At 46.2% G+C, this 144,179-nt stretch overlaps 2 protein-coding genes across 2 annotated transcripts; both read right to left on the bottom strand.

Annotated features, from left to right (window-relative positions):
* Positions 1 to 37,193: 37,193 nt before the first annotated feature.
* On the bottom strand, positions 37,194 to 50,552 carry LOC143807098 (5-hydroxytryptamine receptor 3A-like). The gene is made up of 9 exons (XM_077288315.1): positions 50,301 to 50,552; positions 49,143 to 49,303; positions 46,906 to 46,950; positions 44,400 to 44,509; positions 43,173 to 43,339; positions 42,272 to 42,429; positions 41,928 to 42,135; positions 38,725 to 38,931; positions 37,194 to 38,337 (listed from the first exon to the last, which is right to left on the bottom strand). The coding sequence occupies exons 1-9, from the start codon at positions 50,380 to 50,382 to the stop codon at positions 38,063 to 38,065; spliced, it is 1,413 nt and encodes a 470-aa protein (XP_077144430.1). The 5' UTR covers positions 50,383 to 50,552; the 3' UTR covers positions 37,194 to 38,062.
* Positions 50,553 to 60,013: 9,461 nt separating this feature from the next.
* Positions 60,014 to 137,724, bottom strand: HSF4 (heat shock transcription factor 4). The gene is made up of 13 exons (XM_077292766.1): positions 137,444 to 137,724; positions 115,536 to 115,644; positions 114,551 to 114,678; positions 94,771 to 94,895; positions 81,450 to 81,525; positions 76,386 to 76,450; positions 74,736 to 74,835; positions 72,317 to 72,441; positions 64,277 to 64,501; positions 63,857 to 63,953; positions 63,485 to 63,550; positions 61,150 to 61,237; positions 60,014 to 60,665 (listed from the first exon to the last, which is right to left on the bottom strand). The coding sequence occupies exons 1-13, from the start codon at positions 137,564 to 137,566 to the stop codon at positions 60,490 to 60,492; spliced, it is 1,503 nt and encodes a 500-aa protein (XP_077148881.1). The 5' UTR covers positions 137,567 to 137,724; the 3' UTR covers positions 60,014 to 60,489.
* Between the last annotated feature and the right edge of the window lie 6,455 nt (positions 137,725 to 144,179).

The following is a 144,179-nucleotide window of genomic DNA, read 5'->3' as shown; positions in this document are numbered from 1 at the left end:
CGGCTCCACTCCATACACCTCGTACACACACGGCTCTGCTACATCCACACTGTACACACACGGCTCCGCTCCATACACCTCGCACACACACGGCTCCTATACAGGAGGAGCGGTACTGTGCAGTGTATATATACTGGAGGAGGGGTACTGTGCTGCGTATATATACAGGAGGAGTGGTACTGTGCAGTGTATATATACACATACTTAGATTTACACCACGCAGGCTATATATATATATATATATATATATATATATATATATAATGGTGTTCAAAAGTCCTGCATAGGCATGAAGAAAACTATATGTTTCATACTTCTGCATCTCTACAGTGAAACTGGTGGAACATATATGTTTTTGTAATCCCTCATTGTATGCCATACTCATTTTTGAATGTCCCAAGTGTATAAATTGTTATGGTATGCGCATTTTTGATCATTTTTTTTACAGCATAACCATACCTACACCAGTACAGTGTGTAGAATGGTGAACAGGTTTCTAAGTTCATTAACTTCCAATGCACGTTCACACAGACTTAAATTTTACTTTTTAAGATTTATTATTTTTTATTTAATTCAGAGTCCTGAAAAGGGCTTTTTTAGTGCATCTTTAGCTTCTAATACTTTATTGTCCAGCTTCTGCTCTTGAGCACCAGCTTGCATCTCTGTGGCATTGAGTGAACAAGCTTCTGCAGATGTTCACGAGTGATGATGTGGTTCAAGGCCTGTATCAGAGCCTCAATCAACTCACTCTTGGTCCTTCGCTGTTTTCTAGATATCTCTAATGATATCTTGTGCCCCAAATTTTTTATTGGATTGAGGTCCGGGGACTGAGCTGGCCAGTCAATAGTAGCCACCTTGTTCTTTTTTTTCCATTCCGTTACTGTCTTAGCTCTGTGACAAGGAGCATTATTATCCTGGAAGATATAATCCCCTGAAAACAGGTGTTGAGCAGAAGGCAGCATTTTTTTTATTAAGGATGTCTATGCATTTTTTTGCATTAACCATACCCTCCACAATATGAAGCCTTCCAACACCATTGGCTGCCATACAGCCCCAGACCATTACTTTCATCGGATGTTTCACAGAGAAGCTCAAACACTCTGGCTTGTACTCTTCATGTGGGAACCTTCTCACATAAGACTTGCCATCATTTCCTAAAATGCAAAAAGTGCTTTCATCACTAAATAGCACTTTTTCCCACTCCACCTTCCTCCATTTTAAATATTTCAATGCCCACGATCCTCCACTGACAAAAATCTAAAGGCTCCCATCATAAAACTCTACAGTATGATTCACTAGATAGACCAACAGCTAAAACAAACAAACAAAGCAGCAGATATGATGCAATGTAATGCAATGTGATTGGCTGCCATATCCAGGTTATGATTGGTCACAAGGACCTCATCTGTGATTGGCTAATTTTGGATCTGAAGCTGTACAATATTTAGTTGTGCTTTCAATTCCCATATTTTTGCAATAATTTCAGGCAAAACTGCTTCAAAAGCTAAAAATATTACAGGGAGAGAATGCAAAATTGTATTCTGAACAAAACCATATACAATATGTCATATTAGCATCGAAGATATTCGACAGAAAACGTTTAAAACTTAAAAATTCAATTTATCCTATGCAGGACTTTTGAACACCACTGTATATATATACACTCACCGGCCACTTTATTAGGTACACCATGCTAGTAACGGGTTGGACCCCCTTTTGCCTTCAGAACTGCCTCAATTCTTCGTGGCATAGATTCAACAAGGTGCTGGAAGCATTCCTCAGAGATTTTGGTCCATATTGACATGATGGCATCACACAGTTGCCGCAGATTTGTCGGCTGCACATCCCAAAGATGCTCCATACAAGGCAGGATGGATCCATGCTTTCATGTTGTTTACGCCAAATTCTGACCCTACCATCCGAATGTCGCAGCAGAAATCGAGACTCATCAGACCAAGCAACGTTTTTCCAATCTTCTACTGTCCAATTTCGATGAGCTTGTACAAATTGTAGCCTCAGTTTCCTGTTCTTAGCTGAAAGGAGTGGTACCCGGTGTGGTCTTCTGCTGCTGTAGCCCATCTGCCTCAAAGTTCGACACACTGTGCGTTCAGATATGCTCTTAGGCCTACCTTGGTTGTAACGGGTGGCGATTTGAGTCACTGTTGCCTTTCTATCAGCTCGAACCAGTCTGCCCATTCTCCTCTGACCTCTGGCATCAACAAGGCATTTCCGCCCACAGAACTGCCGCTCACTGGATTTTTTTTCTTTTTCGGACCATTCTCTGCAAACCCTAGAGATGGTTGTGCGTGAAAATCCCAGTAGATCAGCAGTTTCTGAAATACTCAGACCAGCCCTTCTGGCACCAACAACCATGCCGCGTTCAAAGGCACTCAAATCACCTTTCTTCCCCATACTGATGCTCGGTTTGAACTGCAGGAGATTGTCTTGACCATGTCTACATGCCTAAATGCACTGAGTTGCCGCCATGTGATTGGCTGATTAGAAATTAAGTGTTAACAAGAAGTTGGACAGGTGTACCTAATAAAGTGGCCGGTGAGTGTGTATATATATATATATATGTATATATATATATATATATATATATATATATATATATATATATATATATATATATATATATATATATATATATATATATATATCATAACTGAGAAGCACCAAATCTTTAAGGGGTTGTTCGCTACTAGGACAACCCTTAAATGTTCGGCCCTGATAAAATTATAAAGCCTATACTTGCCTCCTGTGCCAGCGCCGTTCCCACAGTGGCTGTGATGTGTTGTGACAAGTGATGCCCAGCGCCAATCAGCGCTGGTGTCACTGTCTCTGCCTTCAGACAAACTGAACATGAAGAGGAAGTCCTGGATCAAGCAGCTGAGATGAGATGAGGTTGTCCTAGTGGGAGGCACTCCCTTAAAGCAGTGGACTCTTTATTGGCCCATGTGGCAACATTTCAGTTCCATATCAGAGAAATGCTCTGTTATTGATCCGAAACATTGCCATTTGGGCCAATAAAGAGTCCACACTTTTTTCACGATTAATCAGAGTGGTGTGTGTGTGGGTATGTATGGATATAATATACACACACATACTTACACACACACACAGACACACATACTCATACACTCACACATACATTATATAGGTGAGACTGCGGTATGTACGTTATACCACTGTGTCTAATATACTGCATCCGCTGTGTATAGCCCATATAGGCCAGCCACAGAATTGTGTGTGTGTGTGTGTATATATATGCAGCGCCCCAGAGTCCTGGTCGTTGCAGTACTGTGGCTCCGCCGCTAAGGGGAGCTATGGTACGTCTGATGGCACTGAAGGAGTTCATCTGACCAGGTATCACAGACACCAATACATTTCACAGTCTGGCCTCCAGGGGGAGCTAAGGGTTCTATTTATTAGGCCACTCCTCACAGTCTGGTAAAACTGGGGGTTAGGCAGGAAGTTAGACAGAAAGCTGACTGGGTTGGAACCAGGCAACACCTTGTGGCAGAGGGTGTTGTTGGGGAAGATTCAGAGGGGTCCCTGTCAGGGGTGGGATCCTGACAGAGGCCTAGCGAACAGAGAGAACGTTACGGGACCGCGCCTGCACGATATAGCGGCGGTACCCCAAGAAAGGATAAGAAGCGAGATTTATTGTGCTGAGTGAGAAACGAGATCAACGCAACAAGGAGAATACCAGTGGGAGTCGTGCTGTAAGACGAGGCAACATCCTATTGAGGCGCATAACCGGTGGCCGGAACGCCGAGGAAGTATAGAGCTCCAAGCCAAACTTCAAATCTACGGCAGGACAGTCAGTTACAGGCGGGCTGTCTCACCCAGACCCAGGAAGACGCAGGAAGGTGGGCACAGATTTCCACCTGCAAAGGGAACTCTGGAGGTGCCATCGGACCGGCCGGACTTGCGCAGCCCTGTTAACCGTATTCCGGATTGAGGACTCAGAAGCCTTCAGTAAAGAGGTAAAGAGACTGCAACCTGGTGTCTTCGTTATTTACTGCACCGCACCTCCACCACCATCCACATCTATTATTGTACGCCCCTCAGCAGGGTCACGGACCGGGTCTAGCCACCGTGACAACCCGAGAGCAGAGACTCAGAGGCCCGGTACCGGGTACCCCTCGGCCCTGCGGCAGTGGGGGCGCTACAACTTGGCGTCACGAACAGGATCTACTTAAGCCTGAAGAATCAGGTCATGTGTGCCTTGGAACTGTGATTTATTATACTTGGACTGTGATTTATTGCAAGGACTGTGCCGCGCCACTTGCCGCCAAAATCCGCCATTACAGCGCTGAGGAGAGCGCAGGAGAAGAAGAGGGGCGTGGAGTGGGCGTAGACAAGCTGGAGACCGCGAACGACCATGGCCGCCCAGTCTAAATATTTCTGTGTCCTGAGGACGTGTGTTATGACCCCAATGGCGAGGGTCTCAGAGGAACAAGTAAGTCTGCGACGTACAAAAAATCCAGCTCATAGGGCAGTGGTAACTGGGTTGACCATATATCTACTCCTAACGCCAACACTAGAAGTAGCCGGGGAACATGCCTACATTGGTCGCTAGATGTCTCGCGCCAGCCGGAGGACTAACTACCCCTAGAAGAGGAAAACAAAGACCTCTCTTGCCTCCAGAGAATAGACCCCAAAAGTAGGATACAAGCCCCCCACAAATAATAACGGTGAGGTAAGAGGAAATGACAAACACAGAGATGAACTAGGTTTAGCAAAGAGAGGCCCACTTACTAATAGCAGAATGTAGTAAGATAACTTATATGGTCAACAAAAACCCTAACAAAAATCCACACTGGAGATTCAAGAACCCCCGAACCGTCTAACGGCCCGGGGGGTGAACTCCAGCCTCCCTAGAGCTTCCAGCAAGGTTAGGATACAGATTATGTACAAGCTGGACAAAAATGCAAACAAAAACAAATAGCAAAAAGCAAGAAAGCAGACTTAGCTTAATTTAGCAGGAACCAGGATCAGTAGACAAGAGCACAACAGATTAGCTCTGATTACAACGTTGCCAGGCATTGAACTGAAGGTCCAGGGAGCTTATATAGCAACACCCCTGACCTAACGACCCAGGTGAGCATACAAGGGATAGCAGACATTCCCAGAGTCAAATCACTAGTAACCACTAGAGGGAGCCAAAAAGATAAATTCACAACAGTACCCCCCCCTTAGTGAGGGGTCACCGAACCCTCACCAAGACGATCAGGATGAGCGGTGTGAAAGGCACGAACCAAATCGGCCGCATGCACATCAGAGGCGACCACCCAGGAATTATCCTCCTGACCATAGCCCTTCCACTTGACCAGGTACTGAAGCCTCCGCCTGGAGAGATGAGAATCTAAGATCTTCTCCACCACGTACTCCAACTCGCCCTCAACCAACACCGGAGCAGGAGGCTCAGCAGAAGGAACCACAGGCACAACGTACCGCCGCAACAAGGACCTATGAAATACGTTGTGGATGGCAAACGACACCGGAAGATCCAGGCGAAAGGATACAGGATTAATGATTTCCAATATCTTGTAAGGACCAATGAAGCGAGGCTTAAATTTGGGAGAGGAGACCTTCATAGGAACAAATCGAGAAGACAGCCATACCAAATCCCCAACGCGAAGTCGGGGACCCACACCGCGGCGGCGGTTGGCAAAACGCTGAGCCTTCTCCTGTGACAACTTCAAGTTGTCCACCACATGACTCCAGATCCGCTGCAACCTATCCACCACGGAATCCACCCCAGGACAGTCAGAAGGCTCCACATGTCCCGAGGAAAAACGAGGATGGAAACCAGAGTTGCAGAAAAATGGCGAAACCAAGGTGGCGGAACTAGCCCGATTATTAAGGGCAAATTCAGCCAACGGCAAGAAGGTCACCCAATCATCCTGATCAGAAGAGACAAAACACCTCAAATAAGCCTCCAGAGTCTGATTAGTTCGCTCCGTTTGTCCGTTAGTCTGGGGATGGAAAGCGGATGAAAACGACAACTCAATGCCCATCCTACCACAAAAGGATCGCCAGAACCTGGAAACAAACTGGGATCCTCTGTCCGACACAATATTCTCAGGAATGCCGTGCAAACGAACCACGTTCTGGAAGAACACAGGAACCAGATCAGAAGAGGAGGGCAGCTTAGGCAAAGGAACCAAATGGACCATCTTGGAGAAACGATCACATATCACCCAGATGACAGACATGCCCTGAGACACCGGAAGATCAGAAATGAAATCCATAGAGATGTGTGTCCAAGGTCTCTTTCGGGACAGGCAAGGGCAAGAGCAACCCGCTGGCACGAGAGCAGCAAGGCTTAGCTCGAGCACAAGTACCACAGGACTGCACAAATGACCGCACATCCCTTGACAAGGAAGGCCACCAAAAGGACCTGGCCACCAGATCTCTGGTGCCAAAAATTCCCGGGTGCCCTGCCAACACCGAGGAATGAACCTCGGAAATGACTCTGCTGGTCCATCTAGCAGGCACAAACAATCTGTCAGGTGGACAAGAGTCAGGCCTACCAGCCTGAAATCTCTGTAACACACGTCGCAGATCTGGAGAAATAGCAGACACGATAACTCCTTCCTTAAGAATACCCACATGTTCAGCGACTCCAGGAGCATCAGGCACAAAGCTCCTAGACAGAGCATCGGCCTTCACATTCTTAGAACCTGGTAAATACGAGACCACAAAGTCAAAACGGGAGAAAAACAATGACCAGCGGGCCTGTCTAGGATTCAGGCGTTTAGCAGACTCGAGATACATCAGATTTTTGTGATCAGTCAAGACCACCACACGATGCTTAGCACCCTCGAGCCAATGACGCCACTCCTCAAATGCCCACTTCATGGCCAACAACTCCCGATTGCCCACATCATAATTTCGCTCTGCCGGCGAAAACTTCCTAGAGAAAAAGGCACAAGGTCTCATAGTAGAGCAACCAGGGCCTCTCTGCGACAAAACGGCCCCTGCCCCAATCTCCGAAGCATCCACCTCAACCTGAAAGGGAAGTGAGACGTCAGGCTGGCACAAAACAGGCGCCGAAGTAAACCGGCGTTTCAACTCCTGGAAAGCCTCCACGGCAGCAGGAGCCCAGTTAGCTACATCAGAGCCTTTCTTGGTCATATCCGTCAGCGGTTTAACAACGCTAGAGAAATTTGCGATAAAACGACGGTAGAAGTTAGCAAAACCCAAGAACTTCTGAAGACTAACTAGCTAACTTAACTGACGAGGGTTGAGTCCAATCATGAATAGCTCGGACCTTGACTGGATCCATCTCCACAGCAGAAGGGGAAAAAATAAACCCCAAAAAGGGAACCTTCTGTACACCAAAGAGACACTTTGAGCCTTTTACAAACAAAGAATTTTCACGCAGAATCTCAAAAACCATCCTGACCTGCTCCACATGCGAGTCCCAATCATCAGAAAAAACCAGAATATCATCCAGATAAACAATCAAAAATTTATCCAGATACTTCCGGAAAATGTCATGCATGAAGGACTGAAAAACTGAAGGTGCATTAGAGAGCCCAAATGGCATCACCAAGTACTCAAAATGACCTTCGGGCGTATTGAATGCGATTTTCCATTCATCGCCCTGCCTAATGCGCACAAGGTTGTACGCACCACGAAGGTCTATCTTGGTGAACCACTTGGCACCTTTAATCCGGGCAAACAAATCTGACAACAGCGGCAAAGGATACTGAAATTTGACTGTGATCTTATTTAAAATCCGATAGTCAATACAAGGCCTCAAAGATCCGTCCTTTTTGGCCACAAAAAAGAATCCCGCACCAAGAGGGGAAGAAGAAGGACGGATATGCCCCTTCTCAAGAGACTCCTTGATATATGAACGCATCGCGGTATGTTCAGGTACCGACAGATTAAACAGTCTCCCCTTAGGAAACTTACTGCCAGGAATCAAATCTATTGCACAGTCACATTCCCTATGAGGAGGCAGTGCACTGGACTTAGACTCGCTGAAGACATCCTGATAATCAGACAAATACGCCGGAACTTCCGAAGGCGTAGAAGAAGCAATAGACAAGGGCAGGGAATCTCCATGAATTCCATGGCAGCCCCAACTTGACACTGACATAGCCTTCCAGTCCAAGACTGGATTATGGGTCTGTAACCATGGCAAACCCAAAACAACCAAATCATGCATTTTATGCAGAACAAGAAAACGTATTACCTCCCGATGTTCGGGAGTCATGCACATGGTAACCTGTGTCCAAAACTGCGGTTTATTTTTTGCCAATGGCGTAGAATCAATACCCCTAAGAGGGATAGGATTTTCCAATGGCTCAAGAACAAATCCGCAGCGCTTGGCAAATGACAGATCCATAAGGCTCAGGGCAGCACCTGAGTCCACAAACGCCATGACAGGATACGATGACAGTGAGCAAATCAAAGTTACAGATAGAATAAATTTAGGTTGCAAATTACCAATGGCGACCGGACTAACAACCTTAGTAAGACGTTTAGAGCATGCTGAGATAACATGTGTAGAATCACCACAGTAGTAACACAAGCCATTCTGGCGTCTATGAATTTTTCGCTCATTTCTAGTCAGGATTCTATCACATTGCATTAAATCAGGTGCCTGTTCAGACAACACCATGAGGGAATTTGCAGTTTTGCGCTCCCGCAACCGCCGGTCGATTTGAATAGCCAGGGCCATAGAATCATTCAGACCTGTGGGAATGGGAAAACCCACCATCACATTCTTAATGGCTTCAGAAAGGCCATTTCTAAAATTTGCAGCCAATGCACACTCGTTCCACTGGGTCAGCACGGACCATTTCCGAAATTTTTGGCAATACACTTCAGCCTCGTCCTGGCCCTGAGACATCGCCAGCAAGGCTTTTTCTGCCTGAATCTCAAGATTGGGTTCCTCATAAAGCAAACCGAGCGCCAGAAAAAACGCATCAATGTCAGCCAATGCCGGATCTCCTGGCGCCAGCGAGAAGGCCCAATCCTGAGGGTCGCCCCGTAAAAAAGAAATAACAATTTTTACTTGCTGAGCGGAGTCTCCAGATGAACAGGGTCTCAGGGACAAAAACAATTTACAATTATTCCTGAAATTTCTAAATTTAAATCGGTCTCCGGAAAACGGTTCAGGAATCGGTATCTTAGGTTCTGACATAGGATTTCTGATAACATAATCTTGTATGCCCTGCACACGAGCAGCAAGCTGGTCCACACTTGTAATCAAGGTCTGGACATTCATGTCTGCAGCAAACACAAGCCACTCAGAGGTAAAGGGGAAAAGAAAAAAAAATGAGAGAGAGAAAAAAAAACTCAGAACTTTCTTTCTTATAATCCCGCTTCTGCAATGCATTTAACATTTAATACTGGCCTGGCAAACTGTTATGACCCCAATGGCGAGGGTCTCAGAGGAACAAGTAAGTCTGCGACGTACAAAAAATCCAGCTCATAGGGCAGTGGTAACTGGGTTGACCATATATCTACTCCTAACGCCAACACTAGAAGTAGCCGGGGAACATGCCTACGTTGGTCGCTAGATGTCTCGCGCCAGCCGGAGGACTAACTACCCCTAGAAGAGGAAAACAAAGACCTCTCTTGCCTCCAGAGAATAGACCCCAAAAGTAGGATACAAGCCCCCCACAAATAATAACGGTGAGGTAAGAGGAAATGACAAACACAGAGATGAACTAGGTTTAGCAAAGAGAGGCCCACTTACTAATAGCAGAATGTAGTAAGATAACTTATATGGTCAACAAAAACCCTAACAAAATCCACACTGGAGATTCAAGAACCCCCGAACCGTCTAACGGCCCGGGGGGAGAACTCCAGCCTCCCTAGAGCTTCCAGCAAGGTTAGGATACAGATTATGTACAAACTGGACAAAAATGCAAACAAAAACAAATAGCAAAAAGCAAGAAAGCAGACTTAGCTTAATTTAGCAGGAACCAGGATCAGTAGACAAGAGCACAACAGATTAGCTCTGATTACAACGTTGCCAGGCATTGAACTGAAGGTCCAGGGAGCTTATATAGCAACACCCCTGACCTAACGACCCAGGTGAGCATACAAGGGATAGCAGACATTCCCAGAGTCAAATCACTAGTAACCACTAGAGGGAGCCAAAAAGATAAATTCACAACAGACGTGTCCGTCAGCAGCCGAGGTCCGCCTCCTCATTCTCTTTGGAGGATGGAGACCATTTAAATCATACAAAAAACTACTAATACCTAAAATGTTAATTTTTAATAGATAAAGTTAAAAACTGTATAAGACAAAACCCGCAAAACTACAAAACTGTATCACCAAAATTAATAATAAAAATAATAGAGGCTATGGGTTCCCTATATACCCGTACCACCAAATTTGACAATACCCCAACCAGTAGTTAGTATAGCTAAACTGGTTTATAACATTAGTCCTAGTCGGTCATCATCCCGCAGGGCTGTTCCATATACCAGTCTCCCTACCAGGTGTGCCGTCTCGTGGATAAGAAAAAATGGGGATGGTGGTTACAACAGGTACCAGTTTTTCCTTATGATATAGGGAATAGCCTAAATTAATCTAATATTTAACTGTACACCACCAGTAATTGTACCTCAGGGTATAACGTATAATTCTAGGTGCCAATGGTCTAGCCCTGATAAACCCTAGACAGGCTGTCCCTGCCTAGCATGCGGAGGTTGGCACCCCTGAATAAACACGCAATTGGCGCCCCCGGTCTCGTCGACTAACCCTCGATACCCCTAATCGCTACACCTACCTCATATATAGCCACGGGCACCCAGATGATTATGCCCGAAGGGAAGGGACAGGGGGAGGGCTAATATCCCCGGATGGGCCAATAGGATCAAGTCTGCACAGGTAGGTATGGAAGGTAGTTAGGTACTTATATATTCCAAATGACATTTTAGCATATATAACATCTTGTCTTGTCACATGTGCATTGCTTATAGATAGCCATAGATATTCACTCAGTTTATAAATATTTAGATACCTTTAAAGGAATGCATAGCTGAATGATATCCCTTTCAGCAAATATATTGCACATATGTCCTAGCACATATTTCTATTTAATTAGTATCCACAGTCCTGCAGAAATGATGACTCATATAATAGAGAATATATTTAGTGTTATATATATCGCTTCAGACGCCCACACTACTAAGGGCTATATTAAGCCACACAAACATACCTCCCTTTATTGCAAACTACCCGGCAGTCCATGTGAGATGATACTCTGAAAAAGCTCCATAACTTATCTGGTGTCCAGATGATCATCTAATGCCATTGTCCAGACGATGAGGATGGAGACCATGGAGACGGGGCCGCCCACGAAAGAGACCGCGGGAAGAGGACACCAGAGAGGAAGCGAAAATGGCGACGCCGGGAGCACCGCGTGGGAACGACCCGACTCAGCGAGAGGCTGCACAACCCGACACAGCCCCGGACACGCCATCGTTGCGGGAATTGACCCTTGTGGAGCTACCGATAGGCCGACCCCCATGGCCGATGTCCGAGGAATGTGCGGCTGCAGCCGAGGCCCGGCAGGTAGCCTACCGCCTGGAAGCCGATGCCCGTGTGATTGCTCGGCTGGGCCAACCTACGGAGGTCCGCCTGTCTCCGGTGTCCCCCGCTTCTTTTATCCCGACCGCGGCGGAGTGTGAGCTGCAGGCACGGGGCCTGAGGATCCTGCCGGAGGCGGAGCACCTGCAGCGCCTGATGAAAGCGTGGCGGAACAGACCCCAACCGGCAGCCCAGGTCGATCTGAGGAGCGTCGAGGAGGTTCCACCATCACACTGGGGTGTAGTAATATCCTTTAACTCCCGGAAAGGAAGGGGAGTTATCCAGGAGATCGGGGAGCCACTGCAGGTCCGTGTGGATCAGGAAGAAGTGGAGCCCTGCGGGGGAAGGTACGATTCCGACCTGGAGCCTGGCGATGCAGTGACCTACACCCGGTGGAGGAGGGAAGCTGGCGAAACTGGCTGGATAGCTCGAGGCGTCCAGCGGTGCGTCGCCCTCCAGGCTGCTGCTGGAACGCCGGAGGACGAGCCTTCTGCAGGGAAGGTGCCAGAGCCCGTCCCCGCGGAACCTCAGGAGGTCTGGGTCCACCGCGTGCCTCTGGGTCGCGCTCGCCCACAAGCAAGGAGGGCATCCCGCAGAGGGGTCCTGTCGCTGCTGGAACCAGGACCGGCCCTTGCTACACCAAGGCAACCCGTTGGCCGGGTGAGGCCTGGAAGGAGACCACCCCCTGCACAGCCACAAGATGAGTAAGCAAAAATGCTTTATTGATTGTACATAGTTAATTGTTTTCATTGTTTTGCTGCTAAAACCCGTCCAGGGTTAACTCTTAAAGGGATCCCTTTGTTGACCCGGGATCCCTATTGTTTTTGTCTGTTTTCTACTTTTTCGCACAAGTTATCAAAGGACTGCCGAATCATGGATGGTGAATGATTCAAAAACTGATCTTGTGTTGTGAAATTGGATTCTGGGCTCCCCCGGTGGCCACTGGTGGAATTGAACTTGTGTGCATCATCCTCTCTGTTCACCTGTTCCCATCAGGATGTGGGAGTCTCTATATAACCTTGCTCCTCTGTCAGTTTCATGCCGGTCAACAATGTAATCAGAAGCCTTTCTTTGCATGTTCCTGCTACTAGACAACTCCCAGCTAAGTTGGACTTTCGTCCTTGTTTGTTTTTGCATTTTGTTCCAGTTCACAGCTGCTGTTTCGTTACTGTGTCTGGAAAGCTCTTGTGATCTGAAATTGCCACTCTGGTGTTATGAGTTAATACTAGAGTCTTAAAGTAATTTCTGGATGGTGTTTTGATAGGGTTTTCAGCTGACCATGAAAGTGCCCTTTCTGTCTTCCTGCTATCTAGTAAGCGGACCTCGATTTTGCTAAACCTATTTTCATACTACGTTTGTCATTTCATCTAAAATCACCGCCAATATATGTGGGGGCCTCTGTCTGCCTTTTGGGGAAATTTCTCTAGAGGTGAGCCAGGACTGTATTTTCCTCTGCTAGGATTAGTTAGTCCTCCGGCTGGCGCTGGGCGTCTAGGGATAAAACGTAGGCACGCTACCCGGCCACTGTTAATTGTGCGGCAGGTTTAGTTCATGGTCAGTTTAGATTCCATCTTCCAAGAGCTAGTTCTTATATATGCTGGGCTATGTTCTCTCGCCATTGAGAATCAGGACAGTTTGACCGGCCCAAAAGGGTTAAATTATTGGCTGAGAAAGGAGAGAAAAAAGAAGTCTGCTGAAATTTTTTTTTTTTTTTTTTTTTCTCTAGTTCTGAGTGTGCTCATAATTGAATCACTTGCTAGTCTGCCTATACTGCAGCCTTCCTCTCTTTCTCTCCTTCTAATCCTTGAATGGCTCTGTGTTCACCTGTTTGAAATGGATCTTCAGAGTGTAGCTACAGGTTTGAATGGTCTCGCCACGAAGGTGCAGGGTTTGCAGGATTTTGTTGTTCGTGCACCTATGTCTGAACCTGGAATTCCTTTGCCTGAATTTTTTTCAGGGAATAGATCTTGCTTTCAAAATTTTAAAAATAATTGCAAATTGTTTTTGTCCCTGAAGTCTCGCTCTGCCGGAGATCCTGCACAGCAGGTCAGGATTGTAATTTCCTTGCTCCGGGGCGACCCTCAAGATTGGGCTTTTGCATTGACACCAGGGGATCCTGCGTTGCTCAATGTGGATGCGTTTTTTCTGGCCTTGGGGTTGCTTTATGAGGAACCTCATTTAGAGCTTCAGGCGGAAAAAGCTTTGATGTCCCTATCTCAGGGGCAAGATGAAGCTGAAATATACTGCCAAAAATTCCGTAAATGGTCTGTGCTTACTCAGTGGAATGAGTGCGCCCTGGCGGCGATTTTCAGAGAAGGTCTCTCTGATGCCATTAAGGATGTTATGGTGGGATTCCCTGTGCCTGCGGGTCTGAATGAGTCCATGACAATGGCTATTCAGATCGATAGGCGTCTGCGGGAGCGCAAACCTGTGCACCATTTGGCGGTGTCTACTGAGAAGACGCCAGAAAATATGCAATGTGATAGAATTCTGTCCAGAAGCGAGCGGCAGAATTTTAGACGAAAAAATGGGTTGTGCTTCTATTGTGGTGATTCAACTCATGTTATATCAGCATGCTCTAAGCGTACTAAGAAGCTTGACAAGTCTGTTTCAATTAGCACTTTACAGTCTAAGTTTATTCTATCTGTGACCCTGATTTGTTCTTTATCATCTATTACCGCGGACGCCTATGTCGACTCTGGCGCCGCTTTGAGTCTTATGGATTGGTCCTTTGCCAAACGCTGTGGGTATGATTTGGAGCCTTTGGAAGCTCCTATACCTCTGAAGGGGATTGACTCCACCCCATTGGCTAGTAATAAACCACAATACTGGACACAAGTAACTATGCGTATTAATCCGGATCACCAGGAGATTATTCGCTTTCTGGTGCTGTATAATCTACATGATGTTTTGGTGCTAGGATTGCCATGGCTGCAATCTCATAACCCAGTCCTCGACTGGAAAGCTATGTCTGTGTTAAGCTGGGGATGTAAAGGGACTCATGGGGACGTACCTTTGGTTTCCATTTCATCATCTATTCCCTCTGAGATTCCTGAATTCTTGTCTGACTATCGTGACGTTTTTGAAGAACCCAAGCTTGGTTCACTACCTCCGCACCGGGAGTGCGATTGTGCCATAGATTTGATCCCGGGTAGTAAATACCCTAAGGGTCGTTTATTTAATCTGTCTGTGCCTGAACACGCTGCTATGCGAGAATATATAAAGGAGTCCTTGGAAAAGGGACATATTCGTCCTTCGTCATCTCCCTTAGGAGCCGGTTTTTTCTTTGTGTCTAAGAAAGATGGCTCTTTGAGGCCGTGTATTGATTATCGGCTTTTGAATAAAATCACGGTTAAATATCAATATCCGTTACCACTGCTGACTGATTTGTTTGCTCGTATAAAGGGGGCCAAGTGGTTCTCTAAGATTGATCTCCGTGGGGCGTATAATTTGGTGCGAATCAAGCAGGGGGATGAGTGGAAAACCGCATTTAATACGCCCGAGGGCCACTTTGAGTATTTGGTGATGCCTTTTGGTCTTTCAAATGCCCCTTCAGTCTTCCAGTCCTTTATGCATGACATTTTCCGCGATTATTTGGATAAATTTATAATTGTGTATCTGGATGATATTCAGATTTTTTCGGATGACTGGGACTCTCATGTCCAGCAGGTCAGGAGGGTTTTTCAGGTTTTGCGGTCTAATTCCTTGTGTGTGAAGGGTTCTAAGTGCGTTTTTGGGAATCGGGAGCTTTTGGCCATGAAGTGGGCTTTTGAGGAGTGGCGTCACTGGCTTGAGGGGGCCAGACATCAGGTGGTGGTATTGACTGACCACAAAAATTTAATTTACCTTGAGTCTGCCAGGCGCCTGAATCCTAGACAGGCGCGCTGGTCGTTGTTTTTCTCTCGGTTTAATTTTGTGGTGTCATACCTACCGGGTTCTAAGAATGTTAAGGCGGATGCCCTTTCTAGGAGTTTTGAGCCTGACTCCCCTGGTAATTCTGAGCCCACAGGTATCCTTAAGGATGGAGTGATATTGTCTGCCGTTTCTCCAGACCTGCGGCGGGCCTTGCAGGAGTTTCAGGCGGATAGACCGGATCGTTGCCCACCTGGTAGACTGTTTGTTCCTGATGATTGGACCAGTAGAGTCATCTCTGAGGTTCATTCTTCTGCGTTGGCAGGTCATCCTGGAATCTTTGGTACCAGGGATTTGGTGGCAAGGTCCTTCTGGTGGCCTTCCCTGTCACGAGATGTGCGAGGCTTTGTGCAGTCTTGTGACGTTTGTGCTCGGGCCAAGCCTTGTTGTTCTCGGGCTAGTGGATTGTTGTTGCCCTTGCCTATTCCGAAGAGGCCTTGGACGCACATCTCGATGGATTTTATTTCGGATCTGCCTGTTTCTCAGAAGATGTCTGTCATCTGGGTGGTGTGTGACCGTTTCTCTAAGATGGTCCATTTGGTTCCCTTGCCTAAGTTGCCTTCTTCTTCCGAGTTGGTTCCTCTGTTTTTTCAAAATGTTGTTCGTTTGCATGGTATTCCGGAGAATATCGTTTCTGACAGAGGGACCCAATTCGTGTCTAGATTTTGGTGGGCATTCTGTGCTAGGATGGGCATAGATTTGTCTTTTTCGTCTGCTTTCCATCCTCAGACTAATGGCCAGACCGAGCGGACTAATCAGACCTTGGAGACATATTTGAGGTGTTTTGTGTCTGCGGATCAGGATGATTGGGTTGCTTTTTTGCCATTGGCGGAGTTCGCCCTCAATAATCGGGCCAGCTCTGCCACCTTGGTGTCCCCGTTTTTCTGTAATTCGGGGTTTCATCCTCGATTTTCCTCCGGTCAGGTGGAATCTTCGGATTGTCCTGGAGTGGATGCTGTGGTGGAGAGGTTGCATCAGATTTGGGGGCAGGTAGTGGACAATTTGAAGTTGTCCCAGGAGAAGACTCAGCTTTTTGCCAACCGCCGTCGTCGTGTTGGTCCTCGGCTTTGTGTTGGGGACTTGGTGTGGTTGTCTTCTCGTTTTGTCCCTATGAGGGTTTCTTCTCCTAAGTTTAAGCCTCGGTTCATCGGCCCATACAAGATATTGGAGATTCTTAACCCTGTGTCCTTCCGTTTGGACCTCCCTGCATCTTTTTCTATTCATAATGTTTTTCATCGGTCATTATTGCGCAGGTATGAGGTACCGGTTGTGCCTTCCGTTGAGCCTCCTGCTCCGGTGTTGGTTGAGGGTGAGTTGGAGTACGTTGTGGAAAAGATCTTAGACTCCCGTGTTTCCAGACGGAAACTCCAGTATCTGGTCAAATGGAAGGGATACGGTCAGGAGGATAATTCTTGGGTGACTGCCTCTGATGTTCATGCCTCCGATCTTGTCCGTGCCTTTCATAGGGCTCATCCTGATCGCCCTGGTGGTTCTGGTGAGGGTTCGGTGCCCCCTCCTTAAGGGGGGGTACTGTTGTGAAATTGGATTCTGGGCTCCCCCGGTGGCCACTGGTGGAATTGAACTTGTGTGCATCATCCTCTCTGTTCACCTGTTCCCATCAGGATGTGGGAGTCTCTATATAACCTTGCTCCTCTGTCAGTTTCATGCCGGTCAACAATGTAATCAGAAGCCTTTCTTTGCATGTTCCTGCTACTAGACAACTCCCAGCTAAGTTGGACTTTCGTCCTTGTTTGTTTTTGCATTTTGTTCCAGTTCACAGCTGCTGTTTTGTTACTGTGTCTGGAAAGCTCTTGTGATCTGAAATTGCCACTCTGGTGTTATGAGTTAATACTAGAGTCTTAAAGTAATTTCTGGATGGTGTTTTGATAGGGTTTTCAGCTGACCATGAAAGTGCCCTTTCTGTCTTCCTGCTATCTAGTAAGCGGACCTCGATTTTGCTAAACCTATTTTCATACTACGTTTGTCATTTCATCTAAAATCACCGCCAATATATGTGGGGGCCTCTGTCTGCCTTTTGGGGAAATTTCTCTAGAGGTGAGCCAGGACTGTATTTTCCTCTGCTAGGATTAGTTAGTCCTCCGGCTGGCGCTGGGCGTCTAGGGATAAAACGTAGGCACGCTACCCGGCCACTGTTAATTGTGCGGCAGGTTTAGTTCATGGTCAGTTTAGATTCCATCTTCCAAGAGCTAGTTCTTATATATGCTGGGCTATGTTCTCTCGCCATTGAGAATCAGGACAATCTTGTAAATAGTTTGCACCTTCTTAAATGTGCTCTCTACTGGTTTTATAAGCGAAAGGACTCTTTGCGAAGACACTGGTCGCAGAACCAGCATCGGAGTCCTTACTGCAAACAGACTTGCAGCTTGAGAAGTTGCACTACCTCGTAGAGACTTGGTCCCCTCTTAAAGGGGATGTTCATCAAAAGCACTTAAAGAATGATGATGTTTTGAAAGAAAGTACTGATAATGCTGATATGTAAAAAAGTTATATGTAGTTAATGTTAATAGAAGAATGAGGACAGGAAGTGAACCCGTACGGGGTTAGTTAGTGAGTCCTCCTAGGAGCCACACAGAGATGGCTCAGTGATCTTGAACTGAAAGAAAAATGATATGTTCTATACTGTGTATAGTAGTGGAAGGACAGTAGGCCTGGGCGGAAAGGGGCGGTCCTGTATAGAAAGGAGAGGCAGTAGGTCTGGAGCAGTTAGGACAGGCGGTCCTGCAGATATAAAGAAGGAGAATGCATAAAAGTTAATTAGCCTTATATGTGATATAAGAAGGTCTTTAGTGGATTTAGCGAGTACGTCCTTAAAGGCAATGTTAAATTATTGTTCAAAGATTTTGCACTTAGTAGAATACCCGGTTGGGTAAGAAAAGTTATTTAAAGTATTTAACTATGTTTGTAACGTTCAAGTGTCCTCACCTCCCAAAAAGGGAAGCTCTGTTAAAAAGTTTACTTGTACTTGCATTTTCAAAATTGTATGTCTTTTTGCTGACATGTATTGTTGTTTTCTTCCCAGTCCAGGAGTACTGGATTTAACCGGGGGGGAGTGCAGCGCCCCAGAGTCCTGGTCGTTGCAGTACTGTGGCTCCGCCGCTAAGGGGAGCTATGGTACGTCTGATGGCACTGAAGGAGTTCATCTGACCAGGTATCACAGACACCAATACATTTCACAGTCTGGCCTCCAGGGGAAGCTAAGGGTTCTATTTATTAGGCCACTCCTCACAGTCTGGTAAAACTGGGGGTTAGGCAGGAAGTTAGACAGAAAGCTCACTGGGTTGGAACCAGGCAACACCTTGTGGCAGAGGGTGTTGTTGGGGAAGATTGAGAGGGGTCCCTGTCAGGGGTGGGTGTTGTGAAATTGGATTTTGGGCTCCCCCGGTGGCCACTGGTGGAATTGAACTGGTGTGCATCATCCCCTCTGTTCACCTGTTTCCATCAGGATGTGGGAGTCGCTATTTAACCTTGCTCCTCTGTCACTTCCATGCCGGTCAACATTGTAATCAGAAGCCTTTCTGTGCATGTTCCTGCTGCTAGACAACTCCCAGCTAAGTTGGACTTTAGTCCTCTTTTGTTTTTGCATTTTGTTCCAGTTCACTGCTGTAGTTTCGTTTCTGTGTCTGGAAAGCTCTTGTGATCTGAAATTGCCACTCTGATGTTATGAGTTAATACTAGAGTCTTAAAGTAATTTCAGGATGGTATTTTGATAGGGTTTTCAGCTGACCATGAAAGTGCCCTTTCTGTCTTCCTGCTATCTAGTAAGCGGACCTCAATTTTGCTAAACCTATTTTCATACTACGTTTGTCATTTCATCTAAAATCACCGCCAATATATGTGGGGGCCTCTGTCTGCCTATCGGGGAAACTTCTCTAGAGGTGAGCCAGGACTATATTTTCCTCTGCCAGGATTAGTTAGTCCTCCGGCCGGCGCTGGGCGTCTAGGGATAAAACACAGGCTACGCTACCCGGCTACTGTTAGTTGTGCGGCAGGTTTAGTTCATGGTCAGTTTAGTTTCCATCCTTCCAAGAGCTAGTACTTATGTTTGCTGGGCTATGTTCTCTTGCCATTGAGAACCATAACAGTTTGACCGGCCGCAAAAAAGGGTTAAATTAATTGACAGAGAAAGGAGAGAAAAGAGAAGTCTGCTGAAGATTTTTTTTTTTTTTTTTTTTCCCCTTCCCTTCAGTTCTGAGTGTGCTTGTAATTGAATCTCTTGCAAGTCTGCCTATATTGCAGCCTTTCTCTCTCTCTCTCTCCTTCTAATCCTGGAATGGCTCTGTGTTCACCTGTTTAAAATGGATATTCAGAGTTTAGCTGCAGGTTTGAATAATCTCACCACGAAAGTTCAAAATTTACAAGATTTTGTTGTTCATGTTCCTATATCTGAACCTAGAATTCCTTTGCCTGAATTTTTCTCGGGGAATAGATCTTGCTTTCAAAATTTCAAAAATAATTGCAAGTTGTTTTTGTCCCTGAAATCTCGCTCTGCTGGAGATCCTGCTCAGCAGGTCAGGATTGTGATTTCCTTGCTCCGGGGCGACCCTCAGGATTGGGCTTTTGCATTGGCTCCAGGGGATCCTGCGTTGCTCAATGTGGATGCGTTTTTTCTGGCCTTGGGGTTGCTTTATGAGGAACCTCAGTTAGAGCTTCAGGCGGAAAAGGCCTTGATGTCCCTATCTCAGGGGCAAGACGAAGCTGAAATATACTGCCAGAAATTCCGTAAATGGGCTGTGCTTACTCAGTGGAATGAGTGCGCCCTGGCGGCGAATTTCAGAGAGGGTCTCTCTGATGCCATTAAGGATGTTATGGTGGGGTTCCCTGTGCCTGCGGGTCTGAATGAGTCCATGACAATGGCCATCCAGATCGATAGGCGTCTGCGGGAGCGCAAACCTGTGCACCATTTGGCGGTGTCTACTGAGAAGACGCCAGAGAATATGCAATGTGATAGAATTCTGTCCAGAAGTGAACGGCAGAATTTAAGACGAAAAAATGGGTTGTGCTTCTATTGCGGTGATTCAACTCATGTTATATCAGCATGCTCTAAGCGTACTAAGAAGCTTGATAAGTCTGTTTCAATTGGCACTTTACAGTCTAAGTTTATTCTATCTGTGACCCTGATTTGTTCTTTATCATCTATTACCGCGGATGCCTATGTCGACTCTGGCGCCGCTTTGAGTCTTATGGATTGGTCCTTTGCCAAACGCTGTGGGTATGATTTGGAGCCTCTTGAAACTCCTATACCCCTGAAGGGGATTGACTCCACCCCATTGGCTAGTAATAAACCACAATACTGGACACAAGTAACTATGCGGATTAATCCGGATCATCAGGAGATTATTCGCTTTCTTGTGCCCTGTATAACCTACATGATGTGTTGGTGCTTGGATTGCCATGGCTGCAATCTCATAACCCAGTCCTTGACTGGAAAGCTATGTCTGTGTTAAGCTGGGGATGTAAGGGGAAGCATGGGGACGTACCTGTGGTTTCCATTTCATCATCTATTCCCTCTGAGATTCCTGAATTCTTGACTGAATATCGTGACGTTTTTGAAGAACCTAAGCTTGGTTCATTACCTCCACCGGGAGTGCGATTGTGCCATAGATTTGATTCCGGGTAGTAAATACCCTAAGGGTCGTTTATTTAATCTGTCTGTGCCTGAACATGCTGCTATGCGAGAATATATAAAGGAGTCCTTGGAAAAGGGACATATTCGTCCTTCGTCATCTCCCTTAGGAGCCGGTTTTTTCTTTGTGGCTAAGAAAGATGGCTCTTTGAGACCGTGTATTGATTATCGGCTTTTGAATAAAATCACGGTTAAATATCAATATCCGTTGCCACTGCTGACTGATTTGTTTGCTCGCATAAAGGGGGCCAAGTGGTTCTCTAAGATAGATCTCCGTGGGGCGTATAATTTGGTGCGAATTAAGCAGGGGGATGAGTGGAAGACCGCATTTAATACGCCCGAGGGCCACTTTGAGTATTTGGTGATGCCTTTTGGTCTTTCAAATGCCCCTTCAGTCTTTCAGTCCTTTATGCATGACATTTTCCGTGATTATTTGGATAAATTTATGATTGTGTATCTGGATGATATTTTGATTTTTTCGGATGACTGGGACTCTCATGTCCAGCAGGTCAGGAGGGTTTTTCAGGTTTTGCGGTCTAATTCCTTGTGTGTGAAGGGTTCTAAGTGCGTTTTGGGGTTCAAAAGATTTCCTTTTTGGGATATATTTTTTCCCCCTCTTCCATCGAGATGGATCCTGTCAAGGTTCAGGCTATTTGTGATTGGACGCAACCCTCTTCTCTTAAGAGTCTTCAGAAATTTTTGGGCTTTGCTAACTTTTATCGTCGATTTATTGCTGGTTTTTCTGATGTTGTTAAACCATTGACTGATTTGACTAAGAAGGGTGCTGATGTTGCTGATTGGTCCCCTGCTGCTGTGGAGGCCTTTCGGGAGCTTAAGCGCCGCTTTTCTTCCGCCCCTGTGTTGCGTCAGCCTGATGTTGCTCTTCCTTTTCAGGTTGAGGTCGACGCTTCTGAAATCGGAGCTGGGGCAGTTTTGTCGCAGAGAAGTTCCGATTGTTCCGTGATGAGACCTTGTGCCTTTTTCTCGCGTAAATTTTCGCCCGCCGAGCGGAATTATGATGTTGGGAATCGGGAGCTTTTGGCCATGAAGTGGGCTTTTGAGGAGTGGCGTCATTGGCTTGAGGGGGCTAGACATCAGGTGGTGGTATTGACTGACCACAAAAATCTAATTTATCTTGAGTCCGCCAGACGCCTGAATCCTAGACAGGCGCGCTGGTCGTTGTTTTTCTCTCGGTTTAATTTTGTGGTGTCCTACCTGCCGGGTTCTAAGAATGTTAAGGCGGATGCCCTTTCTAGGAGTTTTGAGCCTGACTCCCCTGGTAACTCTGAACCTACAGGTATCCTTAAGGATGGAGTGATATTGTCTGCCGTTTCTCCAGACCTGCGGCGGGCCTTGCAGGAGTTTCAGGCGGATAGACCTGATCGTTGCCCACCTGGTAGACTGTTTGTTCCTGATGATTGGACCAGTAAAGTCATTTCTGAGGTTCATTCTTCTGCGTTGACAGGTCATCCTGGAATCTTTGGTACCAGGGATTTGGTGGCAAGGTCCTTCTGGTGGCCTTCCCTGTCTCGAGATGTGCGAGGCTTTGTGCAGTCTTGTGACGTTTGTGCTCGGGCCAAGCCTTGTTGTTCTCGGGCTAGTGGATTGTTGTTGCCCTTGCCTATCCCGAAGAGGCCCTGGACGCACATCTCGATGGATTTTATTTCGGATCTTCCTGTTTCTCAGAAGATGTCTGTCATCTGGGTGGTGTGTGACCGTTTCTCTAAGATGGTCCATTTGGTTCCCCTGCCTAAGTTGCCTTCTTCTTCCGAGTTGGTTCCTCTGTTTTTTCAAAATGTGGTCCGTTTGCATGATATTCCGGAGAATATCGTTTCTGACAGAGGAACCCAATTCGTGTCTAGATTTTGGCGAGCATTCTGTGCTAGGATGGGCATAGATTTGTCTTTCTCGTCTGCTTTCCATCCTCAGACTAATGGCCAGACCGAGCGGACTAATCAGACCTTGGAGACATATTTGAGGTGTTTTGTGTCTGCAGATCAGGATGATTGGGTTGCTTTTTTGCCTTTAGCGGAGTTTGCCCTCAATAATCGGGCCAGCTCTGCCACCCACCTTGGTGTCTCCTTTCTTCTGTAATTCGGGGTTTCATCCTCGATTTTCTTCTGGTCAGGTGGAATCTTCGGATTGTCCTGGAGTGGATGCTGTGGTGGAGAGGTTGCATCAGATTTGGGGGCAGGTAGTGGACAATTTGAAGTTGTCCCAGGAGAAGACTCAGCTTTTTGCCAACCGCCGGCGTCGGGTTGGTCCTCGGCTTTGTGTTGGGGACTTGGTGTGGTTGTCTTCTCGTTTTGTCCCTATGAGGGTTTCTTCTCCTAAGTTTAAGCCTCGGTTCATCGGCCCGTACAAGATATTGGAGATTCTTAACCCTGTGTCCTTCCGTTTGGACCTCCCTGCATCTTTTTCTATTCATAATGTTTTTCATCGGTCATTGTTGCGCAGGTATGAGGTACCGGTTGTGCCTTCCGTTGAGCCTCCTGCTCCGGTGTTGGTTGAGGGCGAGTTGGAGTACGTTGTGGAAAAAATCTTGGACTCCCGTGTTTCCAGACGGAAACTCCAGTATCTGGTCAAATGGAAGGGATACGGTCAGGAGGATAATTCTTGGGTGACTGCCTCTGATGTTCATGCCTCTGGTCCGTGCCTTTCATAGGGCTCATCCTGATCGCCCTGGTGGTTCTGGTGAGGGTTCGGTGCCCCCTCCTTGAGGGGGGGGTACTGTTGTGAAATTGGATTTTGGGCTCCCCCGGTGGCCACTGGTGGAATTGAACTGGTGTGCATCATCCCCTCTGTTCACCTGTTTCCATCAGGATGTGGGAGTCGCTATTTAACCTTGCTCCTCTGTCACTTCCATGCCGGTCAACATTGTAATCAGAAGCCTTTCTGTGCATGTTCCTGCTGCTAGACAACTCCCAGCTAAGTTGGACTTTAGTCCTCGTTTGTTTTTGCATTTTGTTCCAGTTCACTGCTGTAGTTTCGTTTCTGTGTCTGGAAAGCTCTTGTGATCTGAAATTGCCACTCTGATGTTATGAGTTAATACTAGAGTCTTAAAGTAATTTCAGGATGGTATTTTGATAGGGTTTTCAGCTGACCATGAAAGTGCCCTTTCTGTCTTCCTGCTATCTAGTAAGCGGACCTCAATTTTGCTAAACCTATTTTCATACTACGTTTGTCATTTCATCTAAAATCACCGCCAATATATGTGGGGGCCTCTGTCTGCCTATCGGGGAAACTTCTCTAGAGGTGAGCCAGGACTATATTTTCCTCTGCCAGGATTAGTTAGTCCTCCGGCCGGCGCTGGGCGTCTAGGGATAAAACACAGGCTACGCTACCCGGCTACTGTTAGTTGTGCGGCAGGTTTAGTTCATGGTCAGTTTAGTTTCCATCCTTCCAAGAGCTAGTACTTATGTTTGCTGGGCTATGTTCTCTTGCCATTGAGAACCATAACAGGTGGGATCCTGACAGAGGCCTAGCGAACAGAGAGAACGTTACGGGACCGCGCCTGCACGATATAGCGGCGGTACCCCAAGAAAGGATAAGAAGCAAAGATTTATTGTGCTGAGTGAGAAACGAGATCAACGCAACAAGGAGAATACCAGTAGGAGTCGTGCTGTAAGACGAGGCAACATCCTATTGAGGCGCATAACCGGTGGCCGGAACGCCGAGGAAGTATAGAGCTCCAAGCCAAACTTCAAACCTACGGCAGGACAGTCAGTTATAGGCGGGCTGTCTCACCCAGACCCAGGAAGACACAGGGGGGTAACAACAGGAGTGGGGCGACGCAAGAGTCCCAGAAGAGCTCCGAGCCTCCCATCATACGGGTGCGTCCTAACCGTAAGATCAGGGGGACGTAGAGGGAGAACATCAGAATCGAGTTGTGAGGGAACACGAGAAACAGACACAACAGTTGTGGGGTACTATCCCGTAAGCACAGCAGGGGAGGACCACAACACAAGCGCAGGAAGGTGGGCACAGATTTCCACCTGCAAAGGGGACTCTGGAGGTGCCATCGGACCGGCCGGACTTGCGCAGCCCTGTTAACCGTATTCCAGATTGAGGACTCAGAAGCCTTCAGTAAAGAGGTAAAGAGACTGCAACCTGGTGTCTTCGTTATTTACTGCACCGCACGTCCACCACCATCCACATCTATTATTGTACGCCCCTCAGCAGGGTCACGGACCGGGTCTAGCCACCGTGACAACCCCAGAGCAGAGACTCAGAGGCCCGGTACCGGGTACCCCTCGGCCCTGCGGCAGTGGGGGCGCTACATATATACATACATACATATACACTGCGGCTGGCCTATATGGGCTATAAACAGCGGACACAGTATATTACACAGTGGTATAACCTATATAACGTACATACCGTAGTCGCAGTTTCACCTATATAATGTATATAGACTGCTATACATGCATTATATGGGTGATACTGCTACTGCGGTATATAATCGCAGTATCACTTATATACTGTATATACAACAGTCAATATACATTAGACAGGTCAAACTGCAAATGCTGCATATACAATATATAGGTGATACTGTGATTGCAGTGTATAGTTCCAGTATATATATATATATATATATATATATATATATATATATACAGTAGTATCACCTATATAACGTATATACACATCAGTTGCAGTATCACCTATATAATGGACATGGAGCGGATGCCGGCCGGGGATTGGTGAGGAGAGCGCTGTTCTCTTACACTGGTCCTGGCCAGCGTCAGACACAGTGAGGCTCGGGCGTCTGTGCATGCAGTGGTGGCCTTTTCAAACTTCTGCACAGGTGCGTGCGCTTTCCTGTGTTCCTCACTGTCAAAGGCCGCAGCTACACGCACAAGCACGAACGAGGGCCGCGCTCATGTGGGCCGCCATGGCCTTGGTCAGCGCGGGCACAGAGAGAGTGCGCATGAAGGCCTGTGCAGAGGATTTGAGGGGCGGGCGACCCATTTTGTAGCTCAGAGTGCTCCAGGCCCCAGGCCCTTGATAGTTGTATACTATGGGCACAGATACACAATATTATATACACTGGATGATCAATCCTGCACCTGGCCCTGGACATACATGCACTGTATATATACGGGGCCATGTATACAGGTCCTTCTCAAAAAATTAGCATATAGTGTTAAATTTCATTATTTACCATAATGTAATGATTACAATTAAACTTTCATATATTATAGATTCATTATCCACCAACTGAAATTTGTCAGGTCTTTTATTGTTTTAATACTGATGATTTTGGCATACAACTCCTGATAACCCAAAAAACCTGTCTCAATAAATTAGCATATTTCACCCGTCCAATCAAATAAAAGTGTTTTTTAATAACAAACAAAAAAACCATCAAATAATAATGTTCAGTTATGCACTCAATACTTGGTCGGGAATCCTTTGGCAGAAATGACTGCTTCAATGCGGCGTGGCATGGAGGCAATCAGCCTGTGACACTGCTGAGATGTTATGGAGGCCCAGGATGCTTCAATAGCGGCCTTAAGCTCATCCAGAGTGTTGGGTCTTGCGTCTCTCAACTTTCTCTTCACAATATCCCACAGATTCTCTATGGGGTTCAGGTCAGGAGAGTTGGCAGGCCAATTGAGCACAGTAATACCATGGTCAGTAAACCATTTACCAGTGGTTTTGGCACTGTGAGCAGGTGCCAGGTCGTGCTGAAAAATGAAATCTTCATCTCCATAAAGCATTTCAGCCGATGGAAGCATGAAGTGCTCCAAAATCTCCTGATAGCTAGCTGCATTGACCCTGCCCTTGATGAAACACAGTGGACCAACACCAGCAGCTGACATGGCACCCCACACCATCACTGACTGTGGGTACTTGACACTGGACTTCAGGCATTTTGGCATTTCCTTCTCCCCAGTCTTCCTCCAGACTCTGGCACCTTGATTTCCGAATGACATGCAAAATTTGCTTTCATCAGAAAAAAGTACTTGGGACCACTTAGCAACAGTCCAGTGCTGCTTCTCTGTAGCCCAGGTCAGGCGCTTCTGCCGCTGTTTATGGTTCAAAAGTGGCTTTACCTGGGGAATGCGGCACCTGTAGCCCATTTCCTGCACACGCCTGTGCACGGTGGCTCTGGATGTTTCCACACCAGACTCAGTCCACTGCTTCCTCAGGTTCCCCAAGGTCTGGAATCGGTCCTTCTCCACAATCTTCCTCAGGGTCCGGTCACCTCTTCTCGTTGTACAGCGTTTTCTGCCACATTGTTTCCTTCCAACAGACTTACCATTGAGGTGCCTTGATACAGCACTCTGGGAACAGCCTATTTGTTGAGAAATTTCTTTCTGGGTCTTACCCTCTTGCTTGAGCGTGTCAATGATGGCCTTCTTGACATCTGTCAGGTCGCTAGTCTTACCCATGATGGGGGTTTTGAGTAATGAACCAGGCAGGGAGTCTTTAAAAGCCTCAGGTATCTTTTGCATGTGTTTAGAGTTAATTAGTTGATTCAGAAGATTAGGGTAATAGGTCGTTTAGAGAACCTTTTCTTGATATGCTAATTTATTGAGACAGGTTTTTTGGGTTATCAGGAGTTGTATGCCAAAATCATCAGTATTAAAACAATAAAAGACCTGACAAATTTCAGTTGGTGGATAATGAATCTATAATATATGAAAGTTTAATTGTAATCATTACATTATGGTAAATAATGAAATTTAACACTATATGCTAATTTTTTGAGAAGGACCTGTATAGCATGTGATGTCCAGTCACCAGGTTCAGGCGTGATCACTCCAGTGCTGAATTCTGCAGACAGTCTCTGCTCACTATCAGTATAGGGAGATTTATTGCAGGAGACTGAACTTTACTGCAGTCTGGTGACCCTGGAGCCTATGACCTGGCACTGACAGGGTGACCGTGAAAGTTCAGACTTCTGCAATAAATCTGTGAGCATCAGCAGAGCGGCCGCTAATACTATAGAGGGACACACATGGCCCTGGACTTATCACCGGGAGGTGAGCAGCAGCCTCTGCCTCCTCACCGTACAGAGAGCTGAATACTCACTGATGTGTGAGCCAAGTGCAGCGCCCCAGAGTCCTGGTCGTTGCAGTACTGTGGCTCCGCCACTATGGGGAGCCATGGTGCGTCCGATGGCACTGAAGGAGTTCATCTGATCAGGTATCACAGACACCAATATGTTTCACAGCAGGGCCTCCGGGGGGAGCTAAGGGTTCTATTCATTAGGCCACTCCCCACCATAGTGGGTAAACTGGGGGTCAGGCAGGAAGTTAGATCAGAAAGCTGACTGGATTGGACGAAGCAACACTCAGTGGCAGAGGGTGTTGTGGAGGAAGAGACAGTAGGGTCTCTGCCAGGGGTGGGATCCTGGCAGAGGCTTGGCATTGGAAAGAACGTAACGGGACCGTGCCTGCTCAGAATAGCGGCGGTGCCCTAAGAAAGGACTAGAAGCGAGATAGATTGTGCTGAGTGAGAAACGAGATCAAGCAATAGGAGAATTCCAGTAGGGGTCGTGCTGTAAGACCGGAGCAACACCCTACTGAGGCGCATTACCGGTGGCCGGAACGCCGAGGGAGTATTATAACATTCAGCTTCAAGCAATACTCTAAACAGCGGCAGGACAGTCAGTTTAAGGCGGGCTGTCTAACACATATCACCTATGAAGTCTTGGGAGGCAATTGCGGGAGAGGGGCGTCTCTAGGGTCCCGGAAGAACTCCAGGCCTATCCGACAAACGGGTGCCGTTCCAACTGTAACATCAGGAAGGGACGGAAGATTAGAAGAACATCATTTAATCGAGTTGTGAGGGAACTTAAGAAACAGACACAACAGTTGTGGGGTACTTTCCGTAAGCACAGCAGGGGAGGACTACAACACATAGCGCTAAGAAGGAAGGCACCGATTTCCACCTGTGAAGAGAACTCTGGAAGTGCCATTGGACCGGCCGGACTTGCGCAGCCTGGTGAACCGTATTCTGGACTGAGGACTCAGAGATCTCCAGTAAAGAGGTAAAGAGACTGCAACCTGGTGTCTTCGTTATTTACCACGACCTGCACCCCACAACTGCACCGTTACAACACCACTTATTGCACCGAACGTCCCCCACTGACAGACAGGGCCACGGACCGGGTCTAGCCACCGTGACAACCCCAGGACTGAGACCTAGCGGCCCGGCTCCGGGTACCCCTCGGCCCTGCGGCGGTGTGGGGGCGCTCCAAATCTTGGCGTCACGAACAGGATCTACTTAAGCCTGAAGAATCAGGTCATGTGTGCCTAGAGACTGTGATTTGTTGTGCTTGGACTGTACTTTATTAAGAGGACTGTGTGTTGTGCCATTTGCCGCCAAAATCCGCCGCCATTGTAGCGCTGAGGAGAGCGCAGGAAGAGAAGAGGGGCGTGAAGGGGGCGTAGGCAAGCTGGAGAGCGCGAACAGCAATGGTCGCCCAGTCTAAGTATTTCTGTGTCCTGAGGACGTGCCCGTCAACAGCCGAGGTCCGCCTCCTGATCCTGGTCGGAGGGTGGAGACCATGGGGACGGGGCCGCCCACGAAAGAGACCGCGGGAAGAAGACATTGGAGAGGAGATAAAGATGGCGACACCAGAAGCACCGCATGGGGATGGTCGAACTCCGAGAGAGGCTGGACAGCCCGGTGTGGCTCAGGATACGCCGCCGCTGCGGGAGCTGACCCTCGCGGAGCCAACGATGGGCCGACCCCCCAGGCCGCCGTCGGAAGAGTGCGTGGCCGCAGCCGAGGCCCGGCGGATCGCTGCTCGCCTGGAGGCCGATGCTCGAGTGACTGCTCGGCTGGGCCGGCCCACGGAGGTCTGCTTGTCTCCAGTGTCCCTTGATCCTCTCAACCCGGTCGCGGCTGGAAGTGCGCCGCTGACACCAGGCTTGAAGCTCCTGCCTGAAGCCGAACACCTGCGGCACATGATGGCTGCATGGCGAGCCCGGCCACAACCGGTACCCCAGGTAGACTTGCTCACTGTTGCGGAGCCCCCCTTGTCCCACTGGGGTGTAGTGGTCTCCTTTAACCCCCAATATGGACGCGGGGTCATCCAGGAGATTGGGGAGCCGCTGCAAATCCACGTGGAACGGGAAGAAGTGGAGCCCTGCAGCGGAAGATTTCTCCGCGACCTGGAGCCAGGTGATGCGGTGACGTACACCCGATGGAGGAGGGCTACGGGAGAAGCTGGCTGGGTGGCGCGAGGTGTTCAGCGGTGCATCGCCCTCCAGGCTGCTGCTGAAGCACCGGAAGAAGGTGATCCCAAGGGAAAAGCAGCGGAGCCCGGCCCTGCGGAACCACAAGAAGCCCGACCTCGCCGTGCCCCGGAGGAACGTGTGCGCCTGCCAGTAAGAAGGGCCTCCCGGCGAGGGATTTTATCACTGCTGGGACCGGAACGGCGTCCTGGCTCACCAGTGCGATCTGTTGGCCTGGTGAGGCCGGATAGGAGACCACCTTCCGCTTCACCACAGTAAGGTTTTACTGTTTCTTTTGAAAATGTAAATAGTTCTCCTTTTAACTGTTTGTTTACTGTTTGCTGCTAAACCCGTCCAGGGTTAACTTTTTATGGATCCCTTAGTTGACCCGGGATCCTTATTGTTTGTTTTTCTACAGTTTTGCACAAGTTTTACAAACTGAGAAATCATGAACAGTGCATGATCCAAACTTTCTTGTAAATAGTTTGCACCTTATTAAAGGCGCTTCCTACTGGTTTTATTTAAAGACTCTTTGCGAAGATACCGTTCTGGAACCTTTGCTGAACAAAGACTGGTAGGCTGAGAAGACGAGCTACCTCAGAAAGACTTGATCCTCTTTTAAAGGGGATGTCCAACAGCGTACTTACGAGAGATACTGTTTTAAGAACAGTAATGCCATGGTAATGTTGGAATGAGAAAAGTTGTATGTGTTTTAACTAGTTAAATGTAAAGAAATACTGATGATGATGCTCTGGAAGAAATGTAACTGTTTTGCATATAGGAAAGTTATGTGTGTTCAATTTGTTTAAAATGTGAAACCTAGATAATGTTCTTTGAAAAAGAAAGATGCAGAAAGCCCGTAGGGGCAGATTTAGAGTTCTGCTTAAGTGAAGGTAAGAAAGTAATAATGAAGGTGAGGATAGAAGGTAAACCCTGAGTCCCCATAGAAAGTTAATAATGTGTTACTAAGGACAGAAAGTGAACCCGTAGGGGTTAGTGAGTGAGTCCTAATAGGAGCCAAGTAGAGCCGGCTCCATGTTCTCTAATTGAAAGGAATGTTATGTCTATACCATGTATAGTAAAGAAAGGCAGTAGGCCCTGGCTGAACGGGGCGGTCCTGTAAAAGAAAGGAGAGGCAGTAGGTCTGGTGCCATAGGGACAGGCGGTCCTGCAGGTTCAAAGTAGGAGAATGAAAAGTTAACTTGCCCTGTAATGTGATTATGGGAAGGCCTTTAGCGAGCTAGGAGTGTATGTTCCTTGAAGGCAATGTTAAATTATTGTTCATTTAATTGCACTTAGTAGAATACCCGGTTGGGTAATGAGAGTTAATTGTAGCCTGTTGCTATGATATTTAATTATGTTTGTAACGTTAAAGTGTCCTCACCTCCCATAAAGGGAAGCCTGTTCAAGTATACTTATTGTTTACACTCAACAAAATTGTATGTCTTTTTGCTAACCTGTATTGTTGTTTTCTTCCCAGTCCCGTAGTACTGTGTTTAACCAGGGGGGAGTGCAGCGCCCCAGAGTCCTGGTCGTTGCAGTACTGTGGCTCTGCCACTATGGGGAGCCATGGTGCGTCCGATGGCACTGAAGGAGTTCATCTGATCAGGTATCACAGACACCAATATGTTTCACAGCAGGGCCTCCGGGGGGAGCTAAGGGTTCTATTCATTAGGCCACTCCCCACCATAGTGGGTAAACTGGGGGTCAGGCAGGAAGTTAGATCAGAAAGCTGACTGGATTGGACGAAGCAACACTCAGTGGCAGAGGGTGTTGTGGAGGAAGAGACAGTAGGGTCTCTGCCAGGGGTGGGATCCTGGCAGAGGCTTGGCATTGGAAAGAACGTAACGGGACCGTGCCTGCTCAGAATAGCGGCGGTGCCCTAAGAAAGGACTAGAAGCGAGATAGATTGTGCTGAGTGAGAAACGAGATCAAGCAATAGGAGAATTCCAGTAGGGGTCGTGCTGTAAGACCGGAGCAACACCCTACTGAGGCGCATTACCGGTGGCCGGAACGCCGAGGGAGTATTATAACATTCAGCTTCAAGCAATACTCTAAACAGCGGCAGGACAGTCAGTTTAAGGCGGGCTGTCTAACACATATCACCTATGAAGTCTTGGGAGGCAATTGCGGGAGAGGGGCGTCTCTAGGGTCCCGGAAGAACTCCAGGCCTATCCGACAAACGGGTGCCGTTCCAACTGTAACATCAGGAAGGGACGGAAGATTAGAAGAACATCATTTAATCGAGTTGTGAGGGAACTTAAGAAACAGACACAACAGTTGTGGGGTACTTTCCGTAAGCACAGCAGGGGAGGACTACAACACATAGCGCTAAGAAGGAAGGCACCGATTTCCACCTGTGAAGAGAACTCTGGAAGTGCCATTGGACCGGCCGGACTTGCGCAGCCTGGTGAACCGTATTCTGGACTGAGGACTCAGAGATCTCCAGTAAAGAGGTAAAGAGACTGCAACCTGGTGTCCTCGTTATTTACCGCGACCTGCACCCCACAACTGCACCGTTACAACACCACTTATTGCACCGGACGTCCCCCACTGACAGACAGGGCCACGGACCGGGTCTAGCCACCGTGACAACCCCAGGACTGAGACCTAGAGGCCCGGCTCCGGGTACCCCTCGGCCCTGCGGCGGTGTGGGGGCGCTCCACATCCACCAGCTCCTCTCCTGCAGGTAGATGCAGCCATGTTCCCTCTTCAGGAGGCCGCACACAGGGAGCAGGGGGATGATGCAGCTGGCCGGACATAGAGAACAGCGCCGGCCACCAGCAGCCCGAATCGCTGCTAAGTGACCGGCCCGGGGGGCACTGGAAGACTGCTCAGTCAGGAACCTGGGGAAGGGGCGTGGCCTAACACAAGGGGGCGTGTGACGGCTGCTTCTGTTGTCTGCGGGGAAGTCGTGTCCCGTGCGGGACAGCGGGGAAAACCATCAAAACCGGGACAATCCCGCACAATGAGGGACGGTTGGGAGCTATGTTACACCGTGCCCCCATATATTATGAAGACCCTCAGCGCCCCACACAGCTTAATCCCCTACAATGCCCCCACAGTACCCTCTATGCAGTTGTAGCGCCCCCACTGCCGCAGGTCTCTGTTCTGCGGTTGTCACGGTGGCTAGACCCGGTCCGTGACCCTGCTGAGGGGCGTACAATGAAGGTAGAGGGAATGGTGATGGTAGTGCGGTGCAGTGCCGGTCACAGTAAATAACGAGCACACCAGGTTGCAGTCTCTTTACCTCTTTACTGAAGGCTTCGAGTTAGCCAATCCAGAGCACTGTTAGCCAGGCTGTCTGAGACCGGCCGGTCCAAAGGCACATTAGGAGTTCCCCTTGACAGGTGAGAATCAGCGTCTACCTGCTAGCGCCTATGTGTTGTAGTCCTTCCCTGCTGAGCACCCCGGGATAGTCCTCACAACTGATTCTTTCTGTCTCTGATGTTCGTTCTCTCCGTCCCCCCAATGATATGGCTAGGACGCACCCGTATGACGGGGTAGGCCTGGAGTTCTTCCGGGACTCTAGAGTCGCCCCTCTCCCACAGCTGCCTCCGTTGTCTGCTTAGGTGTTTAAGTGAGACAGCCAACCTGTAATTAGCTGCCCTGCCGTGGTTTGCAGTATTGCTTAAAGTCTCTTACTTTCTCGGCGTTCCGGCCACCGACTTTTTGCGCCTCAGAAGGATGTTGCCTCGATCTTACAGCACGACTCCTTCTGGTATTATTGCCTCTTTGCTGTATTCCCTTTTTGCTCACTTGTTGCGTTGTTCTTTTAGGAGTCTGCCAGGATCCCATCCCTGACAGGTCCTCTCTCTAGCTCTTCCCAGTTACTTCTCACTGTCTTCCTGTCCAACCCCCAGTTTTACCAGAGTGTGAGGAGTGGCCTACTAGATAGAACCACCCCCCCTGGTGGCCGGAGTGTGAAGTGTAGTGTGAGTGTTACCTGGTCAGGTGAACTCCCCTAGTGCAATCAGACGCAACATCACTCCCCTTGCGGCAGAGCGACGTTACTGCAACGACCAGGACTCTGGGGCGCTGCACAATGAGTATGAGGCCCCCAAAAAACACCAGAAAAAAGGCAGAGATGCTTACCTGCCCAGGCCTCCAGACAAATGCACTGACAGGGTGCAGTGGACCCAATTAAAGATGGCAACACAGGTGCAGCAATACCGATGAAACAACCATTTTCAATGTAGTGTTGGCTGTTTAGTATATTAGTGCACAAAAATTATACTAATCTGTATGCGGCGTTCACATACAGGTGGTGCAGAGCATCGGGCTTCCAGCCTATTAGCCTCCAAATAAATGCAGCCCTCCTGATCGAAGAGTATGGGCGTCAATAACAGGCTGGAAGCCCGATGCTCTGCACCACCTGATGTGAACACCGCATACAGATTAGTATAATGATAGCCACATGTGAGTTCAGTAGTGGTTGATCATTCACACCACCGTTCCATTCATTCTCTAAGGGTATGTGTCCACGATCAGGATGGCCAGCGGTATCGTCGGAGCGGCAAACCCCCGCCCCCTTCTGGGACGTGATGATGCCGGATGTGTTCATTGTACACATCCGGGATCATCGCACCCCTCGCATAGGGCCCTGTGTTATTCCTTGCGGCGGATCTTAAAAGACGCGCAGCATGTCCGGAGTCGCAGGGCCGACGGATGCGTGTTTCCACGCATAGTGGACACGGGATTTAAAAAAATCCCCTCCACTATGCTGGAACATCTGGACGCTGCGTGTTTGACACTGCGGCCCCACACAGCGTCAAACACACAGCGTTTCCTGAACGTGGACACATACCCTAAGGGTATGTGTCCACATTCAGGTTTGCTTCAGGCTTTGGTCAGGATTTTATGCAGGTAAAATCCTGACCAAAAATGCACCTGAGGTCACTGGCAGGTCACCTGCGGTGTTCCTGCGTGTTTTGCTCATTGTAGCAACATGCTGCCTTCTGAAAAAACGCAACGCATGTGCGTTTTTGCGGGAAAAACGCATGCGTTTTTTAATGCACAGTGGAGACGGGATTTCATTAAATCCCCTCCACTATGCTGTAACATCTGAAAAACGCAGCGCAGCGTTTCCTGAACGTGGACACATACCCTAAGGGGCGGTAGGAGATAACCAAGTGCAGTGTTCAGATGGTTTCCCATAAGGATGATAGACCACCACTCCACTCACATGGAGCTCTTCACAGCTCTGGTTCTTGGGATTGGTTGGACCTCAGTGAATGGGAAATAATATACCCCCCATCTAAAGGATAGGAGATAACTTTCAGACTTGGTACAACATCTCAAAGTGTCAGCAAATTGTCAAAGTGTCAGCCCACCATTGACATCACCACTTGTCTACCTCTTATCACTTCTTCCTGTCCAGACATCATCAGTTTCTTACTTTTCAATTGTCCTCCCCACCTTGCCACCACATGCTCCCCATCCAGGTGTCCTAAGACTGTTCTCCTGTATCTACCTCTAGTACAATGTCTGCTGCCGCCAAATACAGTATTAGTAGAGTGCTATATACATAGTCACATAGTCATAGTGATAATTCCAATTTAGAGGATGCAGAAAAAGTCTGCGTCAGCCCGAGAGATGGACAGCTAGCCAACCCAAGACTTTTTCCATCTAGAATTTATACTTTTAAATTTTGTGTCCAATTACAGTGACACCACCATTCTATGTGGACAATTCTCATTTCAAACCAGGTGAACCAGCTCATTGACTTCCTGTAACACTGGGAAGTTCTCACGTTGTTTTAACTCTTTGCATACTTTTATGGTGACATCTCACATTCCATTCACTATATTGCTCCACAGTTGTACAGAGCCCATTATGTATGTAACCTTTCCCATAGCTCTGTGTATTGACCATATCTTTTTTCCAGTTGTCTTACATTATCTCCTGGTCTGTACCTTCCTATTTTGAGGCCTGCTCTAGTGCAAATTTCTGTATGTATTAAGGCAAATCCAAATTATGTGAACCTCCCTTTAATAACTGAGGAGCTGGCCTTGTTCTAAGACTATTGGTCATCAATGGATGTAGAGCGAAATCCACGGATCTAAGAGATGCAGACTTTTTCCAGCACGGAGCATCAGTTACGTCAGTCTTACTTGTAGAGATTTGCTTGCTCATCAGTTCATCCTCAGGAATCAATGTTTCCATTCAGTGACAGTAAGCAGAGGAAGACATCCAGCTGGATCTTATGCATACATAAGGCCAAACCCAAGATTAGTAGTCAAGGAACGCAATCATTCCATTGTTCTCCCAGCCAATAGTCCCATTGTGTGGATGGTGATAGTAGACCCAATGGAGCCATCATCACAGGGGGTCTCACATGCAGTCCCAGGTGATGGGCTTCTGAAACACTCTTCATTCTTTGAGCTGAAAAGGAATGTTTAAGTAGAAGGGTGTGAACACTTCTGCCCATCCAGGGACGGAGAACAGGAAGTCTCATGTCTTGTCAGGGAGTTGCTGGAGTGACGTTGAGGTGCGAGGATCTAGGCTGAGGTCCTGGAGCACATGGATGGATGATCTATGGAGTTTGGAGATACATTACCGGCTGGACCGGACACATGTGCTACGGTTGAGGGATCTGTCGTCTGCATTTAAGGAACTTTCTTAAGGACTGTTGCTGCATGGGCTTCAGTTGTGTTATCTGTCGTCTGGAGGAGCGTGGACTCTGACTACCGACTATACTGGCGGGAGATATGAAATCTGTGGGCCAACCAAAAAGTTGGGAGACAGTGAGTATCACCTGGTATGGGGGTAGTGGGACTTCCGGCCCCAAGGAGGGGATTTTGCGGACTGGAGGCAATGCAATTTGGCCATCTACCTGGAGTTGTTGTAAAACCATAGGAGTAAGGAATAAAAAATAGTTGTATTGTTAACCTGCCTAGGTGATTATTACAATCCACAAGGTCAGATCTTCACAATAACCTTTATGCCATCTTAGTGAATGGAGTAAAATAATCTGCAGCCTTCAATGGTACAAACTGAGTCGAGGAAGGTACCCAAGTAAGGAGAGCAATGTCCGCGCCTGTTAATTCAAATTACCTCTAGAATCATCGTAAAAACCTTGTAGCGTGAAATCTTCCAGGACTTCTTAAATACTGTAATAATTGCTATACCATGGCGGATAAGTCCACTTTCCGCTTGTATACATTATGTACTTTGTTACATAGTAACCACCCTGTTCTTCTATTTACACCTTATAAAAGATTCTAGCGATGTGTCACTTACTTGACTGCTTGCTGTAGTTTGCCTAGAATCCCTGTTTTCTCTGCTGTAGATGTAGCAGTTCTCTGAATGAGGAACTCTGTATAACCCCTTCCACATAACTGATTGGCAGTTTCTTGTGTACATTGTCAGCAATTTGCCAATCAGTGGTGGGGGCGTGGTTACACAGATCAGCCTGACTAGGAGGCACATGAGAACTAGATAGGCAGTGATAATCTCCTGCTGATAAAACACTGACTGTATTGAAACTACAGCACCCAGCTTAATAAGTGACATCTCCCTGGAATCAGGCTCTTTTGCTCTACATTATGCTTCTCTCAGATGAAATGCAAAAACCTGCTGACAGACTATCTTTTTGGCTTTGCCTAGTCTTTGAGGAGTCTAGGTAGTTTCCCCTTTTTTCTGTGAACCGCCCGAATGTTTCAGCAGAATTGTCCAATATGGTCATAAAATTTGCTATATCGTGCAACACATAAACCCAGTTCAAGTTTTTTTAAGCAGCCCAAACCAACACCACTATTACTGCAATGATTGCCACAATTATCAGATAGAGGATGAGAATGAACCTGTCCAAGACAAAAGCTACTAAGTGCCATTCTGACTTTGCTGTCTCTTCTTTTTTGGAGACAATGAGATGTCGGCGGACCATGAGCAGTTCCAATAGTAATCTCTTGAGTAGCTTAATCTCTGGACTGTCCTTGGAGTTCTTCACTAGTTGTCTATTAGTTTCGGCTTCTGATTCTTGAGCTGCTGGAGATTCATCCATAGCTAGAAACAAAGGAATTCACATTAGGTCGGGAACAATTGATTGACAATCACTCGGATTACTGGAGGTCTGGCTGCCGGATTAGTAGTTATCACTTGGGCAATTTCGGACTGGCCATACATTTCACCTGCAGTGGTGGACATATCACTGGTTCACCATGACTGTTCAGGGTCCCAACTTAAGAAGTAAGGAGGCCATTACCACCTCCAAGCAGGTAGAATTGTCTTATGATGAGCTATTGGCCTGCAAGGGGCCCCTATACCGTTCTTGCACAGGGGCCCTCTTCTGTCTGTGTCCACCAGTGGTTCCATGGGTTCACTCTTAATAACCATCTCAAAAAAGAAAGGGGACACCTCTCTATTACCCCAAGAAGACATATACACCTATACCTTTATTGTTAGCTGCATGAGTCGCGGAATCTGTTAACTCTTGATGGGTAGAAATTCGAAGGACAAATGCCAATCGCTTCAGTACCCAAAGCTTCAACCATTTGGGCACCTCCGGCCTGACAGCAGACAGGTACAGCATATAGGATATAAAGATGGAGTCGATGATGCTAATAATCATTATCAGTAGACATACCATGCAGAAGACACCTGGACATGGAAAGCACACAGTCAAACACCAGAAGAAAAATATATATATATTTATTAACTTCGAATATTGGAATTTTGGGAGTTAACAGTAAAATTGTCTTAAGTGGGAAATAAACTGCAGTATTGTACTATGCGCCGCCATCGCTTACATCCGGCCAGAGGAGATTGCAGCCATGTCTGCCATCCGTGGACAGCTGTGAAGCCCAGGCTATGGCTGCGTGATCGGTCATTTTATCATACACTCCAGCATTACCTTGTATTGTACAAGAGATCGCAGTTTCAAGTCCTTTAAAAGGACTACCGTAATTAAAAATATAAAAAAAATGAAAACTAAATATTAAAAATTCATAATATATATTTTTGTACTATAATATATACCTTATATATATATATGCACAAAAAATATATATGCATTTTTTTTTAATATTCAGCTAATTATTTTTACATATATACACACATATATACAAATATGTATATATATATACAAATATATACATATATGTTAAAAATATAAAGAGAAAATATATCCATTTTTTCCCCTAAATATCTTGCTATATACATACAGTACAGACCAAAAGTTTGGACACACCTTCTCATTTAAAGATTTTTCTGTATTTTCATGACTCATGAAAATTGTACATTCACACTGAAGGCATCAAAACTATGAATTAACACATGTGGAATTATATACTTAGCAAAAAAGTGTGAAAGAACTGAAATTATGTCTTATATTCTAGGTTCTTCAAAGTAGCCACCTTTTGCTTTGATGACTGCTTTGCACACTCTTGGCATTCTCTTGATGAGCTTCAAGAGGTAGTCACCGGGAATGGTCTTCCAACAATCTTGAAGGAGTTCCCAGAGATGCTTAGCATTTGTTGGCCCTTTTGCCTTCACTCTGCGGTCCAGCTCACCCCAAACCATCTCGATTGAGTTCAGTTCTGGTGACTGTGGAGGCCAGATCATCTGGCGTAGCACCTCATCACTCTCCTTCTTGGTCAAGTACCTCTTACACAGCCTGGAGGTGTGTTTGGGGTCATTGTCCTGTTGAAAATAAATGATGGTCCAACTAAACGCAAACCGGATGGAATAGCATGCCGCTGCAAGATGCTGTGGTAGCCATGCTGGTTCAGTATGCCTTCAATTTTCAATAAATCCCCAACAGTGTCACCTCACCATCAAAGCACCCCCACACCATGACACCTCCTCCTCCATGCTTCATGGTGGGAACCAGGCATGTAGAGTCCATCCGTTCACATTTTCTGCGTCGCACAAAGACACGGTGGTTGGAACCAAAGATCTCAAATTTGGACTCATCAGACCAAAGCACAGATTTCCACTGGTCTAATGCCCATTCCTTGTGTTCTTTAGCCCAAACAAGTCTCTTCTGCTTGTTGCCTGTCCTTAGCAGTGGTTTCCTAGCAGCTATTTTACCATGAAGGCCTGCTGCACAAAGTCTCCTCTTAACAGTTGTTGTAGAGATGTGTCTGCTGCTAGAACTCTGTGTGGCATTGACCTGGTCTCTAATCTGAGCTGCTGTTAACCTACGATTTCTGAGGCTGGTGACTTGGATAAACTTATCCTCAGAAGCAGAGGTGACTCTTGGTCTTCCTTTCCTGGGGCGGTCCTCATGTGAGCCAGTTTCTTTGTAGCGCTTGATGGTTTTTGCCACTGCACTTGGGGACACTTTCAGAGTTTGCCCAATTTTTCGGACTGACTGACCTTCATTTCTTAAAGTAATGATGGCCACTCATTTATCTTAGCTGCTTTTTTCTTGCCATAATACAAATTCTAACAGTCTATTCAATAGGACTGTCAGCTGTGTATCCACCAGACTTCTGCACAACACAACTGATGGTCCCAACCCCATTTATAAGGCAAGAAATCCCACTTATTAAACCTGACAGGGCACACCTGTGAAGTGAAAACCATTTCCGGTGACTACCTCTTGAAGCTCATCAAGAGAATGCCACGAGTGTGCAAAGCAGTCATCAAAGCAAAAGGTGGCTACTTTGAAGAATCTAGAATATAAGACATAATTTCAGTTGTTTCACCCTTTTTTGTTAAGTATATAATTCCACAGGTGTTAATTCATAGTTTTGATGCCTTCAGTGTGAATGTACAATTTTCATAGTCATGAAAATACAGAAAATTCTTTAAATATGAAGGTGTGTCCAAACTTTTGGTCTGTACTGTATATATATATATATATATATATATATATATATATATATATACTGTATATATATATACCGTATATAAATTATAAATAATTTGCTATAGATATATACATATATATATATATATATATACTTTGTTCTTAAAGTTTCGTAATATATATATGAAGTTCAAACAACTCCTCTTTTTTCTGTAGTGTAAATAAGATCTAAAAGGATAAAAATAATTAAATGTTAAAATTAATCACAGTTGTGATTTTGGAAAGTGAGGAGGAAACATCAAAAGCAAAATAGGGGTCCATTCTGTTGGCCAAGGGTCAGGATAAATGTACCCCATATTTGAGTCTTCTCTAGTGACAAATTCTGTTAAAATATTATTTAGTGGGGTGTGATGTCTTTCAAACATCAATATAAAATGTAGGAAACAGCGGTCTAACATTTTAAAGGAGTTTTCTGGTTTTGGAGAACTCATTTACCCCGGCTGAAGTTTTTTTAAAACAACAAACAAACTGGGCTTTACTCTCCCTCCCCAGGTCCAGCGCTGAGTCCCTGCTGGTGTTCCCGGAGTATTTATTGTCTGCAACCCTGAGGTCACGTTGACAACGCTGCAGTCAATCAGTGATTACTCTGGCCTTAGTGACAGCACAAGCTGCTGAGCTCACTAATTGACTGCAGCGCTTTCAACATGGGGAAATTGGAGTCTGGTAGACCTGGGGAGGGGGAGTGAAGAAAGTTTTTTTTGTTGTTTTTTTACAAAATGCAACCTGGAGCCCCCTTTAACCACAGCAGTGCTATCCGAGCTATAAGCATTAATGCACATACCCAATATTGGGGGATTATCGGTGTTAGGCAGAAAATCATTTAAAATCAACAGCAGCACAGAGAATCCAAGCACGACTGTTATCTTAAATCCCAGGCGCTCACCGCCCTCCATTGGGATGAACATGCTCGCCACATCTACTAACACAAGCAGACAGGCCGGGATGATGAGATTGATGACGTACAGCACCGGAGCCCGCCTGATCAGGATCTGCGAATGACATGAAAGAAACATTAATAAAGTGGGAAAATACAACTACTTCAAGGGCTTCTCTACTTGGCGAGAGACTTCAGGCTGTGACCCCTCTGGGCTCCGAAATTGGTGCAATATATTTGGATGGAATTACCTGATAAATGACTTTGCTCCAAACCTCTCCCGACTTGGAAACATTTACATGAAAAACATTGATTTTTTTGAGATCCCATTCTGATTTTGCAAATTCTTGCATTGACGTTAACGTAACGAGCACGTCACTTGAGGACGGGACCAGCAGGACATCGGACACTGGTGGGAGATTGCACATCGTTAGTAGGTCCTACGTCTATGGAAGTCAGTCTAATTAACCTGGACAACATTTTGGATTGCTTATTAATTGGTAAAAACAGTGAAATCACCAATGTTGAAGATCCTGAGCAGTTTATATGCCCCAAACTAGCGCCACTTCAAACTGTATTGGTGTCAACATGACGCTGATGCAGTTGGATGGTATGGTGGAGCAGGGAGTCACAGGCTCCCTGCACCACCACTCTCCATCATGTGAGCCACAAGGTGCCACACACTTACGACCTATAAGATGGCGACGCCCCAGCATTGTGCTACCTGTGGTCGCCGGAATTAGGCGAGTATAATCTTTATTTCTGGCATAAAGGTTGCTTTATTGGACTACGAGGGGACAATAAAGGGAGCATCATTACATTTCAAGGAGGCATTAAAGGAGCATGAACACTTTGTAAATGGAGTTTTATTTGTTTTAAAGGGCACATTATTTGCTTTAAGGGGGTATTTAGGGGCATGGCAGTATTACTGGATTAGGAGACCATGAACATCCGTGAAAAACATGGACAGCCCTATGCTTCCAATAATCCTTGTGTAACGCCTCCTTCTGGCAGTGCTGTAGATATTACACTTAAAGGGGGTGAAGTCGAAACTCTGCAGTATAATAATATTCACGTGTTAATAAATAACAGGTAAAACCGGACGGCCGCCATCCCTATGTTTGTCCTCGCCGGTCCTATTCTTCTATTTACCTGGATTCATGCTAGTGCCAAATGTTAGATTGCACTTTTGTGTGTCAAAAGGGAAATTGTAGAGGTCAAGGGGACACGTGGTCACCACTTTCAGAGTTTTAGTCCTCCTTATGGTGCCGTTGTGATACAGCTGCATGTACAGCACATCCAGAGAGTCATCCTCCGTTCTGTTGAAAGTAAAAAAAAGTGCAGTTTTTAAGCGCATTAAAGTGTGACAGTCAGGTGCGCCGTCAGGAGTTACCCATAGTCAGGTGAAACAAGAACACTTTACTTTTAGATTATGGTTGATTTTATAGCTGCTTGCACTGGGAGCAGGCAGCAAACGATATTCCAGAATATAGATCACGTCCCGTAGCAATGTCTAGACAAAACCTTATGTGTAATATAAAACATTAAATCGTTGGCCGCTTTGATATAAAAGCTTTAAATTAACTATATTAATAGAAGTTATTAAAGGGAATCTGACAGCAAGTAATTGCAGGGGCAAAGACCCTGATGTCAGTGATGTATCACTTACTATGCTGTGCTTAATACAATCAGTATTTTATTAGCAGGAGATTATCACTACAGGACTAGGTGTCTTGTGCCTCTTAGTCTAACTACGCCCCCACAACTGACAGCTTTCTGTCAATATACAGTGAGTGTACACAGAAATCTGCCAATCAGGTGTGGGCGGGGTTATACAGAGCTCAGCATTCCGAGCTCTGCTAGATTTGCAGCAAAGAATACTGTGATTTTATTACAACTGCTGCACCCAGTAAGCTAAGTGATACATCGCTGGAATCAGGGTCTCAGCCCCTACATCATGTTGCTGTCAGATTACAAAAAAACTGCTGACAGATTCCCTTTACCAATACATTATCAGTTCAAATTCTGCTGACTTCCTTACATCTCCTGGTGCTGTGCCGCCCATAAAAATGTATGCTAGTCATGTGTCGCTTCCCATCCATGCTACATCAAGCCGTGGGGGAACTATGCTGATACATATCAATGGCTCCCATCATTAAGTATCCAGTGCATGTGCTTTAAAGCCGTAATCACTACAAATTACATGTACCGCAACAGCGTTTCTGGTGCACTGGATACCAACTGACCCTTTACCCATGGACCAGTGGGTCACATAGGTCTTCCCATCATCTGGACCCAATAGTCTAAGCATTCCCCCTGCTACATTTATTTTGTAGGTTCACTATAACAAGAATATACTCCTGGGTTTTTTTTACTTACATTTCCGATATGTTGATGTCAGGGATCCACACTGAGCCCTCCGGTATGAGGATACGGTTTATCCCACAAAAGTCCTCAGGATTCCAGAATATGAACTGATTTTCCCAGATCTGTTAAAAAGCCAAGAAGATCAGTAATCCGTAGACTAATAAACCCTAACATTAGTATCAATGACCGGTCTGTAATTAACTTTTGATATGAAAATGTAGAAGAGATTGGAAACTATGAACCTGGAAGACAGGTGGAGAAGCAAAAGGATGGAATAAGGATGTGCAGCGCCCCAGAGTCCTGGTCGTTGCAGTACTGATGCTCCGCCGCTAAGGGGGGCTATGGTACGTCTGATGGCACTGAAGGAGTTCACCTGACCAGCTATCACAGACACCAATACACTTCACGGTCTGGCCTCCAGGGGGAGCTAAGGGTGCTATGTATTAGGCCACTCCTCACAATCTGGTAAAACTGGGGGTTGGATAGGAAGTTAGTCAGAAGCTGACTGGGTTGGAACCAGGCAACATCCTGTGGCAGAGGGTGTTGCAGGGGAAGATTCAGGGGGTCCCTGTCAGGGGTGGGATCCTGACAGAGGCCTAGCGAACAGAAAGAACGTTACGGGACCGTGCCTGCACTTCATTGCGGCGGTACCCCAAGAAAGGACAAGAAGCGAGGTTTATTGTGCTGAGTGAGAAACGAGATCAACGCAACAAGGAGAAACACCAGTAGGAGTCGTGCTGTAAGATGAGGCAACATCCTACTGAGGCGCGTAGCCGGTGGCCGGAAATGCCGAGGAAGTATTGAGCTCCAGGCCTTACTTCAAACCTACGGCAGGACAGTCAGTTCTAGGCGGGCTGTCTCACCCAAAATCACCTAAGCAGACATAGGGGGCAACATTTGGAGAGGGGTGACTCTAGGGTCCCGGAAGACCTCCGAACCTACCCGTCATACGGGTGCGTCCTAGCCATATCATCTGGGGGACGAAGAAGAACATCATAATCGAGTTGTGAGGGAACTTCAGAAACAGACACAACAGTTGTGAGGACTATCCCGTAAGCACAGCAGGGAAGGACTACAACACACAAGCGCTAGAAGGTAGGCACAGATTTCCACCTGCAAAGGGAACTCTGGAGGTGCCATCGGACCGGCCGGACTCAGGTAGCCCGGTTAACCGTATTCCGGACTGAGGATCCTGAAGCCTTCAGTAAAGAGGTAAAGAGACTGCAACCTGGTGTCCTCGTTATTCACCGCGACCTGCACCACACCACGACATCATCACATTCTCAACTTTCACTGGACGCCCCTCAGCTGGGTCACGGACCGAGCCTAGCCACCGTGACAACCCCAGAACTGAGACGCAGAGGCCCGGTACCGGGTGCCCCTCGGCCCTGCGGCAGTGGGGGTGCTCCAGATGGATATGATGAAGATAGGTCCATTACCATTGTCATAGAGCCCATGCTGGCATCAGAGAGGGAATGGCGTTCCCCAATGGTCCCAATAAGTGGTGCCAGTTGACTTGGCCTTGGAAAGATTGGCTCATTGCATAATGCTTGATCACAAAATGTCAATATGGAGAGTGTGAACGATCAGCATCCTGTACAAGTACAGAGGTCACAGGAGCTGAGAGTAATCTCTGAGGAGACCAGTGACCAAGTCTCCAGCACAGTAGCCATTTCATATAAAGAACACAAGGAGATGTCTGACAATAGGAAAAGTGATTTACTGTGTTTGATATTAACAAACTTATATTTTTAATTTTTCAAAACTTAGTGGTTCATCCTATTTCAGAGATCGGTGGTCCCAGGCGTTAGCAACTTCTCCTGAAATGTGGCAGGGAGCTTCCTTGTATGTTGATGGCATGGGATGACTTTCTGGTCCAGTTCATTAGCTAAGCCTTTTCTATGATGGATGATATTGAGATCCGGGTGGCTTACCTGATGAACTGAACTAAACAGCAATCCTTCTTTATCATGTCATCAATAGACAGGGAGGGGAGAAGAATCTTACCAGAAACTCAAAACTTCAGGGACTACAAGTTGGGCTCGGAAATAGGATGATCCAACCAACCAGCTTCATCACGTCTCCGACAAAGAGGGTGAAGGAAGCTCTCTGCTGGTGTCGGAATGACAGCCTGTCTCTTCATAGAGGATTTGAGCTCTAGTGTCACCTATTGAAAGCAGCGATCCTAAAAGTCCATATCGACCCTTTAAAAAGCCTTGTCACATGACTTATGATAAAAGCCCAAACCAGAATCTCAATTTACAGACACGTGTTTTGGGGTGTTGCTCCTCCTCAGTGCAAAGTACTGTATCTGATTTGGCTAGGTGGGAGACCTTTGACTAGGGTCTCAGAGGTTACGTTTCTCCTTAAGGACAGTGAAAAACCAAGCCTGGCATGCCAGGGTAAGCACAGAGATTGTACAATGTCACCAGATCCCGTGACTCTGTTGTGAACATGTCAGTCTTTTTCTGGAGGCTATTTACTTAGTGCAGTCTCATACCACTCACAAACATCTCACCATTTCAAAGTCCATCAAGGTTGTCATAATTTGAAGTTTTTCATCCTGTAAAAAAATAAATTTGTTAAAAACGTTATTTTTATCGTCTTAAGTTCTTCTCACATAGGTTATTGTTGTTTTTATCAACACAGTTTACACTTGTACAGCTATTAGTCTTGCCATGACTAGACGTAAACCTGCTGTAAAACCGGCCTCAACCACCTGACTGCAGTCAGCCACCGACAGCTATTCCTCCCATCGCCCTCATAAACATGCAAGCTCAGCTTGGACAAGTGAGTCGCCCGCCAGGGCAGTGGGGTACTCGGTACCGGGTCCGGTCGCAGTTAAAGGGGATGTCACGGTGGCAGGGACCTGGTCCGTGGCCCTGGGCGCCCAAGTAAAGGGATTTAATAAAGTTTGTGTTCGTGACGCCACCTGTGGTTCTCGGTCAGAGGGGACCGACGCTGCTTAAAGGGGTCCTCTGGGGCGATGTTGCTACAGCAAGATGGTGATGCTTCCCACAGGTGAAGCAGGGTCCCCAGGGCTCCCAGTGTGCTGGGCAGGGATGGTGTATGCCGACAAATAAAGGGAGGACACAGAGTTGCAGTCTTTACCTGGTTTACTGATGGTAGCAGGCCACAGTCCAGGGTACCAGGGACAGGTGATGATAAGGTCCAGCCGGCCTGGAGGCAAAGGTGGATCCCTCTACCAGGTGAGGTCCGTAAGCCTTCCTACTCGTGCTAGTATGCGAGGTCCCTGCTGCCTGTAGCTTGCTGGCAAAGTCCTCTCTCTCCTGTCCTGGGACAGATACCTGTATGGTGAGCAGTGTGAGCCTTTTTATATGGTCTCTATCATGACCCGGGCTCTTCAGGTACTGCTTCACCTCCAGGTGTGGTGTGTGCAAATAACATACAGTCCTCTGCCCTCCAGTTCTGTCGTGCGACCTGGAGTACAACACGACCTCAGGCTCCCGATGCCTGGTTCCTGCGCTTCGGCTCTGAGGGTGTCCGGTCAGTTCCCCTCTGAGCCCCTTCCCTTCCTCTGTGCTCCTTTCCTCTGATGCTTCACTGCTTTCAACCCCTTGGGTTCACCTCCTTTCCTGGAGCTGCAGCTCAGTCTTGGCTGCATGGCTACGCTCTCTGCTCTCCACTCCTCACTCCTCAGTCTACAGGTGAAGTCTGTACTCGCTCCTTCTGCTTCTATTGATTGGTGGCGCCATAACTTTATTGTTTACGAAGTGGGGCGACGATGCAGCAGATCTGTTGAATATTCTGGGACTTGTGGCTCCTTCTTTGCAGGTAGTTTGGGGGTTAATTATTGGACATGATTTTAACTTTAATGATCTGTGAGCCTTGGGAGGGACTACACACTTTGCAAACCTCTTGCTTCCTGCTTCTAGTTGTCAGTTATAAATGCTACTTACTCTGGTTCACTTCTGTTACTCTGCTCCTGCCCAACTAATTTGATTCCGGTTACTGATCCCTGCTCGTGTTTTGACTATTCTTCTGCCTGATGACTTTATTCCCATCCTGATCACCAGGTACTGATTCACCTTTCTGACTATTCTCTGCAAACCTACTTCACCTGCCAGCAGCCACTTCGTGGACTCAACTCAGGGGCAGAAAATCGGTCAAAAATCAAAGACTATGGTTCCCCTAGGACCTTTTAGGTGCTGCCAGTCTTTTACCGATACTGCTCTGTGACATCCAACCTCACATCTTGTAATCAATCAACTCCTGTAAAATAGATCTCCTAGACCAGTGTTTCTCCACTCCAGTCCTCAAAACCCACCACAGGTCATGTTTTCAGGATTTCCTTAGCATTGCATAGGTGATGGAATTAACGCTTGAGTTGGTGATGAAATTATTACGTGTGGAATACTAAGGAAATTCTGAAAACTTGACCTATTGGTTGGTCTTGAGGACTGGAGTTGAGAAACACTGTCCTAGACTGATAAGGCTGGTGTACTTGCTTTGAAAATCCATGTCAGAATGAATGAACATTTTTTACCGATATTATAATAAGCAGTAACCGGACTATAAAGTGTTAGTTTGATAAAACTTTTAGCCGCCTGTGTCTCATCTGCAGGTGTGTAAGTGCCGGTGAGACACACCTTGTGACTATAGAAGATGAAGCAACATAGGTGAAGTTCAGGTGAAGTATATATATATATATATATATATATATATATATATATATATATATATATATACATACGGTATATATATAAAATAGTCGTATCTTTGTATATACTGTACCATTTCCAGGACTCCTCTGAAGGTCATATCCACTTTTACAATGGTAGGTTCCCGCCAGTCTTTGACAGATCTGATACTCACAAGCTGAAGAGACATCCCGTCGTTGCTAATACTGTCCGTCACGTTGTAATAGCTGCATACGTCTTGGCCGCACGTCACAGCTGTAAGTCCATATACAATATTATCATCGGACACTACAAGCTGCAATCCTTATTTTCCAGAAAACTGATTGTTATTGATCAACCAACCAAAGATTATATATTCAGCAGAAACCATAAAGTGACATCTTCAAACACAAGAAACATGACAATAAGGTATCCTAAGGGTTTGTGCATACGACCGCAAAAATCGAACAAGTGCTATGTGTCGTTTTAAGAGATAGCACTCGTCTCCATGTTATTCTATGGGACCATGCACATGTCTGATGGAAAAAAATTGATTATCTGATTGTGATCGGCCATTCAAGCCTATGGGTCCATGGAGAACATCGGACGTCACTCAGATGTTGCGGTCTGATTTTTCACGGACAGACTGAATGGAGAAGGTGGAGATTTTTTTTTATTCTCCACCTCTGAGAAAATCAAACTGTAATCAAACTCTGATCGGTGTGTGATTAGCATAATTAGACCAATTTTCTCCGATGAGAGAAGGATGGTGGTGTGACCGTAGCTGATACTCTAACAGTTCATGGATTGAAAAGAAACACCACTCCATACATAGTTTATGTAAAAGTGCAAATCAAAATATACAAAGTATGGAATCTAAAACTATCACAATATAAAATTCATCCGAATAGACTAATGATAGTCCTGATGGCTTTTATACTGTAAATATTGAGCTTGGTCTTTCCGCCCAGATATGGTGTCACTCATGTTCTTGGGTTTGCAGCTCAACCACCTACATTGAGAACCCTTATAATAGAGATACAATTTATAAATTATTCCCAAAATATTAAGTTATCCCGTATCAGGCTCTACCCATTCTTAAATACTGCACATGATAGGCCAAGTTAAGGGTTCCAGAAGCCCGATCTCAGGTGATCCTAAAAGTCAGACCCTCAGATATCAGTAAGTTAGGGGCTAACTTAATATTTGGGGAATAATCCTTTAAAATAATTACAACAGGTGTCACAGAAGCATTTAAAAAAGGGAAACTTACCGAAGAGAAGAAGCATGAGAAGAAGAGTCCTCTTCATTTCTGAAGCAGTTCTGGGCCCAAAAAGACGTCCTTCAAACCTCATTGTTCATTTTCTAAACCCTCCACAGGCCCAAACCTTGCGGTTGAACTGGACAAGCAACTTATTTCCGAGAACATGATTTTCCACACGAACAGGAATTCGAAGATGTAACCAGAAGAAGTGATCACACGCAGAAGACTATACACTGAAGACAGCACCAAAGCCACCGCTCTATGTTACCTGGGAGTGGTAAAGAGGAGGGAGCAGAAAGGAAGGGAAGGTGGAATCGAGAAATCAGAGCTATGTGCATTGTTTGCTGGAAGACAAGGGTTAAATAAGATGCAACAGATCGGAGCGATGAAGTTAGTGCATTTGGACCGTAATGCGATTGGACTGTCCCCGAAATACAAACTTATGCAAAAATACAGAAAATAGAAAAATTAGAAAGTTGGCGCAATGGTCATTGTGTTCTTTATGGTCATTTTTTTCTCTTTTGCTTTTTCTCCAATTGGATCCAGAAATTTGGCTCACTGACATAAAACTTTGTGGTACCATTCACACCTGCATTTTGGCATCTCAACATTTGCAAGCTGATCATGAACAAGAGGACTCGGAGCTTTCCTCCTGCTGAGGTTTTATAAAAAGTTACACATTGCTGCAATACAGGGGTTGGTGCTCACCTGGTGAAGTAGATTTACTAAGCCATAGGTAAAGAAGAGCAGCACTAACTAGAGGCATAGATTGCCACGGGGCTTGGCTAGCCAAATGCCTCCTGGAACATCGAGGGCTAGTAGACCAAGATATCTGGAAGTGCTGGATGCAGCAGAGTTTAGCACCAAGGATCAGTTGAGACGAGTAGACAGGCAAGTATCTTGATACAGCAAAGTTGAATGTGCAGACAGAACCTTCAACCTGCAGATGCATTTGAAGACAAGTATTATGATGCAGCAGAGTTGCAAATGCAGACTGCATCTTGGATCAGCAGAGATGAGTAAGCTTGCAGATACCTTGAAGTATCAGAATTGAGATCAGGAGATAAGGCAAGGTACGTGGCCACGGCATCTTCACCTTCAGAAGTCATCCGGGGAACAGGGTGAGCTAGGGCGCCCCATAGTGTTAAGGACAGGGAAGGAGCCCCTGGTTCTGTGTCACCTGACAACAGAGTCATGACACTGTCCCTACTAAATCTTTCCAACAGATGCGCCGCCAAAAAAACTCGTGACAGATTCTCTTTAAAGGGGAGATCCATTGAAAACAATCCCGAGATATGTTATAAATAAGTGTGATATGATCACATTGGTGAAGTCTGATAGATCACTGCTGATTCCAGAATGAAAAGTGTCAATAAATAGGCAAACCACTTTGGTACTGTTTACAGGTTTCTGATACTGGGATTTTGTAACACAACTTTATAGGAAAAGGGTCCTCACCTTGAAGCGTTGATTGCTGAAAATGCTAATCAGACCTCCAGAATAGACTGCAGAAGAGAACCTGCTACTTGCCATTCGTATTTTTGTTACCTGGTGTAAATTTTGCTGTTATTTTGCTCCATTCCTTAAGTATGGCTCTCTCTTTTCTTGTATGTTAATCTAGACTTGTTATCCAAGGGGACGAGGTCCTATAATCTTTACATACAGGGAAGAGGGAAATATCACAAGAATGACGAGAAGCTGAAACAAAAGGAAAACATCACCAGATTCTGGAAAACAGTGGCATTTACACCAAGTAAAAAGTGACACATATGGCAAGTGACAGGTGCTTGAACGACATTTCAACAAATATTTCATGCTGAGCTGGAGACAAAATGTAATAGTGAAAGCAGAGGGGAATAAAACTTTTTTAAATTAAACTTCGCCTATCTGTTGCAGAGATATTAGCTATCAGTGTTTTTTTCACCTAATGTGTTAACTTAAAGTGGGTGTTATCAGATAGTTTTCACTGAGGGGCGTGTACTTATCTCCCTGTACCAGTTGCTATCTGATCATTCCCACTTGGACTTAAGAAAAGCTACTGTAGATATGGTATATGCATATATATATATAAGTATATAGAGATATATACAGTATAATGTGCATTAAATAAGTTTACCGTGGGCATTAGGAAAATACATGTGTTGACAAAGGAAAGGCCAGAGCAAGCCGTCCCCTCCCCCCCGCAGTGTCAGCGAAGGCCCACATGACAATGGTTTGGAGGGGTGGGGGGGACTAGGCTAATGGTTAGGGGCTGGGGACTGAGAGTGGGCATAAAGGGGTGACTGGGGGTGGGGCCTGCTCAGTTCCCGCTCACTGTCCCAAGTTGTCCTGCCCACCCGCCCTATTTGTTCGTTTTTTGTCGGGGAGAATGATGATTTATGGTTGTTGAAGTAATTGGGGTTGTGTTTTTTCGGGTCATTGCGGCCGGGGCGGCTGGGGGGAGTCCTTGGAGTTGGTGAAAATTGGTTCGGGGATCCATTGGCATATAGTCCTCTGTTTCTTGGAGTTTAATATATTTCGGATCTGGTGAATGGTGGTGGGGAGTTCCGTCAGGGGTGGTCGGATCTCCTGGAATATTTCCATGAACAGTGAACCCTCTTGGGGGTTTTGGTGCTCCCGAGCCAGGGTTAGAACAGCTGGGAGTAAAATTTGGTGTTTATGTTATGTTCACGTGATGGGTCGTTAATCACCAGATTCTTGTGGCCTCCAAGGACTCCTTCTAGCTGAAAGGTTAATGTATTTACATTCATTGCATTAATTGTTATATATTAAATAAAAAGGCTGCTGTGGCCTACATTATTCCAAAGAAATATTGGTCTTGTCTTTATTAGGGGTGGGTGGGGGTTTCAAAGAATTGTTTGGGTTGAAGCGAGCGGTACTCCTTATTAAGCAACACCTTCGACATTACCAGTGTCATGTGGCTCGTAGATGAAAAACTAAAGCTGTGCACCGATTGGGTGACTAGCAAGTGATCTTTATCTGTTTAGTTCGATAATTATTCCGTGTGTCCATAGTCAGAGTTTTTCCGGTCACTGTATATTGGAGACAGAGGGTACAGCCGTCATCCTTTAGTTTTCCTTTGTATGCAGAGGCTGTGTACTTGCAGGACCGGACAGCGGCATTATTGCCGTCCACTCCCCTCCCTTGTGGGAACAGTAGATCCGGATGGTGCAATAAAAATAAATATCTATCCTAGAACAAACTGTGACTCAGGCAAACACCGTGATAAAACAAGATTTATTGAATTTGGGCTGTTTGTAAAACTATACAAATTTACAGCATAGTGCAAATAGGTCTTATTAGTGCATCAGATTGGAGTAGAGCCACAATGTACATGGCTAAAAGGAGAGAGGGCTACCGGTCACTTCTATGGGAGCTACAGGACACATTTATGGGGGATACCGACCACTTCTATGGGGCTACCGGCCACATCTATGGGGGCTACCTGCCACATTTTTTGGGGATACCGGCCACTTCTATCGGGCTACCGGCCACATCTATGGGGGCTACGGGCCACATCTATGGGGGCTACCGGCCACATCTATGGGGGCTACCGGCCACATCTATGGGGGCTACCGGCCACATTTATGGGGGATACCGGCCACTTCTATCGGGCTACCAGCCACAGTTATGGGGAATACCGGCCACATCTATGGGGGATACCGGCTACATTTCTGGGGCTATCGGGTACATCTATGGGGGGCTATCAGCCACATCTATGGGGGCTATCAGCCACATCTATGGGGGCTACCAGCCACATCTATGGGGGCTACCGGCCACATCTATGGGGGCTACCAGTCACATCTATTGGGGCTACCAGTCACATCTATGGAGGCTACCAGTCACACCTATGGGGGCTACCGGCCACATTTATGTCGGCTACCGGCCACATTTATGGGGGCTACCGGCCACATTTATGTCGGCTACCGGCCACATTTATGGGGGCTACCGGCCACATTTATGGGGGCTACCAGCTACATTTATGGGGACTATCAGCCACATTTATGGGGGCTACCGGCCATATCTATGGGGGCTATGGGGTATATACAGTAAGGCGGAGTTAACAAATATAATGAAGTCTGTTACATTTCTATCACCACGTATTGTAGATCATGTTTTAATGGGTAAATATGTTATGGACAGCCACAGAATATACACATTGCTCTAATACAGTAAATCTGATTATACAGCTGTCAGTCACATGGATATCCTTGTACATTGATGGTGGATGTCATTGTCAAGCATAATTATGTTCCATCCATATTTAGCATGCATACAGCTCCAAAGTGAATCTGTCATCAGATTTCTCAATACAAACTGCTATCTTTATTAAAAAGATCTTAGACCTAAGGAGATTAGTGCATTTACTTTAGAAATCCATGTCAGAATGTCTGTATAATCCTTTTTGATAGTATACACTCAATCTCTGCTCAACTAACCTGATTGACAGCTCCTCAGTGTCCCTCCTCCCTGCTGCTGTTGAATCTCCACCCACCTAGCCTGATTGACAGTTCCTCCGTGCGGCTGAACCACTGCCCACCAAGCCGATTGATAGTTCCTCCTTCCTGCGGCATGTCTGCCCACCTAGCCTGATTGTCAGAATGTCAGTGTCCCTCCTCTCTGCTTCTGCTGAAATTTCACACTGCTCAGTAAAAGCTGCACCTGTCAGGATGGGTGGGCTGATATTGAATACAGTTGGACTCACAATATGCAGATATTAATATTAGGATTATGCGGAGATTCTGACATAATAAGTACAACAGTCTCTTCAGGTTTAAGAGGTGTAAATAAATATGTATGCAGTTTGTATTGTGAACTTTAATGACAGATTCGCTTTAAGGCCCTAACAGAGCTCATCATTGATTGGCTATAATATAATAAATTAGGGGCCGAAAGGTCTTTTTTTTTTATAATTGAATGTGTACCTGTTACCAATACATTGTAGTTTCTCCAGGGGGAAGACAAATCCAGTATTGCTTTATTGGTAATTGGGTACCATACATAGATCTTTCAGGGCAGCCACTTTGTTAGGATCCGTTCCTCAGGATGTAAAATCTTACTTATGGTACCATGATTATAGATCTTCAATCTACCCTGGATCATTAAACCTATTCTGAAGCCTATATTTTTATTGATCAAGTGTCCTCTGTATATATATATATATATATATATATATATATATATATATATATATATATATATATACTTTCTTAGCTGGATGGAGGACATGGCGGATTACGACATCATCATGCTATGGATCATATTTTAGAGAAAGGCTACAGGATCTCTAAAGACCTCCCCATTGTGGAACCCCTGGCATATACACTTTTGGGTGACTGGAAACCAATCCTAACTTTAGGCAAAATGTAATTTCAGTTCTTGCCCAGAGGGTCAAGTGTAGGCTGGGGCTATCGGGGGCCAAGGTAAAATCTTTGGACTAACCTCCATGTTTCTTTATGGGGAACAAGGTCAGTAGAAACATGGAGGTTGAGTCTTGAGACCAAACGTTGCCATGCAGCCCTTGTATAATATCTTGGCCAACCTTCCTAAAGGTTTCACCCAAGCCCACAAGAACACAAATTGGCCACGGAGCTAATAATTTTGTAAATTGTGTAAGGCAGATAAATACCTAGTAAAAACAAAATCTTGACCCGATGAAGGTGATCTATAAAGGCGTTGGTTAATGCACCAGTCCCATAAATAAGAACTTAACTTATCTAAAGAACTCAGCCCTTCAATGCACATCGAAAACTGCAATGCTTGCTTATAAAAATCAGACAAGAAAAAATAAGAACACTACGCCTCAAATCTTAACATACTTTGGTAGAAGTAGATTCGGCATGTAGATTATAGAAAATGCGGATTTTCCAAGACGGTGACGTTGATCGTTGGGTTTCTAAGAGTCATATGGGATCTAGCTCTGGGACTAGTGCATTGGCTGCCTTTAACCATACGGGTGAATTGAGACCGATCACGTAGTTATTTCTAATATCTGGATCTTAGAGTTCTTATATTTTAGACTCTAGGTTTACTCTGGCCAACATTGGTCCTATTAGAAATTGTGTTGCAATACACGCCGGCATATCAACTTTTTACAGATTCATTTTTTCTGTTTTGAGGAACTTCTCATCCTTAGAAGTTATCATCTATCCATGTGAACTTGCTGATCAGAGGCGGTCTAATCGTGCAGACCCCTACTGATTCCAGAATGGAGCTCTGCAGAGGTCTATACCAGTAGTCAGTCTCCTACGGATCAGCAAGTTATGACCTATCCCAAGGTAGGTAATCATTTCTGTAGATGTACCAGGGAGAACAAAGGGTTTCCTAAAAAGAATTATCCCACAATCTTGGTAAAAAAAAATATTGGACTGTTACTTGCTGTACTGCGTTTGTGGCAAGTGCCATGATATAAAGGGTTATTAAATCATGGCGCTTGCCACAAATGGAGTACAGCAGGTAACAGTTTGGTACAAACACTCCAATATGTTTTGACCAAGATTGTGGGATAATTCTTTTTAGGAAACCCTTTGTTCTCCTTGGTATTTCGGACTTCTGCACCTGACGTAGCTACCAACCTTGGACTTCCTAATATTGCAGGCCAGCTTTTCAAAGAACTGGTCTCCTCACTGCTAGTATGTAAGTGCCTTCCTTTCCAGAGAACAGTCGGAGGACCCTCATAACCTCATACCCTGAGTAACAGTAGTCCGAACCCGCCAATTTTGGTGGGATTGGCCAATCATCTAGTTTGTAGGGGCCTACCAATAGATTATGTCGGGAGAGAGAAAAATTGGCAGAAAAGGGAGAGATTGCTTTGGCTGAACAAATCTCCAGGGTCCCGTTCATTGACCACAGATTACTAACGTGGCCCCTAAAGTATTCATATACAGGCCAAACAGTAGACAAAACTTAGAGAAGCCAATCAGGTCTACTCTTCAATTTGCGATCCTCCTGATAACTAGACCCTGATTGGATAGTATGGGTGACTATTCAACATTTTGCCTGCAATACAGCTTTAGACCACGGCAACCAAATTAGAGTCCATGTTTCATGTGTCCGGTGACAAAATACAAGCTAAACTCTGATTGGTTAATAAAGTCTCCCACTCATTTTGGCAATCCAACAAAATTAGGAGTTCACTTCAGTTTTGGACCATTGGAAATCCACACAACCCATATCCGTGGCGAAAAGTAACCCATCTACGATGCCGTGTACAGCAGAGGAGTAGATGGCAAAGCAGCAAATTAACCCTTAATAGTATAAAGGGTGCTCTGGTTACATATAGGAAGCCGTCAAGTTACAATAAAAGCCAGAAATATATTAAAAGGTAAGTTAAAGTGAACCTGGCAGCGGGAAACCGTGTTTTGAAGTTCTGTATATATGTGTCTGGAAGTGCATTGGGAGGTGCCGATGCACTTCCAGCTCCTCGGCCTTGCGCTGTATTCCCTGCCTAGCACCACTCTCTTCTGGTTGATTGACAGGTCAGTGCCTCCAATATACGACAGAGAATACAGTGTGAGTCTGAGGAGGTGGAAGTGCATCTTCACCCCCCAATGCACTTCCAGACATACAGGTCCTTCTCAAAAAATTAGCATATAGTGTTAAATTTCATTATTTACCATAATGTAAAGATTACAATTAAACTTTCATATATTATAGATTCATTATCCACCAACTGAAATTTGTCAGGTCTTTTATTGTTTTAATACTGATGATTTTGGCATACAACTCCTGATAACCCAAAAAACCTGTCTCAATAAATTAGCATATTTCACCCGACCAATCAAATAAAAGTGTTTTTTAATACCAAACAAAAAAACCATCAAATAATAATGTTCAGTTATGCACTCAATACTTGGTCGGGAATCCTTTGGCAGAAATGACTGCTTCAATGCGGCGTGGCATGGAGGCAATCAGCCTGTGACACTGCTGAGATGTTATGGAGGCCCAGGATGCTTCAATAGCGGCCTTAAGCTCATCCAGAGTGTTGGGTCTTGCGTCTCTCAACTTTCTCTTCACAATATCCCACAGATTCTCTATGGGGTTCAGGTCAGGAGAGTTGGCAGGCCAATTGAGCACAGTAATACCATGGTCAGTAAACCATTTACCAGTGGTTTTGGCACTGTGAGCAGGTGCCAGGTCGTGCTGAAAAATGAAATCTTCATCTCCATAAAGCATTTCAGCCGAGGGAAGCATGAAGTGCTCCAAAATCTCCTGATAGCTAGCTGCATTGACCCTGCCCTTGATGAAACACAGTGGACCAACACCAGCAGCTGACATGGCACCCCACACCATCACTGACTGTGGGTACTTGACACTGGACTTCAGGCATTTTGGCATTTCCTTCTCCCCAGTCTTCCTCCAGACTCTGGCACCTTGATTTCCGAATGACATGCAAAATTTGCTTTCATCAGAAAAAAGTACTTGGGACCACTTAGCAACAGTCCAGTGCTGCTTCTCTGTAGCCCAGGTCAGGCGCTTCTGCCGCTGTTTACCTGGGGAATGCGGCACCTGTAGCCCATTTCCTGCACACGCCTGTGCACGGTGGCTCTGGATGTTTCCACACCAGACTCAGTCCACTGCTTCCTCAGGTTCCCCAAGGTCTGGAATCGGTCCTTCTCCACAATCTTCCTCAGGGTCCGGTCACCTCTTCTCGTTGTACAGCGTTTTCTGCCACATTGTTTCCTTCCAACAGACTTACCATTGAGGTGCCTTGATACAGCACTCTGGGAACAGCCTATTTGTTGAGAAATTTCTTTCTGAGTCTTACCCTCTTGCTTGAGGGTGTCAATGATGGCCTTCTTGACATCTGTCAGGTCGCTAGTCTTACCCATGATGGGGGTTTTGAGTAATGACCCAGGCAGGGAGTTTTTAAAAGCCTCAGGTATCTTTTGCATGTGTTTAGAGTTAATTAGTTGATTCAGAAGATTAGGGTAATAGGTTGTTTAGAGAACCTTTTCTTGATATGCTAATTTATTGAGACAGGTTTTTTGGGTTATCAGGAGTTGTATGCCAAAATCATCAGTATTAAAACAATAAAAGACCTGACAAATTTCAGTTGGTGGATAATGAATCTATAATATATGAAAGTTTAATTGTAATCATTACATTATGGTAAATAATGAAATTTAACACTATATGCTAATTTTTTGAGAAGGACCTGTACACATTCAGAACTTCAAAACCCAATCCCTTGCTGCTGGAACATCTTAAAAATATCAATTTGCCTATCTTTTAAAGGGCTACACAGACATATAAATGGTTTGGGGGTGCGTAGAAGGTTCCTTTTAAAGTTCTCATATACCAACACAAACACAAGTATATATTATTTTACCTGAAGATATGTATATATATCTACACATGAATACCTATATATAAATGTATATGGAACAAAGCTCAACTTTGTTAAAAAAAAAAAAAGAAAAATTACCAGCGCTTCCCAGAATCCTTAGCAGCTCACAGCAGGTAACTCATTACATTCAGCAATACCCCATTAATTACCATATCGAGGTGGAAAGGAAAGGAATGGTGGGGTCTAGCGGGATCAGATTAAATATATATATATATATATATATATATATATATATATATATATATATATATATATTTTACATATATTCATATATATTTATTATATATATTTATATATATATATATATATTTTATATATATATATATATATATATATATTTATATATTTATTTTATTTGTTTTATTATTGCTATTACTGTGTATTATTCATGTACAAAGCATTAATGGCTCCGCAGAGCTTTTCCGCTTTGTTCCTGGATCCCGTTACTTTTCATACATTCAAGCCTGGGCGTGCTTCACACAAACACCCCGAATCTACCTCTCCCCTTCACTGAAAATGAACCTCCTGCAATATACAGTATAGTATTTGGGCACCTAGTAAAACTGTGCAGATCTAAAGAACTGGAAGACACTAATATTATTTTTTTTAAGCAATTGACAGAAGAAAATACATTCAATTTGACACTTTATCCTTCCATGTTGTGTCCGCAGAGAATAGAGATAAAATAGGCGACCGGACGTTATTTTTCCCTTCGGGCCGGGGTTTCGGACCCTTGGATTGTGGAGATATCCTATATCTGTATACTGTATACAGCGCAGAAGGTCCATTTTCAATCATTGTATGTACAGTGTTGCGGTAAAGTGGCACCCTATGGATTGCATGAATAGGTCACTCATTCCTCTCCTCCGGAGGGGACAGTCCTAGGGTAGCATCGCCTTGAAGGACCCCACTAGAGAGGTAAGACGCCACATTGTCCTCTGCACCGAAGAGTGACGAGGATCCTGCCAGGTTCACTATGTCTTCTGTCAAGAAAGGCACCGTATTCTCCAGATTTGGTTCTTTTCCTATAAAATATCAAAAATCTATTACATATCCTTAAAAATGAGAGAAATATGTAATAATTGGAGGGTAAACATCAAAATCAAAAAGGCACTTTTTTCTTTCTGCAATCAGTTTTTTTTACAAATTGTTAGCACCAAAAATTGCAAATCCTTTAAAAAAAAGTCACAAAAATGAGCCAAATTGAAAACGCATCCAAAAAGTCTAATTTCATGAATCTGTCTAACAGATCTGGAAAAGCAAATTTGTCGAGGACAAAAAAAAAAGAAAAAGAAAGCTTAAAAAGTGTCGCCAAATGTACAGAGAATAAGGCGTAAATTCTAAAACCATTCAAAAGGAGGAGAAGCAGCAGCAGCGATGAATGAGGGTTTCCTATGGTCTACCACTCGATACAGAACTAGCAAGGGGAGGTCAGAAACATTTTCTACCCCTTGGACCCAACAGCTTGACCCCAACCCCCTCACATTTCCTTCCATGCAGTAGCCTTACCTGAGCAAGGGGAGCTAAACTGAGGAGTTAGCCCTTTAGGAGGCATTTCGGCTACATTCCTCTCCAGGTCCACTGAGAGTTGTTGTATCTGAGTATAAACCATAGTTAAATAGAGTAAAGACAATGTATGGAGAAATGTTTTGGACACGTCTTAAAAACCAAATTCAGGTTTTTCACTCATTCCCTTTGCCCCTCAGTGTATAACATCCAGCCCCTCGCCCCCTGGTGTATAACAACCAGTCCCTCATTCCTCGGTGTATAATAACCTATCCCTCACCCTCCCAGTGTATAACATCCAACCTTTCGCCACCTGGTGTATAACAACCAGTCCCTCATCCCTCGGCATATTATAACCGATCCCTCACTCCCTTGGTGTATAACAACCAGTCCCTCACCACCCAGTGTATAACATCCAGCCCCACGCCCCTTTGGTATATAAAAACCGGTCCCTCGTTCCCCAGTGTATAACATCCAGCAATTCGCCCCTTGGTGTATAACAGCCAGTCCCTCACCCCTCGGTGTATAACAACCAGTCCCTCACCCCTCAGTGTATAACAACCAGTCCCTCACCCCTCGGTGTATAACAACCAGTCCCTCACCCCTCGGTGTATAACAACCAGTCCCTCACCCCTCAGTGTATAACAGCCAGTCACTCACCCCTCGGTGTATAACAACCAGTCCCTCACCCCTCAGTGTATAACAGCCAGTCCCTCACCCCTCGGTGTATAACAACCAGTTCCTCACCCCCCCCCAGTGTATAACATCCAGCCCCTCACCCCCTGGTGTATAACAACCAGTCCCTCATCCCTCGGCATATAATAACCGATCCCTCACTCCCTTGGTGTATAACAACCAGTCCCTCACCACCCAGTGTATAACATCCAGCCCCACGCCCCTTTGGTGTATAAAAACCGGTCCCTCATTCCCCAGTGTATAACATCCAGCAATTCGCCCCTTGGTGTATAACAGCCAGTCCCTCACCCCTCGGTGTATAACAACCAGTCCCTCATCCCTCAGTGTATAACAACCAGTCCCTCACCCCTCGGTGTATAACAACCAGTCCCTCACCCCTCGGTGTATAACAACCAGTCCCTCACCCCTCGGCGTATAACAACCAGTCCCTCACCCCTCGGTGTATAACAACCAGTCCCTCTCCCCTCGGTGTATAACAACCAGTCTCTAACCCCTTGGTGTATAACAACCAGTCCCTCACCCCTCGGTGTATAACAACCAGTCCCTCACCCCTCAGTGTATAACAGCCAGTCCCTCACCCCTCGGTGTATAACAACCAGTCCCTCACCCCTCAGTGTATAACAGCCAGTCCCTCACCCCTCGGTGTATAACAAACAGTCCCTCACCCCTCGGTGTATAACAACCAGTCCCTCACCCCTCGGTGTATAACAACCAGTCCCTCACCCCTTGGTGTATAACAACCAGTCCCTCTCCCCTTGTGTATAACAACCAGTCCTTCACCCCTCGGTGTATAACAACCAGTCCCTCACCCCTCGGTGTATAACAACCAGTCCCTCACCCCTCGGTGTATAACAACCAGTCCCTCACCCCTCGGTGTATAACAACCAGTCCCTCACCCCTCGGTGTATAACAACCAGTCCCTCACCCCTCGGTGTATAACAACCAGTCCCTCACCCCTCGGTGTATAACAACCAGTCCCTCACCCCTCGGTGTATAACAACCAGTCCCTCACCCCTCGGTGGATAACAACCAGTCCCTTTCCCCTCGGTGGATAATAACAAGTCCCTCACCCCCCTGGTGTATAACAACTGGTCCTTCATCCCCCCTGGTGTATACCATACATCACCTCAAGATGTCATCTGCCTTCACTAACGTGACAAAATTGCTGGTGGTAAAGAGCTCACTGATACCAGTGCGGTCCTGTAATAGGAGCCACCTAGGTAACAAGTCCGTTCATGTCATTTCTTCCCTCCTAAGTCTCCTAAGTGGAGACCCTGTAACGTTACAGAGCGTGGTCAACAAGTTCTGAGGAACATAGGGCAGAAAAGTCACCACCGCTGTGCTGACTCCATAACTGCAGAGTCCAGACCTCCTCTGGTGTACTAACATCAGCACAAACACTGTGCCCCCGCTGGGAGCTTCATGGCCGAGCAGCTGCATGCAGCCTCACATCACCAAGCACAATGCCGAGCATTGGATTGAGTGGTGTAAAGATGTCAACACTGGACTCTGGAGGAAACATGTTCTGTGCAGTGATGGATCACATTTCTCTATCTGATGGAGAAGGGATAACGGTATGGGGATGTATTTCAGGTGGGTCAGGCGCCACCCCTTAGTTCCAGGTTAATGTAAGCATTCTCACCGGTGATAGACTGGGATCCATGGCAGGAAGACTCCATTCACCTACACAGAGGCCAGCACTAAAAACCTGCAAAATGTATTAATATTATACATCATGATTGGGAACATACTCAGTACATTACCATGGAACATGGGGAAAGCTAAAAAATAAACCTCCAGGGGGGTCATGACAATTACTGATATGCTAATTAGTTGCAGACTTAGGCTGGCCATATATTTAAGATTGGGACCTTCCAAAAAGTGGAGTCCAAACCTTCAACATATTCAAAATTGGCATAAAAGTGTAAAAAAAAAATGCCCTTGCGCAAATTGGCAACCAATCATGCCATTCACACCTTGCTTCATCAATGATACTTGGGAAAAAAATGCTTACATCCAGAACAGCAGCTGAATCCAGACTGTAATGCTGACTTCTGAGCAGGAGCTGTAGTCCTTCCAGACTGACGTCAGAACCGTCAAGAGAGTCCTGTCTAGGGAAATAAATGGCTTCATTTTACTCCTGCATGTTTAGGAAACATCTACATGTGTGAGTAAATGGAATAGGCATTCTGGCTACACATAAGCTGAGCAGCAGTGCTCAATGCCAGGCAGCAGCTGCAAAGCCCAAAAAGATTTAAGGGTGTATAAAAAAAGAGAGAAAAATCTTTGATCCTAGTGTAATATTACCCCTTCATAAATCACTTGTAAGGCCATAAGGGATTTAAATTGGGCTCCAAGATATAGGAGAGCTAATAAAGGTTCAAAGGCAAGTGATGTCTAATAGAGTGGGTAAAGAAAGGAAGCATCAAATAACCTCTCCAAGGGATTCCTCCGTCCTCGCGCCTCCAGCTGCTGGGATCCAAAGGGCTGGGGTGGGCTACAACTTTCTTTTCCTTCCAGTATAGATTGAACCATTGCAACTGGCAACACTGGAGGGTCAGAACATGCAGTGCAGCCAGTCAGGGGGACGTCTGCTTCGGAGGGTCCCTTTACTGCTGGACTGATCGGCTCTTCTTTAATCAGTAGAAGACACTTACCCCTAGAAGTAAAAGCAAGCACAATGAACAAGGATGATGGAATCTATCAAGCCCATCTTAAGGCAGCCAGGGTTTTATGTAGCCCTCCTGTCATGATCTCCATGGCCAGAGAACTAGCATAAGCCTCTATAGGAACAAGCTCTTGGAAGATGTAACTGTACTGACCATGAACTAAACCTACCGCATCATCTAGAAGTAGCCAGGTAGCATGTCCTACTTTTTATCCCTATATGCCCAGCGCCGGCCGGAGAACTAAATAATGCTAGCAGAGGGAAATATAAGACCTGACTCACCTCTAGAGAAATGCCCAAAAGGAGACAGAAGCCCCCCACATATATTGGCGGTGATATGAGATGAAACAACAAACGCAGCAGGAAAATAGTTTTAGCAAATTTGAGGTCCGCTTTCTAGATAGCAGAAGACAGAAAGCATACTTTCATGGTCAGTAGAAAACCCTAACAAAACACATCCAGAAATTACTTTAGGACTCTGGCATTAACTCATAATACCAGAGTGGCAATTCCTGATCAACAAGAGCTTTCCAGACACAGTAACGAAACTGCAGCTGTGAACTGGAACCAAAATACAAAAACAAAACATGGACGAATGTCCAACTTATCTAGTAGATGTCTGGGAGCAGGAACAAGCACAGAGAGGCTTCTGATAACATTGTTGACCGGCAAGCATCTAACAGAGAAGCCAGGTTATATAGCGACACCCAGATCTAATCAGAACAGGTGAACAGGGAAGATGATGTCACAAGTTCAATTCCACCAGTAGCCACCGGGGGAGCCCAGAATCCAAATTCACAACAGTACCCCCCCCTCAAGGAGGGGGCACCGAACCCTCACCAGAACCACCAGGGCGATCAGGATGGGCCCTATGAAAGGCACGAACCAGATCAGAGGCATGAACATCAGATGCAGTGACCCAAGAATTATCCTCCTGGCCGTATCCCTTCCACTTGACCAGATACTGGAGTCTCCGTCTGGAAACACGGGAGTCTAGGATTTTTTCCACAACGTACTCCAACTCACCCTCAACCAACACCGGAGCAGGAGGCTCAACGGAAGGCACAACCGGTGCCTCATACCTGCGCAATAACGACCGATGAAAAACGTTATGAATAGAAAAGGATGCAGGGAGGTCCAAACGGAAGGAAACAGGGTTAAGAATCTCCAATATTTTATACGGACCGATGAACCGAGGCTTAAACTTAGGAGATGAGACCCTCATAGGGACAAAACGAGAAGACAACCACACCAAATCTCCAACACAAAGCCGAGGACCAACACGACGGTGACGGTTGGCAAAAAGCTGAGTCTTCTCCTGGGACAACTTTAAATTGTCCATCACCTGCCCCCAGATATGATGCAATCTCTCCACCACCGCATCCACTCCAGGACAATCCGAGGATTCCATCTGACCGGAGGAAAATCGAGGATGGAACCCCGAATTACAGAAAAACGGGGAAACCAAGGTGGCAGAGCTGGCCCGATTATTGAGGGCGAACTCCGCCAATGGCAAAAAAGCAACCCAATCATCCTGGTCAGCAGACACAAAACACCTCAGATATGTCTCCAGGGTCTGATTAGTCCGCTCGGTCTGGCCATTAGTCTGAGGGTGAAAAGCAGACGAAAAAGACAAATCTATGCCCATCCTAGCACAAAATGCCCGCCAAAATCTAGACACAAATTGGGTTCCTCTGTCAGAAACGATATTCTCAGGAATACCATGCAAACGAACAACATTTTGAAAAAACAGGGGCACCAACTCGGAAGAAGAAGGCAATTTGGGCAGGGGAACCAAATGAACCATCTTAGAAAAACGGTCACACACCACCCAGATGACAGACATCTTCTGAGAAACAGGCAGATCTGAAATAAAATCCATCGAGATGTGTGTCCAAGGCCTCTTAGGAATAGGCAAGGGCAACAATAATCCACTAGCCCGAGAACAACAAGGCTTGGCCCGAGCACAAACGTCACAAGACTGCACAAAGCCTCGCACATCTCGTGACAGGGAAGGCCACCAGAAGGATCTTGCCACCAAATCCCTGGTACCAAAAATTCCAGGATGACCTGCCAACGCAGAAGAATGCACCTCAGAGATGACTTTACTGGTCCAATCATCAGGAACAAACAGCCTATCAGGCGGACAACGATCCGGTCTATCCGCCTGAAACTCCTGCAAGGCCCGCCGCAGGTCTGGAGAAACAGCTGACAAGATAACTCCCTCCTTAAGAATACCTGTGGGGTCAGAGTTGCCAGGTGAATCAGGCTCAAAACTCCTAGAAAGGGCATCCGCCTTAACATTCTTAGAACCTGGTAGGTACGATACCACAAAATTAAACCGAGAAAAAAATAATGACCAGCGCGCCTGTCTAGGATTCAGGCGCCTGGCGGTCTCAAGATAAATCAAATTTTTGTGGTCAGTCAATACCACCACCTGATGTCTGGCCCCCTCGAGCCAATGGCGCCACTCCTCAAACGCCCACTTCATGGCCAAAAGCTCCCGATTCCCAACATCATAATTCCGCTCAGCGGGCGAAAATTTACGGGAAAAGAAGGCACAAGGCCTCATCACGGCGCAGTCAGAACTTTTCTGCGACAACACTGCCCCAGCTCCGATCTCAGAAGCGTCGACCTCAACCTGAAAAGGAAGAGTCACATCAGGCTGACGCAACACAGGGGCAGAAGAAAAACGGCGCTTAAGCTCCTGAAAGGCCTCCACAGCATCAGGGGACCAATTAGCAACATCAGCACCCTGTCTAGTCAAATCGGTCAATGGCTTAACGACATCCGAAAAACCAGAAATAAATCGACGATAAAAGTTGGCAAAGCCCAAAAATTTCTGAAGACTTTTAAGAGAAGAGGGCTGCGTCCAATCACAAATAGCTTGAACCTTGACAGGATCCATCTCAATGGAAGAGGGAGAAAAAATATATCCCAAAAAGGAAATTCTCTGAACCCCAAAAACGCACTTAGAACCCTTGACACACAGAGAATTAGACCGCAAAACCTGAAAAACCCTCTTAACTTGCCGGACATGAGAGTCCCAGTCATCCGAAAAAATCAGAATATCATCCAGATACACTATCATAAATTTATCCAAAAAATCGCGGAAAATATCATGCATAAAGGACTGGAAGACTGAAGCATAGACAGACTGGCAAGTGATCCAATTAAGAGCACAGAGGAAAAAAAAAAAAAAAAAAAAAAAAACTCTCAGCAGACTTCTTATTTCTCTCCTTTCTCAGCCAAGGATTTTAACCCTTTAGTGGGCCGGTCAAACTGTCATGATCTCCATGGCCAGAGAACTAGCATAAGCCTCTATAGGAACAAGCTCTTGGAAGATGTAACTGTACTGACCATGAACTAAACCTACCGCATCATCTAGAAGTAGCCAGGTAGCATGTCCTACTTTTTATCCCTATATGCCCAGCGCCGGCCGGAGAACTAAATAATGCTAGCAGAGGGAAATATAAGACCTGACTCACCTCTAGAGAAATGCCCAAAAGGAGACAGAAGCCCCCCACATATATTGGCGGTGATATGAGATGAAACAACAAACGCAGCAGGAAAATAGTTTTAGCAAATTTGAGGTCCGCTTTCTAGATAGCAGAAGACAGAAAGCATACTTTCATGGTCAGTAGAAAACCCTAACAAAACACATCCAGAAATTACTTTAGGACTCTGGCATTAACTCATAATACCAGAGTGGCAATTCCTGATCAACAAGAGCTTTCCAGACACAGTAACGAAACTGCAGCTGTGAACTGGAACCAAAATACAAAAACAAAACATGGACGAATGTCCAACTTATCTAGTAGATGTCTGGGAGCAGGAACAAGCACAGAGAGGCTTCTGATAACATTGTTGACCGGCAAGCATCTAACAGAGAAGCCAGGTTATATAGCGACACCCAGATCTAATCAGAACAGGTGAACAGGGAAGATGATGTCACAAGTTCAATTCCACCAGTAGCCACCGGGGGAGCCCAGAATCCAAATTCACAACACCCTCCCATGTAATTCCACTTATGCCATCATTTAGGAGATCGAGGTGTCATCTTTTGTTCACAGAAATATGAGACAAATCAGTCAATTTAATTTAGGGCTAAAGTAATCTACCCTTCATAAATTAAGACCCCATACACATTAGGTGAAAGCCTTCCAAACCCACTAACATCAGCTGACAAGGGAGAGTAGCGAGGTCCCGGTACACAGACTGATAGATGATGTCAGGGTAGAGAAGGATCTGACCGGTTGGATGTCCCATGGCCAATCCTTTAGTTCGCCGGGAGTGAACTGCTGCCAGAGAGGCCTGGCCGTGTGTCTCTCATAGAGAACACAGGAGAGCATGGCCGAGTCGTAGGAGTCAGGGAAGATGACTATCAGCTGAATGATCATTGGGCTGACAGCGATCTCTTGTGTGTGGGGTCTACAGGAATCTAAAGAGTACATCAGTAGTTGCAATGTAAAGGCAATGGACTGAGACATTTCATTGGATGGATCATGATCCCACAAGCCAAATGTATCAGCCATGCAAAGTATACCTATATGATGGAGGGGGGTCCTAGTGCAGAACCCCCAGTAATCATGATAATGTGAGTCTTATGTCCCTGTGTGAATAAAGTGGTAGTAACCATGAATGATCACCGCTCCATCCCATCTCAATTGAAGCAGTGGTCACACATGCACACTACTCTATGGTCACACATGTACACTACTCAGTGGTCACACATGCACACTACTCAGTGGTCACACATGCACACAACTCGGTGGTCACACATGTACACTACTCGGTGGTCACACATGCACACTACTCGGTGGTCACACATGTACACTACTTGATGGTGACACATGCACACTACTCTGTGGTCACACATGCACACTACTCGGTGGTCACACATGTACACTACTCGGTGGTCACACATGCACACTACTCGGTGGTCACACATGTACACTACTCAGTGGTCACACATGCACACTACTCGGTGGTCACACATGTACAATACTCGATGGTGACACATGCATACTACTCTGTGGTCACACATGCACACTACTCGGTGGTCACACATGCACACTACTCAGTGGTCACACATGCACACTAGTCTGTGGTCATGCAGTGAGCGAGTCCCAGTCGTTGCAGTAATGTTGTTCTTCCACCAGGGGGAGCAATATTACGTCTGGAGGCAATAAAGGAGATCTTCTGTCCAGGTATCACAACCACACCCAACACACTTCACACTCCAGCCACCAGGGGGAGCAAAGGTTCTATCTACTAGGCCAATCCTCACATATAGGTAAAACTGGAGGTTGGTTAGGAAGTTAGTCAGAACCCGACGGAGTTTGGCAGAAGCTGGCTGGAGTGGGTTCCAGCCAGATCCAGACTGCGGTCTGCGGAGAACAAGGGTCCACAGAGCTGCCCCTGCCCCACGTGTGGCAGCATCCAAGGAGAGAGACATTGAAGAGAAGCGTATTGTAGTGAGTGAGAAACGAAGTCATATCAAAAGGAGAGGAAACCAGAAGGAGTTCTGTCCTGTGAGAGGCTGCCCCCTTCTGAAGCGCAGGAATACCGGTGGCCAGAATACCGAGGGAGTATGGATCTCTATGCTTTACTTCAGAGACTGGCAGGACAGTTAATTCTACGTTGGCTGCCCGACCTTTAATACACAGGAGACACGGTGGCAACTTGTGGGGGCCGGGGCGTCTCTAGGGTCCCTATAAAAAGCCTCAGGCCACCAGTCATACGTGTTTTGTTCTATCCGACCATTCAGAACAGTGAGAGGAGTAATAACAGTGAGGACCTTATTGGAGCTTATGCAAGTAGGGACCTACTGTGTTACTGTGCGCATAGGAAGGCTATTGAATTCCACCTGGACAAGGGGACTCTGGATTTGCCTTCAGACTGGCCGGACTCTGCCTACCTTGTGATCTGGTACTGTGGACACTGAAGCCTTCAGTAAAGGTAAAGAGACTGCAACCTTGTGTCCTCGTTATTCACTGCGCCTTACATCATCCACCATTCACCCTATACACTCTGGGAAGCCCTGGGGATACACTTCACCTGTGGGAAGGTATACCATTTTGCTGCCATAACATCACCCCAGAGGATCCCTAAGCAGCGTCGGTCACCCTGACCGAATACCACAGGTGGCGTCACGAACACCTCCCCTTTAAAGACCTTTCCCAAAACCATAAAAACTCTTCCTTTTATTGGACGTCCCTCAAAGGGCCACGGACCGGGTCGGGCCACTGTGACATCCCCCGAACCAAAGAACCTGGTGCCGAGTACCCCATTGCCCTTGCGTGGGGGCGCTCCAGTCACACATGCACACTACTCTGTGGTCACACATGCACACTACTCAGTGGTCACACATGCACACTATTCAGTGGTCACACATGCACACTACTCAGTGGTCACACATGCGCACTACTCGGTGGTCACGCATGCCCACTATTCAATGGCCACACATGCACACTACTCAGTGGTCACGCATGCGCAGGCACGCGCACTACTCAATGGCCACACATGGGCACTACTCTGTGGTCACACATGCACACTACTCTGTGGTCACACATACACACTATTCGGTGGTCACGCATGCACACTACTCAATGGCCACACATGCACACTACTCGGTGGTCACGCAGGCACACTACTCAATGGTCACACATGCGCACTACTCAGTGGTCACGCATGCGCACTACTCAATGGCCACACATGCACACTACTCGGTGGTGACACATGCACACTCCCCAGGGATGCCAGGTGCACACTACTCGGTGGTCACACATACACACTACTTGGTGGTGACACATGCACACTACTCGGTGGTCATGCATACGCACTACTCAGTGGTCACACATGCGCACTACTCGGTGGGGACACATGCACACTACTCAGTGGTCACACATACACCCTACTTGGTGGTCACACATGCACACTACTCAGTGGTCACACATGCACACTCCCCAGTGGTGACACATGCACACTACTCAGTGGTGACACATGCATACTCCCCAGTGATGACAGGTGCACACTACTCGGTGGTCACACATGCACACTTCCCAGTGGTGACACATGCACACTACTCGGTGTTGACACATGCATACTCCCCAGTGATGACAGGTGCACACTACTCAATTGCCACACATGCGCACTACTCGGTGGTCACGCATGCGTACTACTCAATGGCCACACATGCACACTACTCGGTGGGGATGCATGCACACTACTCAGTGGCCAACATGCGCACTACTCGGTGGTCACACATGCACACTACTCGGTGGTCACGCATGCGCACTACTCAATGGCCACACATGCACACTACTCGGTGGTCACGCATGCGCACTACTCAATGGCCAACATGCGCACTACTCGGTGGTCACACATGCACACTACTCAGTGGTCACACATACACACTACTCGGTGGTCACGCATGCACACTACTCAATGGCCACATATAAACACTACTCGGTGGTCAGACATGCACACTATTGCTTCATTCACACAGAACTTGTGACCCCCTTCTAATAAATAATGGTGGATCCTAATGGTTGATCACCCACAAATGTACATTTATCACCTATGCAGTGGATAGGAGATACATGTTGCTCATGGGAAAACCTCTCACATTTTCCAAATCACATAAGTCGGATTGATTTCTTCAGCCCATAGACAATTAAACAATTTTCATTTCTCACCATTCTGTGTAAAATCTGATATATATTATATAGAAGACAGTCAAATGCTTTACTCTCCCGAAGCCTCAATCTCCAACCTCTTAGTAAATCTCGCTGGAATCCTTACCTCTCCCCATCAGCATTAGGCTGTGCCGTCACCGAGTTGGTGGGCAGAGTCTCTGTCACGTCCGATATCACGGGCCCCGCACTGACAGCAGGGCTGTTTAATGAGGACGCTGGATCTGTAGGTGGCTACGTAGAGAAATTAGTATGAGACACTCCAAACCAAATATGACCATCACAGGATAAAGCAGCGCCATTTTAATGCAATCTCACTTGCTTGACCCTAGTTTCCTCTAACATATGGCATTGGGGAGATATTTTAATTAATTTAAACCTAATGTCTACCACTAAACATCATTTTCTTTATCTTAATAGGTCCACGTAAATTTGCTGATAAATGTAGATTTTTTTTTTTAAATGATAGAATGCAGTCGCCACTGGGGGGGAGCTCCAGAGCCCACTGCATACAGGTAATACATACATATAGTAAATGCCTAATCTCACCCTAATGGTGGTAGAATGTTATGATTTAAAGGGGATGCTGTTACTGTTTTTTTTTACTTAGATGGATGCATTTGGGGCTAGAATTAAGTTTTGTAATTGCGTTTCATTACAACTTTTGCACCATTTGGCTTTTACAGGCTCTTTGTTTTCCTGTAAATGTGGTCTATGGTCACTTATCAGCTCAGAAAAAGATATAAAAGATCTACAGATGATCAGAACTACTTCCCTGGCAGATTCTCAAATAATAATCAAAGACGTGATATTGTCCATCTCCTATACCCAGCTCCTGGTCCACACTGGACTTTACATCCTGATCGTGTCTTGAGACCACAGAAATGTCTGGACATGACAATCACTGGCCACCACATTGACCCATTTATGACCATCGGAGCAGTCATTGCCATCTATTTCCTGGGTGTCAAGAAGGGACTTGGAAGTAGAGACCAGCACAGACTAGGTGAGTGCTGGATCAGGAGCTGCAGGGGATCGGTGACTTTCTAACCAGTCTGAGCCTTTAAAAAAAACAAAAAACAGTAAAACCCCTGAGGGTGTATTGCCTGGGGCGAAAACATGATGAATATCACAACATCCCATTCCAAAAATGTTCTTTTTAAAGTCTTGAGTTATTACTACAGAACAAAAGAGGTCAGGCCACCAACATGTGTAACACTTTTCTTCAGTGACTCAGAGCTGATCATTCGATTGTACAAGGGAGACTCATCGTATTATTTACTTAGTTCATGCCCTCAGGGTTTGGCTTTACTGAAAGGAACATATTTATTGCCATTTGCAGCACAAAACCGAATGACTGAAATGGAATACCAGCAAAACCGGATATTAATGTCTCAATCAAAGGATATTTCACTTTTAAACACATCAGGTCCGATTTATTATTGCATTTGCATCCTTTTTTTCCTATTTTTTCATATTTTTCACCTCTTTTTCATTTGCTCCTTATTCTTCTTTTAAAGTGTTGCCCTTTTTAAACTCTATTTTTTATATATGTTATGCTGTCTTTTTTTATGTTCACCCATTTGCGAGTGGTATTTGGTATCCAAATAATTTCAGCTGATTCATAAATTGCGACTTTTTAAAAAGTTGCAAAATGTTTGCTCATGCTTAGCAAAAAAAGTTCCACATTTTGCACAAACATTTTAGATGTACTGTACATAAAATTAACCATCCTCCTCTAGAGTGCTTAGTTCATGTACATCTGAGACTGCGACTAAAAAATTTGCCAAAAATTAAGGGCCCAATTCATCTCTCAAAGTTCCATTGCCAATTTTGGGTCAAATTCTTCCAAATGGTGCATGTGGATCGTGAAATTTGGGCAAAATTAGAAATGTTCTTTATTTTTGTTTTTAATGATTTATGTGACTTTTTCACCGAAAATGTTGATTGTCTTGCTAAAATGTGTGTTTACAAGGTGAACAAAGCTTCCCCCACATGGTGGTATCTATCAGCTCTGAAGAAGGAAGTCTCACAAAGCTGTCAAAATAGTGAGACAGTGAAGAGCCCAACTTCCATCAACCCCAGTCTCCTTCTCTTAAAGGGCTAGAACTTTACTTAATTAGAGAGGCCTTTTTTTTTACTTTTCCAAATCCCATATATTTGAGAAAGGTTTGTTATTTTGGTCTCCTCTTACATAGGAAGTGATAGGTCATCTATCTTGTATAAAAGACTGACCATGATATGGAGTTTCTTTTGTGGCCCACTGTGTATTATATTATATATATTGAAGGAGATATAAAGAAAAAAAAGACTGATCTCTCCTCCAGTCCTCATTTTTCATATTTCTTGGCTTTATGTCCACACTTGCCTATTGACCTGAGCCTCCTCAAACAACCAGTCGAGTAGGGCACCCAACAATCTAATATTCAGATAGAATATTAGTTTAAAGGGTCTTGATAACCCCATTTAATTATTATGTCTAGCTAAATGCTTTGCCACCCAAGCAAGAAAATAATAGGAAAACTCACCGACTGAATGTAATAGGGGTCATGCAGTGAATCGACAGGAAGAAGTCTACTAAATTTGGACACTGGTAGGGCAGAGTTTCCGTCGTCCAACATAAGAGGTCTAAAATAGAAAAGGTATTATCACAAGAACTAAATCTAGGCAATAATCACAAATTTGATTGACACGAGGACAAAGGATGATCTGCCCTGAAAGTGCGGCATATTCTACACAAACTCTATATGTACTAAATGACTTTCGTGCCAAGGCTTCATCTTGCTTAACTGGTTTTCTACATTGTACCTTGGATTTCTACCTTTCGTCAGTCCTAAAAGTTAAGCTCCAGGTGTAACTAGGAGGAAGTAGCTCTTTGAACATGATAGGCACGTACGGTATCCTACTTCTGCTCTTCCTCTAGCCCCTTCCATGGTTACACATTCATTGCATAGTTATGTACCGAGACGTAACTCGAAGCTCCTCAGTCCCAATGCAAAATCCTTAACATGGTCCAATTTTAATACTAGTGCTAACTTTGGTTTTCCAAAAGATCCCTCAGGCACCAGGACCTGTGACAGCTCCAACTACAACCCTGGATGAACAAAGATATATACTTTCACTCTAGGATGTTCTTTACTCCTGGGATAGGGGGTAACTTACTACCTGCTGAGGGTTCGACCATTGGGACCACCAGTGATCCTGAGAACAAGGTTTGATCTCCGCTTCAATTATTGCGTATGGGACTGCGGAGAAAGCTGAGTACAACTCAAAGCTCCTGCAAAATCCTTAACATGGTCCAATTTGAATACTAGAGTTATCTTAGGTTTCCAAAAAGATCCCTCGGGCACCAGGACCTGGTTGTGACAGCTCCTACTACACCCTTGATTGAACAAAGATATATCCCTTCATTCTTAGGATTTTCCCTACTCCTGGGATAGGAGATGACCACTGAGGGTCTGATCACTGGGACCCCCAGCAGCGATCCTGAGACTGTAACTTAACCTCCGTTCCAGTTATTGTTTATGGAACAGAAAAAAATGACAGGCGCATCCAAACTAGGACAACCAAGTCAATAAAACTAAGAAAAAATAGCGGCACTGCAGCTTGATTTTCTTAGGATTATCGTTTATGGGACTGTGGTAAAAGCCAAACGCTGCGCTCCATTATTTTTTCCAACAGTCCCATAGACAATGACTAGAGCAGAGGTTGAGCATGTGCCATTCAAGACGAGCCCTGTTCTCAGGGTCTCCGAGTCCCATTCTTGGTATCGTTGGAGTCCTAGTTGCAGTCAAAAATGTGTTCCTTATTTTATGGATTAAGGGAAAAACTTGCTATTTTGGGAAAACCCTTTAAGTTTTGCTCCATTTTAATAATGCTTTTGAAATCTTTCCATCCATTGTTATCGATATTGAGTTATTGTGCTTATCTGCCTATTTTTGGATGCTTTTCCCTTTCTTTCTCTGCCCCCACAATAGTCCCAGGAGCTGAGAGGGCACTTTGCACACAGAATATTGAAAGCCAGTGGTCAGCAGATCTGACTCAGCAGGACCATTCAGCGCCCATCACTAGGGTGAGCGGGTCAGGTGACCGGCACTCGGGGGCCTCGCTGAGCTTGTGATTTTGTTGGTGGGGGGTTTTGTCAGCTTAGGTGGGGGTGATCTCCTGCAGGCACTCACATCTTTCTCTTTATCCCAGCACTGGAGGGGCCAGGAGGCAGTTGTCCGAATAGAAACTGGATTAACTGTCATTAAAAAGCACAGAATCAGGTGTTAGTTACAGAAGTCAGTGACCCTTCACCCTTTATAGGCATCGGTAACAACTAAATTTAAAAGGTGACACTAAGGCAAACTCCAAACAAGTGCCTTATAATAATACTATGTAATATAATACTAATAATACGCTGTATTTGCACTTTTTGGACTCCTTTGTGAACTTTAACTAGATCTTTTCTGGCAAAGAATAAAAACAAAATAGTATTTTTTATGCTCATCAATTTGTGATTAAATTATTAAAGTTGTCACACCCCTAACGTTCTGCTATGGATGACCGATCCTAAAGATAAGTCATCTATATTAAATAACAATTATCAACTTTAATTTTTTTTGCAGAAATCCAATATGCCAGTCATTAAAAATCTGAGCCACATGCAATTTGGGCTAGAAATGCACTGGGAAGAAGGAGTACAAGTACACTGACACACCCCCTGTGCACTTCCTGCACTGGTACGCCCCAGTGCACTTCCAGCCTGATTTGCATATCATTTGTGTAGCGCCCCCACTGCCGCAGGGCCGAGGGGTACCCGGTACCGGGCCTCTGAGTCTCTGTTCTGGGGTTGTCACGGTGGCTAGACCCGGTCCGTGACCCTGCTGAGGGGCGTACAATGAAGGTGGAGGTATGGTGATGATGTTATGATGTGGTGCAGGTCGCAGTAAATAACGAGGACACCAGGTTGCAGTCTCTTTACCTCTTTACTGAAGGCTTCAGGATCCTCAGTCCGGAATATGGTTAACCGGGCTGCGCAAGTCCGGCCGGTCCGATGGCACCTCCAGAGTTCCCGTTGCAGGTGGAAATCTGTGCCTACCTTCTAGCGCTTGTGTGTTGTAGTCCTTCCCTGCTGTGCTTACGGGATAGTCCCCACAACTGTTGTGTCTGTTTCTGAAGTTCCCTCACAACTCGATTCTGATGTTCTTCTTCGTCCCCCAGATGATATGGCTAGGACGCACCCGTATGACGGGTAGGCTCGGAGCTCTTCCGGGACCCTAGTGTCGCCCCTCTCCAGTTGTTGCCCCCTATGTCTTCTTAGGTGAATTGAGTGAGACAGCCCGCCTATAACTGACTGTCCTGCCGTAGGTTTGAAGTAAGACCTGGAGCTCTATACTTCCTCGGCGTTCCGGCCACCGGCTGCGCGCCTCAGTAGGATGTTGCCTCGTCTTGCAGCACGACTCCTACTGGTGTTTCTCCTTGATGCGTTGATCTCGTTTCTCACTCAGCACAATAAACCTCGCTTCTTGTCCTTTCTTGGGGTACCGCCGCTATCTCGTGCAGGCGCGGTCCCGTAACGTTCTCTCAGTTCGCTAGGCCTCTGTCAGGATCCCACCCCTGACAGTGACCCCCCCGAATCTTCCCCTGCAACACCCTCTGCCACAGGATGTTGCCTGGCTCCAACCCAGTCAGCTTCTGTCTAACTTCCTGTCTAACCCCCAGTTTTACCAGACTGTGAGGAGTGGCCTAATACATAGCACCCTTAGCTCCCCCTGGAGGCCAGACTGTGAAGTGTATTGGTGTCTGTGATACCTGGTCAGGTGAACCCCTTCAGTGCCATCAGACGTTCCATAGCCCCCCTTAGCGGCGGAGCATCAGTACTGCAACGACCAGGACTCTGGGGCGCTGCATTTGCATATCATTTTTATGCTGGATTTCTCATGACTGGCACATCGGTAGGGCTCTAACAGAACCATACCACTGCTTACAAATGTAAAAATGGGCTGAGTGGTTCCCTTCAATGTACTTTTGTGGAATAAATACAATTAAGGCAATTAAAATCAGCCATATGGTTCTAGAGGTATGGGCTTTTTTATATAGTGCAAATTTGTATGGTCTTGATCAAGGTAGTGTGGCTCACAAGAATCTCTTTAGGCCACTCTGTATTATTACTTTAGGAGTAGCGCCCTCTTGGTAATGACCATACAAATTAGGACTAAATAAAAAGGACCATATCTCTTAAACAGTATGGCAAATTAAAAAAAATAATTGGGAGCAGCAAAAATAAAATAAGAGTGAAATCAAACTATGTTTGACCTGGTGAATGGTTCTCTTTAGAGTCCTTTACAACTGTCCATTATGGTAGTTCTATATTGTCTTTTTCCAAATCTATAACTGACTCTGATCTGCAGTGCTGCCATGTTGATGCTTATGGCAGAGGATTATCTTTTGCCATATACATCAACAGAGCAGCATTTGCAGTTTCACATTGCTGATTTGTCAGCACAACTCTACACTGCCTAGTAATTACAAGCTCCATTGTAGAGGAGTGCAGGAGAGTTGAGCTCTGTTAGAAACCAGCTAACAATGATGTATAATCACACAGGCAGCTATACTGATGTAGATGGCAGAGGGTAAAGTCGGCCAGGCAAGGTACTGTACAAGAGCATAAAGTGCACAGGAGTGTATAGTGTATTCTAAAGGTAGAAACACAGGCATATTTATGGTCATTTTGCAAACTTCACTTTGATTTCTTCAGCCCAAAACTACAGGATAAAGTTTCCTGCACCTTCACAGACATTTTAGACACTAGATCCATGTTATTACAGTGCTGCTTGGGATCTAATCTCCAGTTTCTACTCCTGCTTTCAATTAAATGCTAAATGGTCTGCTCATTGGCCAGAGTTTACAGTAAAATAATATTTTAACTGCTCTTGGTACCAATATATAAAGAAGTTTTTCTTACTTAAAATTAACCTAAAAGTAGGCTATATATCACTGAAGCACAATTTTATAATAGGAGTAGCTACTTCATGTGCTTCAGAAGTGGAGAATATGAAGTTTCCAAACAGAGCAACAGAAGAAAAAGCAGTTGACCTACAGCTATTAGAGGTGTATGGCCACATTAAAGGGATTCTGCAGAAAAAAAATACTGAAGAAAATGTAATTATAAATAAGTTATTAAATACCATTAAGTAACAAATCTCTCTTGTTTTGTCTAGGGATGTAATCATTATAGAATTAAATTGGCTGCTGTCTTGTTACACTGTCAGAAGAATGTCCTAGAATGTTACTAGGACAGGAGCCTGTGAGCATGAGCAATAGGAGGCTTTTCCCCCAGCATATGTTGTAAGATGTGCTCCCAGTGAATATTTTAATACTTAAGATACCAGGAGTGCTGAGGTAAGAAGAGGCTGCTCACATTGCTGTCCACCCTGTATATCTGATCTAATACTGGAGATACCAGGAGTGCTGAGGTAAGAAGAGGCTGCTCATACTGCTATCCTCCCTGTCTATCTGATCTAATACTGGAGATGCCAGGGGCGCCGAGGTAAGAAGAGGCTGCTCATACTGCTGTCCTCCATGTCTATCTGATCTAATACTGGAGATACCAGGGATGCTGAAGTAAGAAGAGGCTGCTCATACTGCTGTCCTCCCTGTCTATCTGATCTAATACTGGAGATACCAGGAGTGCTGAGGTAAGAAGAAGCTGCTCACACTGCTGTCCACCCTGTCTATCTGATCTAATACTGGAGATATCAGGAGTGCTGAGGTAAGAAGAGGCTGCTCACACTGCTGTCCACCCTGTCTGTCTGATCTAATAACCTAAGGGTACCGTCTCACATTGGCACTTTGATCGCTACGACGGTACGATCCGTGACGTTCCAGCGATATCGATACGATATCGCTGTGTCTGACACGCAGCGGTGATCAGGGACCCCGCTGAGAATCGTACGTCGTAGCAGATCGTTTGAAACTTTATTTCGTCGCTGGATCTCCCGCTGTCATCGCTGGATCGGTGTGTGTGACACCGATCCAGCGATGCGTTCGCTTGTAACCAGGGTAAACATCGGGTTACTAAGTGCAGGGCCGCGCTTAGTAACCCGATGTTTACCCTGGTTACCATCGTAAATGTAAAAAAAAAACAAACAGTACATACTTACATTCCGGTGTCCGTCAGGTCCCTGGCCGTCTGCTTCCCTGCACTGACTGTGAGCGCCGGCCGTAAAGTGAAAGCAGAGCACAGCGGTGACGTCACCGCTCTGCTTTGGCCGGCGCTTACACAGGATGCAGGAGGAGTGCAGGGAAGCGGACGCCGGGCACCGGAATGTGAGTATGTGTTTTTTTTATTTTACGTTTACGCTGGTAACCAGGGTAAACATCGGGTTACTAAGCGCGGCCCTGCGCTTAGTAACCCGATGTTTACCCTGGTTACCTGGGGACTTCGGCATCGTTGGTCGCTGGAGAGCTGTCTGTGTGACAGCTCCCCAGCGACCACACAACGACTTACCAACGATCACGGCCAGGTCGTATCGCTGGTCGTGATCGTTGGTAAATCGTTTTGTGTAACGGTACCCTAATAGTGGAGATACTATGAGGGCCGGGGTAAGAAGATGCTGCTCACACTGCTATGCACCTTGTCTATCTGATCTAAAACTGGAGATACCAGGAGTGCTGAGGTAAGAAGAGGCTGCTCACACTGCTGTCCTCCCTGTCTATCTGATCTAATACTGAAGATACCAGGAGTGCTGAGGTAAGAAGAGGCTACTGACATTACTGTCCACTGTGTCTGTTTGATCTAACACTTGAGATAGTAGGGGTGCTGAGATAAGATGAGTTTACTAACACTGCTGTTCACCCTGTCTGTCTGATTTAACACTTGAGATAGCAGGGGTGCTGGGGTAAGAAGAGGCTGCTCACACTGCTGTCCACCTTGTATTATAGAATGCTGCTGTGACCTGGAGTCAGTTTGACATTTTATACTATATGGTAATTTATCTGCAGGTCACAGCAGTGGAGCCTCCTACTGCACATGCTCACATGTTCCAGTTCTATTAACATTCTAGGACAGGATTCTGACAGTGTAACAAGACAGTGATTACTTCCCTAGGCATAATGAGTGTGATTTGCTAATTAAAGGCATTTAGGAACTTAAGTTGTAATGAATTTGCATTAGTTATTTAATTTTTCTCTATTCCCCTTTAAGTTCCAATATATTAATATATGTGCATGCCAACTATAAGGCTTTATACACTCACCTTGTTAATAATCTTTTGCTGTTGAGAATGGTTTTGTCTTAGCGAGACTACCTCTCGCCACAGGACTTCATTCTGTCTAGCAAAAGGAAAGGGATAGTGTTAGTAATACTCGTAATACGGTGGTCGTAGTAACCACTACTGGCCTTGTGATTAGATGGTGCATCTGGACATTGCCAGGATTTATCACTGCAGTGAATGAAGCGCAATGTATAGGTTAAAATTCTTGCTGCCCAAGGTTTGGGCAGCGTTAATCAGATGACAGGTTCCCTTTAATGGATAAAAATAAAAAAAGGCAAGGCATGTAAAAACAGGATGCATGTTTTTTTATATATAGTTGTAAGGTCAGAGAAGTTTTTTAAAAGTTTTGCAACTTCGGTTGCAAATGCAGGCGTTATTTTGGGCATTAACATGCATCTTTTGCAACAGATTGTAGGATGCAATAGTTAAACTCTTTTGGCAATTCAGCATTCAGAGGTGAGAGAATACAGTTGTGTGAAAAAGTGTTTGCCCCCTTCCTGATTTCCTATTCTTTTGCATGTTTGTCACACTTGAATGCAGGGCTGCCACTAGAAATTTCGGGGCCCCATACTGGCAAAATTTCCGGGGCCCCCTTGAGACTCCGCCCAGGCTCCACCCTAGCCCCGCCTCCACGCTCCACCCCTCAAACTGTCCACAGTCCCACCGCTCTCTCTTGGAAAATCTCCACTTCTCACCTATCACACATTGACAGTTCCCATCACCAGATCACACATGTAGCCGGCAGCTTTTGTTTTGGCCAATAGATTTTTTTTAAGCCACCAAAATGACAAGGTAGACACTTTTGGCCGGGCCCTACTCTACTGTAACCTATTAAATATTTGTTAAAATATGCAGTACAATTTAGGTATATTTTTATTTTTCAATTTTTAAAATGACCTATAATACCACATACAAGGAACAAATACCACAGCACCATGACCAGACACCATATTATCACCACAGTGACCTATAATACTATCTACAAGGCACAAATACCGCCACACCATGACCAGATGACATATTACCACCACAGTGATCGAATAATATCAAATACAAGGAACAAATACCACAACATCATGACCAGACCACATATTACCAACACATAGTGACTGAATACTACAATACTGATCAATAATAAAAAAAAACACAATACTATCACCATAAGTGCCATTATACACAGGAGATCTGTACTTAGTATGCAGTGTCTGTGTACAGGTAATACAGTGATCACCAGTGACATTATACACAGGAGCTCTGTATATAGTCTATAGGTAATCCAGTGATCACTGGTGATATTATACACAGGACCTCTGTATATAGTATACAGTGTATAGTGTCAATGTATAGGTAACACACTGACTCACCAGTGACGTCTCTAGGTGAAGTCCTTCATCTTTCATCCCGCACAGACCACCATCACTTCATGCAGCCAGGACTCGTTTCTGCAGGAAATAACAGTTATCTCGAGTTCCACTTGCAGAACACATTACTTAATTTTCCCAACTTCTACATTACACCACATGAAGAAGGCGACATAGTGTCAATCTACACAGTAATAGGACCGCCCCTCCACTTAAAACAGTGTACTCAAAAAATAAAATAAATACATCACTGCAGTAATAATATCCCTTAATTAGCCCCTATGGTAATAATATTCGCCATCCTGGCCCCGTGTGTCTCATTACTGGGGTCAGCCATATGTTCTCCCATCCTGCCCTAATGAGTATCCATCCTGCCCCATATGATCTCCCCATCCTGCCCCATCTGTCTCCATCGTATCCATCCTGCCCCATGATCCTGCCCCATCTGTCTCCAATCCTGCCTCCAGTGTCTCCAATCATGCCCGTATCACCATTCTGCCCCGTCTCCAATCAGGCCCCCATTTCTGCAATCATGCCCCCTGTGTCTCAATTCTGCCCCATCTGTTTCCATTCCTGCCCCAGTGTCTCCAGTCATGCCGCCATGTCTGTCATCCTGCCCCGTGTCTCCAATCATGCCCTGTTTCTCCTTTCTGCCCCCCTGTGTCCAGCTTTCTGCCCCTGTGTCCAGCTTTCTGCCCCTGTGTCCAGCTTTCTGCCCGTGTCCAGCTTTCTGCCCCTGTGTCCAGCTTTCTGCCCGTGTCCAGCTTTCTGCCCCTGTGTCCAGCTTTCTGCCCATGTCCAGCTTTCTGCCCCTGTGTCCAGCTTTCTGCCTCTGTGTCCAGCTTTCTGCCTCTGTGTCCAGCTTTCTGCCCGTGTCCAGCTTTCTGCCCCTGTGTCCAGCTTTCTGCCCCTGTGTCCAGCTTTCTGCCTCTGTGTCCAGCTTTCTGCCCCTGTGTCCAGCTTTCTGCCCATGCTTTCTGCCCCTGTGTCCAGCTTTCTGCCTCTGTGTCCAGCTTTCTGCCCCTGTGTCCAGCTTTCTGCCCATGTCCAGCTTTCTGCCCCTGTGTCCAGCTTTCTGCCTCTGTGTCCAGCTTTCTGCCTCTGTGTCCAGCTTTCTGCCCGTGTCCAGCTTTCTGCCCCTGTGTCCAGCTTTCTGCCCCTGTGTCCAGCTTTCTGCCTCTGTGTCCAGCTTTCTGCCCCTGTGTCCAGCTTTCTGCCCATGCTTTCTGCCCCTGTGTCCAGCTTTCTGCCTCTGTGTCCAGCTTTCTGCCCCTGTGTCCAGCTTTCTGCCCATGTCCAGCTTTCTGCCCCTGTGTCCAGCTTTCTGCCTCTGTGTCCAGCTTTCTGCCTCTGTGTCCAGCTTTCTGCCCCTGTGTCCAGCTTTCTGCCTCTGTGTCCAGCTTTCTGCCTCTGTGTCCAGCTTTCTGCCCCTGTGTCCAGCTTTCTGCCCCTGTGTCCAGCTTCCTGCCTCTGTGCCCAGCTTTCTGCCTCTGTGTCCAGCTTTCTGCCACTGTGCCCAGCTTTCTGCCCCTGTGCCCAGCTTCCTGCCCCTGTGCCCAGCTTTCTGCCCGTGTGCAGCTTTCTGCCCCAGTGTCCAGCGTTCTGCCCGTGTCCAGCTTTCTGCCCCTGTGTCCAGCTTTCTGCCCCCGTGTCCAGCTTTCTGCCCCCGTGTCCAGCTTTCTGCCCCCGTGTCCAGCTTTCTGCCCCCGTGTCCAGCTTTCTGCCCCCGTGTCCAGCTTTCTGCCCATGCTTTCTGCCCCTGTGTCCAGCTTTCTGCCTCTGTGTCCAGCTTTCTGCCCCTGTGTCCAGCTTTCTGCCCATGTCCAGCTTTCTGCCCCTGTGTCCAGCTTTCTGCCTCTGTGTCCAGCTTTCTGCCTCTGTGTCCAGCTTTCTGCCCCTGTGTCCAGCTTTCTGCCCCTGTGTCCAGCTTCCTGCCCCTGTGCCCAGCTTTCTGCCTCTGTGTCCAGCTTTCTGCCCCTGTGCCCAGCTTTCTGCCCCTGTGCCCAGCTTCCTGCCCCTGTGCCCAGCTTTCTGCCCGTGTGCAGCTTTCTGCCCCAGTGTCCAGCGTTCTGCCCGTGTCCAGCTTTCTGCCCCTGTGTCCAGCTTTCTGCCCATGTCCAGCTTTCTGCCCCTGTGTCCAGCTTTCTGCCTCTGTGTCCAGCTTTCTGCCTCTGTGTCCAGCTTTCTGCCCCTGTGTCCAGCTTTCTGCCCCTGTGTCCAGCTTCCTGCCCCTGTGCCCAGCTTTCTGCCTCTGTCCAGCTTTCTGCCCCTGTGTCCAGCTTTCTGCCCCTGTGCCCAGCTTTCTGCCCCTGTGCAGCTTTCTGCCCCAGTGTCCAGCGTTCTGCCCGTGTCCAGCTTTCTGCCCCTGTGTCCAGCTTCCTGCCCCTGTGCCCAGCTTTCTGCCTCTGTGTCCAGCTTTCTGCCCCTGTGTCCAGCTTTCTGCCCCTGTGCCCAGCTTCCTGCCCCTGTGCATCTTTCTGCCCCAGTGTCCAGTGTTCTGCCCGTGTCCAGCGTTCTGCCCGTGTCCAGCGTTCTGCCCGTGTCCAGCGCTCTGCCCCCTCCTGTGTCCAGCGTTCTGCCCTCCTGTGTCCAGCGCTCTGCCCCCTCCTGTGTCCAGCGTTCTGCCCCCCCCCTGTGTCCAGCGTTCTGCCCCCTCCTGTGTCCAGCGCTCTGCCCCCTCCTGTGTCCAGCGTTCTGCCCTCCTGTGTCCAGCGCTCTGCCCCCTCCTGTGTCCAGCGCTCTGCCCCCTCCTGTGTCCAGCGTTCTGCCCCCTCCTGTGTCCAGCGTTCTGCCCCCTCCTGTGTCCAGCGTTCTGCCCCCCCGTGTCCAGCGCTCTGCCCCCTCCTGTGTCCAGCGTTCTGCCCCCCCCCTGTGTCCAGCGTTCTGCCCCCTCCTGTGTCCAGCGCTCTGCCCCCTCCTGTGTCCAGCGTTCTGCCCTCCTGTGTCCAGCGCTCTGCCCCCTCCTGTGTCCAGCGCTCTGCCCCCTCCTGTGTCCAGCGTTCTGCCCCCCTCCTGTGTCCAGCGTTCTGCCCCCTCCTGTGTCCAGCGTTCTGCCCTCCTGTGTCCAGCGTTCTGCCCCTGTGCCCAGCTTTCTGCCCCTGTGCCCAGCTTCCTGCCCCTGTGCCCAGCTTTCTGCCCGTGTGCAGCTTTCTGCCCCAGTGTCCAGCGTTCTGCCCGTGTCCAGCTTTCTGCCCCTGTGTCCAGCTTTCTGCCCATGTCCAGCTTTCTGCCCCTGTGTCCAGCTTTCTGCCTCTGTGTCCAGCTTTCTGCCTCTGTGTCCAGCTTTCTGCCCCTGTGTCCAGCTTTCTGCCCGTGTCCAGCTTCCTGCCCCTGTGCCCAGCTTTCTGCCTCTGTGTCCAGCTTTCTGCCCCTGTGTCCAGCTTTCTGCCCCTGTGCCCAGCTTTCTGCCCCTGTGCAGCTTTCTGCCCCAGTGTCCAGCGTTCTGCCCGTGTCCAGCTTTCTGCCCCTGTGTCCAGCTTCCTGCCCCTGTGCCCAGCTTTCTGCCTCTGTGTCCAGCTTTCTGCCCCTGTGTCCAGCTTTCTGCCCCTGTGCCCAGCTTCCTGCCCCTGTGCATCTTTCTGCCCCAGTGTCCAGTGTTCTGCCCGTGTCCAGCGTTCTGCCCGTGTCCAGCGTTCTGCCCGTGTCCAGCGCTCTGCCCCCTCCTGTGTCCAGCGTTCTGCCCTCCTGTGTCCAGCGCTCTGCCCCCTCCTGTGTCCAGCGTTCTGCCCCCCCCCTGTGTCCAGCGCTCTGCCCCCTCCTGTGTCCAGCGTTCTGCCCTCCTGTGTCCAGCGCTCTGCCCCCTCCTGTGTCCAGCGCTCTGCCCCCTCCTGTGTCCAGCGTTCTGCCCCCTCCTGTGTCCAGCGTTCTGCCCCCTCCTGTGTCCAGCGTTCTGCCCCCCCGTGTCCAGCGCTCTGCCCCCTCCTGTGTCCAGCGTTCTGCCCCCCCCCCTGTGTCCAGCGTTCTGCCCCCTCCTGTGTCCAGCGCTCTGCCCCCTCCTGTGTCCAGCGTTCTGCCCTCCTGTGTCCAGCGCTCTGCCCCCTCCTGTGTCCAGCGCTCTGCCCCCTCCTGTGTCCAGCGTTCTGCCCCCTCCTGTGTCCAGCGTTCTGCCCCCTCCTGTGTCCAGCGTTCTGCCCTCCTGTGTCCAGCGTTCTGCCCTCCTGTGTCCAGCGTTCTGCCCTCCTGTGTCCAGCGTTCTGCCCTCCTGTGTCCAGCATTCTGCCCCCTCCTGTGTCCAGCGTTCTGCCCTCCTGTGTCCAGCGTTCTGCCCTCCTGTGTCCAGCGTTCTGCCCTCCTGTGTCCAGCGTTCTGCCCTCCTGTGTCCAGCATTCTGCCCCCTCCTGTGTCCAGCGTTCTGCCCTCCTGTGTCCAGTGTTCTGCCCCCTCCTGTGTCCAGCGTTCTGCCCTCCTGTGTCCAGCGTTCTGCCCTCCTGTGTCCAGCGTCCTGCCCCCTCCTGTGTCCAGCGTTCTGCCCTCCTGTGTCCAGCGTTCTGCCCTCCTGTGTCCAGCGTTCTGCCCCCTCCTGTGTCCAGCGCTCTGCCCTCCTGTGTCCAGCGTTCTGCCCTCCTGTGTCCAGCGTTCTGCCCTCCTGTGTCCAGTGTTCTGCCCCCTCCTGTGTCCAGCGTTCTGCCCTCCTGTGTCCAGCGTTCTGCCCTCCTGTGTCCAGCGTCCTGCCCCCTTCTGTGTCCAGCGTTCTGCCCTCCTGTGTCCAGCGTTCTGCCCTCCTGTGTCCAGCGTTCTGCCCCCTCCTGTGTCCAGCGTTCTGCCCTCCTGTGTCCAGCGTTCTGCCCTCCTGTGTCCAGCGTTCTGCCCTCCTGTGTCCAGCATTCTGCCCCCTCCTGTGTCCAGCGTTCTGCCCTCCTGTGTCCAGCGTTCTGCCCTCCTGTGTCCAGCGTTCTGCCCTCCTGTGTCCAGCGTTCTGCCCTCCTGTGTCCAGCGTTCTGCCCTCCTGTGTCCAGCGTTCTGCCCCCTCCTGTGTCCAGCGTTCTGCCCTCCTGTGTCCAGCGTTCTGCCCTCCTGTGTCCAGCGTTCTGCCCTCCTGTGTCCAGCATTCTGCCCCCTCCTGTGTCCAGCGTTCTGCCCTCCTGTGTCCAGCGTTCTGCCCTCCTGTGTCCAGCGTTCTGCCCTCCTGTGTCCAGTGTTCTGCCCCCTCCTGTGTCCAGCGTTCTGCCCTCCTGTGTCCAGCGTTCTGCCCTCCTGTGTCCAGCGTCCTGCCCCCTCCTGTGTCCAGCGTTCTGCCCTCCTGTGTCCAGCGTTCTGCCCCTGTGTCCAGCTTTCTGCCCCTGTGTCCAGCTTTCTGCCCGTGTCCAGCTTTCTGCCCCTGTGTCCAGCTTTCTGCCCGTGTCCAGCTTTCTGCCCCTGTGTCCAGCTTTCTGCCCATGTCCAGCTTTCTGCCCCTGTGTCCAGCTTTCTGCCTCTGTGTCCAGCTTTCTGCCTCTGTGTCCAGCTTTCTGCCCGTGTCCAGCTTTCTGCCCCTGTGTCCAGCTTTCTGCCCCTGTGTCCAGCTTTCTGCCTCTGTGTCCAGCTTTCTGCCCCTGTGTCCAGCTTTCTGCCCATGCTTTCTGCCCCTGTGTCCAGCTTTCTGCCTCTGTGTCCAGCTTTCTGCCTCTGTGTCCAGCTTTCTGCCCATGTCCAGCTTTCTGCCCCTGTGTCCAGCTTTCTGCCTCTGTGTCCAGCTTTCTGCCTCTGTGTCCAGCTTTCTGCCCCTGTGTCCAGCTTTCTGCCCCTGTGTCCAGCTTCCTGCCCCTGTGCCCAGCTTTCTGCCTCTGTGTCCAGCTTTCTGCCCCTGTGCCCAGCTTTCTGCCCCTGTGCCCAGCTTCCTGCCCCTGTGCCCAGCTTTCTGCCCGTGTGCAGCTTTCTGCCCCAGTGTCCAGCGTTCTGCCCGTGTCCAGCTTTCTGCCCCTGTGTCCAGCTTTCTGCCCATGTCCAGCTTTCTGCCCCTGTGTCCAGCTTTCTGCCTCTGTGTCCAGCTTTCTGCCTCTGTGTCCAGCTTTCTGCCCGTGTCCAGCTTTCTGCCCCTGTGTCCAGCTTCCTGCCCCTGTGCCCAGCTTTCTGCCTCTGTGTCCAGCTTTCTGCCCCTGTGTCCAGCTTTCTGCCCCTGTGCCCAGCTTTCTGCCCCTGTGCAGCTTTCTGCCCCAGTGTCCAGCTTTCTGCCCGTGTCCAGCTTTCTGCCCCTGTGTCCAGCTTCCTGCCCCTGTGCCCAGCTTTCTGCCTCTGTGTCCAGCTTTCTGCCCCTGTGTCCAGCTTTCTGCCCCTGTGCCCAGCTTCCTGCCCCTGTGCATCTTTCTGCCCCAGTGTCCAGTGTTCTGCCCGTGTCCAGCGTTCTGCCCGTGTCCAGCGTTCTGCCCGTGTCCAGCGTTCTGCCCGTGTCCAGCGCTCTGCCCCCTCCTGTGTCCAGCGTTCTGCCCTCCTGTGTCCAGCGCTCTGCCCCCTCCTGTGTCCAGCGTTCTGCCCCCCCCCTGTGTCCAGCGTTCTGCCCCCTCCTGTGTCCAGCGCTCTGCCCCCTCCTGTGTCCAGCGTTCTGCCCTCCTGTGTCCAGCGCTCTGCCCCCTCCTGTGTCCAGCGCTCTGCCCTCCTGTGTCCAGCGTTCTGCCCCTGTGTCCAGCTTTCTGCCCCTGTGTCCAGCTTTCTGCCCGTGTCCAGCTTTCTGCCCCTGTGTCCAGCTTTCTGCCCGTGTCCAGCTTTCTGCCCCTGTGTCCAGCTTTCTGCCCATGTCCAGCTTTCTGCCCCTGTGTCCAGCTTTCTGCCTCTGTGTCCAGCTTTCTGCCTCTGTGTCCAGCTTTCTGCCCGTGTCCAGCTTTCTGCCCCTGTGTCCAGCTTTCTGCCCCTGTGTCCAGCTTTCTGCCTCTGTGTCCAGCTTTCTGCCCCTGTGTCCAGCTTTCTGCCCATGCTTTCTGCCCCTGTGTCCAGCTTTCTGCCTCTGTGTCCAGCTTTCTGCCTCTGTGTCCAGCTTTCTGCCCATGTCCAGCTTTCTGCCCCTGTGTCCAGCTTTCTGCCTCTGTGTCCAGCTTTCTGCCTCTGTGTCCAGCTTTCTGCCCCTGTGTCCAGCTTTCTGCCCCTGTGTCCAGCTTCCTGCCCCTGTGCCCAGCTTTCTGCCTCTGTGTCCAGCTTTCTGCCCCTGTGCCCAGCTTTCTGCCCCTGTGCCCAGCTTCCTGCCCCTGTGCCCAGCTTTCTGCCCGTGTGCAGCTTTCTGCCCCAGTGTCCAGCGTTCTGCCCGTGTCCAGCTTTCTGCCCCTGTGTCCAGCTTTCTGCCCATGTCCAGCTTTCTGCCCCTGTGTCCAGCTTTCTGCCTCTGTGTCCAGCTTTCTGCCTCTGTGTCCAGCTTTCTGCCCGTGTCCAGCTTTCTGCCCCTGTGTCCAGCTTCCTGCCCCTGTGCCCAGCTTTCTGCCTCTGTGTCCAGCTTTCTGCCCCTGTGTCCAGCTTTCTGCCCCTGTGCCCAGCTTTCTGCCCCTGTGCAGCTTTCTGCCCCAGTGTCCAGCTTTCTGCCCGTGTCCAGCTTTCTGCCCCTGTGTCCAGCTTCCTGCCCCTGTGCCCAGCTTTCTGCCTCTGTGTCCAGCTTTCTGCCCCTGTGTCCAGCTTTCTGCCCCTGTGCCCAGCTTCCTGCCCCTGTGCATCTTTCTGCCCCAGTGTCCAGTGTTCTGCCCGTGTCCAGCGTTCTGCCCGTGTCCAGCGTTCTGCCCGTGTCCAGCGTTCTGCCCGTGTCCAGCGCTCTGCCCCCTCCTGTGTCCAGCGTTCTGCCCTCCTGTGTCCAGCGCTCTGCCCCCTCCTGTGTCCAGCGTTCTGCCCCCCCCCTGTGTCCAGCGTTCTGCCCCCTCCTGTGTCCAGCGCTCTGCCCCCTCCTGTGTCCAGCGTTCTGCCCTCCTGTGTCCAGCGCTCTGCCCCCTCCTGTGTCCAACGCTCTGCCCCCTCCTGTGTCCAGCGTTCTGCCCCCTCCTGTGTCCAGCGTTCTGCCCCCTCCTGTGTCCAGCGTTCTGCCCCCCCCCTGTGTCCAGCGCTCTGCCCCCTCCTGTGTCCAGCGTTCTGCCCCCCCGTGTCCAGCGTTCTGCCCCCCCCCGTGTCCAGCGTTCTGCCCCCTCCTGTGTCCAGCGCTCTGCCCCCTCCTGTGTCCAGCGTTCTGCCCTCCTGTGTCCAGCGCTCTGCCCCCTCCTGTGTCCAGCGCTCTGCCCCCTCCTGTGTCCAGCGTTCTGCCCCCTCCTGTGTCCAGCGTTCTGCCCCCTCCTGTGTCCAGCGTTCTGCCCCCTCCTGTGTCCAGCGTTCTGCCCTCCTGTGTCCAGCGTTCTGCCCTCCTGTGTCCAGCGTTCTGCCCTCCTGTGTCCAGCGTTCTGCCCTCCTGTGTCCAGCATTCTGCCCCCTCCTGTGTCCAGCGTTCTGCCCTCCTGTGTCCAGCGTTCTGCCCTCCTGTGTCCAGCGTTCTGCCCTCCTGTGTCCAGTGTTCTGCCCCCTCCTGTGTCCAGCGTTCTGCCCTCCTGTGTCCAGCGTTCTGCCCTCCTGTGTCCAGCGTCCTGCCCCCTCCTGTGTCCAGCGTTCTGCCCTCCTGTGTCCAGCGTTCTGCCCTCCTGTGTCCAGCGTTCTGCCCCCTCCTGTGTCCAGCGCTCTGCCCTCCTGTGTCCAGCGTTCTGCCCTCCTGTGTCCAGCGTTCTGCCCTCCTGTGTCCAGCGTTCTGCCCCCTCCTGTGTCCAGCGTTCTGCCCTCCTGTGTCCAGCGTTCTGCCCTCCTGTGTCCAGCGTCCTGCCCCCTCCTGTGTCCAGCGTTCTGCCCTCCTGTGTCCAGCGTTCTGCCCTCCTGTGTCCAGCGTCCTGCCCCCTCCTGTGTCCAGCGTTCTGCCCTCCTGTGTCCAGCGTTCTGCCCTCCTGTGTCCAGCGTTCTGCCCCCTCCTGTGTCCAGCGTTCTGCCCTCCTGTGTCCAGCGTTCTGCCCACCTGTGTCCAGCATTCTGCCCCCTCCTGTGTCCAGCGTTCTGCCCTCCTGTGTCCAGCGTTCTGCCCTCCTGTGTCCAGCGTTCTGCCCTCCTGTGTCCAGCATTCTGCCCCCTCCTGTGTCCAGCGTTCTGCCCTCCTGTGTCCAGCGTTCTGCCCTCCTGTGTCCAGCGTTCTGCCCTCCTGTGTCCAGCATTCTGCCCCCTCCTGTGTCCAGCGTTCTGCCCTCCTGTGTCCAGCGTTCTGCCCTCCTGTGTCCAGCGTTCTGCCCTCCTGTGTCCAGTGTTCTGCCCCCTCCTGTGTCCAGCGTTCTGCCCTCCTGTGTCCAGCGTTCTGCCCTCCTGTGTCCAGCGTTCTGCCCTCCTGTGTCCAGCGTTCTGCCCTCCTGTGTCCAGCGTTCTGCCCCCTCCTGTGTCCAGCGTTCTGCCCTCCTGTGTCCAGCGTTCTGCCCTCCTGTGTCCAGCGTTCTGCCCTCCTGTGTCCAGTGTTCTGCCCCCTCCTGTGTCCAGCGTTCTGCCCTCCTGTGTCCAGCGTTCTGCCCTCCTGTGTCCAGCGTCCTGCCCCCCCCTGTGTCCAGCGTTCTGCCCTCCTGTGTCCAGCGTTCTGCCCTCCTGTGTCCAGCGTTCTGCCCCCTCCTGTGTCCAGCGTTCTGCCCCCCCCCCCGGATCGCCGCTCTCAATTAAAAAAAAAAAAAAAAAAGTTCTACTTACCTCCAGCGCTCCTGCTCTCTGCACGCAGCTGCAGCGTGGACTCGCTGGCGACTGACAATGACGTCAGGCTCCGGCGACATGCACGCTGCGGCTGACGTCAGCTGCCAGCCTCAGATTGGCTGGCGGCTGTTAACTATTGACGTGCGGGCTCGGGCCCGCACTTCAATAGCGCTGCAGCGCCGGCCGCAGCTAAGGGCCCGGTTCAGCCTGCGGCTGCCGGTAGGGGCCCGATGGGCAGATGAGACGGGGCCCGATGCGGGCCCCCTCTGTCCACCGGGCCCCATACACCAGTCACGGCTGTAATGCCCTGATGGCGGCCCTGCTTGAATGTTTCAGATCAACAAATAGATGTCAATATTAGCCAAAGATAACAGAAGTAAACACAAAATACAGTTTTTAAATGAAGGTCTTTATTATTAAGGGAAAAAATCCAAACCTAGAAGACCCTGTGTGAAAAAGTGATTGCCCCACCCTTAAATTAACTGTAGTTTATCACATATTTGGGAAGCTGCATTCAAATTCCCTAACCACACCCAGGCCTGATTATTGCCACACCTATTCTCAATCAAGAAATCACTTAAATAGGACCTGTCTGACAAAATGAAGTAGATCAAAAGATCCTCAAAAGCTGGACATCATGCCGTGATCCAAAGAAATTCTGGAACAAATGAGAAACAAAGTAACTGAGATCTATCAGTCCGGAAAAGGATATAAAGGCATTTCTAAAGCTTTGGGACTCCTTTGAACAACAGTGGCAGCCATTATCCACAAATAGTGAAAACATGGAACAGTTGTGAACCTTCCCAGGAGAGGCTGGCTGAGCAAAATTACCCCAAGAGCGCAGTGATGACTCATCTAAGAAGACACAAATGAGCCCACCACAACATCCAAAGAACTGCAGGCCTCACTTATATCAGTTAGGGTCAGTGTTCATGATCCAATGTAAGAAAGAGACTGGGCAAAAATGGCCTGCATAGCAAAGTTCCAAGACAATAACCACTACTGAGAAATACGAACATAAAAGCTTGTCTCCATTTTTCCAGAAAAATTCTTCATAATGGCCACGACTTTTGGGAGAACACTCTTTGGACTGATGAGACAAAAGTTGAACTTTTTGGAAGGTGTATGTCCCATTACATCTGGCGTAGAAGTAGCACAGCATTTCAGAAAAGGAACATCATACCAACAGTAAAATATGGGGGTGGTAGTGTGATGGTCTGGGGCTGTTTTGCTGCTTCAGGACCTGGAAGACGTGCTGTGGTAAATAGAACCATAAATTCTACTGTTTACCAAAAAATCCTGAAGGAGAATGTCCGGCCATCTGTTTGTGACCTCAAGCTGAAGTGCACTTGCAGCAGAACAATGATCCAAAACACACCAGCAAGTTCACCTCTGAATGGCTTAAGAAACACAAAATGAAGACTTTGGAGTGGCCTAGTCAAAGTTCTGACCTTAATCCAATTAAGATGCTGTGGCATGACCTTAAAAAGGTGGTTCATGCTAGAAACTCTCCAATGTGGCTGAATTACAATTCTGCAAAGATGAGTGGCCAAAATTCCTCCAGAGCGTTGTAAAAGACTCATTGCCAATTATCATAAATTCTTGATTGCAGTTGTTGCTGCTGCTGAGGATGGCCCAACAAGTTATTAGGTTTAGGGGGCAATCACTTTTTCACACAGGGCCCTATAGGTTTGGATTTCGTTTCCCCTTAATAATAAAGACCTACATTTATAAACTGCATTTTGTGTTACTTGTGTTATCTTTGCCTATAATTTACATTTGTTTGGTGTTCTGAAACATTTAAATGTGACAGACATGCAAAAGAATAGGAAATCAGAAAGGGGGCAAACACTTTTTTGCACAACTGTCTGTGCATTGTTATGGGCTAAAATTTTGCAACATAAATCAGAATCTTGGCAAATCTATTGTAAAGGCCTTAATTCACATTAGGCTAACGTCAACTGAAACTGCTGGAAGTGATTGGTTTGGCAGACGGTCTGCTGTATAAGAGGCTACCGACTGTTCCTCAACAGATCAGAAAGGATAAGAGTCTGACATGTCTGATTTCGGACTGCTGAAGCTGTTGCCAGAGGATTCTGAGAGTGGATTTTTCATTGAGAACACAAGAGCGCTCGGCTCTTAAGTATGGAGGAATTGGGAGAGATAGCTGCGGGATAAACGATGCTTTACTAAAGTTTACAAGACTTAATAGAAAGTGGACTGTGACTCCCTGACAGTGAGTAAAGCCCGACTCTGAATAGACTGAGCAATCTCCGTCTTGTGATTGTGTGTCACATCTCTGCCGGCGGTAATGGACTCACTGCTTCATGTCTTGCATCTGGCACTCGGTGTTTTCTTGCTGACTCCGCAGGCTCTGCACCTCATACAGCAGTCTGCTCACGTCCTCATGTCGGAGTTTTGTCTCCTCGCTTTTCACAACAGACACCTACGCAGAATGACACAATTTATGTACTTTTTTTTTCAAGAATGGGGTCATCTCATTTTACCAATTTGGTCCTCCAGTTTTAGCTTCCTCTGCTCACACCCTTATGGCATGTCTAGATGATACATCATAGAACTTACTAAGCAGAAAACCCCTGGTTAGGTTATAGAACATTGTAATATGCTATATAAACAAAAGTATCGGGTACACCTTTTTATCACTGAATTCATAAAGTTACAGAACAGGGTCACACAGTGCTGAGGAGCAGAGGGCAGAAAATTCACCAGTGCTCTGCTGACTCCATGACAGCAGAGTCCAGACCTCCTCTGGTATTAACATCAGCACAAACACTGCACCCCTGCTGGGAGCTTCATGGCCAAGCAGTTATTACAGCCTCACATCACCAAGCACGATGCCGAGTGTCAGATGGAGTGGTATAAAGCAGTTACCACTGGACTCTAGATCAGCAGAATTGTATTCTATGGAATGATAGATCACCCTTCTTAATCTAGTAGTGTGAGGGCCTACCGGTCAGAATTTTCTGAATGCCGAGAGAACGTTACTTCCCTGACTGCATTGTGCCAACTGTAAAGTTTGATGGAGAAAGGTTAATGCTAAAGGGATTTAGATGATGCTTCTAATTTTGTGGGAACAGTTTGGGGAGGGCTTTTTTCTGTCCGAGCATGACTGTGTCCCAGTAGGTCCATATGGTTGGGGGAGTTTGGTGTGAAAGAACATGACCAGACACACAGAGCCCCGACCCCAACCCCATTCAGCACCTTTAAAGACCTGTTCAAGTAAGGAAGGAGTTAATGTCTTCAGGCTTGCCAAATCTCACTATTAGCCTACATTCACACCATACTTTTGGTCTGAGAGTTGTCCATGAAAAAAATTGAAAGCGCTGTTATTCTATAGGGCTGTATGTATAATTTTTCTTTTTATACAGACCAAATGTCTGCATCAACAAAATTGCAGTGTGCACTATTGTCATCCGTATGTCAGATGAGACCTGCCTATTCCAACAAAATCAGATCACGTACGGATCATCCATATTGCATCCGATTTTTACAGATACACTGTAATTTATTAACATAGAAAACTGTATTTGGTGTTGTAAATTTTAATAACTGCTGATACATATAAAAATGGATGCCATACAAATGACAATTCAGATGAAAAATCAACATTTTTTTTTCTGCATGGAAATAGGGTGATTTTTTTTTTTTGTGTGAATCTCAGCAGGGCCTCCAAAATTGTAAGAATAAAAACCACTCCAAGTTAGAATTTTCTGAGATTCAGTTTATGGCTGTTATTAATAAGAAATGCACAGCTTGTGATCTCCAACAATCTCCAGGGGCTTTCTGGAGTGTTCATATATTTTTTACTCTTCATAACCCCTTACTGACATTGGACATACTATTATGCCGATGTCAGTATCCCCCGCTTTGATGTGGGCTCCGGCAAAGCCGGGACATGTCAGCTGTTTTGAACAGCTGACATGTGCCAGAAATAGGCACGGGTGGAATAACGATCCACCCGCACCTATTAACTAGATAAATGCCGCTGTCAAACTCTGATAGCGGCTTTAACAAGCGCTTCCGGCCATCCGGACGGAAATGCGCACACCGGTGACCCCCGTCACATGATCGGGGGTCATCGGTACGTCGGCATGACAACCAGAGGTCTCCTTGAGACCTCTATGGTTGTTGATGCCGGATTGCTATGAGCGTCACCCTGTGGTCAGCTGTTGTGAATTCTGCTCTTGGGCTCTCTCCGGTGGTTGTAAGTGGTAGCGCTGCTGTCTCTGAATCGCAGCATTTATCAGGTGTGTTCACTTCTTGCAATTTTGACTGGGCTATTTAGTCTTGCTTCACCCTTTAGTCAGTGCCAGTTGTCCATTGTTCCTGGAGGATTCACATCCCTTTCTGGTCTCTTCTGCTTTGCAGTTTATTTCAACAAAGATAAGTTCTGGCCTTGATTTTTCTGTCTACATGCTGTGGCCTTATGGTTCAGTTCTTTTCCATGTTTTTGTCTTGTCCAGCTTGGTCTGTATAAGGATTTGTTTAGCCAAGCTGGTATCTCTGGAGATGCAGATATACCCTCCATATCTTTAGTTAGCTGTGGAGATTTGTATTTTCTGTGGTGGATATTTTCTAGTGTTTTAATACTGACCGCATAGTACTCTGTCCTATCCTTTCTATTTAGCTAAAAGTGGCCTCCTTTGCTAAATTATCATTTCAGTCTGTGTATGTTTTTTCCCTCTCCTTTCACAGTCAATATTTGTGGGGGGCAGCCTATCTTTTGGGGATTTTCTCTGAGGCAAGATAGTTTTCCCTTTTCTATCTCTAGGGGTAATTAGTCCTCTGGCTGTGTCGAGATGTCTAGGGAGCGCTAGGTACATTCCACGGCTATTTCTAGTTGCGGTGTTAAGTTCAGGGTCTGCGGTCAGTACAGGTTCCACCTTCTCCAGAGTACGTCTCATGCTGCTCTTAGGCCACCAGATCATAGCAGTACAACTGGCCAACAATGAGTTAACCGCATCTCAGAAGAAGGGAAGGAAAGTGCTAAGCCATTTTTTTTTTCTGTAGTCTGTTGTGTTTTTTTTTCTTCCCTCTTTACCTCTGGGTGGCTCAGGAGTTCAGCGCTGGTATGGATGTTCAGGGATTGGCTTCTCGTGTGGATCAACTTGCTGCTAGAGTACAGGGTATTTCCAATTATATCGTTCAGACTCCGGTTTTAGAGCCTAGAATTCCAACTCCTGATTTGTTTTTTGGGGATAGGTCCAAATTTCTGAGCTTTAAAAATAACTGTAAACTGTTTTTTGCTCTGAAACCCCGTTCCTCTGGTGATCCCATCCAGCAGGTTAAAATTGTTATATCTCTGCTGCGTGGTGACCCGCAGGATTGGGCATTTGCCCTGGAACCTGGGAATCCAGCGTTGCTTAATGTAGACACCTTTTTTCAGGCGCTTGGGTTATTGTATGACGAACCTAATTCAGTGGATCATGCTGAGAAGACCTTGTTGGTCCTGTCTCAAGGTCAAGAAGCGGCAGAATCATATTGCCAGAAGTTTAGAAAATGGTCTGTACTGACTAAATGGAATGAGGATGCCTTGGCGGCAATCTTCAGAAAGGGTCTTTCTGAATCCGTTAAAGACGTTATGGTGGGGTTTCCCATGCCTGCTGGTCTGAGTGATTCTATGTCTCTGGCCATTCAGATTGATCGGCGCTTGCGCGAGCGCAGAGTTGTGCGCACTATGGCATTGTCTTCCGAGCGGAGTCCTGAGCCTATGCAGTGTGATAGGATTGTGTCTAGAGCTGAACGACAAGGATTCAGACGTCAGAATAGGTTGTGTTTTTACTGCGGCGATTCTGCTCATGTTATTTCTGATTGCCCTAAGCGTACCAAGAGAATCGCTAGTTCTGTTACCATTAGTACTGTACAACCTAAATTTCTGTTATCTGTGACCCTGATCTGCTCATTATCGTCATTTTCTGTCATGGCGTTTGTGGATTCAGGCGCCGCTCTAAACTTAATGGACTTAGATTTTGCCAGACGTTGTGGTTTCCCCTTGCAGCCTTTGCAGAGTCCTATTCCTTTGAGGGGCATTGATGCTACACCGTTGGCTAAAAATAAACCTCAGTTTTGGACAAAGCTGACCATGTGCATGGCGCCAGCCCATCAGGAAGATTGTCGTTTTCTGGTGTTGCATAATTTGCATGATGCTATTGGGCTGGGTTTCCCATGGTTACAGCTGCATAATCCGGTATTAGATTGGAAATCTATGTCTGTGACTAGTTGGGGTTGTCAGGGGGTTCATGGTGACGTTCCTTTGATGTCAATTGCCTCCTCCCCCTCTTCTGAAATTCCTGAGTTTTTGTCAGATTTCCAGGATGTATTCAATGAGCCCAAGTCCAGTTCCCTTCCACCGCATAGGGACTGTGATTGTGCTATTGACTTGATTCCAGGCTGTAAGTTCCCTAAGGGCCAACTTTTCAACCTGTCTGTGCCAGAACATACCGCCATGCGGAGCTATGTTAAGGAGTCCTTGGAGAAGGGGCATATTCGGCCATCTTCTTCACCATTGGGAGCAGGTTTTTTTTTTGTTGCCAAAAAAGATGGCTCCTTGAGGCCCTGTATTGATTATCGCCTCCTGAATAAGATCACGGTCAAATTCCAATACCCTTTGCCTTTGCTTTCTGATCTGTTTGCTAGGATTAAGGGGGCTAGTTGGTTTACTAAGATTGACCTTCGAGGGGCATATAATCTTGTTCGTATTAAGCAGGGTGACGAATGGACAACTGCGTTTAATACGCCCGAAGGCCATTTTGAATACCTTGTAATGCCATTCGGACTCTCTAATGCTCCATCTGTGTTTCAGTCCTTCATGCATGATATATTTCGGAATTATCTTGATAAATTCATGATTGTATATTTGGATGATATTTTGATTTTTTCAGATGATTGGGAGTCTCATGTGAAACAAGTCAGGATGGTATTTCAGATCCTTCGTGATAATGCCTTGTTTGTGAAGGGGTCTAAGTGCCTCTTTGGAGTACAGAAGATTTCTTTTTTGGGCTTCATTTTTTCTCCCTCATCTATAGAAATGGATCCGGTTAAGGTTCAGGCCATTCATGATTGGATCCAGCCCACAACCGTAAAGAGCCTTCAGAAATTTTTGGGCTTTGCTAATTTTTATCGCCGTTTCATTGCCAATTTCTCCAGTGTGGTTAAACCCTGACCGATTTGACGAAGAAAGGCGCTGATGTGACGAATTGGTCCTCTGCGGCTGTTTCTGCCTTTCAGGAGCTTAAACGCCGATTTACTTCTGCCCCTGTGTTGCGTCAGCCAGATGTTTCTCTTCCTTTTCAGGTTGAGGTTGACGCTTCCGAGATTGGGGCAGGGGCTGTTTTGTCTCAGAGGAATTCTGATGGTTCCTTGATGAAACCGTGTGCCTTCTTTTCTCGAAAGTTTTCGCCTGCGGAACGCAATTATGATGTCGGCAATCGTGAGTTGTTGGCTATGAAGTGGGCATTTGAGGAGTGGCGACATTGGCTTGAGGGGGCCAAGCACCGTATTGTGGTCTTGACCGATCATAAGAATCTGATTTATCTCGAGTCTGCCAAACGGCTGAATCCTAGACAGGCCTGATGGTCCCTGTTTTTCTCCCGTTTTGATTTTGTGGTCTCGTATCTTCCGGGTTCTAAGAATGTTAAGGCTGATGCCCTCTCTAGGAGCTTTTTGCCTGATTCTCCTGGGGTCCTTGAGCCGGTCGGTATTCTGAAGGAAGGGGTGATTCTTTCTGCCATCTCCCCTGATTTACGATGGGTTCTTCAGGAATTTCAGGCTGATAAGCCTGACCGCTGTCCAGTAGGGAAATTGTTTGTTCCTGACAGATGGACTAGTAAAGTGATTTTGGAGGTTCATTGTTCTGTGTTAGCTGGTCATCCTGGGATTTTTGGTACCAGATATTTGGTTGGTAGGTCCTTTTGGTGGCCTTCTTTGTCACGGGATGTGCGTTCTTTTGTGCAGTCCTGTGGGACTTGTGCGCGGGCCAAGCCTTGCTGTTCCCGCGCTAGTGGGTTGCTTTTGCCTTTGCTGGTCCCTGAGAGGCCCTGGACGCATATTTCTATGGATTTTATTTCGGATCTTCCGGTTTCCCAGAGAATGTCAGTTATCTGGGTGGTTTGTGACCGGTTTTCTAAGATGGTTCATTTGGTACCTTTGCCTAAGTTGCCTTCCTCTTCTGATTTGGTTCCGTAGTTTTTTCAGCATGTGGTTCGTTTGCATGGCATTCCGGAGAATATTGTGTCCGATAGAGGTTCCCAGTTTGTTTCTAGGTTTTGGCCTGCCTTTTGTGCTAGGCTGGGCATTGATTTGTCTTTTTCTTCCGCATTTCATCCTCAGACAAATGGCCAAACCGAGCGAACTAATCAGACTTTGGAAACTTATTTGAGATGCTTTGTGTCTGCTGATCAGGATGATTGGGTGGCTTTCTTGCCATTGGCCGAGTTTGCCCTTAATAATCGGGCTAGTTCTGCTACCTTGGTTTCACCCTTCTTTTGTAACTCTGGTTTTCATCCTCGTTTTTCTTCGGGGCAGGTTGAGCCTTCTGATTGTCCTGGGGTGGACTCTGTGGTTGACAGGTTGCAGCAAATTTGGGCTCATGTTGTTAACAATTTGGTGTTGTCTCAGGAGGGGGCTCAGCGTTTTGTTAACCGTCGTCGGTGTGTTGGTTCCCGGCTTCGGGTTGGGGATTTGGTCTGGTTGTCTTCCCGTCATGTCCCTATGAAGGTTTCTTCCCCTAAGTTTAAGCCTCAGTTTATTGGCCCTTATAGGATTTCTGAGATTATCAATCCAGTGTCTTTTCGTTTGGCCCTTCCAGCCTCTTTTTCCATTCATAATGTTTTTCATAGATCTTTGTTGCGGAAATATGTGGTGCCCGTTGTTCCCTCTGTTGATCCTCCTGCCATGGTGTTGATTGATGGGGAGTTGGAGTACGTGGTTGAGAAGATTTTGGATTCTCGTTTTTCGAGGCGGAAGCTTCAGTATCTTGTCAAATGGAAGGGTTATGGCCAGGAGGATAATTCTTGGGTTGTTGCCTCCGATGTTCATGCTGATGATTTGGTTCGTGCCTTTCATTTGGCACGTCCGGATCGGCCTGGGGGCCCTGGTGGAGGTTCGGTGACCCCTCCTCAAGGGGGGGGGTACTGTTGTGAATTCTGCTCTTGGGCTCCCTCTGGTGGTTGTAAGTGGTAGTGCTGCTGTCTCTGAATCACAGCATTTATCAGGTGTGTTCACTTCTTGCAATTTTGACTGGGCTATTTAGTCTTGCTTCACCCTTTAGTCAGTGCCAGTTGTCCATTGTTCCTGGAGGATTCACATCCCTTTCTGGTCTCTTCTGCTTTGCAGTTTATTTCAACAAAGATAAGTTCTGGCCTTGATTTTTCTGTCTACATGCTGTGGCCTCAGTTCTTTTCCATGTTTTTGTCTTGTCCAGCTTGGTCTGTATAAGGATTTGTTTAGCCAAGCTGGTATCTCTGGAGATGCAGATATACCCTCCATATCTTTAGTTAGCTGTGGAGATTTGTATTTTCTGTGGTGGATATTTTCTAGTGTTTTAATACTGACCGCATAGTACTCTGTCCTATCCTTTCTATTTAGCTAGAAGTCGCCTCCTTTGCTAAATTCTCATTTCAGTCTGTGTATGTTTTTTCCCTCTCCTTTCACAGTCAATATTTGTGGGGGGCTGCCTATCTTTTGGGGATTTTCTCTGAGGCAAGATAGTTTTCCCTTTTCTATCTCTAGGGGTAATTAGTCCTCCGGCTGTGTCGAGATGTCTAGGGAGCGCTAGGTACATTCCACGGCTACTTCTAGTTGCAGTGTTAAGTTCAGGGTCTGCGGTCAGTACAGGTACCACCTTCTCCAGAGTACGTCTCATGCTGCTCTTAGGCCACCAGATCATAACAGTCAGCGCTGGCACTCATAGCAAGTCTGCAATTCAGCTACATAGAGGCGATCTGAGCATTGCCTCTATGTAGCAGAGCCGATCAAGTTGTGGCAAATTCTAGCCTCCCATGTAGGCTATTGAAGCATGCCAAAAGTTTAAAAAAAATGTTTTTAAAAATATGAGAAAAATAAAGAAAATATAAAAGTTTAAATCACCCCCTTTCAATAAAAATAAAATCCAACATAGACATATTTTATATTGCCGCATTAGGAATCGCCCGATCTATCAATAAAAGCAAGGATTAACCTGATCACTAAACGGCGTAGCGAGAAAAAATCAAAACGCCAGAATTAAGTTTGTTGTTTTGGTCACTGTGACATTGCATTAAAATGCAATAACGAGAGATCATAAGATCGATTTCTGCACAAAAAAGGTATCATTAAAAACTTCAGCTTGGCACGCAAAAAATAAGCCACCACCCAACCCGAGATCATGAAAAATAGAGACGCTATGAGTCTCGGAAAATAGCGCAAATATATATTTTTTTTTAAACAAACTTTGGACATTTTTTTCATCACTTAGATAAAAAAGAATGTTTGGTGTCTATGAACTCGTAATGACCTGGAGAATCATAATGGCAGGTCTGTTTTAGCATTTAGTGAACCTAGAAAAAAAGCCAAACAAAAAACAAGTGTGGGATTGCACTTTATTTTGCAATTTCACCACACTTGGAATTTATTTCCTGTTTTCTGTTGCACAACATGGTAAAGCAGGGCCGGACTGGCCATCGGGCATTTCTGGCAAATGCCAGAAGGGCCGGTCCCTGCAGTGGGCCGCTCAATCTGTTGACCCCCTTCAAGCTGTCAGCCGGCGTTCTGTTTTCTGCAGCCAGCACACTAGGCAGCATCAGCTTGCCTTGTGCACACGATCACGCTGCACTTCCAAAATCACCGCTGCCGACAGGATGAAGTTGATGGCCGCGGTCTTATGACCTGATCACCAGCTGCGGTGAGGTAACAGCCACAGGGCATGAGGAGGGGGGAGAGGCGCGCTCTGCTCTTCTGTGCTGCCCCGACCCTGCCCCTTAATGCAGCCGCTTGTTTGGAGTCAGGACATCAGACCGCCCACTTCCTCCTGTCCACCAAGGCGGCAGGAACAGAATGGATTTACGAGCTGCTGATAACCTTGCCCTGCGTGCACGGAGCAAAAGCACAAAAGCCCCGGAGTTGTACCTGGAGCTAGCAAAGAAGTTACAGGCAAGCATTAATAGAATTAAGAAAAAAAAGCTGTGTCCACTCTTCTTCCATGGCACTATCTCAAAAGAAAACCACCATTCCTGTGAACTATAACTCCCAGCATGCCATAGGAGCTGCTGTACATGCTGTGAGTTATAGTTCTCCTCAAAAGCAGGGATAATAGTCAACTATGGGATCTTAAAGGAAATCTGATGGCTGAGGGTATGTTTCCATGTGGCGTATTTGCTGTGTATTGGATGCAGCGTCCAAATGTTACAGCATAGTGGAGGGGATTTTATGAAATCCCGTCTCCACTATGCGTGTAGGGATACCTACGGCTTCCCTGCGGGGACGAACATGCGGCGCGTCTCTCCAGACCGCATGTCTATTTATCTTACGGAGACGCTCAGTCTCCACAAGATAAATATCACAGTCTATGTTACAGGATGCGGTGATTCTGCACGGTTAATGAACATTTGCTGGATCACCGCGCATACAAAAGCTGGCAGCGCTTTGGACGGGGCGGGTGTCCACTGCGTCCAAAGCGCTCGGAATACGCCACGTGGAAACATAGCCTTATGCATCCACAGGCCGCATGTATCAGATATTGGCTGCATGATTCCAGAAAGGTATGGTTGACTCTGAAATGTTGCGGTGTTTCAGGGTAAACGCTGCCGAGGACCAAGGCATACGGGCTTAGATTATACAGACGGTGCCGAATATGTGCTGCCCATGGGTCACTCAGCAAGTATCAGCGGTCAAGTTCACTTTAAAGGGTTTGCTCAGTGCTGCTTACTTCTGCATTGGGAAGCGAGCAGCGGTGAAGACATAGTGTACAAATACCCAACGGGACAGATGCCTGAATGGCAGCTATCATGGCCGTGTCTTGGTGGGCATGGTTTCACCGCAGGGTATCAGCACCACTCAGTTCCCAATGTAGAAATAAATGATGCCGGAGTAAACCTTAAATTCAATTGTATATCAATGACAACTCCAAACAGAAAAATTACTGTTAATGGTCAATTATTTTTTTTGAGGAAAAGAAAAATGTAAAAAAAAAAAAATTAAATTTGATATCTTTCTAATCATATCAAGAGCCAGAATTAAGTTATCTTGTCATTTATACTTCAGTGAGCTTAAAAAAACTAAATTTAGATATACATACATATATACAATATGTACAATTGAAGACTTACACCTGTTCCTCCTCTGCAGTTTGTTGTAAAAGAATACCCACTGCTGCAGCACCCGGCGTCTGTTATTGTCTGTATCTCTGACATCACGGCAATAGCGATGCAGAGAATTAGCTTCTGAGCTCCTGATTGGCTGCAGCGTTAATGACGTGACATGAGAACTGTAGACACTAGATCTGTGGAGTGTGGATAAAGCGCAGTTTGTTTGGGTGTAGTGCTATGTGATGTATCGGATAGCACTCGGCCCAGTGTTATTCTATGGGGCAGAGCAGCTCAGCGATTATTTTCGGATGCTGAATTGGCATGAGAGAACAGTGGCAGCATGCCGTAATTGGCAGCGAGATTTGGCTCACTCGCACCCCCATACAAGTGTATGGGTGCGAGTGACACAACGCACTGCACTCAGATATCATACCAGTGCAGTCAAAGATATGCCAAGTGTATGACCCCGGCCTAGGAGCAATAAATAATTCTGAGCTGTAATACTGGGCCGTCTGTGACTGTATGATATATAGTCGTGTTACACTCCCCTCACTTCTTGTAACCTACAGGTGCACAAAGATATTATACAGTCACCATGTGACAAGTGGGCCTGTGTGACTTCAAATGCCAGGGCTGAATTTTAGTCCCAGTCCGGCCCTGTGGTAAAGCCAATGTTATTGTTCAAAAGTACAACTTGTCTTGCAAAAAATAAGCCCTCACACGGCCATATTGGCAGAAAAATTAAAACAAACAATGCTTCTGCTGACTGTTCGGTCGACAGCCATCTCAGCAAACTCCCATACCAAGGAGCGCTTCTATGTTCTTCATGAGAGAGCCTCCGACTTACACAGGGTGCCTTATCTCAGGGAGAACCATGGCGCTTTACATGTGAGCAGAGGTATACATAACAAAAAACTAGTACAATAATAAAACGAGCCACCAACTGGTACAGGAGGAACCTGCCCGCGAGGGCTCATAATCTACAAGGCTACACATTAGACCGTCAGTCAAACCTGTCAATATTGTGAAGAGCAGAACAAAAATGATTACCTCAATGAACCAAAAAAAAAAGAATTTGTGATAAATATTGACATGTCCATTCAAGGACATTTTAGCTATAGTATGAAATCCTGTTTTTCTTGTCTGTGGAATTGCCTTTGTACTGTTTGTTGTGAAACTGCCGCCCACGAAACTGTTTCTTTCTTTCTTTCCTGTTTTGTCTCTTTGTTTAAACATGTAAAACTTGTATAACCACTAAACCTACCGATACAACTATATAAAGAAGGGATAGCACCTTGAAGGCAGGCGTGCTTCAGAGACTTCCCAGTGATACACTATACAAGACGTGTCTTGTGTATTATTTCTGGTGATTCCCCACTTCCAAAGGCTACTCCGACTGAGTGTGATCCTGACATTTCCTGGCGCCTGAACAGGGACCCGAGGTCTGTGTATTCCTTCAAGAACACCGGCAGAATACAAACGAAAAGAGAATCTGGGATAATGGACGGCAGATGAACAAAAACCTGGCCAGGTAAGAGACACTGTTAGATCTCTTATATCTGCCCTGCACTGTCCGTAAGATTTTCTGTGTCGTGTTCTTTAGCGGGTAGTTCTAGTAGAGGAGGATACCTATAGCTCGGGTTCTTGAACTATTTAGGAATTGATCACCTCACGGAGTACGGCATTGAATGAGAGTGAATGTGAATAAAAGGTGTGTGGAAGTTGAGAATAGCCCTATAAGCCGCCCAGGGTGTTGAAACAGAAGAAGTGACTGTCCCACTGGGCAACGTGGTTGCGTCCTTTCGGGGAGACCTCCGCGCCTATGTTCAATCTCTGATCCTGTCTTTGACAAAAACCTGGTGACGGATAAGTGTATGATAGTATGAGCCCAGGACAGATAAATTAGCCTGGGACAAGAATACGTTGTGTATGATAGTATGAGCCCAGGACAGATAAATTAGCCTGGGACAAGATACGTTGTATGTTCTTTTTCTTTTTCTGTCTGGTTGCATTTGTGTTGTTTGCTATAAGTGTAGGAATCAGGATTTTCTTACATCAACACAGTTTAAACACCCTAGCTCCTTAGGAAGAAGGTAACGAGGTATTCTCATACCCAAACGCCACCTAGGGCAAGAAAAAGACATCCTAGCTCCTTAGGAAGAAGGTAACGAGGTATTCTCATACCCAAACGCCACCTAGGGCAAGAAAGCTCAGGATAAGAAAATGGGGAATAAGCAAACAAAGTCGGAACCAGAAGAATTAGATATCTATACTATCATAAAGGAGAGAAGTGGTGAAGATGCCACTAAGGGGCTGAAAAAGATTTTTAGTAAGTTTGGAGTTACTAGGGCAGAAGCTTTTAGTAGAAAACTATGGGAAGGAATTCAGGAAAGAAAAAAAGGCATAATAAGAGACAAGAAATGGATAGATCAGATCCAAGCATTGATTGATGTCTCTAGGGTAGCAGAAAATGAGGGATGGACATATAATCAACAGAGTAAAAAGTGGTGTATTAGACCCGCAGGCTGTGGAGAAAAACAAAATGTGGAATCTAAAAATACCCCACCCCCATACCTTAACCCACATGCCCCATCTTTTCTCCAAACACCACCTCAAAGTTTAGCCGGACCAGGAGGATGGGTATGTCCACACTGTGGACAACAAAATCCAGACTGGAGAAATGATTGCCTAGCCTGTGGTACACCTAGACATGGCGCTGTACTTGCCCCTGTTAGGGTAGTACCAAGACCCTTTAGGGAACCTGGTGCTGACTGAGTAATGGGAACTAGATACCACCAAACTCGACAATATTTCCCTTGGTCCCCCGCTGAAGGCATGTCTCTCTTGCATAACGCACCAGATCCCACCCAGTGTCCAGTTAGATTTGCACAATATATACAGCAAATTATGCAGACTCACGCAGGAGTTTGGGCAGATGGAGAAGAATTATGTAGAATGAAAATGACTCCTGGACTCTTCCAGGAGCTATTAGCAAATCTACAGGTACATAGGCCCCAAGCAGGAGATGGTGCCTTACAAACGATAGAATCAGGTACGCAATTTGTAGATCACTTAATGGTTTTCATGAGGGAGAGACAGAGGCAGAGAGGAACAACGGGAGTGATGGCTCAGAAATCTGGACAATCAGTAGACGAATATTATCTAAGTGTAGAAAATAATTTCAGAGATGAAGGCATGGATCTAACCGCTCCAGGAATGATGAGGTTAGTTACAAAAACCTTTATAGATGGATTGTCTCCAAAAGTGAAGGAAAAGCTTAAGGCCGCAACCCCTGATTGGAGAACCTTGGAAGACCCACACCTGGCTAGACAGAAAGCTGTAGGGATAGAAATGGACTTAAGAGAAAATTCTAAGCCAGTAAGAATTGCACAGGCTAATACTGGCTCTGCTAATCAAAAGTTTACTTGTCATTACTGTAAGAAGCCAGGACATTTCCAAAGGGAATGTAGGAAGAGAAAAGCAGATATAAATTCAGGAACCTTTTTACCCAAAAATAGGATAAATAACCCAGCGCCTGATCAAACAGACAGCTCAGAATGACTGAAGGTTATGCAGGTCTCTCTTCCTTCTAGAAGACCAATAATACAAGTTGAGGTTGAGGGTAAAAATGTACCTTTTCTGATAGATACGGGAGCAACATCCTCCATTTTAAATCAGGACTTTTTACCATATCCTGACAATATATCCTCAAAGGTTACATATGCAGAAGGGTATGATGGTAAAATTCAGGCGTTGCCCTTTACAAAACCTTTAAATGTGAGCTTTGGCCCTAAAACTTTTGTATCCAAATTTTTATTTGCTAAAGGTGCACCTACCTGCTTGTTGGGTACTGATGTCTTAAGTAAAATGCATGCAAACATCCATTTTAGAGAAGATGGCACAGTTATGCTGACCATCCCTGAAGATGCAGAAACTCTGGAACAATATGTTAGAATACAGGCAATGGAGGATTTTCCCGAAATTTACACTCAACAAGCAAAAATTGACTTGTCTCGGGTTCCTGACAGCCTATGGGCAAAAGGAGACACTGATGTAGGATTTTTATCAGTAGCTCCTATACTGTTAGAAACTGCCCCGGGAACCATTTTACCTCAGCTCAGGCAATACCCCATCAGCGCCCAGCAAGAACAGGCGATTTCTCAACAAATTCAGGATTATGTGTTACAAGGTGTTTTGGTAGAAATCAGGTCACCCGCCAATACACCCTTATATCCTGTTAAAAAGAAAGTGTCCTCCAAAGAAACTATGGTGAAATATCGCATGGTGCACGACTTACGGGAAATCAATAAGGTTTTGGCACCGGTCACCCCTGTGGTACCGAATCCTCATACCTTACTGTCTCAAATTCCCAGCACTGCTGCATATTTTATGGTAATTGACTTATCAAACGCATTTTTTTCTGTGCCACTACATAAGAACTGTTGGCATTTGTTTGCCTTTACATTCAAGGGTAAACAATTAGCATGGACAAGATTGCCACAAGGTATGGTACACTCACCAACTTTGTACTCTGAAGCAATGCAGACCGTGCTGAAAAATTTCACCCCAGAACCAGGAGTAGTCATTCTACAGTATGTAGATGACTTACTTATTTGTTGCCCTGATGAGCAGACGGCAGTTACCTCAACTGTTAATTTCTTAATTTTCCTAGCGCAAGAAGGCTGTAAAGTAAATAGACAGAAACTCCAGGCTTGTCAACAAACAGTCGTGTTTTTAGGTCACTGCATATCACAGGGCATCAGACACCTCACACCTCAACGTACGGAAGCCATACGTAACATGCTTGAACCCAGGAATCACAAACAGCTGCGTGCTTTCCTAGGTATTGTTTCACACTGTAGACAGTGGATCATACATGCAAGTCAACTCATGCAGCCTTTATATGACTGTATTGCCAACACACCATATTCACTCAGTGAAGAGGCTAAACAGTCATTTTCCTCTTTGAAAACAGCACTGGTATCAGCTCCGGCTTTGGGACTCCCAGACTACACTAAACCTTTTCAATTGATGGCAGCTGAGATATCCTCACATGCTACAGGGGTGCTCACACAAAAACATGGAAACAAACAGAGACCTGTGGCATACATATCAGCTCATCTGGACCCTGTAGCTAGAGCCGCACCTTCTTGTGTAAAGGTACCGTCACACTAAGCAACGTCGCCAGCGATCTGTGACGTTGCAGCGTCCTAGGTAGCGATATCGCTGTATTTGACACGCAGCAGCGATCTGGATCCCGCTGTGAAATTGCTGGTCGCTGCTAGAAGGTCTGCACTTTATTTGGTCGCTAGGTCGCCGTGTATCGCCGTGTTTGACAGCAAAAGCAACCATACCAGCGACATTTTACGCTGGTAACCAGGGTAAACATCGGGTTACTAAGCGCAGGGCCGCGCTTAGTAACCCGATGTTTACCCTGGTTACCAGCGTAAAATGTAAAAAAACCCAAACACTACATACTCACATGCGTCCCCCCGGCGTCCGCTTCCCACACTGACTGAGCGCCGCAAATTGAAAGTGAAAGCACAGCACAGCGGTGACGTCACCGCTGTGCCCTGCTACTGCCGGCGCTCAGTCATTACAGGAAGCGGACGCCGGGGGACGCATGTAAGTATGTACTTACATTTTACGCTGGTAACCAGGGTAAACATCGGGTTACTAAGCGCGGCCCTGCGCTTAGCAACCCGATGTTTACCCTGGTTACCCGGGGACCTCGGCATCGTTGGTCGCTGGAGAGCGGTCTGTGTGACAGCTCTCCAGCGACCACACAGCGACGCTGCAGCGATCGGCATCGCTGTCGCTATCGCTGCAGCGTCGCTTAGTGTGACGGTACCCTAAGAGTAGTAGCCGCAATTTCACTGTTATTAGATAAAGCTTCTGAGATTGTTCTTGATCACCCACTTCTAGTTCAGACCACTCATGATGTACATGGCATTCTTAACCAGGTCCAACCTAAACATATTTCAATGGCCAGACACCTCCGTCTCCAATGTTCCCTACTACTGCCGCCCAACATTTCCTTTGCCAGGGTTCAGACTCTTAATCTCGCGTCTTTGCTCCCTTTAGAGTCTGAGGGGGGTACCATACCTGAGGAAACTGCACTCTCCAACTCCTTTGACCCATCAAAGTCAATGCATGATTGTGTACAATTAATGGAACAAGAGACTCAGGGCTTATGTAATGTACGTGACAAGCCACTCTGTAATGCTACATTTGAACTTTTCATAGATGGCAGTAGATATGCAGATATGAATGGACAATTTCATACAGGTTATGCGGTAGTAACTCAGCATGAAGTGCTGAAAGCAGAACCTCTCCCTGCTAATCAGTCTGCACAAGAAGCAGAACTTACGGCATTGGTTGAAGCTCTAAAAATAGCCAAAGATCAGACAGCAAACATATACACTGATTCTAGATATGCATATGGCATTATTTTCGATTTTGGCGTAATATGGAGAGCCAGAGGTTATATGACTGCTTCAGGCCAACCTGTTAAACATGCCTCCCTCATTAGACAGATTCTGGAGGCAGCACAAGAAACTAAAGAAATAGCGGTGATAAAGGTAGCTGCACATGTGAGACTCGACACCGAGGAAGCCAGGGGTAACGATAAAGCCGATAAGGCAGCAAAACAGGCAGCACGTAAACCCTTACATCATGCCCACACACTAGATAGCTCTGAAGATGATGAGGAGAGATTGAAGGAAGCTCAGAAACAGGTAGATGACGAAGAACGAGGGCAGTGGCAGAAAAAAGGGGCAGAAGATCAGCAAGGATTATGGAAAAAAGGAACTTTGTTGTGTTTACCCAGAGCCTGGTACCCCGCAGTGGCGAGTGACCTCCACCTACCTACGCATGTATCGGCAAACGGTATGACGCTCAAGGTAAAAGAAAGGTGGTTGGCTCCAGGCTTTGGTAATTTCGCTCGGAACATGTGTGCTGCATGCGCTATATGCCTGGCACACAATCCAGGTCAGACCATTAAAACCCCAACCAAGCATCATGTAAGACCACTGTATCCCTTTCAAAGACTCCAGATCGACTACATCCAGCTTCCTAGGTACAATGGATACGAATATGTGCTTGTGTGTGTGGACATGTTCTCAGGGTGGCCAGAGGCTTATCCAGTTCGTAAAGCCTCAGCAAAAACTACTGCCATTAAAATAGCACATGAACTGATACCCCGTTACGGCATGCCTGAGGTGATCGAGTCAGATAGGGGTACCCATTTTACTGGAGAAATATTCCAGAATGTTATGAAAATGTTGGGAGTAGAAAACCAGTTTCACACTCCGTATCACCCACAGAGTTCAGGTAAAGTGGAAAGATTAAATGGAACAATAAAATTAAAAATCCAGAAGGCCATGGCAGAAACAGGAAAGCCTTGCACCGAGTGTCTACCACTTGCCCTGTATTCCATCCGAAACGCCCCAAGGGGGAAGGCTAAGCTGTCACCACATGAGATTCTTTTTGGTAGAGCAGCAAATTTGGGTTGTTATTTTCCACAACAACTGATGTTGAATACTGAGACTTTAACTGCTTATGTACAAGAATTACAAAAACGTTTAACTAAAGTGCATTCGCAAGTTTTTGCTTCCCTTCCAGATCCAGAAAATCTCGAAGGAGGCCACAAGTTGGAACCTGGTGATCAAATCTACGTGAAAAGACACACCAGAAAGACTCTGGAACCGAGATTTGACGGACCTTTCCAAGTCCTGTTAACAACTCCAACAGCAGTCAAGCTTGAAGGAAAGGCATCATGGATACATGCAAGCCATTGCAAAAAAGCAGTATAAGACTCATGATATTGATGTTAATAATGTTAACACAGATGTGGGATAAATTAGTTAGAGCCACGGATTATCTAGATGACCAGATTTGGGATATATTGGACATATTAAATACTAGTATAGCTGTACAGAATCAGCTTATAATAGTCACTAACCAACATACCCTGGTATTGGATTACCTAACTGCCTCACAAGGGGGTATGTGTCAAATCATCGGACCCACCTGCTGTCATTATATAGACCCAAATAGTACTATGAGTATGAGATTTAAATTAAAAGACGTACAACGACTCAGGGATCAGTATGACAAAGACAATGACCAAAATAAGGATAGCTGGTGGTCAGATACCTTTTCTTTTCTTAACCCGGCCAATTGGTTCAGGGGGTTCGGTGGGTGGGTTACCGGGATTATGCAAAGCCTAATACATACAGTTATGGTTATTGTAATTATACACTCACCGGCCACTTTATTAGGTACACCATGCTAGTAACGGGTTGGACCCCCTTTTGCCTTCAGAACTGCCTCAATTCTTCGTGGCATAGATTCAACAAGGTGCTGGAAGCATTCCTCAGAGATTTTGGTCCATATTGACATGATGGCATCACACAGTTGCCGCAGATTTGTCAGCTGCACATCCCAAAGATGCTCCATACAAGGCAGGATGGATCCATGCTTTCATGTTGTTTACGCCAAATTCTGACCCTACCATCCGAATGTCGCAGCAGAAATCGAGACTCATCAGACCAAGCAACGTTTTTCCAATCTTCTACTGTCCAATTTCGATGAGCTTGTACAAATTGTAGCCTCAGTTTCCTGTTCTTAGCTGAAAGGAGTGGTACCCGGTGTGGTCTTCTGCTGCTGTAGCCCATCTGCCTCAAAGTTCGACGCACTGTGCGTTCAGAGATGCTCTTAGGCCTACCTTGGTTGTAACGGGTGGCGATTTGAGTCACTGTTGCCTTTCTATCAGCTCGAACCAGTCTGCCCATTCTCCTCTGACCTCTGGCATCAACAAGGCATTTCCGCCCACAGAACTGCCGCTCACTGGATTTTTTTTCTTTTTCGGACCATTCTCTGTAAACCCTAGAGATGGTTGTGCGTGAAAATCCCAGTAGATCAGCAGTTTCTGAAATACTCAGACCAGCCCTTCTGGCACCAACAACCATGCCACGTTCAAAGGCACTCAAATCACCTTTCTTCCCCATACTGATGCTCGGTTTGAACTGCAGGAGATTGTCTTGACCATGTCTACATGCCTAAATGCACTGAGTTGCCGCCATGTGATTGGCTGATTAGAAATTAAGTGTTAACAAGAAGTTGGACAGGTGTACCTAATAAAGTGGCCAGTGAGTGTATATGTATTATTCAAGGTTGTACTCAAGGGTATCTCGGTATGCACAAATAAATTTTGTGTAATGGATACGAGAATATAAAGTTTTTTTGTTTTTTTTTTGTTTGTTTTTTGTTGTAAGATCACAAAAAGAATGACTAAAATGATTGTCTATATGACAAGGTTTTGAATGGAATATGTCAAAGGGGGGATTGTGAAGAGCAGAACAAAAATGATTACCTTAATGAACCAAAAAAAAAAGAATTTGTGATAAATATTGACATGTCCATTCAAGGACATTTTAGCTATAGTATGAAATCCTGTTTTTCTTGTCTGTGGAATTGCCTTTGTACTGTTTGTTGTGAAACTGCCGCCCACGAAACTGTTTCTTTCTTTCTTTCCTGTTTTGTCTCTTTGTTTAAACATGTAAAACTTGTATAACCACTAAACCTACCGATACAACTATATAAAGAAGGGATAGCACCTTGAAGGCAGGCGTGCTTCAGAGACTTCCCAGTGATACACTATACAAGACGTGTCTTGTGTATTATTTCTGGTGATTCCCCACTTCCAAAGGCTACTCCGACTGAGTGTGATCCTGACAATATCTACGGGTTCAGTCCAAAAGTCTTCATTGTATACAAAAGCAGAGTTGAGCCTCACCTTTCTCTTGATATGCTCCAGCAAATGTTCATGGCCTTGCAGGAAGTACAGATGTTGAAACTCTGTGTCGTCCCTCTCTGGCTTCACCAGTCCTCCTTGTTCAATATTCACCACTTTTCTAAATCCATCTAAAAATAAAAATGAAATGGGCTAAATATTAGGAATTCACAGGTCCGTTAAAACAGACTGACTTTGATCCGATTTTCATTAATTTTTGACCTATGTGCCCATTTTATTATCAGTGTGCCATCCCTTTTTCTCATAAATTAAAAACCCTGAATTTTAGCATGAGGGCAGATGCAGAAAAGCGTATTTTCAGTCCGAGTGCGATCCAACAAAACATCTGATCGCATCCGGACCATTGTTAGTCTATGGGGCAGTGCATACATCTGATTTTTTCCTTGGGCAGAGACTTTCCAAGAAAAAAATCACCGTATACAGTTTAATCCGATATTTGGATCGCATTCGTCCATGCAAGTCAATGAGTGTGTGAGAAACATCAGACTGCACTCAGATGTAATCCTAGGGCACTCCGATTTTTGCACAAGATTTTTGGACAAGATAATTTTTTTTTCATTTTCTCCACATCCAAGAGAATCGGATCATATTGTGATCGCATTCTGATCAGCGTTTGATCAGTGTGTGATTTGTATAATAGGCCCGTTTCTCCTGAATGAGAGAATCTATGTCCGTCTGCACCTGCCCTAAGTTCAGATGAGCGTATGAAAAGTCGCCTGTTTTTGACATCCATATGACATCCATTTATTTTACATCTAGTATTAAAAAAACTCAAGGCAAAAATGCAGTTTCCTACTTAATCTCTTGCGCACATGGAAAGCACAAGGACCAAAAATACATTTGTGTGATCATACGCGTAATGAAAAATGGCGACCACTTGGATGCAACACAGATGGAAACAGTATGCGCTGTCTGCTGTTTGCGCTGACCATTTTGCTTGAATGGACGCATTTGATGATATACTTACACATATTTAACTGCCTCACAAAACTGGCCATGTTATTGTGCTTGAAGTACTTGGGCAGGACTTCCTTGGCAAACCTGCCTTGGTCGAAGACATGGAAACTGGTTCCATTCTGAAAAAGAGCAAAACTAGGAAGAGCAAAGATTGAAAACACCAACATTTACAACAAGCTGCTATTTAAAAGGAATATGACATAAAATCAACAAAAACGCCATTTACCTACAGATATAGGGTTAAGGTACCTTCACACTAAGCGACTTTGCAGCGAGAACGACGACGATCCGTGACTTTGCAGCGTCCTGGATAGCGATCTCGTTGTGTTTGACACGCAGCAGCGATCTGGATCCCGCTGTGATATCACTGGTCGGAGCTAGAAGTCCAGAACTTTATTTCGTCGCTTGATCACCCGCTGTCATCGCTGTATCGGTGTGTGTGACACCGATACAGCGATGTGTTCACTTGTAACCAGGGTAAACATCGGGTTACTAAGTGCAGGGCCGCGCTTAGTAACCCGATATTTACCCTGGTTACCATTGTAAAAGTAAAAAAAAAACAGTACATACTCACCTTCTGATGTCTGTCACGTCCCCAGGCGTTCACAGGGTTACGCGCTGCTGCTCAGAGCTTCCTGCATTGAATGTGTCAGCACTGGCAGTAAAGCAGAGCACAGCGGTGACGTCACCAGCAGCGCGTAACCCTGTGGACGCCGGGGGACGTGACTGACATCAGAAGGTGAGTATGTAGTGTTTTTTTTTTTACTTTTACAATGGTAACCAGGGTAAATATCGGGTTACTAAGCGCGGCCCTGCACTTAGTAACCCGATGTTTACCCTGGTTACCCGGGTGCTGCAGGGGGACTTCGGCATCGTTGAAGACAGTTTCAACGATGCTGAAGTTGTTCCCCTGATCGTTGGTCGCTGGAGAGAGCTGTCTGTGTGACAGCTTCCCAGCGACCTAAACAGCGACGTTGCAGCGATCGGCTCGTTGTCTATATCGCTGCAGCGTCGCTGAGTGTGACGGTACCTTTAAAGGAAACTTGACATTACCAAAAACACTATCAACCTGCAGAAATAGGGTTAATCTAATCCTATTTACCTGCTTCTGGTAAGTTGTAGGAGATGCTTGATTGGATTAAGATCTGGAGACTTTGAAGGCCAAGTCAACATCTTGAACTCTTGCTCACATTCCTCAAACCATTCCTGAATAGTTCTCGCAATGTGTGATAGCTACGGAATACCACTGTTCTAATTGCTTCTTTGTTCAATCAGACCAGGCAGGTTAGTCTTTTCTCCCAATGAATGTTGGGCATCCATGTCCCTTTTTGGCTTGTGCAGCTCACATACGCAGAGCTGCTGAGCTCAGTGATAGGCTGCATTGCTGTTGACATGATGTCACCACTGCAGCCTATACAAAGTCCCCGGTCAGCGGAGGAGACACAAAACTGGACCCAAAGAGGGTGAGTATTGAATGATTTTGTTATTTTTAAGGCACAGAACTTGGCGGTAATACTACAAGGAGGCAAAGGGCTTGTCAGTTACACAATACATAGAATTGTCTCTTTTTATAACAACAGATGGTCCTCATCAGCGACAAACTCAGGCCAACTACTCTGTGGGTTCCACATCACTATCACAGTCCTCCACGCATTGTCTTCCCGATGCAGAGCACAACTTCTTTTAGAGATGCACTCTTTCTTTCAGCACCGGTCTCCCTCTGGGGGCCACATTTTTTTCCTTCTGTCCCAGGCCACGGCAGAGATTGGTATCAGCAGCCGCAGCTCCTCCCATGAGCACCACTCAACATCCGGACTAGAGCCCATTCATCAGTGCTAGAAAACCAAGACCCTTGATAAACAGGTGTCAGAAACTCTGTCTCAGGCAAAAGTGCTAGTCAAATTTTTAATATGCCACTATAATGCTACCAAATAATGTCAATTCGAAACAGAAGTTACAGCTTAACACATTGGAAACATTGCCAGATTCAATACCTGTCAGACTGCCCAAATAATGTAAGGGTCAACAGAGCATGTCTTTATTTTAGCACAGAGGAGATAGATTAGTAGCTTCTAAGATTATGGTACATCTCTTCTGTGGAAATAAGGATTCAGGCATGGTGTAATTCAGCATGCCCATGTCACGATTCCTCCACTCAGTGAGTGGTTGCTATGCTGTCCTCTGGAAACTGTGTCTTGCTGAGATGTCGGTGTTTTGATTGACAGCTTGGCTGTCCATTCCTGTGATGGACTTGCTGAGATGTCGGTGCTTTGATTGACAGCTCATCTGTCCAATCTGTGATGGACTTGCTGAGCTGTCAGTGCTTTGATTGACAGCTCAGCTGTCCAATCTGTGACTGGGAGGTGCGGGACTTTCTCCAGGTGTTTGGTGTTCTGGAGATTTCCCAGCTACTTACTGACATATGTAGTTTGTGCTTCCTGGTGAGTGTTAGCCTGGTTCTGTTGTTCTGACTTCTGATCTTCTGTTGTCTGATCTTGGAACCATGTTCTGGTTCTGACTACCCCTATGACTGGTCTTTTGGCTTTGATCCGCCATCTCTTGTTATTGACCCTGGACTGTGACCTGACTTACACCTTTGTCTTTTCCCTTGGTTGTCTATGTACTTTCTTGGTATTGACCCCGGAAGGCCTGACACTTGTGCCTCACGGTCTGTCCGTGAGTAGTGACTAGCGTCGCAGCCCATCCTTTCTTCACGGATAATAGGAGTGCACATTAGACCGTTGACCAGTTCTACCAATACCAACTTGGCCATTAATATTTTGTTTCCATAACTATGGTCCATTGTTATGATCCTTAGTGGTTGAGGATCACAAATTACTCCAGCTAAGTAACAAACATAGGACAAGCTCTAGGGAGGTGGCAAGCTGGACTGACCGCAAATCTGAACCTAACCAAACACACTAGAAGTAGCCGGTGAACGTGCCTGAATTCCTAGACGTCTCGAGCCAGCCTAAGGAACTAACTACCCCTAGAGAGAAAGAAAGACCTCTCTTGCCTCCAGAGAAATAATCCCCAAAGATATAGAAGCCCCCAACAAATAATAACGGTGAGGTAAGAGGAAGGCACATACACAGGGGTGAAAGCAGATTCAGCAAATGAGGCCCACTAATACTAGATAGCAGAAAATAGAAAAGGGAATCTATGCGGTCAGTAAAAAACCCTTACAAAATATCCACTCTGAGATTTCAAGAACCCCCACACCAACTAACGGTGTGGGGGGAGAAACTCAGTCCCCTAGAGCAACCAGCAAGCGAAGAAATCACATTTTAGCGAGCTGGACTAAAAACATAATGAACACTGATAATCAAAAAATGATCAAACAAAAACTTAGCTTGTCTTGGAGAGACTGGGAGCAAGGTAGACAACACGGAATCTGAAGAGCACTGAATACATTGATAGCAGGCAAGGAACTGAGTATCCAGGTGGGCTAAATAGAAAACCAACCAAGGATAACGAACCAGCTGATGAAGCCAACCTGCAGAAAGACAACACTACACAGTACCGCTTGTGACCACTAGAGGGAGCCCAGAAATAGAGTTCACAACAGTCCATACAGCTTGCATCAGACTTCAGGAGCCTTTTACATGTGCTTTGATGGATAACAAAGAGCTACATGACTCCACATGAGAAGTTTTCACTGTGTGTAATAAAATGTAAAATTTTACATCGGTGTAAATGTTATTTTTTTTATAAACATAGTGAAAAATCATGATATGGGGCCAAGAGTGGTCTAACCACCTGAAACGCGTTGATTTCTCTATGATTTTATCTTTTTCTACATGTGCTATCATGGATAATAATTGAAGAAAATGTAAGTTTTTACAAGCTCAAGTGCTTGATTAACTATATATATTTATTTAACCCCCTAGTGACCGAGCCCATTTTGACCTTAATGACCACGCCAAATTTTACAATTCTGACCACTGTCACTTTATGTGGTAATAACTCTGGAACCCTTCAACGGATCTTACTGATTCAGTGCTAATTTTCTCGTGACATATTGTACTTCATGATAGTGGTAAAAAAATGTTCTATATGAATTGCGTTTATTTGTGAAAATATTGCAATTCGAGTGAAAATTTTGATGAAAAAAAATCGCAATTTTCAAACTTTCAATCTTTATATCCTTAAACCGGTTAGTCATGCTGTACAAAATAAGGAATAAATAACATTTCCCGTATGTCTACTTTACATCTGCATTATTTTTCAAACTTCATTTTATTTTGTTAGTTTGTTAGATGGGTTAAAAGTGTAGCAGAAATTTCTAATTTTTCAACAAATGTACAAAACCTGTTTCTTTATGGACCTATTCAGATTAAAATAGATTTTGAGGGGCCTATATATTGGAAATTCCCCAATAGTGATATCATTGGAAACCACACCCCTCAAAAACGTCAAATCTGGTGTCAGGAAAATTTTTAACCCTTCAGGTGCTACACGTGAATTAATGCAATGTGGAATGAAAAAAAAAATACCTCTAAAATGTTGCTTTTTAGCTCCAATTTTTTCACTTTTGCAAGAGGTAACAACAAAAAATTGACCTCCATAGTTTGTTACCCACTTTCTTATGAGCGCAGCAATACCTCACATGTAGTCAAAAAGTTCTGTATTGATAAACGGCAGGGCTTGGAATGGAAGGAGCAACATTTCAATTTTGGAAAACAAATTTGGCTGAAGTAGACACTGGGCACCATGTCACATTTGCAGAGCCCCTGCGCTGCCTAAACAGCAGAAATCCCCCACAACTGACCCTATTTTGGAAACTAGACCCCTCAAGGATTTTATCCAGGGGTATAGTGAGCATTTTGAACCCATAGGTACAACACAGAATTTGATAACATTAGGTCATAATATTGAAAATGTTATCATATTGTCGTAATTTTTTTTTCTAACTTTTTCTAAAAACCCTAACCCTAAGCTTAACCCAAACCCTAACGGCAAAGCGTGAAAGAAATAAAAATTATAAAATAAAAAGAAGAAGAATCTGATTATGGAGATGGCACAGGGGGATGACCAAGGAGATGCACAGAGAGGCACAGCCCAAGTGCTATCCTATTTCCTAATTATTGGGCTTTTGAACACTGTGATAGACTCTATCACAGTGATCAAAAGTCAGTAACCAATAGAAAAAATCATTGTGGTTGCCGGCCGGGAGTTTTCGGTGGGCGCACAGCGCATGTGCCTGCCATTTTGCTTCATGAAGAGGAGGAGTAGAACGGAGGATGGTGTCACTGGTGCCGAGGTACCGTGGGGAGCTTGGGTACACCATTTCTCCCTCTTGTGACATGTTATAGCATGTCAAAGGAGAGAGAAATTATTTTTACACTGGATATCACCTTTTTATGAGGTTGACTTGAATCACAGTGATCACGTGATCAGGGACTGGAAAAACTGACTATGATCATGTCCTCCAGGTTCTCAGTTACCTCGTTAGCAGAAACCCCGGAGATTTTCCAACTCTTGGGGCCACTATTACCTTTTTCCAAGGGACTAAGGCCCCTTAGTGTCCGCCATTTTTATGCGTATCGGAGGGCATTAAGGCTTTAGATCATAGAGTCTGCTTACACCATGTGCTCCTTGTCTAGGTAGCCAATCAGACTGAGAGTGAAGCGTGGCCGCTGACCTAGACAATGAACTGACGTTTCTTGTTCTTTCAAGCACTTTGCAATTTTACCCATTTAAGAAATGCGTACACTTGTATTTACTGAAAACTGAATAATTCCCGTTCCACTGCTGGAGGAGGTAAAACTACAGTTTATGGCATGTAATGCACTGTCAAAATTATTCAACCTCCAACGCAAATTAAGCTGTATGCAAAATCTTCAAATTTTCTACTGTTTGCAATAAACCAATGAAACAAAAACAATTTAAATAGCTCAACGTAACTAGTATAACACAAAGGCCACTTTTCATGGCTACTGCAGCCTCAGAATTATTCATCTCAGTGAATAGAATCCCCCAGGAGACTGTGTTCACATGTTCCAGACGTTTGCCAAAAATGCATAGTTTTATCACAATAAGCCAAAATTACGGCAAAAACCCAACGAAACACAATGCGGACGCAACAAGTGAATGCAGCCTGAAAGCACGCAATTGCAAACCATGTGATGTATCAAGCACACCTGATGCAATGATCAATGGTGGCATCAGGTGTGCTGGAGACAAGGTTTCATTGGATTTTGCATGAGATAAAACACATCATATACCAGATTGGACATAAGAGGAGAGTCCAAAAACTTAAGAGTAGACATTGTTGTCTTGCACAAACAAAGTCAAGGAAACACAAAAAGATATCAAAGCCTCTGAGTATTCCTAGAGATTCCTATGGAGGCCAGTAGTCAAAAACCTTCCAGTGACTGCAGAAGACCTGGAGCAACATTTGGTAGCAGCAGACACTGAGGTTTTAGTTTGTACAGAAAAGTGCAAACTGAACACTGAAGGCCTTCCAAACTCCAAGACATAACCTCTACTGATACAAAAGCACAAGAAAGTCACCTCCGATATGCTCAAAACTATCAAATTAAGACACAGAAGTCCTTGGATTCTGCACCATGATGTAATGAAACAAAATTAGAACTTTTCAGGCAAATGGAATAGAAACACTGGAAAACTGCAACATGTGGAGAGCAAAATAAACTCAAGCAAGTATCAGGAAGTTATAGGAACTCCCAACCAGATGATGTTGCAAGCATACCTCAAAGTCCACCAAGGCTTAGTTTCAGAATAAATTCAATGCCGGTAAGCTTATACTCATGAACTAATAAACATTAGTTTCATAAGAAGTCCTGTGAGATTTTTAAGTATCCTGAAAAGTTTCCTGATTTAACCCCAAGGGTGGTTTGCACGTTAATGACCTCGCCAATTTTTACAATTCTGACCACTGTCCCTTTATGAGGTTATAACTCTGAACGCTTCACCGGATCCTGATGATTCTGACAATGTTTTCTCGTGACATATTGTACTTCATGATAGTGGTAAAATTTATTATTACCTGGGTTTATTTGTGAAAAAAATTTAAATTTGGCGAAAATTTTTAAAATTTCGCAATTTTCCAACTTTGAATTTTTATGCCCTTAAATCAATGAGGTATGTCACACAAAATACTTAATAAGTAACATTTCCCACATGTCTACTTTACATCAGTACAATTTTGGAACCAAAATTTTTTTTGTTAGAGAGTTACAAGGGTTAAAAGTTGACCAGCAATTTCTCATTTTTACAACACCATTTTTTTTAGGGACCACATCACATTTGAAGTCACTTTGAGGGGTCTATATGATAGAAAATACCCAAGTGTGACACCATTCTAAAAACTGCACCCCTCAAGCTGCTCAAAACCACATTCAAGAAGTTTATTAACCCTTCAGGTGTTTCACAGGAATTTTTGGAATGTTTAAAAAAAAATGAACATTTAACTTTTTTCACAAAAAATTTATTCAGCTCCAAATTGTTTTATTTTACCAACGGTAACAGGAGAAATTGGACCCCAAAAGTTGTTGTGCAATTTGTCCTGAGTACACTGATACCCCATATGTGGGGGTAAACCACTGGGCGCATGGCAGAGCTCGGAAGGGAAGGAGCGCCGTTTGACTTTTCAATTCAAAATTGACTGGAATTGAGATGGGATGCCATGTTGCGTTTGGAGAGCCCCTGATGTGCCTAAACATTGAAAACCCCCACAAGTGACACCATTTTGGAAAGTAGACCCCCTAAGGAACTTATCTAGATGTGTGGTGAGCACTTTGACCCACCAAGTGCTTCACAGAAGCTTATAATGTAGAGCCGTAAAAATAAAAAATCATATTTTTCACAAAAATGATTTTTTCGCCCTCAATTTTTTATTTTCCTAAGGGTAACAGAAGAAATTGGACCCCAAAAGTCGTTGTGCAATTTGTCCTGAGTACGCTGATACCCCATATGTGGGGGTAAACCACTGTTTGGGTGCATAGCAGAGCTCGGAAGGGAAGGAGCGCCATTTCACTTTTCAATGCAAAATTGACTGGAATTGAGATGGAACGCCATGTCGCGTTTGGAGAGCCCCTGATCTGCCTAAACAATGAAACCCCCCACAAGTTGTTACGCTGCATTCTCATATTTACCTGTCCGGCCGGCGCGCTCCCGACGCTCCTTCCAGCTCTCCGTCTTCCTGCTTCTCCGGCGCTCGTCCATTCTGCGGTCCGCGCATGCGCAGACGCGCTTCACTCGTCGCTGGGGCTTCTGGGAGGTTGTGACCTGGTGGCTCCGCCTCCAATATGGCGGCGTCTGTCTGGTACTTCTTCCCAGCGCCTGCCCTGCTCAGACGCCTTTGCGTCTATTGCGTTTGCTGGGTTTTTGCCAGCATCTCTATAGCTCCTTTGGCTCCGGTCTCTGCATCTTTTGCTGAGACTCTTACTAATCCCTGTCCTGCCATTCCTGCTGTGTCTTCCAGTCCAGCCGCTCCTGCTGTGTCTTCCAGTCCTGCCGCTCCTGCTGTCTTCCAGTCCTGCCGTTCCTGTTGTGTCTTCCAGTCCTGCTGTTCCTGCTGTGTCTTCCAGTCCTGCCATTCATGCTGTGTCTTCCAGTCCTGCTGTTCCTGTCGTGTCTTCTAGTCCTGCCGTTCCTGCTGTGTCTTCCAGTCCTGCCGTTCCTGCTGTGTCTTCCAGTCCTGCCGTTCCGCCGTGTCTTCCAGTCCTGCCATTCCTGCTGTGTCTTCCAGTGTTCCTGCCTTCCAGCCAGTCCTCAGTTTCCTGCCGTACCTACCAGTCTTGAGTGTCTTCCGTACCTACCAATCCTGTGTTCCTGTCGTGTTCCGTCCTACCTGAGTTTTCATCTTACCGGTCAGTACTTTGTCTTTGCTGCCGCCGTCCGTCTTGTGCCTCCGCCATATTGGTCTCCTCTGTAGTTTCTACCTTTCCCTATCCTCAGTCGCCCCTTTGGCTCTGGTTATTGCGGCTTCACCCTCCTCGGGCCTGTCCCTAACGCTCCCTGTATTGGGGGTGGTTCCACCTGGTCCGCTCGCCCTCGGGGGCTCTGAAGCCGTGACCCAGAGGGTCCACTTCTCTAGTCGTAATACAAGTGACACCATTTTGGAAAGTAGACCCCCTACGGAACTTATCTAGATTTGTGGTTGAGCACTTTGACCCACCAAGTGCTTCACAGAAGTTTATAATGTAGAGCCGTAAAAATAAAAAAGCATATTTTTTCACAAAAATGATCTTTTCACCCTAATTTTTTATTTTCCCAAGGGTAAGAGAAGAAATTGGACCCCAAAAGTTGTTTTCCAATTTGTCCTGAGTACGCTGATACCCCATATGTGGGGAGGAACCACCGTTTAGGCGCATGGCAGAGCTCGGAAGGGAAGGAGCGCCGTTTGGAATGCAAACTTAGATGGATTGGTCTGCAGGCGTCACGTTGCATTTGCAGAGCCCCTGATGTACCTAAACAGTAGAAACCCCCCACAAGTGGCCCTATATTGGAAACTAGACCCCCCAAGGAACTTATCTAGATGTGTTGTGAGAACTTTGAACCACCAAGTGTTTACTACAGTTTATAACGCAGAGAAGTGAAAATAAAAAAAAATGTTCCACACAAATTATTTTTTAGCCCCCAGTTTTGTATTGTCCCAAGGGTAACAGGAGAAATTGGACCCCAAAAGTTGTTGTCCAATTTGTCCTGAGTACGCTGATACCCCATATGTTGGGGTAAACCCCTGTTTGGGCGCACGGGAGAGCTCGGAAGGGAAGGAGCACTGTTTTAATTTTTCAACGCAGAATTGGCTGGAATTGAGATCAGACACCATGTCGCATTTGGAGAGCCCCTGATGTGCCTAAACAGTGGAAACCCCCCAATTCTAACTGAAACCCTAACCCAAACACATCTCTAGCCCTTAATCCCAAACCTTACCATGACCCTAACCACACCCATAACCTGAACATGCCCCTAACCTTAACCCCAACACACCCCTAACCCCAACACAACCCTAACCCTAATCCCAACCCTAACCACACCCCTAACTCCAACACACCCCTAACCTTAATCCCAACCATAACCCTAACCACACCCCTAACCCTAATCCCAACCCTAATCCCAGCTGTAAATGTAATTCAAACCCTAACTTTAGCCCTAACCCTAACTTTAGCCCCAACCCTAACCCTAACTTTAGCCCCAACCCTAACCCTAACTGTAGCCCCAACCCTAACTGTAGCCCCCACCCTAACTTTAGCCATAACCCTAACCCTAACTTTAGCCCCAACCCTAACCCAAACTGTAGCCCCAACCCTAACCCTAACTTTAGCCCCAACTCTAACCCTAACTGTAGCCCCAACCCTAACTGTAGCCCCAACCCTAACTGTAGCCATAACCCTAACTTTATCCCCAACCCTAACCCTAACTTTAGCCCCAACCCTAACCCTAACTTTAGCCCCAACCCTAACTGTAGGCCTAACCATAACTTTAGCCTGAACCCTAACCCTAACCCTAACGGGAAATTGGAAATAAATATATATTTTTTAATTTTGTTATTTTTCTCTAACTAAGGGGGTGGTGAAGGGGGTTTGATTTACTTTTATAGTGGGTTTATTAGCAGATTTTTATGATTGGAAGCTGTCACACACTAAAAGACGCTTTTTATTGCAAAAAAATGTTTTTGCGTCTCCACATTTTGCGAGCTATAATTTTTCCATATTTTGGTCCACAGAGTCATGTGAGGTCTTGTTTTTTGCGGGACGAGTTGACGTTTTTGTTACTATTTTCGGGCACGTTACATTTTTTGATCGCTTTTTATTCCGATTTTTGTGAGGCAGAATGACCAAAAACCAGCTATTCATGAATTTCTTTTTGGGGGGGCGTTTATATCGTTCCGCGTGTGGTAAAATTGATAAAGCAGTTCTATTCTTCGGGTCAGAACGATAACAGCTATACCTCAATTATATATTTTTTATGTTTTGGCACTTTTATACAATAAAAACTATTTTATATAAAAAATAATTATTTTTGCATCGCTTTATTCTGAGGACTATAACTTTTTTTATTTTTTCGCTGATGATGCTGCATTGCGGATCGTTTTTTGCGGGACAAGATGACGTTTTCAGCGGTACCATTGTTATTTATATCCGTCTTTTTGATCGCGTGTTATTCCACTTTTTGTTCTGCGGTATGATAATAAAGCGTTGTTTTTTGCCTCGTTTTTTTATGGTGTTCACTGAAGGGGTTAACTAGTGGGACAGTTTTATAGGTCGGGTTGTTACGGACGCAGCGATACTAAATATGTGTACTTTTATTTATTTTTTTGTTTTTTTATTTACATAAAGAAATATATTTATTGGAACAATATTTATTTATTTAGGATTTTTTTTTCTTTTACACATGTAAATATTTTATTTTTTACTTTGTCCCAGTGTGGGACATCATGTTATAGTGTCAGATCGCTGATCTGACACTTTGCTGTGCACTATGTCAGGTCAGCGATCTGAGAGGCACTGCAGGAGGCTTGCCAGCGCCTGCTCTGAGCAGGCGCTAAGAAGCCACCTCCCTGCAGGACCCGGAAGGAGCCCCGCGGCCATCTTGGATCTGCGGCCTGCAGGGATGTAGGAGATGCTCGGAGCAACGCGATCACATCGCGTTGCTCCGAGGGTCTCAGGGAAGCACACAGGGAGCCCCCTCCCTGCGCGATGCTTCTTTATGCCGCCGGAACGCTGAGATCATGTTTGATCGCAGTGTTCCGGGGGTTAATGTGCCAGGAGCCGTTCGTGACCCCTCCTGGCACATAGTGCCGGATGTCACCTGTGATAGTCAGCTGACACCCGGCCGCGATCGGCCGCGCTCACCCCGTGAGCGTGGCTGATTGCGTTAGACATACTATCCCGTCAGTGGTCATACGGGCCCATACAACCTCGACGGGATAGTACGTCTAATGTCAGAAAGGGGTTAAAAATTTGGTGTGACTTAAAGAAAGTGCATGCAGCAAAAATATTAGTGACCTGGAGGCCATTGTCCATGAGGAATGGGCTAAGTTTCCTCAGGAATGCTGATAAAATCTGGTGTCTGAAAATGAATCATGTTACAGCAGGTTATAGCAGCCAGACAGACTCTACTAATCCCCACAGTTTTAAGCGTGCCCTAAAAACGCATTTGTTCAGACTGGCCTACAGCCTCAACTCATCAACCTAACTATCCCTGTGTGGCCTATTAAAAATAGAAAAAAAAAACAAAACACATAATCAGGTTCCTTGCATCATGTTCTCATACACTTTATGCAGTTAATAGCCCTCTGTGTCTGTACTGCTACACACTTAGGCTGTTAACTGGTTCATGCAGCTTTACATGAACACCCGAGCCTTACACTATGGCTGGTCCAAATAACTAAAGCAATTGTTACCATCCACCTCTCGTGTCTCCCCTTTTCCTCATAGTTTGTAAGCTTGAGAGCAGGGCCCTCATTCCTCCTGGTATCTGTTTTGAACTGTGATTTCTGTTATGCTGTAATGTCTATTGTCTGTACAAGTCCCCTCTATAAGTTGTAAAGCGCTGCGGAATATGTTGGCGCTATACAAATAAAAATTATTATTATTCTTATTATTATTATTACTAAATACGGAAGATGCTTGATATGAAGGTGTAAATAATTCTGAGACTGCCGTCAAGGCTGCCATCAGGGCATTACTGCCCTTACTGTCGCATGGTGCTTGGTGAGCAGAAATAAAGAGGATGGGGCCCAAACCTAGTCCGGGTCCCCTCTTGTGCTTCTGCTCACCAGGTCCCAGAGTATAATGAACCATTGCGTGCCAGTGCGTCGCCATTTACAGATCTCCTGTGTATAATGTCACCAATGATCACTCTATTGTCTGTGCACTGACACTATATACAGAGCGCCTGGGTATAATGTCACTGGGCATCCCAGTATTACCTGTACACTATATACAGTGCCTAGCAAAAGTATTCGGCTCCCTGGAACTTTTCAACCTTTTCCCACATATCATACTTCAAACATAAAGATACCAAATGTAAATTTTTGGTGAAGAATCAACAACAAGTGGAACACAATTGTGAAGTTGAACGAAATTTATTGGTCATTTTAAATTTTTGTGGAAATTAAAAAACTGAAAAGTGGGGCGTGCAAGGCACTGTACTAATATCCAGTTATTACAGTCAGTGCAGTACAGTCAACCCCCTCCAATCACCTGCACTGCAGTCCTGTCCTTAATAGATACATTACCAGACACGGTCTTCATTAAAAACTGCTGCACACTGCATCATAAAGTGGTGCATGCACAGTTCTACAGGTGCAATCAGGATTATTCACCCCAGATGCAAATTCGGTTTATTAGCAAAATTTACAAACTTTCTGCTGTTTGCAATAATCCAGTGAAACAAGTACAATGTTAATAACTCAAAACAACAAGTGGTTCATTCAAATTCAACACAAAATACAACTTTTACTGACCACTGCAGTCTTAGACTTATTCCCCCCTTCCTGGCAAGCGTCTTTAATACTTAGTAGAGCCTATCTGGCTGTTATGACCTGCTGGAAATGTGATGAATACCCAGAAACTAGCCTTGAGCAGCTTTCCTGAGGAATCCAGCCCATTCTTCATGAGTAGTGGTCATTAATGTTCTTAAGTTTGTTGGAACCGCGTTCTTCAAGTCCCAGCAAGGATATTCAATGAGGATCAAATCAAGTGACTGTGACTGCCCCTCCAGAATTTTCTTGGTATTCCTCTGAAACCAAGCCTGGGCGGACTATGAGTTATGCTTGGGATTTTGGTCCTGTTGGAAGTTCTAATGACACCCGAGCTTCAGCTTCCTAGAGAAGGCATGATATTTTTTCTCCTTGGATTTTGCATTTCCTGGTGCTTGATTAAATCCATCTTGAGCTCCACACGCTGCAGATTTCCAGTGACAGAGGAAGTAAAGCAGCCCCAGAGCTGCCACGATGCTTCACTGCAGGCAGGGTGTTCGTTTTAGCATTTGCTTCATTCATCCTTATCCAGACCTATTGCTGACCCTATAAGCCCCCAAAACTCTAGTTTTATTTAATTCCCCAAAAGAACAGAATCCAAAATTTTCTGTGACTTATTTATATGGTTTTGAGCATATTTGAGCTAATCTGCTGCTTTTGGGTCAGTCTTAGGGTTTGGCCACGGAGATCTTCAGCTTTTAGTTTGCCCCTTACTGTGCAAACTGACACCGACCTCAGTGTCTGCTGCCAACAAATCTTCCTGCAGGTCATTTGTTGTCACTCAAGGGTTTTTGACCACCTGCATTCTCGGGAATCTGGTGGCAGCCGGTGACAGTTTCATACTTCTGTTATGTCAGGTTCCTTGAACTTGCCAACTCTGCTCCCAGCTTTATTTCTAATAACTTTCAATGCCTATGTATATTTTTGCACACTTTACTTTGTGCAAGGCAGCGATCTCTTCTCCAAACGTTTTGGGCCACTTTCTTGACATTCCAAGAATATTAGTGAACTTGAAGCCATTACCCAGAGAAATGGGCTAAGATTTCTCATGAACCCTGGCAGAAGCTGGTCTATGGCTATGCATTATATTTCTAACAGGTCATAACAGTCTGCGTAGTTCTGCGAATAAATAAATACCCTTGTCATGAAGGGGGCATGGGGGTGAATAATTCTGAGACTGCAGTAGTCAGGAAAAAGTGTCACCTTGGATTGAATTTGCTACATTTAGTTGTATTGAGCTGTTTAATTTTATTCTATATTACTTAATTTTAACATAGGAAAAACATTTTAATTATTATATATTATTACTTAATTTTAACATAGAAAAAAATAACAATTGCATATCTCATTACTTAATTTAGCATAGAAAAAATAACTTGAATTAAATTTTGTATATTATTACATCATTTTAACATAGAAAAAAATAATTTGAATTACCGTATTTTTCCGACCATACGACGCCCTTTTTTTCCTCCAAATTTGGGAGGAAAGTGTGGGTGCGTCTTATGGTCGGGATGTAGCATGTGGGGAGGGGGGGTAGCAGCGAGTGGGATCGCACTGTTATCCCACTTCAGGAGGCAGAAAAATGTCCCCACTGCCCGGAATCAGTGCTGGGGAAACCATGTGGTCCCGATGATTAAGTGCAGTGAATATTCATTAGCTACTTCCCCGCCCACCTATCAGCTGAGCAGTGAGGAGCAGCAAATGAATACTGCACTTAAGCAGGAACACACATGGTTTCCTCAGCGCTGGATTCCTGCAGCAGCTGGGGAGATCTGTGTGTCCGGGGGAGGAGGAGGCAGCAGCAGGGGCCAGGGGTGAGGAGATCGCTGCATACCTGCCTGTGCTGGACGCTGAGTGCTGTGCACAAAGAGGACCTGTGTGATGTCAGAAGTGGGCGGGCTGGAGCATCACATGGCAGCTCAGAGCCCTCCTTTTTCTTGACATCATCACAGGTCTTTCAGACTCCCCACTAGAATCTGCAGGCTTCCTCTTATAACCTGTGCTGTGGAAAGGCAACAAGAGGGAGGGGGGCTCTGTGTGTGCAGTCATGGGATGCTTTTACCTCATCACAGTGTGGCTGGCTGCCACAATTAAGAGGTTAGTCTTTACAAAACACAATAAAGCACTCTGCCACTCCTTTGGTGAACTATAACTCCCAGCATGTCATAGGATCTGCAGGACATGCTGGGAGTTATAGTTCTCCCATGGAATTTTAAATCAGCACTCCAGTGTTATTTTGCAGTGCTGGAGTGGTGCTTCCAATATAAGCCCTGTGCCCCCATTCTTATACTCACCCTCCAGCGTCTTCATATAGTACTTTACAGACACCACACTGGTCCCGCAGCTTCCACCATAATAACATACTATTATATATAATAACACCACATATAATAGTATGTTATTTATGTTATTAAATATTTTACCACATTTTTTTGCTTCAAATATTTTTTTCCCTATTTTCCACCTCTAAAACCTGGGTGCGCCTTATAGTCCGGTGCGTCTTGTAGTCCGAAAAATACGGTAAATTTTATATATTATTACTTAATTTTAACATAGAAAAAAATCATTTTAATTTTATTTTATACAGGTGCTTCTCATAAAATTAGAATATCATCAAAAAGTTAATTTATTTCAGTTCTTCAATACAAAAAGTGAAACTCATATATGTAGCGTCATTACAATCAGAGTGATCTGTTTCAAGTGTTTATTTCTGTTAATGTTGATGATTATGGTTTACAGCCAATGAAAACTCCAAAGTCATTATCTCAGTAAATTAGAATACTTTATAACACCAGCTTGAAAAATGATTTAAAAATCCAAAATGTTGGCCTACTGAAATGTGTGTTCAGTAAATGCACTCAATACTTGGTTGGGGCTCCTTTTGCATCAATTACTGCATCAATGCAGCGTGGCATGGAGGCGATCAGCCTGTGGCACTGCTGAGGGGTTATGGAAGCCCAGGTTGCTTTGATAGCAGCCTTTAGCTCGTCTGCATTATTGGGTCTGGTGTCTCTCATCTTCCTCTTGACAATACCCCATCTATGGGGTTAAGGTCAGGCGAGTTTGCTGGCCAATCAAGCACAGTGATACTGTTGTTTGTAAATCAGGTATTGGTACTTTTGGCAGTGTGGACAGGTGCCAAGTCCTACTGGAGAATGACATTTCCAACTCCAAAAAGCTTGTCGGCAGAGGGAAGCATGAAAATTTCCTGGTAGATGGCTGCGCTGACTTTGGTCTTGATAAAACACAGTGGACCTACACCAGCAGATGACATGGCTCCCCAAACATCACTCATTGTGGATACTTCACACTAGACCTCAAGCAGCTTGGATTGTGGCCTGTCCACTCTTCCTCCAGACTCTGGGACCTTGATTTCCATGGTCTAGTGTGAAGTATCCACAATCAATGATGGTTTGGGGAGCCTTGTCATCTGCTGGTGTAGGTCCACTGCATGGACGGACATACCGCATGTGCAGCCTGTGTGGCTGCACCGGGCCCGGAGGTGGAGGGTGGCCCCTGCAAGCTGGCTAGTAATGAGGGCAATCTGGCCTGTTTATCCGAATCGAGGCTCCGGGGGGGGGACCCTGGTCAGATTGCCCTAATGTGCGGCAGGCAGGGAGAGATCCCTGCAGCTCCGCTGCCTACAAGAGAAAATAGTAGTGGAGCTGCAGTGATCTGTCCTGCTTCCTGCCCGTGCTTCCTCTCACACAGACAGCAGCACTGCTGGATGACATCATCATTCAGCGGCTGGCTGCGCCAGAGAGAGGAAGGTGACGGTGATGCTTCAGCTGCGGGAAAGCGTGCGGACAGGTGAGAGGTGCTGTGTGTCTGTGTGTGTGTGCGTCTGTGTGTGGAGGAATGTGCAGAGAGGTGAATGATGCTATGTGTGTCTGTGTGTGGGGGGGAGGGGAGGGCAATGATGGGGCTGATGGGGAGAAGGCAATGATTGGGGTGATGGAGAGGGCAATGATGGGATGGTGGGGAGGAGGAAATGATGGAAGTGGTGGAAAGGGCAATGATGGGGTAGTGGGGGAGCAGGAAATAATGGAGGTGATGGAGTGGGCAATGATGGAGGTGGTTGGGAGGAGGAAATAATGGAAGTGGTGGAAAGGTCAATAATGGGGGGTGGAGGGGGGAGGAAATTATGGAAGTGGTGGAATGGGCAATGATGGTGGTGGGGGGAGAAGGCAATGATGGAGGTGGCTTGAAAGGGTAATAATGGGGGGTGGAGGGGGTGAGGAAATGATGGAGTTGGTGGAATGGGCAAGGATGGTAGGGGAGGAGGAAATGATGGATGTAGTTGAAAGGGCAATGTTGGGGGTGGTGGTGGAGGAAGAAATGATGGTGGTGACGGAATGAGCAATGATGGGGGGAGGAGGAAAAAATGGAAGTGGTGGAATGGGCAATGATGGTAGTGGGGGAGAAGGCAATGATGGTGGTAGTTGAAAAGACAATGATGGGAGTGGTAGGGAAGGAGGCAATGATAGGGTGGTGGAGGATAAGGCTGTGATGGAGGTGGTGGAAAGGGCAATGACAGTGGTGGTGGAAAGGACAATAATGGTGTGGTGGGGAAAAAGCAATGATGGAGGTGATGGAAAGAACAATGATGGGGTGGTGGGGGAAAATGCAATGATGATGATGATGAAAAGGACAATGATGGTGGTGGTGGAAAGGGCAACAATGGGGTGGTAGGGGAGGAGGAAATGATGGAGGTGGTGGAAAAGGCAATGATTGGGTGGTGGGGAAAAAGCAATGATGGAGGTGATGGAAAGAACAATGATGGGGTGGTGGGGGAGACTGCAATGATGGTGGTGATGGAAAGGACAATAATAGTGTGGTGGAAAGGGCAATAATGGGGGTGGTGGAGGAGGAGGAAATGATGAAGGTGGTGGAATGGGCAATGATGGGAGTGGTGAGGGAAAAGACAATGATAGGGGTGGTGGGGAGGAGGAAATGATGGAGGTGGTGGAATAGGCAATGATGGGGTGGTGGGGAAGAAAGCAATGATAGTGGTGGTGGAGAAGGCAGTGGTGGTGGTGAAGAGGGCAATGATGGGGTGGGGAGAGGAAAATAATGGAATGTGGGGGAAGGAGGACAATGAGGGGCGTGGGGGATTGAGATGGGAGGAAGGGGGACTTATAATGGACTTAGGAACAGGGGAGGTGGAGGAAGACATTATTATCGCTTATTATGTCTAACACAGTCTCTTAGTATAGAGTGTACGTACTTATTATGTATAACACAGTCCCTTAGTATATAGTGTACTCACTAATTCTGTATAACACCATCCTTAGTTGCATAGTTTCCTCTTTTATTATGTATAACATTGCCCCTTATTACGGACCATCCTCTCTAGTTATATATGGTGCCGTCCCTTATTATATAGCGTCCTCTGCTGTTATGTACAGTACTGTCTCTTACATAGTGTATTCTTGTTAATTTTGTTATTCACAGAGCCCTCTCTTATTGCATAGTCCCCTCTCCTTTTAGATACAAAATGACTGCTGATGGAGGAGCCGGTGACCAGACAACCAGTCCATCAGCTCCTCCATTACAAAAGAAGCTTTCCCATGCTCCATCAGCCATCATTGCATTATACAGCGAACAAGACAGGACGGTATGTAATAAAAAACAGGGCTCTATATAATCCAATATATAAGGGATGGTACTGCACATAACAAGAGAGGGCACTGTATAATAAGGGATGGCAATATACATAATAAAGGAGACTATGTAATATATATACATCTATGTGTGTGTGGCTATATATATATATATATATATATATATATATATATATATATATACACATTTATTTGTCACCATAAAAGGAGGGGAGCCCAGACATATTTCTTGCACAGGGGCCCCAAGCTGTCAGTGTCCGCCCCTGGTCCTCTGTGTTTTATTAAGACCAAAGTCAGTGCAGCCGTTTACCAGGAAATTTTAGAGCACTTCATGCTTCCCTCTGCCGACAAGCTTTTTGTAGATGGAAATTTTATTCTCCAGCTGGACATGGCACCTGTCCACACTGCCAAAAGTACCAATACCTGGTTTAAAACAACAATATCACTCTCCTTGATTGGCAGCAAACTCGCCTGACCTTAACCCCATAGAGAATCTATAGGGTATTGTCAAGAGGAAGATGAGAGACACCAGACCCAGCAATGCAGAAGAGCTGAAGGCTGCTATCAAAGCAACCTGGGCTTCCATAACCCCTCAGCAGTGCCACAGGCTGATCGCCTCCATGCCACGCTGCATTGATGCAGTAATTGATGCAAAATATATTTCAGTATGCCAACATTTTGGATTATAAAATCATTTATCAAGCTGGTGTTATAAAGTATTCTAATTTACTGAGATAATGACTTTTGGGTTTTCATTGGCTGTAAGCCATAATCATCAACATTAACAGATATAAACACGTGAAATCGATCACTCATTTTGTAATGACTCTATATAATATAGGAGTTTAAATTTTTGTATTGCAGAACTGAAATAAATTAACTTTTTGATAATACAGGTCCTTCTCAAAAAATTAGCATATAGTGTTAAATTTCATTATTTACCATAATGTAATGATTACAATTAAACTTTCATATATTATAGATTCATTATCCACCAACTGAAATTTGTCAGGTCTTTTATTGTTTTAATACTGATGATTTTGGCATACAACTCCTGATAACCCAAAAAACCTGTCTCAATAAATTAGCATATTTCACCCGACCAATCAAATAAAAGTGTTTTTTAATACCAAACAAAAAAACCATCAAATAATAATGTTCAGTTATGCACTCAATACTTGGTCGGGAATCCTTTGGCAGAAATGACTGCTTCAATGCGGCGTGGCATGGAGGCAATCAGCCTGTGACACTGCTGAGATGTTATGGAGGCCCAGGATGCTTCAATAGCGGCCTTAAGCTCATCCAGAGTGTTGGGTCTTGCGTCTCTCAACTTTCTCTTCACAATATCCCACAGATTCTCTATGGGGTTCAGGTCAGGAGAGTTGGCAGGCCAATTGAGCACAGTAATACCATGGTCAGTAAACCATTTACCAGTGGTTTTGGCACTGTGAGCAGGTGCCAGGTCGTGCTGAAAAATGAAATCTTCATCTCCATAAAGCATTTCAGCCGATGGAAGCATGAAGTGCTCCAAAATCTCCTGATAGCTAGCTGCATTGACCCTGCCCTTGATGAAACACAGTGGACCAACACCAGCAGCTGACATGGCACCCCACACCATCACTGACTGTGGGTACTTGACACTGGACTTCAGGCATTTCCTTCTCCCCAGTCTTCCTCCAGACTCTGGCACCTTGATTTCCGAATGACATGCAAAATTTGCTTTCATCAGAAAAAAGTACTTGGGACCACTTAGCAACAGTCCAGTGCTGCTTCTCTGTAGCCCAGGTCAGGCGCTTCTGCCGCTGTTTATGGTTCAAAAGTGGCTTTACCTGGGGAATGCGGCACCTGTAGCCCATTTCCTGCACACGCCAGACTCAGTCCACTGCTTCCTCAGGTTCCCCAAGGTCTGGAATCGGTCCTTCTCCACAATCTTCCTCAGGGTCCGGTCACCTCTTCTCGTTGTACAGCGTTTTCTGCCACATTGTTTCCTTCCAACAGACTTACCATTGAGGTGCCTTGATACAGCACTCTGGGAACAGCCTATTTGTTGAGAAATTTCTTTCTGGGTCTTACCCTCTTGCTTGAGGGTGTCAATGATGGCCTTCTTGACATCTGTCAGGTCGCTAGTCTTACCCATGATGGGGGTTTTGAGTAATGAACCAGGCAGGGAGTTTTTAAAAGCCTCGGGTATCTTTTGCATGTGTTTAGAGTTAATTAGTTGATTCAGAAGATTAGGGTAATAGGTAATTTAGAGAACCTTTTCTTGATATGCTAATTTATTGAGACAGGTTTTTTGGGTTATCAGGAGTTGTATGCCAAAATCATCAGTATTAAAACAATAAAAGACCTGACAAATTTCAGTTGGTGGATAATGAATCTATAATATATGAAAGTTTAATTGTAATCATTACATTATGGTAAATAATGACATTTAACACTATATGCTAATTTTTTGAGAAGGACCTGTATTCTTGTTTTGTGAGAAGCACCTGTATATTTTTACTTTTATTTTTTTATTGGGTTATTACAAACAGCAGAAAAGTTTGTAAACTTTGCTAATAAGCCGAATATGCCATGGGGGATGAATAATTTTTTATTGCATCTGTATATTAGATTGGTAAGATCATCGTGTTTTTTTCAGCACATTTGGGACTTTTGCTAAGTTACTGCGATGTAAACTTTGTCGTGATGTTATCATACTGTGACATATACCTGTTGTGTTGGGTTTTGATTCACTTTCAATAATTATTAAAGTTAGACAATAATACACAATATACACAGTAGATTAGTTTTCCTCTCTTATATACTCCATAAAGCCCCCCATCCAGTACATACCATACTCCAGCAAATAAGATGGTTGGTTTCGGGGTCTTCCACCAGTGTCCACAGCTTGGTGAGGAAGGCTGGCACATTACTACAGTACCCATCCATTGCCAGGGAGTTAGGAGATTCTTGCATGGTGACAGATATGCGTTACTCAATCTCCATGCCCGTGAGATGGTCCGGCGGTAGAGAGAGCCGAGAGGGACCCATGTACTGAGGTCACAGTGTCACAAAGAGAGGGGCTGCAGCTGATTCACACCAGCAGATCACACTGATAGACACTCAGCACTAATTTGCTGGCACTGACCCCCACCCCAACTGCCGAACAATGCCCAGTGATGCCGTGTTCACACTCTAACCACAATGCCCTGAACAAACATGCAACATCATGTAAAGCCATCACCCAGAGCCCATTTAATGCCCACCGAATCACAGTACCTTGCAGATGCTCTGCAGTATGGAGGTGACTGGCACATATGTCCAATAAACTGCTCAGATCTGACTCATGGCTCATTTATCAAACTATATTATTTTAATAAGACTCCGTAAAAAAATGCTTAAAAAAAAATAAAAAAAATAAACAATAAATTCATAAGGTTTTTAAACGTACCTAAAAAACCACAAAAGAGTACATGGGAAGTCAGTTTGAGCTTACCTGGTGCGGCTAAAGGTAATCTAAGGGTATGCTCAAATGCGTATTCTTTTCCAGTGCCGTTTTTTCCATGCGTTTGATAGTACAAGCAAACTTCATGAGTTCTGAAATCTCATGCACACGCGTATTTTTTTTTTTCTTGCGTCTTTTAATTACCAATGCAATTTTTTCACATCTGCAGCATGTTAGTCCTTTCAGCGGTTTGCAAATGAATGCATAAAAAACACACTTAAAATCGCATCAAAAACATGCATATAATTTGTTGTTTTTTTCTCTGCTATGCAATGTGTTTTATTGCAAAAGAAATGCTGCAAAAACTCAACATGTGAATATACCCTACTGTTGAGGTCAACTGACCATTTTTCTGTAAGACCTGTTTCACACGTCAGTGACTCACGTAGACACATTAAAATCAATGTGTCTCTGCACATGTCAACGTGTTTTCACGGACCGTGTGTCCGTGTGCAAAACACGGAGACATGTCAGTGTTCGTGGGAGCGCACGGATCACACGGACCCATTAAAGTCAATGGGTGCGTGTCAACACATACCGCACACGGATGCCGTCCGTGTGCCGACTGATGACCACACGGACCGTGCAGGAGACAGCGCTACAGTAAGCGCTGTCCCCCCTGCGTGTGGTGCTGAAGCCGGCATTCATTCCTTCTTCCCAGCAGCATTCGCTGGAGAGAAGGAAAGACAAATCAATGGTTTTTTTTGTGTATGTGTTTAAAATAAAGTTCCTGGTCACCTCCCGCCTCCCACCCCCGTGCGCCCGCCCACTGGCATTAAAATACTCACCCAGCTCACGCGATGCTTCCTCTCAGCGCCGCAGCTTGTCCTGTATGAGCGGTCACGTGGTGCCGCTCATTAGAGTGGTGAATATGCGGCTCCACCTCCCATAGGGTGGAACCGCATATTCATCCCTGTAATGAGCGGTACCACGTGACCGTTCATACAGGACAAGCTGGGGCGCTGAGAGGAAGCATCACGGGAGCTGGGTGAGTATTTTAATGCAAGCGGGCGGGCGCACAGGGGCTGGGAGGTGACCAGGAACTTTATTTTAAACACACACAAAAAAAACAACATTGATTTTTCATTCCTTCTCTCCAGCGAACGCTGCTGGGTGGAAGGCATGAATGCCGGCTTCAGCACCACACGCAGGGGGGACAGTGCTTACTGTAGCGCTGTCTCCTGCACGGTCCGTGTGGTCCTCAGTCGGCACACGGACACGGATAATTCCGGTACCGGAATTATCTGGACGTGTGAGACTGGCCAAAAGAAGAGTAGTTAGCGATCGACACCAAAAGCCTAATTTCCAGCATGTGATTTAGTCTGGTGGGGGTGGCGGGTGGATTCTAAGACTATGTTCACACTGAGGTTTTTGAAGAGTTTTTATTTCCCATGTGCTGTCTGTGTTTAACATTGCAAAGGATAGGAGAAGCTTTGTAATTTACTTATCCATACGTGAAAAACACTGATGACACACTGACCAAACAGAGATGACACACTGACCAAACACTGATGACACACTGACCAAACACTGATGACACACTGACCAAACACTGATGACACACTGACCAAACAGAGATGACACACTGACCAAACACTGATGACACACTGACCAAACACTGATGACACACTGACCAAACACTGATGACACACTGACCAAACAGAGATGACACACTGACCAAACACTGATGACACACTGACCAAACATTGATGACACACTGACCAGAGATGACACACTGATCAAACACTGATGACACACTGACCAAACACTTATGACACACTGACCAAACACTGATGACACACTGACCAAACAGAGATGACACACTGACCAAACACTGATGACACACTGACCAAACACTGATGACACACTGACCAAACAGAGATGACACACTGACCAAACACTGATGACACACTGACCAAACACTGTTGACGCACTGACCAAACACTGATGACACACTGACCAAACACTGATTACACACTGACCCAACAGAGATGACACACTGACCAAACACTGATGACACACTGACCAAACACTGATGACACACTGACCAAACACTGATGATACTCTGACCAAACAGTGATGATACTCTGACCAAACAGTGATGACACTCTGACCAAACACTGATGACACACTGACCAAACAGAGATGACACACTGACCAAACACTGATGACACACTGACCAAACACTGATGACACACTGACCCAACAGAGATGGCACACTGACCAGAGATTACACTCTGACCAAACACTGATGACACACTGACCAAACACTGATGACACACTAACCAAACACTGATGACACACTGACCAGAGATGACACACTGACCAAACACTGATGACACACTGACCAAACACTGTTGACACACTGACCAAACACTGATGACACATTGACCAAACTGTTGTGAATTCCGTTTGTGGGCTCCCTCTGGTGGCTACTGGTGGTACTGGTTGACTTCTGTCTTCTATCTCCAGTGCACCTGTTCCCATCAGGAAATGGGAGTTTCCTATATAGTCTGGCTTCTCACTCATTTACTTGCCGGCTATCAATGTTACCAGAGCTCCTCTGTTACTTGCTACCTGCTCCAAGTCTGCTGAGTCAGATAAGTTTGATCATTTGTACCTTTTGTCCAGCGTGCATTTATATTAATCTTGCTGCTGGAAGCTCTAGTGAACTGAAATGACCACTCCGGTGTCATGAGTTGATACCGGAGTTTAAAGTCATTTCAGGATGGTATTTTGTAGGGTTTTGAGTTGACCGCGAAGTCCACTTTTGTATTTTCTGCTATCTAGTTAGTGGGCCTCTCTTTGCTGAACCTGTATTCATACTGCGTATGTGTTTTCTTCTTAACTAACCGTCATTATATGTTGGGGGCTACTATTACTTTGGGGTTTTCTCTGGAGGCAAGCCAGGTCTGTGTTTCCTCTGGTAGGGGTAGCTAGATCTCCGGGTGGTGCGAGACGTCTAGGGATAAAACGCAGGTACGTTCCCCGGCCACTGGTAGTTGTGCGTTAGGTTCAGCATCGCGGTCAGCTTAGATTCCATCTTCCTAGAGCTAGTCCTGTTTTTGCCTATGTCCCTGCCATTGGGAATCATGACGGTATAGCCGGCCGCAATGTGTTAAGTATTGGCTGAAGCAGGAGAGAAAAGAAGTCTCTGACACCTTTTTTTTTTTTTTTTTTTTTTTACTCTGAAGTCTGTTTAGCCATAATTGCAGTCTGCTTCTTTCCCTCCTCTTAATCCCTGAATGGCTCAGATCTCAGCTGCTGAAAAATGGATATCCAGAGTTTAGCTTCAAATTTGAATAATCTTGCTTCTAAGGTTCAAAATATACAAGATTTCGTCATACATGCTCCTATGTCTGAACCTAAAATTCCTATACCAGAGTTTTTTTCTGGAGATAGATCTCGTTTTTTGAATTTCAAGCACAATTGTAAATTGTATCTTTCTCTGAGACCTCACTCCGCTGGAAACCCTGCTCAGCAGGTTAAGATTGTTATTTCCTTGCTGTGGGGTGACCCCCAGAATTGGGCATTTGCATTGGCGCCAGGGGATCCTGTGCTGCTCAATGTGGATGCGTTTTTTCTGGCGCTGGGGTTGCTCTATGAGGAACCGAATTTGGAGATTCAAGCTGAAAAGGCCTTGATAGCCCTCTCTCAAGGGCATGATGAAGCTGAAATATATTGTCAAAAGTTTCGTAAATGGTCTGTGCTTACTCAGTGGAATGAGTGCGCCCTGGCGGCGAATTTCAGAGAGGGTCTCTCTGACGCCGTTAAAGATGTCATGGTGGGGTTTCCTACGCCCACAGGTCTGAATGAGTCCATGACAATGGCTATTCAGATTGATCGGCGTTTGCGGGAGCGCAAACCTGTGCACCATTTGGCGGTGTCTTCTGAGCAGGCACCGGAGAATATGCAATGTGATAGAATTCTGTCCAGAAGTGAACGGCAGAATTATAGGCGTAAAAATGGGTTGTGTTTCTATTGTGGCGATTCTGCTCATGTTATATCAGCATGCTCTAAACGCACTAAAAGGGTTGATAAGTCTTTTGCAGTTAGCAACTTGCAGTCTAAGTTTCTTTTGTCTGTAATTTTGATTTGTTCGTTATCATCTATTAATGTGAATGCCTATGTGGACTCTGGCGCCGCCTTGAATCTTATGGATTGGTCCTTTGCCAGGCGCTGTGGGTTTAGTCTAGAGTCTCTAGAAGTCCCTATTCCTTTGAAGGGTATCGACTCCACACCATTGGCTTGGAATAAACCTCAATACTGGACACAAGTGACTATGTGTATGACTCCAGACCATCAGGAGGTGATTCGATTCCTTGTGTTGCATAATTTGCATGATGTTTTAGTGCTTGGATTGCCATGGTTACAAACTCACAACCCAGTTCTGGACTGGAAGACAATGTCCGTATTAAGCTGGGGATGTCAGGGGGTTCATGGGGGAGTACCCTTGGTTTCCATTGCTTCATCTACTTCCTCTGAGGTTCCGGCATTTTTGTCTGACTATTGTGAGGTTTTTGAGGAGCCTAAACTTAGTTCGCTCCCTCCTCACAGGGATTGCGATTGTGCTATAGATTTGATTCCTGGCAGCAAATTTCCTAAAGGTCGTTTGTTCAATCTGTCTGTGCCAGAGCATGCTGCTATGCGAGAGTATATTAAGGAGTCCTTGGAAAAGGGACATATTCGTCCATCCTCATCCCCTTTAGGAGCAGGGTTTTTTTTCGTGGGTAAAAAAGATGGTTCCCTGAGGCCTTGTATTGATTATCGGCTGTTGAATAAGATTACAGTCAAATTTCAGTATCCTTTGCCACTGTTGACTGATTTGTTTGCTCGTGTTAAGGGGGCAAGGTGGTTCTCTAAGATTGACCTTCGGGGTGTGTATAATTTGGTGCGGATTAAGCAGGGAGATGAGTGGAAAACTGCATTTAATACGCCCGAGGGCCATTTTGAGTATCTGGTAATACCTTTTGGTCTTTCTAATGCCCCTTCAGTCTTTCAGTCCTTTATGCACAATATTTTCCGTGAATATCTGGATAAATTTATGATTGTGTATCTGGATGATATTTTGATTTTTTCCGATGACTGGGAGTTGCATGTTCAACAGGTCAGGAAGGTTTTTCAGGTTTTGCGGGCTAATTCTTTGTTTGTAAAGGGTTCAAAGTGTATTTTTGGGGTTCAGAAGATCTCTTTTTTTGGGTATATTTTTTCCCCTTCTTCTATTGAGATGGATCCTGTCAAGGTTCGGGCTATTTGTGATTGGACGCAACCGACTTCCCTTAAGAGCCTTCAGAAATTCTTGGGCTTTGCTAATTTCTATCGTCGATTTATAACTGGTTTTTCAAGTGTCGTTAAGCCTCTAACGGATTTGACTAAGAAGGGTGCTGATGTTTCCAATTGGTCCTCGGCGGCTGTGGAGGCCTTTCGGGAGCTTAAGCACCGCTTTTCTTCTGCTCCTGTGTTGCGCCAACCTGATGTTTCACTTCCTTTTCAGGTTGAAGTTGATGCTTCAGAGATCGGAGCGGGGGCGGTTTTGTCGCAGAGAGGTTCTGATTGCTCGGTGATGAGACCATGTGCGTTCTTTTCTCGAAAATTTTCGCCCGCCGAGCGAAATTATGATGTTGGTAATCGGGAACTTTTGGCTATGAAGTGGGCCTTTGAGGAGTGGCGTCATTGGCTTGAGGGTGCTAGGCATCAGGTGGTGGTCTTGACTGATCACAAGAATCTGATTTACCTTGAGTCAGCCAGGCGTCTAAATCCTAGACAGGCGCGCTGGTCGTTGTTTTTCTCCCGGTTTAATTTTGTGGTCTCATATCTACCAGGTTCAAAAAATGTGAAGGCAGATGCCCTTTCTAGGAGTTTTGAGCCTGACTCCCCTGGTGATTCTGAGCCTACGGGTATCCTTAAGGATGGGGTGATATTGTCTGCTGTCTCTCCAGACTTGCGACGTGCTTTGCAGGAGTTTCAAGTGGATAGGTCTGATCGTTGTCCGCCTGGGAGACTGTTTGTTCCAGATGAGTGGACCAGTAGAGTCATCTTGGAAGTTCATTCTTCTGTGTTGGCAGGCCACCCTGGAATCTTTGG

The sequence above is a fragment of the Ranitomeya variabilis genome, chromosome 2, assembly GCF_051348905.1.
Source record: "Ranitomeya variabilis isolate aRanVar5 chromosome 2, aRanVar5.hap1, whole genome shotgun sequence".
Taxonomy (NCBI): Eukaryota; Metazoa; Chordata; class Amphibia; order Anura; family Dendrobatidae; genus Ranitomeya; species Ranitomeya variabilis.
Note: the sequence above shows the minus strand (reverse complement) of the source record. Positions and strands in the feature narration are given on the sequence as shown.

Excerpts from the sequence above, each read along its gene's own strand:
- HSF4 (XM_077292766.1), bottom strand. The coding sequence starts at position 137,566 with ATGCAAGAATCTCCTAACTCCCTGGCAATGGATGGGTACTGTAGTAAT. Across the intron at positions 81,526-94,770 it reads CAGATGCAAGACATGAAGCA|ACAGAATGAAGTCCTGTGGC; the intron begins GTGAGTCCATTA and ends TCCTTTTGCTAG. Across the intron at positions 64,502-72,316 it reads CCTAATGCTGATGGGGAGAG|GGGTAAGTGTCTTCTACTGA; the intron begins GTAAGGATTCCA and ends TTTTACTTCTAG.
- LOC143807098 (XM_077288315.1), bottom strand. The coding sequence starts at position 50,382 with ATGAGGTTTGAAGGACGTCTTTTTGGGCCCAGAACTGCTTCAGAAATG. Across the intron at positions 46,951-49,142 it reads TCAGAGGAGTCCTGGAAATG|GATGAAAAACTTCAAATTAT; the intron begins GTACAGTATATA and ends ATTTTTTTACAG. Across the intron at positions 43,340-44,399 it reads GACATCAACATATCGGAAAT|AACGGAGGATGACTCTCTGG; the intron begins GTAAGTAAAAAA and ends TACTTTCAACAG.